This window comes from Arachis stenosperma, chromosome 8 (genome assembly GCF_014773155.1).
Source record: "Arachis stenosperma cultivar V10309 chromosome 8, arast.V10309.gnm1.PFL2, whole genome shotgun sequence".
Classification (NCBI taxonomy): Eukaryota; Viridiplantae; Streptophyta; class Magnoliopsida; order Fabales; family Fabaceae; genus Arachis; species Arachis stenosperma.
Window position 1 is genome coordinate 33691944 of NC_080384.1, and position 144179 is coordinate 33836122.

Genomic DNA, 144179 nt, shown 5'->3' on the forward strand with positions numbered 1-144179 from the left:
TTTCTATCCTGGTTGTCTTTCCCAAATGTAATGATAAAGGTTCATTGCTCCCACTTAGTTATCTTCTAGCAATTGAAGGGAAGTAAAGTGGGTGTCACTAACTCTAACTCACAAGTCCTAGTAACTTCATGGGGGAAGGACTAGAGTTGGTGAGATTTGAGCTAGCCAGCAATTTCTAATTACAGATTAATACTTGGGTATAATAACTCAAGGGGTTCCAATTACTCAACCCCCACCCAAGTTGAGAAATTTACTTCATTAACATGAATGTCATTTTCACAAACACATAGTAGATGTAAACAAAAGACATGATAATTATGAGAAATTAATTAAATCAAAATTAGTACTAACAATAATTAACAATGATCAAACAAACAATAAAAATAAACATGAAAAATAATTCAATGCATTAATAAAAGAGCAATGCTAGGGGCCAGCAATTTTTGTGATTGTTAGCCATCAACTAGCCATCAATGATGATTTGATGGTGTGAGATTGATATGAGATTTCATCCAATGGCTCACCTTCCCCTGCTGGTTACATGCTGGCCAAAATTCAATAAAACTGCTGGCCCCCTAGACTTTTCCTTAATAAAATTCAAGAGTAACAAGATCCAGACATGAATTCAATAACCAAATGGAAAAGAATATTCAGGGAATTAAAGAAGAAACTAGAAATAAAATGATGAGGAATGAAGGTAGCAGCAGCTCTCTCAAGATCCAATTCGAAAATCAAAATAAGAATGTCAAAACCCTAGAGAGAAGTAGGAGTTTCTCTCACTAGAATTCTAAAACTAATAAAAAAAAAACTAAAAGTGAAAAGTGAAGTCTCTAGTCTCAGCTCCATCCCTGCCTCTAGTCTGCGTTTTTGGGCTTGAAATTGGGTCCAAATCAGCCCAGAAATCGCCCCCAGCATAATAATAACAGGACGTTACATGTGCTCTACAGGCCGCACTCCATCTTTCTTCCCAACGAGCCCTTTTTTTGATTTGGAAGACGGGCGTTGCGTTCGGTTCGAAGGCGAACTTCTCATGCTTGACCACAAAACCGCGCCCGCTTGCTCTGTATTTTGCACCACCATGCAAGACTGTTCGTCCGTAATAGTGAACCTTTGTACCAAGAGAGAAAGTAAAGAAAACGGCTGCAAGCTGCATAAATAATTATTATGTCACTTAATGCAGTTCTAAACCCTCTAATTTCCATGACCATGGGCAAAGCCATTCAAAGACCTAATTGAACAACAGATTGTGAAGCTTCAATAAAATCCGAGCTGCCTTAAGAGCATCTGTTTTTATGCTATTAGCTATTCTGTTGATTCTTTTCCAAACAGGGACCGCCGATTTACAAATATCATTAACCACAGAATTTAGTGAGCGGCGCCAAATCTTTCTATGGATTGCTTCTTTCGCCGCTTTCGCCGTCAAAGTGCCTATGGTACCAGTTCATATTTGGTTACCCGAAGCTCATGTAGAGGCGCCTACGGCAGGATCCGTCATCTTGGCAGGAATTCCTTCAAAATTGGGAACCCACGGGTTTTTAAGATTTTCAATACCCATGTTTCCCGAAGCACGTGATGCTCTGTCACGCGTACGCGTCAGTCACGCCTATACGTCATCTAAAATTCTGGTCACCCATGCGCGTCGCTGGAAGGATGGCTCGATCACGCGCACGCGTCAGCCATGCGTGCGCGTCGCTTCTCGCTTCTCAAGTCTTTAATTTCTTGTGTTTATTTCACTTTAACATGCTTCATCTTCATCCTTTAAGCCATTCATGCCCTATAAACCTGAAAATACTTAACAAACACATCATAGCATCAAATGGTAATAAAGAAGAATTAAAAATTAACAATTTTAAGGTCTAAGAGGCATGTTTTCAATCATAGCAAAAAATTGGGAAGGAAACTTAAAAACATGCAATTTAGTAAGTGTGAGAGTAGTTGACAAAACCCACTCAATTCAGTCCAAAATATATCATAAAATAGTGGTGTATCAGCAGCCGCCGTCGCCGTCGTTGTCAAGAAACAGAATGTGCAAGAGGAGCCGTCGTGAATAGAGGGCTGTTCCGTCACCAGTCGCCGTTCGGGTGAACCTTGGTTGCTAATGGAGCTGTTGGTGCTGCTAGAGCTGAACTGTTCCTGTCAATAACCCAAACTATCGTAGCTCCACATTGTCGCTGCCCTAATCCAAATTCTGCGCTCATTCGTTCCATTCTACATCAATCCTCTAATTTTGACATATATCTATTATGATCTTTACATTTATAGTTGTTTGATTGGGCATCTATAATTATTTTAACATATATCTATTATGATCTTTGAATTATACTCACTATATTTGCCTTGAACGCTTTTAAATTGATTAGAATAATAGATTTATTAGAATTTAATAATTCGTTTTTTATGAAATTTATACTTTTGGAACTATACATGAGACCATACATACTTTTGATGAAGTTTTACATTATTCCAAAATGTTTAATTTTACTTGAATTTCTATTTTTTAAACATTGAAGTATTTATTGGTATTCACTTATTTTAAAGATTGTGAAACATGTTTGAAATTTCTTATGACTGAAAAAGTGTGATTGAAAAATATTTCTGATGAGAAAATATTATCTGATCTAATTTGATCGGATACCTTATATATTTGAAAGATTAGAGATTTATTGTATTTGAACTATATGTTTTGAATTGGTTTGGAAGGCTCGTATTAGAAAACCATAGTTAACGGTGGTTATGACGTTAACCTAGATGCATCTGGCTCATACCTCAGCTAGCAGGGGCGTTGCTAGCCTAACATGTAGGCCACACGTTGGATCTGTTATTCCGTACGGACATAATAGAGGAAAGGGATACCTATAGAGGTGGAGCCATCCAAGTGTGGACTTTTGATTTGATTTCTGTATGATAACTTCCTTATTAATCACTTATGATTATCAACTACTATTTTCTAATTAAAATTACTTTAATAATAATGTTTATATGGTCTCATGTCGATTATAGATGTATTGTCTAGTCATTGAGTTGTAACATTTATCCCTTTTTTAAAAATATTTTTCAGAAATAAATACTTGACTAAGTGAGACTTTCTTTTCAAGAGTAATGATTTGCACTGAATATCTAATCTTTATCGAATTTTTAAATGTATACTCCATATGTCACAGGGAGGATCCAACTATTTTTAATTATCTTAATTTTGTTATAAGTGTATAATTATTTATTTTAGAACTTATATAATATTTATAATTTTTTTATTCAACTTATATTTGGATCGATTAGACTTGTTAGGAGACTATTTTTCTGAGCGCCAATCAGAACTCATTTTGGGCTGTGACAATAGCAGCATCCACCTATGTTTTGGCTTCTATATACACTATAAAACTAAAAAAGTATCCTAAAAGAGAGTGTGCTTTCACTTGGTAGGATTGGTCTTCATTTCTGAAACAATAAAAGGTGTTAGCTGGATAAAGTAACTAAAAGCAAGTAATTGGTTCTATACAAGACACTTTCTATTTAATTTAGCACAATTATATTATATTATACATGAAAAATTTATGAAATAATAAAAAAATACACATACATATATATAAATATATATTGATTTTTGACTGATTTAATAATTGATATTTTTATATATAAATAATATTTTTGAATATCTATAACTGAAAAATCCTCAATTTTGAGGATGGATAAACACAGAAATAGTATCCATCTTTTTTTAATCTAAAATTGTAAACAAGTTGTAGCTATAAATTAGACACAAGTTAAATTAATTGACAATTAGCTAGCAGCCACTATCATTATCTAAATTATGGTAAAGCAAATATGGATTTAACTAAACTCAAGATAGAATAATAATTCCTCATCAAGATCCCAAAGTGGAGAGGTGAGAGGTCCACTTAATAAAGTGAGCATATGAGAATACAAATCTCCTTTTTACAAAAGCAATATCTTGATGTGTAAGTGCCAATTTTGTGGAATAATTATTTTAATCCCTAAGGTTAGCATCATTAGTATTGATGATTGAGCTGCAAATATTTTTTAGTTAACCTGTTATTAAGAAAATATAAACTTAAAATGAGTGCTATAAAGTCAGTTATTACTTACTAGGTCCACAGCGACTATTATTAGGAGGCAATTCATTATGGAGTATATGAAAATCTTTTGGTGCTATGAGGTGCAATTTTAATTTTAATTATAATTCAAGTCTTCTATCTAACAAAGACTTCGTGTCACTATCTCGTGACTTTTGATATGGTTTCTTTATAATGCAAAATAATAGTAAGTCTTTGTTTTATATAAAGACTAGGTTAAAATATTTAGCAAGGTGTTGTCAGTGAATATTTGCGAGATCCTCCATACCTAAGCATATAATAAATAAGCCATAAACCTATTATATAAAATAAGATATCGATAATATAATGTATAATATGACCAATATAAACGTAACCTACGTTATTTCTTTTTAAATACTACTTGACTAAACTGTGTGAGTTGATAATTAAGTACTACTTTTTTACATCTAAAATCAAAATGAAAAGTGAGTCAATAAAGATAACATCTGAACCATGGAAACCTTCATGAACACATTAATTAATTCACCAATTGCCTAAATGTTAAGCCAAATAAATTGTGTACAATGTAAGTCTATGCTCCTGATGGAATATAACATAATACAAGGTCGGGTATAAGTTAAACATTTCACACCCAACACGAGATTTTTATCGTACTAAAATATTAATTTATAAGTAAATGGAATTGAAAAATAAAAGATGTGTATTCGTAAAGTGCCAAATGTTAATTGGAGAAGTGAAAGAAGCCTGGTGCATGCACGTAGAGGAAGGAACAATATTGAATTATTGATAATCTTTTTTTATTTCATTTTCTATTTTTGTAATAATATCTGGCCAATGAGAGCGAAGCATGCACGTGATGCCCATCCCCAGCCCATAAGCATGGGTCTGATCGGGCCACAGGCCCATATCATCGATCCTGCATGAAATACAACAACGTGTCGCCTTCATACACTTCAACGTGTGACTGAGTCAATGACTACTCTACGATAAATTCATAAAATAAATAAATTAGAAGGACAATAATACCCCTCCGTAAGAATAGTACTAGGTGGGCCAGATTCCATGGGAAACGGACAGAATATCATTATAGAGTGGGCCCATGATGAGTCACGAGAATTGAAGAGAGAGAAAAGAAAAAAGGATTAGCTTTTGGATTTTAGCACAAAGAAAGGAGGGACAGAAATGTCAATCAACAACGTTACATGGGTGAATGCATTAGTCACCAATGTCACTTTCGGATAAGCCCGCCACCTGTTTCTTTAGAACCCCACCTCTTCCTTCTTTCTCTTTCTCACCTAAACAATAATTAATTCATATTAACTCTATGCTTATTATTTAATCTTAGCTTAGGATCCTCCCCGATCTCGACCCTATCCTTGTTTGAAATAATAAATAAATTAAACAGTTTAAATAACATATCTGTGCTATACTAATTTCATTTTACAATCTAAAATTCATTAAACCTATAAATTAGAAAGTAGAAACAAAATTAAAAAATGGATTTGGAAGGCTGCAAAATTCTAAACAGAGAAAGGAGATAGGGGCCCACCATTAAGGCTAAACCACAATTATTGAGCACCAAAACCATGTCCTAATGAATCTCATTTCCTTCTATAAATAACCCCTTTCTTCTTCATTCTTTCTCATCTACAACTTTCTACGACGCTTCTGAAGCAAAGGGAAAAAACAAACATCATCGGAAGAAAATAAATAAGAAACAACGTTAAGAAACACTAAACCATGAGTTACTTGAACCGTGTTTGGATGGCTGCCACGGTGGCGGTTGCGCAAGGCCACACCGACCCAGGCCACAAGTGCAAAACCGCCGTCAAGTCTATCCACAACAACCGCACCCGTCTCTTCTCTGCCGGAGGCCTCTCTGATCTCAGGCCTTTGTCTGGCCTTATGGGATCTGACGTTGCCGGAGCTGCGACGGGGAACGGTTCCTCCGCCGATGATCGACGGGGGCAAACCGACGACTCTCTCCGGAAGGTTATGTACTTGAGCTGCTGGGGCCAGGGCTGAGAGCCTCCGGCGTCGTCGCCGTCTTCGGCGATTTGAGCTCACCGGATGAGGAGTTAGTAACCAGGATCCTGGTCTCGGGTCGAGATCGGATCTGAAGAGCCAAAAGGAGTGGTTGACCGGGTCAAATCGAGTGACTCGGTTGATGAAGAGTGTTAAATATTTTGGCTTTCGATAAATATTGTAAATTGAAAACTGTACATATGAGAATGGTTTTCTGACCTCCGTAAAATTTGTAACTTCGGGTTATGAAAAGTGGAAAATTTGACATATCTAGTTATCTTCTTTCTCTTTGGAGTTCCAGCTAAACCTACTTAATGTCATTTTGAACTGAATTTTCGTGCAACTTAGATTCCCTTGTAATCAAAAGGATCAGGCTAATAATCATGGAATTTTCTTCCTCCATAATTCATGAGCTTAAAAAATTGCTGAACTTTTATTTATTTATTGTTGGAGATATACAAATTATCCTTATACAAATCCTATGTTATGGTTGTTGGTACTACTGTTAGAGGACATAAATAAATCCAGCAGTGAGTAGTTAATTACTTAGCTCCAGACTCTACTACTCCAGTGAATTTTTATTTTTTTTCTATTTTTTTAAATAAAAAATCATTGTCTTTGTTACCAGTTCTGGAATTGCCTCTTGAATCAAGCAAAGACGTTTTTCTGGTGTCTTTTAGATGTTGATAAAGGGAATATTACTAGTGTGAAACTCTGAATATTGGCGCAATTTTCAGAACAAAGGAACATATAGGCCTATAATTTGTAGGCAGAGATTCGAAATGCCCCTTTAGTGCGAAAAAGTTCTCTGATTTCTGAACAACACTGCCTAAAAATGGAAACATCTGGGAAGCTGGAAGGTATGAAACTTGACATTATTAGGGATGGGAAACAAGATTATGACCTTATACTTTCATATTTTGGTCAGACCAAGTCATAGTTGAAACAGCCTTAAAATTATAGCCTTGTCTTAATGGCCACCCCCTTTTCCTGTTCAGCTGATGTTGCCTGATGTATTATTGTACAAATGTCTCGTTGTATATGAATTGAGTGTAATTTTACTCGAGAAATAGTAAGATAGAAAATTTTATCAGGAAAAGGAATATATTCAAATTGTATAGGAACAAAAATTGGTGTAACAAAAAGGCTACAATAAGGCACAGGATTTACAATGGGGATTGGGACATTGGGTCAATAAAATTACCCTGGAAATCAAAATCATTACATAAACAGTAAACACTAACATGGGAAGAGAATGTAAACATAGAGAGAAAATGGATTAAAGAATAACAGAAAAAAACACACTGAGCTAATGTTACATTGGTGTAGTATCAGCAACAATTTATCCAAATCAAACAGGCAGGGAAATACTCCTCTGGGGTCCAGATGCAACGTTTGGTTTGATGTCCCAAGATGCAACATGATGGTCTTCCTCAGGAAGTATAAAAGGCAAAGAAATCTCTCGGATCATCAATTCTCCACAAAATGGGCATTCACTAGCTATAGCATCATCCAATTGTGCTCGGAGCTGCCCCATCAATTTCACATAAGAGTACAGAACACAAAGTTATTAGTCCAAAGTCCATGAAAATCACCCAAAGATTAGCTCTTTCAAGAGCAATTCCACTTAATAATAACAATACTGATAGATGTTACTTGATGCATAAGAGTTCTAAACGAACCTTGTCTACAGTAGTCATGCTAGGTATAGAATCCTCGGATGAAGAAAGGGTACCATTAGATTCCCTTCTTGCTTCACTGCCTATCAAAGTAAGTTGTTTCTGTAGATCCAGAATATACTCGGCCTGTAACATTTCCCATTCAATTCAATTTAAATGAGGGTCTTTGGTGATAACAACAAATTTTCAGATAAAATACAGGAGGAAGATTCACAATGGAATATCAAGAGGGGGGGTGGGGAATATAGGAGGGAAAATGGTACTATATTTACATGGGATTCAACTGTACAGCGAGTAACATGGGCAATCAGGCATTGTGCATGGAAGGCATGTCCACAAGGGAACACATAAAAAGGAGCCATTGGCCCTACGGATGTATAACCACGCCCCATGCCAATCTCCCTGCCGGCAGTTAATATTTTCCGGCGACATACCTAGAGAGCACATTGAAAAATTATTTCATACATCAGTGAAATTCAGCTACTAAATTCCCGTGTAAACAAAAAGCATAGTGATTTTAATATTAGTTTGTTACGTAGGTGAACATATGAACATTTGAAAAGGATAGATGCAGTATTGCAAAAACATATTATGATGAAGATCAATACCCCGCATTCCTCATCGCGATCAATAACAGTGCATCTTTGAGCAAGTGCACTAATATCTTTTCTAATGTTGTCAGCACCATGGGTAGCGTCATTCATCTCCTCCTTTAGTTGTTCAATTTGCTTGTTGTAATCCTCCAATGATGAGCAGATAGCCTCCTGCATAAATTCAGGAAAAATATATAAATTGAAATTCCAAGAATTCAAGGCATAAAAGCATCATATTACTTTGCATATAACATTTTTGTGTGTTAAAATTCAAAGAGGAAGTAAACGTTCTTCCATTCATTTGCAGGAAACATAGGAGAAAAAGACAATATATTTAGCAGGCATTGTTAAACATATTGATCATAGTTTAATGTTGTTAATCAACATGAGTAAACCAGAGAAGAGATAATTGTACCTTGAAGTCATCAATCAGGGCAAAATCAGGAAAGAATGGTAATATATCCTCTATCTTCAAGAGACCATCAGTTTCTTTAAGGAAAGCAATTGCCTTCCTTATGTTTTCCCGCTTAGTTCCTTTTTCTTGTTCAACAACGTGCTTGGCGATCATGAGCCATAGCTTCTTTCTCAAATCTTCATCATCCTCAACTTTATCGGCTTCAGCCATTGCTAGCTCTGGATCAACCTAATGCACAAAAGTTAATTAGAACAAAATAAGAGTCAGCTTTTAGAAGAGATAACCACTTCAACATATTTTTCTTATGATATATAAATCTTGCAAAATAAAGAATTCCTAACTGAATATGTTGAATAACATTTTCCAAACTCAGACTCTTGTAGAACTCCAATATTTTAAAAAATTGCAAGAGGATTAAAGGAAATAAGCAAGAGAGATGGTGTTCAAAAGCTCTTGATGAAGAACATTTGATAAAAACATCTCAGAGCTGCTTGAACACAATATTACCGGATTAGTCTAACCTGTAGGGCAAGAGCAACTGCTTCTTCATGCATAGACATCATGCTGTATATATGAACACATGCACGCATTCTTTTTTGCTTGAGGCAAAGGCGCAGGGCATACTTAGGATCGTAGAAGAATTCAGGACCATTTATTTGTCCCTTCCCAAACTTGCATTCTAGGAAACGTAAAAGTGCACTATCATCTTCCTGAATAGACAAATGGGAAACAAGTTGAATACAAATATAAGTGTTAGGCACAATATCAATATCAAACATGTACAAGAGTCGTAACTTCTGTCAAATCTAATCAAAATGAACCAAAACTCTCATGCATTGGCTGCAAGAAATGCGAAGATTTTTAAGAGTTAATCAAATTTATCTGATTTCCCAAGGCGCATGTTAAAACTTCTGTTGTTCAAGTATGTTTGCAATTGAAATCTAAACATGACATTTCAGTTTTAATAAGGACAATATTACAATATAACTATTATCATGTTGCAGTCCAAATCTGTCATTTCAGCTTTAACAATTGGCGCAAAGAGTAGTTGTTGGTTACATGCATGAGAAGTGAAAGCACAGGCAATTATAATGTCAAATAGTACAAAGAATGTAAAACACCCTTCTAACCACCACATCAGGGGTATATATATACAAGAAGCAAACCACTCAACCTGCTTTGCATATAAAGAAAGCAGCAAGTTATGAACTCCAGGATCTTCGTTATGCAATCTATGAACACAATATTCAAGATATTTGATGACCTCATGTGTCTCATTCCTGCAAGTGAAAAAAGTGGATATAAAATAAAACTAAAATTCTCAAATAGAATATCATGAAAGTTTATGAAAATCTGTTGGATGCAGGTGGAAAAAAGCTAAAGGAAAATAATTCAATTGATGAATAAGGGAGAAAAAGCAAAAGGGAAATAATTGAATTGGTGAACTCATTTCTGAAAATGATAGAAAATGGAATGCCGTACTTTGCATGAGGTTCACTTGAATAACGCATCATTGCAGGAATCAATTTTCTTGGGTTCAGGTTCTTCGTAGCCATCCATGACTCCACAGTTTCATATGCATCAAGGGCGATAAGGTCTGGAGCAAACTTATACTGCATAGGACAGGAATGCCATTCATTACTTACTATTTTATAGGCAGAGATTGAGAGGCTTCAATGCCAAACAAAAGTAATAGAAAATAAAGGTCAAGAGGAATGAAATAATATAGAGGCAAAATTGTTATCACTTGCCCATAACAAAAGCTTGAACAATACCTGAAGGTCTTCAGGCACAGAAGGTTTCTGAAGCACTTCCAGTGCTTTTTTAGCTTCTCCTTGCTGAAAGCAAAATTCCACAAAAACAGAAGGAAAGAACAATGAAGTGAGATACTAGTATCAGATAGTCTTTAATAACCACATGTAACAAAAGTGAGTACCTGAATGTAATGGTGAACTACAATCTCATAATGACCTTTTAAGCTAGCAAAGTATACCAACTCGTCAACCCTTCCATAACTGTCAAAAGCAGCAAAAGCAGAATTATGCTAGATAAAACTATATATGTGTACAACAAAGATCATCAAAATTCATCCAAAGACATAAAGAAGTATTATACACTACCTTTCTAAAAGCTTCATCGTGGTGGCTTCATCCAATTCATCCTTGCTGTCACTGAGAAAAGCACGAAACTCCTGAATGGTTGATTGGTACTCTGAATTGCTATTCTCCAAAGAAGATTCATCCTCCAAAAGCAGCCGATTTATCTAAAGATCAAGGTACTTTCAAAATTTATTTGCATATATAGAAAGAAAAAAAAAAGGAAAAAATAATGACACAACTCAAGGACAAAGAATACAGCCAATTCAGTGATTCCATTTCAAAAACCCTGCATTACCATTTTTTCCCAACAATGAAAATCAAAGCATAATTCAGTATTCTTGCTTTACTATCAAGCAACAGGAAACATGACTTGGTCATTTGATGACATGAATTTGTGGTTTTCTTAGAAACAAAAATGTGGTATTTATTTTCTATTATTTACTTAAAACTGTTTACAATGTTTTCATCATGCACTCATGTGGATATCATTGACAGAAAAGGACAAGAAACAAGATAAATTTGTCAGGCATGCAGTAGAACCTTGTCCAGATATAATTCAGTTGCCCATGTGGATATCATTGTTATCTGACATTTATCGCCCTTCTCCAAATTATCAAGCTTCCGCAGTAAGAAAGTTCTCAAAGCATCCTGCAAATAAGAAGAGAAAATATCGAACTTTCATATTTATGAATCAAATTTTCAAGCAGTGAAATATAATGACAAAATATAAGATGCATAAATCAAAATCAGTTTCCTATACCTATGCTCACAACAAGAAGCTATAATCGTAAGGGATTAAACAGGCATATGAATATTATGATGAAAACTAAATTTATCTTTTATCAGACTTGCACGCAAAAGAAGGCTGGAATAAAGCAGCAGAGCACAATTTAATGAGAAAATGCAAATTAAACATGAACTCTTCCAGAAATGCTCAAACTGACAAGTAATGCAGCCATATAATCTTATTTAAGGAAGGGGAAAAAAGGGCCTTCTTCTAATTCGCATAATAGAAAATATCAATAAAATGAGAAGTACCTGCTCACCAGCACTTATGAACTTCAAAGTGACTTCCTCAAATGATAAAATATAATTGATCTGCAAAATCATATTCCTGTCAGTTACTATTCTTTTGGGATAATAAAGGTAAGCATGACTAGAAACGAGAGAGTCATAGGCATGTACCTTTATCACAAAAAAAAAAGGCTTGCTTTTATAATCAAATAAACACAATTGTGTGGAGATAACGATGAAAAGAAATTTTAAAGCACCAAACTTCAAATCTATAAATGGCATTTATAAAAGATATACCAAGTGGCCTTTGTCAAGGAACCGATCCTACAGAATTTGGAGTAAAAAGAAGGGACTTTTCAAAGTTCCACATATGGATCTCTTAAAGTGTGAAAAGATTCATTGGGAAAGATGTATTATGATCACCTGAGCAGTGAGCAATATGCTATAGGCCATTTTCATTATCAATTAGACCGTGATATGAATCTTTAAAGTTTATCTCCATGAGAGACAAGTCCACTGATAAATATAATGGACCAAAATCCAAGGACGCAATGCATTTACTTTTAGGTTACCAAGTTTCACATAAGCAAGGTAATTCTTGTACACCAATATATTGAAACTAAAAAGAAAATTACCTTGGCATAGAATGATGCAGCTCTGAAATAATCTTTAGATGAAAATGCAGCTTCAGCCTGCACCACAAAATATTCCAATTAAACACCAAATTGCAGCTTTTTGGTAAAATAAATCTGTGAACTTATATGACTATGTAACCGCTTTCTGGTCAGAATAAAAAACTAGTGGGCAATACCTGCACTAGATATACTTGGTCCCTTTGAATAGGATCACGGCAATTTGCTAAAGCAGCAGCATACTCTTTCATGTCAAGATACACTTTCCACATATCTCGACCCTCATCATCAATAGACACCTATTAAATTGCCAAATCCAACAGCAGCCCCGATTACTATTTAACCAACCTAGTTAAATGCGAAATACGAGAGACTGCAAAAATAAGACAATAATTACAATACAAACCTGAAAGATAGAGTTTTGGTCATATGCATAGAATAAGCCAGCTGTGGCATCACTACATAATCCAATAATACCCTTCGATTTTGATTCTGAAACTTGATCGAACTGAAGTTCCTCTATAATATGTTCACTAATTCTGTTTACAACCTACAAATGTTCATAATTTTAGCAAGCATGCATAAACGCCTTAAAACAAAGCTTTGTATGGGATAAGCATTATACAAAACACAATTAAGATAGAGAAGAGTGTACACACCTTGACTTTATTCCCTAAAAGCAACAAAAAGTGGAATTCAGACAATGCTATTGAACATGGTTTGATCATTTCTGATCCTTCAGACAATTTTGAGTAGTCCAAAAGAGCCTTGTTCTCAATGAAATTTTCATTCCCACTTGAAGAACTGTCAAGTTATCAAAAGTTTGGGGAGAAAGGCTAATAAGTTCCTTAGAAAAGAACAATATGGAAGGGATTTCACAAAAGACTACATTGAGATCCACTCCTAAAGCATAAGTAGCATAGTTAGAATCAAGATTTGCAGACACGAGACCACATAATAAAAAATGGAATGAATCAAGTTCTATATTTAATAAAATAGATAACACTTTCAAGACATTCTCTACCCTACCTGTGTTGCCCTCCACCAAAATTTAAGCCACCATGGTAAATACCAGCTCCAGAAAGCCATGCAAAATGTACAGCCCTTCGTTGCTTAATGTAAAAATGCAGCTCGCTGAAAATAACAAGGAAAAGATGAGTACACAAAACAAAAGTAAAGGCCGCAAATAACAAGGAAATGTTCAGCCACTAGATATCTACATTTTTTTCTGAATGTTCCCAAGACATAACACTAATATGATCAAAAGAGAGAAAGGAAAGAAGTAGTTGCCTGTTTGGTATTTCGCCAGGAAGTTCCATGAAATGTACTGTACGGTCTGCATAACTTGAAAACACAGTCTACACTTGGATAACAATCAGCATAATTAAACTTTGAACTAAAATAAGCATATAAGGAAAAGGGTAAGATTTATTAATGTGATATTTTTATTTTTATCAAACATGGTTTAATAGTGTCATAGAATTATACCTTGTTTTAGCACAAACAAGCAATTAAAAAGTACCCAACAGGAATAACCTGTTTATAGATACTGTACTGCTAATATTTTCTCTTAATAAATGGTAGTAAGGGGAGGTTATTCCAGTACGCAAAGCAAATGTCAATATCAATAGTATTTGACTTACTTCTAGTGACCCAAAGCCAGTGAAAGAATATAGCCGAGTAGGAGTAACAGCCATCACATAATATCTAGTCCCATTAATTATGCTAGCTGTTTCCATCTGAAAAGAAAAAGAAAAGGAACCAGTAATTTAATGTCTTAAGTCATATTTGAAGGAAAAGTTGAGGGGGAAAACTCTAGCTTAGTATTTATTTATTTTGTTAATAGGAATAGTAAACTCGAGCTTCAGTTCCCTTGAAGAAAATAAAAGAAAAAGAGAGATGGAAACAGCTAAATCCTAAAATCTTGAAAAATGAACCAAAACAATGTATAGAACCTGCAAGCCCATAAAAGCTTCTGGGAGTTCTGATAATTCAAAGAGAAGATTAATATACTTCTCCTTCTTATCCTTCTCATCCACAGCCAATTCATGAAGCTGACCATTTTCAGTACCAAGAATGACTTCTTTGGTGGAAACTGCATTTGAAAATTTCAATCAAAACCTCAAGCAGAAATGAGCATGTACTTACACCAACAAGCAATTGGCATCAATCAATTATATGATGAACAATGAACTCTACCTTCAGTTATCTGTTGCCTGTTCCACGCAACTGCATTCACAACAAGACCTTTCAGCTTGCTCAAAACTCGAGGCTTGGTCCATTTTGCATGAGTATAGAAAGTTTCAGCTCCTCCAGGACCCACAACAGTGGCAATGCAGTGACTCCCTCCAGGATCAACAAAAACCCTGTGGATCGACTGCTCCCCAGGTCGACCCGCAGAGAGATCAATCTCTGCACTCCAAACAATATCACATTCTTACCAACCCAATTGCACAAACTCCAAATTCCAGAATAAGCTCAACCACACAACTATCAACTAAGCAAAAGGCTAAAAAAAGAAGATGAGCCCCTACTCCATCTCTAGATAAAAACATAAACAGAGTCGCCAACTAGCTACCCCAAAAGAAAAAGTTACTGAATTCACAACAGGATGTCAACCAATTTGAACTTTGGATAACACAGGACATGCTCAAACAATCATGGCAAAGGCAATGTGATGATTCGAAAAGGTTGAAATTTTTACCATTTGAATCGCCAACCCCAAAATCATGCCTGATGACCCATCCTTTGCTGGTCCCAATGACGATGACATCGTTTCCAGCAGCCATACATGTGATAACTCCACGCCCTTTAGCAGCATATCGTTCTAGAAGGTCCACCGTAAACACTTGCCTCCCATGATCCATCCTATAAATTTCAAATTCATTTGTACATTTAAAAAAAGAAGAAGATATTTTCAATTGAAATTAAGCACAATTCATGTTTAAGGTACAAAGACACAACTTGATATAATGGGATCTGCCAAAAAGAGCTTACTTGATCGACGGATGAATGGTTTAGAGCTGAAAACTTGGAATTCGGTGGTTTTGATCACTGCTGATACCAAAACAAAATCACTGTGGTTTCTGCTTCCACATGGAACTAACTTTTTTTTCCCATCATACACCGGAGAAGACGATCAATTGCGATAGTTTTGCTGGGAGAACTGAAGCTAGGAGGCATCTTCCATGGTCCTAATAACTCATGGACCATCATGGTCCTTCACAGTTTCAAAAATTTTAGGGCAATTTACGTAAATAAATAAAGTGGGAGAGTTATTTACGTAAATGTGCAAATCTGTATGTTGTTACGATTTTGTGCGAAATGGATTTATATGTAAACCGTGGCAACCCACCACGGTTTCTAAACATGCATAAACCGTGGGAGGTCACCACGGATTAGGAGCAAATTTTTGTAGGAGGAAACCGTGGTAGGTCACCACGGTTTATGAAGGAAATTTGGCAAGCATAAACCGTGGGGAGTCACCACGGTTTATGAAGAAACTTGTTTGCACATAAAACCTTGTGGGTCACCACGGTTTATGTGTGGTAAATAATGGCCAGAAAACCTTGTTAATTTTATGTCCAAGACACAACTTACTTTTTATTTTTTTATTATTCTTGTTAAATTTTTTATAATTATTTTTTTATATTATATTTTTCATCTCAAATTTTTTTAATGAAAAAATGAGAATAATTAGATTTTCATAATTTGTTCTAGTTTATCACCAAGCAGAATTACAAGAACACAAAATTTTTGTCTCTATCCATCAGTGTCTTGTCCTGTCCTATTTTCAGTGTCTTATCCTATTTTGTTGTTGAAAACAAAGGCAGCCTAATAAATACACACTATATAGTACATTTTATAAAGAAAAAAATCATCTATTTCTGTTGAATATTTATAATAAAATTTTTTCGTTCTCTTTATGTATTATTGACTAATATATACTATAAAATTTTTACATGTATTATCAATTAGTTTTTTCATTATGTTTATCCCTATTTTTCATTTTACACTATATTTAAATATTTATTATACTATAAAAATATTAATGAACATAATAAAATAATTACTTATTAATATTTTTTAGAGTACTCATTAATATTCTTAAAATATAATAATATTTTTATTTTAAATTTAACAAATACTAATGTATCAATATACACTTATATGTGAATTTATTAAATCTCTATATAAAGATTTAATCAATAAGCATGTTAATGAATTAATATACCAATATTAACAAGTAATTATTTATTGTACTCATTAATATGTTATAGTGTAATAAATCTTTATTTTATAAATGAAAAAATAAAGATGTATATAATGAGAGAGGTCACCTTAAGCTTAAACGAACTTTTGAGTAGTTTTTATAAGTTCGCCTAAGATTTTGAAAACTTCATAAAAACTCAAAATAAAAAATAAAAACACAGATTCCAAACATTAATGTTAGTGTAATTTATTTTTAAAAATATTTTTATTTTATAATAGAAAAAAATCCAAAAATTTCATGGTGTTTATTATTAGAGTCTAATTTTTTTCTAATTTTTTTACATCACAAATTTTAAATATTTTAAATTTATTAAATTTCATCATCTTAATTAAATATTAATTTTTTTTTTTTTAGTAAATAGACATCAATTTTTTAAGCACTATAAAAATCATTTTCTTAATATTATCTGATTTTTTTTATTGTACTCTTTCTATTATAAAAATAATGATTTTTATAATAAACAGCTTTGTATCTCTTGGACATAAAATTAACAAGATTTTCTGGCCATTATTTACCACATATAAACCGTGGTGACCCACAAGGTTTTATGTGCAAACAAGTTTCTTCATAAACCGTGGTGACTCCCCACGGTTTATGCTTGCCAAATTTCCTTCATAAACCGTGGTGACCTACCACGGTTTCCTCCTACAAAAATTTGCTCCTAATCCGTGGTGACCTCCCACGGTTTATGCATGTTTAGAAACCGTGGTGAGTTGCCACGGTTTACATATAAATCCATTTTGCACAAAATCGTAACAACAAACAGATTTGCACATTTACGTAAATAACTCTCCCACTTTATTTATTTACGTAAATTGCCCAAAATTTTAGTATGAAATACGAACATGTGTGTCTTTGTTAAAGTTTATAAAAAATACATAGAATTTAAGTTTTTTTTCATGTATTTATTATATATTTATTAAAATAAAATATTTAAAATTTTTATAATAATAATTTTAACATATATTAATTAAATACTTATCATAATTTTTATCTAACAAATATTTTTCTTTTCCAAACTCAGTCTAATCGAAAAGGGATATTATCTTATAATTACCTTTTATTTTTATTTTTAAGTAGACATTGATATAAATTTTACATTAATTTTTTTTTTTTGATAATCAGATGAGTCAACAACTCCAAAAGAAATAAAAGACAAAGCCACAAACAAACAAAAAAAATAAAAATACTCAGAATTCTCTTAATCGAAAGAATTTTATACAATCAAAATTTAAAACTAACTTAATATCAAGAAGAGCAGTATAAAAAATATGCAGGCCGAAAAGTAGATCTTGTCTTTTATTTAGCTAACGCATTTGCAACCGAATTAACTTCTAAAAAGAAATGGGATTAAGAAATATTTACAATTTATTGGCCTGAACACCAATATCATCTACAAGGAGAACACATGAGTGGTTAGCAGGGCACCCATTTCTCTAAAATTGAAGGACAGAGGCATAGTCACATTTCACAATAAAAGTTGTATACTCTTGAGCACTAGTAATTTGTAAACCACAGACAATGCCCCACATTTCAGCGTAAGTTATCGAGCAGCTTCCAAGATTGCAAGAGAAACCCAAAATAAACCTCCAAGTGATCTCTAAATAAACCACCACACTTTCAAGATTACAAGAGAAACCCAAAATATACCTCCTAAATGATCTCTAAATAAACCACCACAAGTAGCACTATTTAGATAGTCTAAAAAGTTTCAACATTTTTTTCGGTGGCAGAAGCCATCGAATGAGACACTGCGGTTCAATATTGACAGAACTCCTTCTTTAATATTTATCAATTTTTAAAATCTCATCGGTTCAAGCTCTAATTTGGTGCACAGCCATGGAAACAAGAATAATCTTTCTATCAAAGACAAATTTATTGCGACAGAACCAAAAAAAGGCAGTAGCAACACCAAAAGAGGCAAGGCTAGTGACTTGGACACCTCGGGTTGCTCTCCAACCAATGAACAACGTCTGTGTTGAAGAAGGAAGGTGCTTGGATAGCAGGGATGAAGACATTCCATATGTTCTTGGCAAAGTAACAGTCATATAAAACATGCTCCACTGATTCTTCATGTTGAGTGCAGCGAGGGCAAGACAAGTCTTGAGTTAGGTAGCACCTTTTTCGTTCGGCATTAGTTAGAATGGCTTGGTATGCAGCGAGCCAGAGAAAAGAGCGAGTTCGTTCGGGACCCTTCTAGCTCCAAACCAAATTAAAGAGCCGATTAAGGTTGCTAGGATTGTCTTGAATGGCTTGATAAGCTGACTTGACGTTATACGCTCCATCAGGTGAGGGTGCACACGCAATATGATCAGCTGGCTTCCAAGGGGAATTTGGGGGGATAGCGACATGATTCTTTTGACCACATCCTCCGGCAGGATCTCCTCGAGTCTCACAATGTCCCAGGATCCTGAAACGGTAAAAAAATTAGTCAGGTTCACAGAATAATCAATATCATCGCTTACCTGAGTTGTGTAATGTTCAAGCTTCCCTAACCGAGGGACCCAGTTGTACTTCCAGAAATCTATTTTAGAACCATTCCCGATGCACCAGATATGGTTAGATTCCACAATATCCCACCTGGCACAAATTCCTTTCCACAAGTTAGAGCTACTTTATTTTCGCTCACCTTTGGAATAATGTCATTTCTGCTTCCATACTTTGACCGAAGAACTCTAGTCCACAAGGCATTTTTATTTTCAATAAACCCCCACCCAACTTTCATCGTAAAGGCATGGTTGAGCGTACTAGCATGGTGAATCCCCAGGTCACCCGACTTTTTTGGTTCGCAAACTTTCTTCCAGCTCACCAAATGAATTTTGCGAGTTTGATTGGTGTCTCTCCAAAGAAAATTCCTGCATTTTTTATCAATAGTATTACAAGTAGCTTTAGGTAAAAAAGCAATTTACATAGTATAAGATGGAATAGAAGAAAGAACATATTTCACCAGAGTATTTCTTCCCGCCAAAGACAATGAGGAGGCTTTCCAAAAATTTAGTCTAGCATTCAGCTTGTCAATAATATTATTAAAAGTGTTTTCCGAAACTCTGGAGTGATGAAGAGGTACACCCAAATATTTTTCTAAATCATCCGTTCTGGAGAAATTCAAGGCTTCCGAGATGCTTGTTCTAACATTGTTCCTTATATTTCTGGAGAAGAAGACTCTAGTCTTATCCTGACTGACCTTCTACCCAGAACTATCACAAAAGGCATTAAGGCAATTATTAATGACCTCGGCTTGTTCCAAGCTTGTTTTCGCAAATAAAATTAAGTCATCTGCGAAGCAAAGGTGAGAAATCTTTAAAGCATCTCTTTTCAAACGAATTGGTTTTCAAAACCCATGCTCCACAGCTGCATCAATAAGTTGAGATAAGCATTCAATACACAAAATAAAAATGTAGGACGAAATAAGGTCTCTTTGTCTGATGCTCCCTAAATGGTGGGAATTCTTCGAATTCATCCCCATTCTAGAGAACTCTCATTTTGGAAAAAAAAATATGCAATCATAAATGAGATTAGTTATATGGGAGGAAAAGCCAATATCCATCAGGATGTCCTTTACAAAAGACCATTTTAATTTGTCAGACTTTTTCGAGATCGATTTTAATAGCTATCCATCCAACCTTTTTCACCTTTCTTGCTTTTCATCGAATGAATAACCTCCTGAGTTATAATAATATTATCCGATGAATGTCTTTCCAGAACAAAGCTACTCTGAGACATCCACTAACTAAAAATCTATCAACAGGAAGGCCGAACTGATATGTCACATCCTATAAAGTTATCGTGCACTCCCCAAATGACATAAGGTGTGGGTCTCGGAACGCCATCGCTCCACAAATACACTAATCAATGGTTCATCGAGGTTAAACCAATAATCATTCAACTTTGCAACATGTAGTAATCCGGCACTATTTAGGTACGACTTTATACGGTCATGCAATATCATCATCTGTTGTCTATAAATGCTCTTTACACATCGGGTTAGCTGATAAAACAAGAATATACACTCGCAACTCACCAATGCATCATAACAACAAAAACATATATTAATAGTGAAACCCACCCCTAAACCCCGCAACAACCACAATATTCCTAAACATTTTAACCCTAAAATATTAACAAATATCTAAATCACAAACTATATAAATTATATTAAGATAACTACATATGTTACTATCATCAACTATATAGATTGTAAACAAGCTTGACAACTGACTTCTTCGTCGATAAATTCCACAATGTGTGCAATACTGCTCAATCTAGGGGTGTGCATGAGTCGGGTGGAATCGGATTTGATGTGACCCATACCCGACCCGAAATATATACTGGGCCTATTCCCGAACCCGACCCTAGACCCGATGAAACCTATACACTTTCGGGCCACGATTATACCGGGTAAAAACCGGGCCGTTAACATTATATTACCTTGATACCTTCTTATAAACTAGCATGTGAAAATATCCAAATTTTCAATACTCTAACCATTATTTGACATGGTAAAATTCATTTAGAAAATATAATAAGAACCAACTCTTTTCTAAAATTAAAGCATAACCATAATCAATACTAATATTGTCTAATAACACCAAATATTTAAATCAATACAAATAACACAATATTATGTATTAATTAGTCTAAAATCTTATGCATTTTAAACATAAAACATTAACTTATAGTCTTATAATAACTAATAACACAAAATATTAAGGTTTACAATACTTAAATTCCACATAAAAATAGCCATCATCCATCACTAATAACACAAAATATTAATTGTATATGATGACCGGGCCACCGGGCCGATTTCGGGTGACCCGAGCCATGGACCGGACCCGACCCGAAATAATGACCGGGTCTATTTTTGAGACCCTTACCCGGCCCTAGACCCGGTGAAATAACACCAAATTAGCCCCTAAAGTGTTCGGCGCCGGGTCGGGTCTTCGGATCGGGCCGGGCTATGCACACCCCTAGCTCAATCGATACATGTCTCATTCGTTCCTCGCTCTGCTTAACCAAAACTATTATGGCCCCACCGTGCACTTCCCCCCTCCGCCACCTACCAAACCTTCAACCGCCGCTGTTGGCAGCTGCCGTCACCATCCTCCGCAATCTTATTGGCCGTGGCTCCGCTGTTGACCCAAAAGGTTCTTCTTCCTCTTCCATCGTTGACCGCCTTCTTCCCTAACTCTCCTCCTCTCCAAGAGTTTTCTTGCCGTCAATGGAGTATCTCTTTGTGAAACATAACTCGTGGGAAGGCATTCAGGGGTTCTCTATATTCATAATTCGTGCTATGGCATTTGAGGTAACTTGTTGCATGTAAATCATGTTAGGGTATCATGTGTCATGTTATGCACGTAAATCGTGCTATCGTAGGGTGAATTAGGTCAAAAATATGTAACTCCTGCTACCCTAGCACGAGTTATGTTCAAGTTGAAAAACTCATTGCCCTGGCACGATTTATGTGCATTTCTTGAAGGAGTTCCATACATAAATCGTGCTAGGGTGTAGTATTTAATATATTATCTAACCCACAACACCCTAGCAAGATTTATATATTAATAGATATAGGATATTCACGTTTTAAAATTTTATTTAGAGAATCTGGTAATATTGTTTTCTTTTTATTTTATTTAAATAAAAAAACCAACAAATGTGCTTAACACTACCAAAATTATCTGCAGTTAATAACATATATTTATGTAATTAAAGTTCCATTTAATTAAAATAAAATTCAAATGTTTCTAATGTCATGATATAATATGTCTACCACACAAAAGATATTTGTATGAAGATTTTAATTAAAAAAAGATATTTGTATGAAAATTTTAATTAAAAAAAAATATATTAATTGTTTGTTTGATTTAATACTTTTTTTGCATAAAATTATGCAATAATATATACAGAAAAAGGAAAACAGATTCAAAGAAACACTTTAGAAACCAACTATCTACATTTCTGGAGTTCAAGAATTGAATGAGACTACAATTAGGCGAAGTAAATCCTCTCATGTAATAATGTAAATATTTCAGATGACTTGATCATGTGTAACTTTTTTGTTTTTCAATATCACATGTAATGTTTTATGCGATATGAAAAATTCAGTTAAGAGGATCTAAAGGATCTATTCCCCATTTATCAGTATGAATGTATAGTTTTACAAGTGAGAAAGATAGCTATAAAAGAAGAGCATTCTCCATTCAAGACAACTTCACATTCTCAAACAGTCTCCAAAGGACTTGTTTGTACCTTCAAAATATCACTACACTAACTACATAATGAATAAAGCTACAATGACAATTAACAGATAAACAGAAAGCCTCAAAGCTGTTCAAATGCAGCTTTTGATTTAGGACTTATATACGGCTAGAATCTCTTCCAAATATGAATCTTCTTGTCCAATCTGATATGACTAGCATCCTTGTCCTCCAGCTTACTTGCTTGCTGAACACAAATTAAACAACATGTAATCATGTACTGATGTACATACATTATTCTTGTTCTTTTTACCTATCATTGTCACTCTCCGCTACAGCTTGGATTTATGTATCCAAAAAGTGACAATGACAGATAAAAATAATCGAACAGAATAGTTTCTGATATTTTGAACTTAGATAATCAGTACTCGGTACCTTGCATATACAGAATACCAAAGCCATTGAGTGCTGTGACCCATGGCAACCCAGTCTCCAGGAAGTTCTGCAGCAGCTTGCTCCCCTCCCAGAGGAGCAAATTGCCCAAAGTGCTTATACCTCAAAAAAAAAATCAACAAAAATTTGCCTTTTACTAAATGCATTAACCACTTGCTATAAACAACACTAAATTTTACATTTTCTGAAGAGGATCATATTAATGTAGTTGACATTGGCCATATGCTTAACATATATAATATTTACCGGAAGGGAAGAAACGTATGACGTCCGGAACCTTTAAATCGCCGAGGACCTTCCGGATGCTCTTCACATTGATGCATACGGTTAAAGCATCTAGCTAGATATTCACCTTGTTGGGAAGCAACCTAGACAATACTAGTCAATTAGAAACTTAATCACCATTCATATTAAACAAGATTTCGGTTACTGATAAAAAGATGCATACCTGTGCAGTTGCTGGCAGACTCTTCATCTGTGAATCCATATGAGAAAGGGCCATCTTAAAGCCTTCTATGTCTATTTCTTCTCTATAATTTCCTTCTGAGTCTTTCCATAGAGTACTCAAATCCAAAATGTGTTTGCTCTTCAAATACAGTTCGAACTGTGGATATCTTACAATTATGTCATCTAGCACATCCTTGAGTTCTGCAACAGTTAAGGTACCGGATTTGTCCTTATCCGCAGCCTCAAAAATGGCTGAGATATCATCCTACAAGTAGAGGTAAATGCATGTAACATATATCGCTATTAACTTGGATAAGAATTTAGTATCATGTTGCATGTAATGAGCTCATTAGTTCTGTTAAAGGTGTAATACATACCATTATTTTTTGTTGATCTATCGAAGAACAATCACCGAGAGCATACACAGATTCACAACCCTTCACTCGCAACCATTCATTTGTTGCTAGCACATGCCTTTTACCCTGCACATAGAGTATTCAAAGTTTGTACAGGTTACAGAAGCAGAAGAAAACTGTTTCAGAAATGTGTGGAATTATGCAACACCTGACCGATTTGTTCCATAAAATCCCTCACAACCGGACGAGTTGCAATCCCAGTGGACCAGATAACCAGTCCATGGGGTACAGAGCAGATCTCTCCAGTTGATTTTGCCTTCATTGTAATATTTTTGTCATCAACACTGAGAACTCGACATCCAGTTTGAACTTTTATACCATCTCTTCCAAACTTCTCTTCAGCAAATAGACTAATTCTTTCATCAAACCTACAAGATCAAAGAGGAACTTTTATCCAACGCGGGATTTTTTAGAGCCTGTGGTGTGGACATATAAGAAGTTAGAAAATTAGTCAAACTTGATCAATGGTTGGTCTTTTTCCATGCAATTAGCAATACCAAAGGTTGGGAAGACCCTGCTTGAAGATTTCTAACAGGCAATATAATTCATGAATAACAGACCTAACAATAGGATGATCAAACCAATTTTAGATCCTAATAATGATTGTTAGTATAGCTGTTTTTGTTTTGGAGATAATTTGTATTCTACAACCAATAACACAAAAATATTGCACTATTAACACTGAATCATCAAAACACTGTTCAAGTTCTTTAGTAAATAGTTGAATCTCCTACTGAAAATACTAGGTGCATCATGCATAATTCAGTAATTGCCATGTATTCTGGAAGATTATAACAGTGAAAGGAACAGTAATAGCAGACATAATGATGTTAAAGAGTTAATAATATATGGAATAGCAGAGTATCTTTTCCAAGCAACATATGCATAATAATTTTGGAAGACACCAAAGTTTAAATGTTGGTGATTCAAAGTAATAGAAATAATTCGGACTGTTAATGCTTGATACGTACGTGTTCAAGATGTGATCTCCTGATTGAATCACTGTTATCTTCACAAAATCTTTAACAGATGGGTATAAATTGACTAAATCTTCTTGGAAATGGTCATGAAGCTCAGCAGCAAATTCCACACCAGTTGGACCTCCTCCAACAACAACAAAATGTAGATTTGTCCTTCGTTCTTCGTCAGATAGAGATGGAAGAACAGCCTTCTCAAAACAATCTATCACAGCCCTTCTGATCTTCTGTGCATCCTCCACCTCCTGCAAGTGAAAAATATAATACATTTTGAAAGTAGAATTGCAATGATTCCTTGATGATAAGCCTTATTCTATCCTCGTCAATGGTGCAAATATGTACTGAATGAATTGATAAACTTGCAAATATATTCAAGCCATCAAACCATCAAATGATTATAAACTCTATATTAGAAACAAACAGCGAAACAAAAAAGTACCTTTAGAAAATGACAGTGCTCCTTGACACCAGGGGTGTTAAAAGTATTCACTTGTGCTCCTATTGCTACAACCAAGTAGTCATATTCCAAAGAAAATTCGCCACTTCCAACTAAGTTGTTCCCAATATTGGACCTACACAATACCGTTTTGTTTGCATGATCGATCTTCAGACATTCCGCCTCCCAGAATTTAATGTCTCCTTTTCTCTGCAACAGGAAAGAAACAACAAATCTTTTCGATAAATTATCTTGTTAAATTACATTTAGAAAGAATAAACTAAAGGGAAAATAAAATCCCCATGAATCTAGCATTCCTGTTCCTAAGGTGACCTGAAATTAAAATATGATCCATTTTTACTTTGAAAAACATGCATTACTCTAAGTTGAGTTCTTGCTTTGCTTCCTTACCTTTTTGACCATGTTTCGAACTGGCTCTACAATGCTTCGCGCTTCAACGGTCCCACAAGTGACACTAGGTAATAGAGGAGTGAATGCAAAATAGTTACAAGGGGAAACAACCTGAACATCATACAAGGATGCATCGAGATCCTTGAGAAAACTAGTACCACCCCATCCTGTTCCAAGAACAACCACTTTCTTTTTTGCCGGCACATCAGAATTCGTATTAGAAGAAGGAGATCCGGTAATAGATTCAGATTGTGATTCTGAGTATGACAGCAAGCCTCCACCACTGCAGTTATCATACACAGTTAAACTCAATAAGATAGACAATTCTTTAACAACCAAAGCTGCAGTAGAAGAGAAAAAGAAATTAATGGAATAGTCACATAGATTATACTATTATAGATCATGACTAATCTGTTGCTTAAGAAGAATAAGTGAGTGTATGGGAATATACAAGGCCAAACTACACTGAAAATCACTTCTATAAACAAGGAAACAATCACCAGGAATCACTTTGCAGCCGGTTCCTATGTCAGTCAATAATGAGATTCTCATTTACAAGAGGAGGATTGTATAGGCCTTCGATAGCCAATGAAAAACTTTGTTAAATCACGACATATATGCTTCGATCTAAACTATATATCACCGAATTTAATTTTGATACACTCAATGTAAAACCATTTTACATGTGCATCCAATCACATAACGCTACATTAGCAAAAATAACTACCTTTTACATTGACTGCATGAATGGTCATCCAAGAGAACAATTGTGATTGCACGACTGGGTAAAATATTTTACACGCTCAGTGCATCGAAGTTAAACTCATATATCACCAGTTTTCTATGTTTTCCCCAACAATTATAGGCTCTTCTTGATCATATATTAACTAATTGGTATACTTCCTCTGGCAATAAAAGATTGTCAAAAACTGTCATTTGTGAATTATAAAGCACAATTTTCCCCCCCAAGTTCAATCCTTATATTTATAACCAACTAGAGTAACTTAATAATGAAAAGAAATAAAGAAACTTTAGTCAACATAAACTAAATCTCCTTCATTCATCGAGGCTATTCAGTGATTTCTTAGTCCTATCTAGAAGATACTTGTAACAAAATATATATAACAATATATATGTTGATGATGAAGGATGGAAATCTGTCTTAAAGTTGTGTTCTTTTTCTATTTCACGATCACGTTCTGGCATTTTGCCACATGAAAAATAATATACACATAAGTGCTAGTGTTAGTATAGTAGCCTTCCCATTAGGGTGGAAACTTGCTATATAAAAACATGCAGGGAAAGAGAAAGAGCAAAGAAACAGGACCTGAGAGTGCATAAGAGAAGAATCTTGGAGCAGGAAGGATGGCGTTGGAAACCCCTTGTGAAGAAGGAAGCAAACCTCATTTAGAACCACGAATCAATTTGATGAGATTCAGTTAAGATTCAATCGAAAAAGAGAACAAAATGAGTGAAGATTCAACAACCAAACACACATCCTTACCTTGGCTATCTATCTACCTTACACTTGGACTAGTACAGTTACTCTCAGTTTATGACAATCTTGACACGTGGAATTAAATAATTATTGCAATCACTGACTTATTATATTGTCAGCACTCAGAATTGAAGGAAAAGGGGCAAGATGGTACTTCTCAATATTTTGTTGTATAAAGTGCCTTTTTAATTATGTCGGCATCTGTAATGAAGGATTTTTTTTTTAAATAAATATTTTAAATATTTTATTTATCAATATAGATCATTTGAATGTAATTTATATTTTTGCATTTTATTACTTATTTTACGAATTAATTAAAAGTATATCTTGTTTATGACAAATTTTTAAATACATGTGCACACATATGTGAGAATGAATTTAATACACATATCTCATTTAAACAAAATATATTCATAAATTATAAACAAAATATGTATTTTTAATTATAAAATATAATTTTTATAGGTATAAAAATATAATTTTTTAAAATAATAAAATATTAATAATTTAATTTAGATCAATTTTAAAAAATTAATATATTTTATTTCTATTTAAATCAAATGAAATATTAACAAATATTGTACTTGTATCATTGAATTTAAAAAAAAAAAAAAACAAATATAAGAACAATTTCAAAAATTATTTTTATTTTGTTCGCATCAAAATTCTTTTTCATTAAATGCAATTTTTTCGTATTTTACGTTTTCACTACTTGTATCAACTAATTTTTTTCTTCTCTATTATATCTAAGCAATAAATCTTCTTTTCTTATAATCTATTCAAATTGCTAAATTTTACTATTATTTTTAAATTCTATTATTTTTTAATGTATTTTTATTATTTAATTATATTTAAAATCACCCATGATTTCCTAAATAGAATGTGAAACATCACGTTTCAACATTTCTTAGAAGAGAGCGGCCAGGATTTAAAACACTATTTTTCTAGAAAAAACAAAACTCTCTCAATATTAATTTAATATTTTATTTTTTAATGTGCAATTATTTTAAATAGAATAATAGGCGATTTCCAATCTAATTTATAAAAATTAGAAAAAAAATTAAATAAATAATAAAATAAGATGTCAAATCGAAAAAATTAGAATTTAAATAAATTTAAATAAAATTTTAATATATTCTTTTAAATATTAAAAATTTAAATATACATAATTTTTTGTACTTATTACAAATTTAAAAATAAATTTAAATAAAAATTTTATAATTTTTTTTTAAGTATAAAAAATTTGAATTATTTTACTTCTTGCCTCAATTGTTTGGATGTTAGAAAGAAAATAGAAGGAATAAAAATGGAAGAAAAGAAAATAAGAAGAAAGAAAATGAAAAGAAAAGTTGAGTTATTTGTATGTTGTTTGGATGAATAGAAAATAAATGGAAAGAAAATAGAGAGAAAATTTTCTTTTGTTTGGATGAAAAGAAAAGTGAGAAGAAAGAAAATCATAATAATATAAAATTACATTAATACCCTTATCATAACATAAAGTATAAATATTTTTATTTATTCATGTTTTATTATATTTTATAAATATTATAAAATATTATAATTTTATATATTTGATTTAAAATATTTATCTAATACATATAATGTTTAAATATAAATTTTTATTATAATAATATATTAATACTAAATTTATATTAATATTTGTTAATAATAATATAACTAAGGGTAATATTGAAAATACAAAATTATAACACTTTTTTTTTTGTTTTCTTGTGATGGAAAGAAATTTTTTTTAGTGAGACCCATATAAAAATTATTTTTTTTTTTATTTTCTTTGATAACCAAACAAAGGAAAATATCATTTTTCATCCATTTTCTTTCCATTCATTTTCCATCAAATCAAAAGATTCTTTACACCCTAAATTTCAACTATCTTAGATCGATCTTAATCATGTTGACAGCAGTCTCAAATAAAAAAAGTCTAAGAGCCAGCAATTTTATTAAATTCTGATCAGCATATAACCAAAAAAAAAAGTGAGCCATTGGATGAAATCTTACACCAATCTTACATCATTAAAATTATCATTGATAACTATTTGATGACTACAAATCACAAAAATTACTGTCTCCCTAACATTCGGTGACCATAAGTGTGTTTCCCCTTCTAAAAATAAGACATTTCTAGATTTGTTACGTAGTTTGTTTTTTCGAACTCCCGCACATATTCGTGAAAAATGAAAAAAGTTTAACTTCATTTCGCCGCTTCTACCACTGCCTCTACCGTACTCGGCAAATTTCACTTCACCTTCATAAATACCAGACTGGAGGAGAAAAAAAAATAAAAGTTGAATACTGAATAATATCGTTATAATAATTAGGGATAAGTATTGTTTTGGTCCCTCACGTTAAGGGTCGGAATCGAACCCGTCCCTGGTGTATATTTTAATTTAAAATCGTCCTTAATGTTATATTTGGTATTAAAATCGTCCCTTTTGACCATTTTACCCTTGTATTCTCTCACCTCTCTAACTTCAAACCCTATCTTCTTCACTCCACCGTTACAACACAAAACACACAGCGCAACTCCTTCTCCTTCTTCTTCTTCACACACAACAATCACTCTTCTTTTTCTTCTTCACACACAACCATCACACACCACCTCCTTCTTCGTCTTCTTCTTCTCCATCACACACAACCGCTACACACACTTCACCTCGACGGCGACCTCCACCCTGATGGCGGCGACCTCTACCCCGACGGCACGGCGCTCCACTCCGACAGCGCGGCGACCTCCACTCGACGACGTGGCGACCTCCAAGCGCAGCAGCAGCCAACGACGACCTTCACCTCGACGGTGCAGTGATCTCCAAGAGCAGTAGCGGCCAACGACAACCTCCACCCCGATGGCGATCTCCAAGAGCAACAACGGCGACCTCCATGCTTTTTATAAGATAAAGTTTCATTCTTTCTGTTTTAAAAAGAAATTGAATATGTTGTTGTTGTTAGATTTAGAAAATTTGATGTTGTTCATCATAATCCCTAATTTCCTAATTTTTATTGTTGGTTTTGTTTTTATTCTTATTTCTGGATTTTTGAATTTCTGGATTAATGTTGTATTTTTGTTTTTGAATTTTGTGTTTCTCTCTAATTTTTATTCTTTTTTCTTGTATTTGATTGTTCTTGGTAATTAAAATGATAGGTTTTTTATTTTTGTAATTGGAGATGAATTTGAGTATTTTTAATTCTTGTAATTGGATTTTGTTAACTGTATTAAGATTTGAAGTTTTGAATTTGTTAATGGAAGAATTTCTTCTATCTTCTGGAAGAACAAGAACAAAAACAGAATTTGTTCTCCTGAAGAAAGAAGAACAAAAAGAATGAAATGGTGAAAAAAAGGAGTATTTTTAATTCTTGTAATTGAATTTTGTTAACTGTATTAAGATTTGAAGTTTTGAGTTTGTTAATGGAAGAATTTCTTCTTCTAGAAGAAGAAGAACAAGAACAGAATTTGTTCTCCTGGAAGAAGAAGAACAAGAAGAATGAAATGGTGAAAAAAAAGGGATATTTTTGTCATTTAAAAAAATATTTAAAAGGACGATTTTAAAATCAAATACAACATTAAGGATGATTTTAAATCAAAATATACACCAAAAATGGGTTCGATTCTGACCCTCAACGTGAAGGACCAAAACAATACTTATCCCTAATAATTATTATAGAAAAGTATATATAAATATACAAAAAATGGTATGTATTTTATATATATATATATATTATTAATGTCCTTAAATTTTAATCTTTATTTTCACAACAGGTTAACGCCTTAATCAATTGAGCTCTAAGGTTAAAAATATTTTTTTTTCTCTTCTACCCACTTTATTCTTCTAATTTTTTTATGCCATTGTCTGTGATCATCTATACAATAATTTTTTTATTTATATATCATAGCTTATGATTGTCTTTTATAACACATGATAGTCTTTTATGGTTATGTAATTTTTTTTATGTCATGGCCTGTGATCATCTATATACATTGATGATTAATTTTTTTTATGGGTTTTTGTATGTAATGCATGCATGCAATCTATTCTTCTTTTTCTTATTTTTTTTACTACGTAATTTATTCATCAATAATTATTTTATTTGTAATTCTTTAAAAATTTGACAAAGGACTGCAAACATATTATTTAATAATTTTTTTTATTGTTTATAATGTATATTCATCATCATGTTTATTTTATAATTAATTTTTTTGTCTTTATCTTTTCGATCTTTTGTTAATACTATCCTTTTATTCATTTTAGATTGTTTATTTTTTTATATAATAATTTTTTTAATATTAATATCATTCTCCGAAATAAATGATAATTAATCATATTATAAACATAATCTTTTCCTGAAGTGAACGATAATTAATCATATAAATAACTATTTTTCGAATTGAATGATAAATAATTCTTTTTAAGGGAATATATATTAAAATATTATTCTTTTAAGTAAAAATATAGCACCTGTAAAGTTAGTATCACAATTTTATTTACATTTTCAGCAATGAATGTATAATTTTAATAATTTATTTAAGTTATTTTTATTATCTTAAAAAGAATAATATCTTTTATCAATTTTCTGAAACAAATTGATTTGTTTTTTTCTTTTACTTATCTTTTTTTATATGAATTATTAATATTATTATTCTTAATTATTTACTAGCTTTTATTTATTTTTGTTAATAGATCTATTATGTCAAATTTGTAAAAACTTAAATTTACTATTCTTGATTTAATGGATAAAAAATATTTAAAATCAGCACGATGCTAAAACCTATTTGGTATCCAAAAAACTTGGAAATACCATAAAGAAAGAACTAGAATCCTCAAACGAAGATAAGATCAAGGCATTTATTTTTCTATGTCATCACCTTCATAAAGGGTTGAAAGTAAAATACTTGACTGTTAAAGATCCACAAGAATTATGGACAAATTTAAAAGAAAGATATGAACGTCAGAAGACTATTCTTTTGCCTAAAGTTCGCTATAAATGAATACATCTAAGGCTGCAAGATTTTAAAACAGTCTGTAAATATAATTATATACATTTCAAAATAAGTTTTCAACTGAAATTGTGTGGCCAATAAGTCACATATGAGGATTTAATGAAAAAAACTTTTTTTCACATTCCACGCTTTCAACATACTATCATGAAAAGAATTTTAAAAAGTATTCTGATATAATAGGTTGTCACCTATTGGTAGAATAAAATAATGAATTATTAATGAAAAATCATGAAGTTCGTCTACTGATTCAACTGCTTTTCGTGAAGTGAATGCGGCATATCGTGAACCTAAAAGAAACCATGGTCAGAATAACGGTCGAAACCGTGGTCGTGGCCATAAACGTGAACATGACAAATGGAACAATAGGATTTTCACTCATAACCAAAAGGGGAATAAGCATGAGAAGCGTGTTCCAAGTTATAATGTGAAAATTTTGATCATCAATGTGGATTAAAATGTCATTGGTCGCATATATGTCGTACTCCTAAACATTTTGTCAAGTTATATCGAGACTCTATCAAAAAGAAAGGACAAAAACAAGAAACCAATTTGTCTATACAAAGAGAGAAAGTTGAAGCTAATAATGTTAAAACGGAACTGAAATCTACCAATAATATTTTTGTAGATCTTGATAACATCCTTGACCTTAATAACCCATGCAAGTCTAAAATAAGTAATTTTGATTACCCAAACGATGTTGCTCATTTAGATGAATCAAATCTCTCTTAGAAGTGCATTATTAGAAATCTATCATTTTAGATTTTTTCCTTCTTAGTTTTTTATCCTTTGCTTGTAGTTTTTTTATTTTGAAATTTTTGTATTTCTTCTTCGTTTTAATTAATTGTAATTTTTTTGTTTTCATAAATGAAGATATGGATATTCACCACGTTTCGCTCAAATTCAACAATAAAAAAAATATGTCTAACTGACAATACTTCAACGAATACAATACTTAAAGATAAAAGATATTTTGTCTCTTTTGTTACAAAAGAAACAAATGTAAGTACGATTGTTAGTAGTGCAAAAATGATTGAAGGCTCTAGAAGAGCAACTATAGATTGCTTAAAGGAACCAAGATCTTTATAAGTAACGCATTACTATCAAGTAAGTCTCATAAAAATTTATTATGTTTTAAAGATATCCGCCAAAATAGATATCATGTAGAAATCGCATGAAAAAAAATATCTCTATATTACAACAATAAAATCAAGAAAAAAATGTGTCTTAGAAAAATTACCCACTCTTTCTTTTGGTTTGTATTACCACTATTAATAATGTGGAATCACATGTCATAGTAAACTAGAATTTTATAAATACAAATGTATTTACTATTTGACATGACTGGTTAGGACATCCAGGTTCAATCATGATGAAAAGGATCATCGAAAATTCATCTGGTCATCTTCTAAAGGAATATAAAATTTTTTAATTTAACGAATTCTCATGTGCTGCTTGTTCTCAAAGAAAATTAATTAAAAGACTATCACAAGAAAAAATTGGGATTGAATCACCATTTTTTCTAAAACTTATTCAGGGTGATATATATATGGGCTCATTCACCCCATGTGGACCGTTTAAATATTCCATGGTTTTAATCGATACTTCTTCACGATAGTTCCATGTTTATTTATTATCAACTCGCAACATAGTTTTGCGAGATTTCTAGCTCAAACAATTAAATTGAGAACTCATTTTTCATACTATGTTATAAAGACAATATGTCTTGATAATGATGGTGAATTTAGATCTCAAGCATTTAATGATTATTGTGTGTCAACTAGAATTACAATAGAAGAACGTGTTGCTCATGAACACACTCAAAATGGTCTATTAAAATCATCAATTAAACGCCTCCAGTTAATAGCTAAATCATTACTTATGAGAACTAAGTTGCCTATTTCAGCGTGGAGGCATGCTATTTTGCATGCTGCAGCATTTATATGCATAAAACCAACAAGTTATCTTAAATCCTCTCGATTACAACTGGCTTGCGGTCATGAGCTAAATATTTTTCATCTTAAAATATTTGGATGTGCAATTTATATCCCAATTGCTCTACCATAATGCACAATGATGGGACTCCAAAGAAGATTGGAGATATATGTTAGTTATAAATCTCCGTTAATTATAAAATACCTTGAATCCATGACGGGTGATTTATTTAAGGCAAGATTTTTTTATTGTCACTTTGATAAAATATTTTTTTAAATTAAGGAAAAAAATAAACAGTTAAAAAAAGAGATTACTTAAAATACATTATCATTATTCCACTTAGATCCTCGCACTAGATAATGTGAACTAGAAGTACAAAAGTTAATTTATATGTAAAATGTTGCAAATCAATAGCCAGATGTATTTACTGACCTAAAGAGAGTAACCAAATCTCACATTCCAACTGCAAATGCACCAGTAAAAATAAGTATCTTAGAAGGACAAGTTGTTAGTGCAAATGCAAACAATCCACGCTAAAAGCGTGAAAGACCAATCAGTTCTAAAAATAAAAATCTCCGAAAAAAAGAGAGAGATAGTTAATCATGATGATCATAATATGGAGGGTACTCAAAGGAGATTCAGAGACATAAACATTGATGAAACTTCTGAAGAGGTTCAGGTATCTGAAAATGAAGAAATCTCAATAAATTATGTCACAATCGAAAAAATATGGGATCGAAAAAATACTGTTATCGACAACGTTTTTGCGTATAATATTACTATTGAATTCGTAAAGCAAGATGAATATTATGAACCAAAATCTGTCTAAGAATATAGACAGAGAGATGATTGGCCAAAATAAAAAGACGCAATTCAAGTTGAATTAACTTTTCTTTGAAAATGTGAAGTTTTTTGTCCTATCGTCAAAACACTTGAAAGTATAGAAACAATGGGATACAAGTAGGTTTTCATGCGCAAACACAATAAAAAATATGAAATAGAAAAATATAAAGCATGACTAATAGCACAAGAATTCTCATAAAAATTTGATATTAACTATATGGAAACATATTCTTCTGTGGTGGATTCAATTACATTAAAATATTTTATTAGTCTGGCAGTGTATGAAAAACTTGACATGCGTCTAATAGATGTTGTTACAGCCTATTTATACGGCTCAATTGACAAAGAAATTTATATAAAAGTCCCTAAAGGATTCAAAGTGCCTGAAGCATATAATAATTCTCCAGAAATTTGTTTACTAAGACTTCAAAAATTTTTGTATGGATTAAAACAATCTAAACTTATGTGGTATAAACATCTCAGTAAATACTTATTGAAAGATAGATACAAAAATGACCGTGTATGTCCATAGGTGTTTATAAAGAGATTTGCATACAAATTTATTATTTTTACAGTATATGTTGATGATTTAAATATCATTGGATCACCCGAAGAGATTTCAAAAATTATGAATTATTTTAAAAGAGAATTTGAAATGAAAGATCATGACAAGATAACTTTTTGCCTCAGTTTACAAATTGAACACTTGAAAGATGGTATATTCGTTCATCAGTCAATTTATACTAAGAACAAACAACAATACCAACAAAGCCTTGTCCCACTAGGTGGGGTCGGCTACATGAATCAAACAATGTCATTATGCTCTGTCATGTATCATGTCTACAGAGAGACCGTTTACATGTAGATCTCGTTTGACTACCTCCTGGATGATCTTCTTAGGTCTTTCTCTGCCTTTCGCCCCTTGTCCATCTTTCATCTCATCCACCCTCCTGATTTGATGTTCTATCGGTCTTCTTCTTACATGTCCAAACCATCTGAGATGCGATTCAACCATCTTTTTCACAATGGGTGCTACTCCAACTCTCTCCTTTATATCTTCGTTCCTTATTTTATCCAATCACGTATGACCATTCATCCATCTCAAAATATTCATCTCTGCCACACTCATCTTATGTTCGTGCTCCCCTTTGGCCACCCAATGCTCCGTACCATAAAGCATAGCCGGTCTTATAGCGGTGCGATAAAATTTAGCTTTAAGTTTTAAAGGCACTTTTTTGTCGCATATAAACCAGATGCACTCCGCCATTTTGACCAACCTGCTTGGATCCTATGATTTACATCCTGTTCAATCTCTCCATTATCGTGTATGATGCACCCAAGATACTTAAAACTTTTAACTTCTCGTAGGATATTTTCTCCAATCTTCACCTCTATATTAGGGTTTTTCCTTTTCAGACTGAACTTACATTCCATATATTCTGTCTTGCTACGGCTTATGCGTAAACCATACCCTTCTAGAGCTTCTCTCCATAAGTCCAACTTTTTATTTAGGTCTTCCCTTGACTCTCCCATAAGGACGATATTGTCGGAAAAAAACATGCATCATGGCACAGGCTCTTGGATGTTCTCTTAGTACTTCCAAGACTAATGTGAAAATATATGGACTTAAGGATGATCCAGGTGTAATCCTATAACAATAGGTAATTCCTCTGTCACACCACCTTGAGTCTTCACACTAGTTGTGGCCCCATCATACATGTCTTTAATTGCACGAATATTTGCGATCTTTACTCTCCTCTTTTCTAAAACCTTCCATAAGACCTCCCTTGGCACCCTATCATACGCTTTTTCCAAATCAATAAACACCATATATAGATCCCTTTTATTACTACAATACCTCTCCATCATTCTTCTTAATAGGTATATCGCTTCAGTGGTAGATCTTCTTGGCATAAATCCAAATTAGTTTTCTGTTACTTATATCTCTTTTCTCAACCTCCGTTCTATCACCCTTTCTGATAACTTCATGGTATGACTCATGAGCTTGATCCCTCTATAGTTTTCGCAACTTTGGATATCCGCCTTATTCTTGTAGATAGGTACCAAAGTGCTCTTTCTCCACTCAGGCATCTCCTTTGACCTTAAAATCTCATTAAAAAGCTTGGTTAACCAGTTGATGCCTTTTTTTCCAAGGCTCTTCCAAACCTCAATCAGGATATTATTAGGTCCTACTGCCCTGCCATTTTTCATCTGCTTTAGAGCCTCTTTTACCTCGAAGTCTCGAATCCTTCGATAGTAGTCAAAGTTTTGATCTTCTTCTCTTGTGGATAACCGACCAAGGCTCGTAAGAGTCTTCTATCCTTCATTAAATAACTCGTAGAAGTAACTCTTCCAGCTTTCATTAATCTTCTCCTCTTGAGCCAACACCTCTCCATCCTTATCCTTTATGCACTTAACCTGATTCAAATCTCCCGTTCTTCTTTCACGGCTCTTTGCGATTCTATATATACCTTTTTCTCCTTCTTTCGTGCCCAAAGATTGGTAGAGACCTTCATATGCTCTTGTTCTTGCTTCACTTACACCCACTTTAGTCTCTCTCTTAGCCGCCTTATACTTTTTCCAGTTATCTGCGTTGCGGCATAAAGATCACTCTTTAAAGCACTCCCTTTTTATCTTTATCTTTTCTTGTACACTTGCATGCCACCACCAGGACTCCTTGTCTCTTGGTTATATTCCTTTAGATTCACCAAAACTTTCTTTTACTGTTCTTCTAATAACTTCTGCCTTCTATACTAAGAAATCTTTGAAAAAATTTTACATGGATAAAGCAAACCCATTGAGTGCTCCAATGGTAGTGAGATCATTAGATATGGATAAAGATCCATTTCGACCTTGTGAAAGTAATGAAGAGCTCCTCGATCTTAAAGTACCTTATCTTAGTTCTATTGGTGCACTAATGTATTTTGCTAACAATACAAGACCAGATATATGGTTTATTTTACTCTAATAAAACAATATTTCAATTAGTTGGATATGCAAATGCATGTTTTCTTTCTAATCCGCATAAAGGCATATCACAAACATGTTATCTATTCACAAGTGGAGAAACAACTATATCTTGGCGTTCAACAATGCAAATTATAACTAAAACCTCCTCAAATCATGTAGAAATATTGGCTATTCATGAAGCAACTCGAGAATGTGTTTGACTTAAGGTCAATCACCCAACATATTTAAGATATGTGTGGTTTACCGATGAATAAAATACCTACAATTATATACAAAGATAACTCTACTTGCATACATCAATTAAAGCAAAGATACATCAAAAGAAATAGAATAAAATATATCTCATCAAAACTCTTCTATTCTCATAATCTTCAACAAAGTAGTGATACAAACGATCAACAAATTCATTCTAATGATAATTTACCTGATTTATTCACTAAAACACTACTTACCTCAACATTTAAAAAATTATTATTTTTATTCCCTAGGACTTTTCCAAAGACATCCAAGTAAGAATGTTATAAATATACATGTGATGTATGCCCTACACTATAACTATATTTTAAATTTTAAATAGATAGAATCAATCCATCTAAATTAACTAAAAATTAGACCATTGGCTATAAATAAGCGTTAGAACCTTGGTTATAAATAACTCATTTTTAGAGTTCTATATACATACCAATCATAAATAAAATATTTTTTTATTCTCTCTTCTCTTTTATCTTTCTTCTATCCTCAAATCCTAATTTTTATTTTCATGAAATTAAAAACATAAAAATATATTTTTTTAAATTAAAAATATAAAAATATATTTTTTTTTCAAATTAGAAGTACAATAGAAGTGGAAAAATATAAAAATCTAAAGAAATTTAAAATTTACTGAACAGCAAACTTTATGAACTTTATAAAGTTCGCGAGAAATACGAAAAACTTACTCAAAAAAAAAATTAGATTCAAAAAATTAAAATTTAAATACTTTTTTTGGGGTTTTTTTATTTTAGAATAGAAAAAAAATATCCGACAAACATAATCATCCTTGAATTATATCTAAAATTTTTTTTTGAAACAAAAGCTAAACACGAAAGTGAAACAAACCAGTATGAAAAAACAATAAACAAACCAGTATGAAAAAACAATAAAGTAATACCTATTTTAAACACCTAAAAATATATTTCAATGTCTACATTCCTCCTTAAAAGTTACACCCAGCTTAATACAATCAGATAACTAATCACACCACACCTACCAAATAAAATTACAAATAAAATTACAGTAAAAAATCAAGTGATAAATATATTCAACATCTTTATTATGCAAAAGACACACATGATCACTCAGATTTACAATTCCGGAACAACCAAATTTTTCCTTTGTATTTACCCTACCTATTAAAACAAATATTGCAAACAAACATTGCAAACAGCTCCACTCTTCGAGTTAAATTTCTTTTGTTAGAATTTAAATTTTATGTCAGGAGAGAGATTGTATGTCATGGTCATGTGAACTAGCTAGACCAAAAACAATCGCTGATGGAAGTGCAAATTTTTAAGAAACTAAACTTTAACAAATGCTATTAATATTAATTGCAATAATAATGTAACACCATTTTCTTGATACAAGAGAACTCTCATTGTAAACCTCAACTTTCCCATAGCCTTGCATCAAAGATGAAATTGTATCCCCCTCTAATTGGGACACATAAGATATATGTGCATGATTGTTCATAAATGATTCCTCTGCGCTTAGCATTCTCGAACATGTTGAGTACTCGAACATGTTGAGTACTGTGGCTAACCCGTGGCTAATAAAGAAAGCTTCTTCATTTACATGTGAAAATAATATAAAATGGGCCTTCACATGTTTGAGCCTCCTGTGTCTAACTAATCATGGCGCAAAAGCATCTCAAATCTCAATCATTTATGAGAGATATTCTGGTTTCATTAGCCCAGATTTGAAGAATCCAATGAAAAAAAAACAATACATGAACTCCGAAAAAAAAAAACAAGCAACCTCAGTCTTAGTCTTTGATGTCATTGACTTGTAGCAACACCAAGTAGGTTCTCCCTGAAAAAACAGGAACTTGGGTACACTACAACCTCAGACACGTTGGATTGAAAACATCATCGGCAGTGGAAACATTAAAAATGGGATTTAAAACAGAAAAAAATAATTCCAAGTCAATTAACTCAAGTACGAGTGAAGGCAATTTGATTAGGATACAGCTAAATGGTTAATTCAAAATGGGAACATTAGTTTACAAAAGAAAGCCTCAGCCCTCAGTTGAACCCATTGACGTCATATGAATGTAGCTTCACCAAGTAGGTTCTCCCTGTAAACAGGGTCTTGGCTCCACAACACCTCAAACAGTTGGGTTGAATCATCACAGGCCATGTTTGGCACTCAATTAACATGCACTAACAACAGCTTAAAAAACATATGCAGAAAGGCTCAGAAATATAACAGCTTCATCAATCACGATTTTTTTCAGAAGCAGAACTGGCATTTGAAGCTGAATTATTATCCTCATAGCTAACCAGAAATACATCAAGCAGAAAACCCAAAATCAAATGTTTAATTTACAGTTGCAATATATCAAACAAATGGCTCATATCAAGAAATTCAACCAATAATTTTCCATTTATGCTTCATCGAGAGAAGAACCTCAGAAGCGCGGATAAAATGTAATCATTGCCAACAATTTGAAAGACAAAATAAATTTGAAAAAAAAATCAAAACTTGAAAATTGAAATCGATATCAGAGTGTGGCGGATATCTTTAGAGGCAAAAACATTGAAAAAGCTAAACCCCCACGTGAAAAAACCCGCCGAATTTCAATCTATGCCTCTATGACTAGCTCCATTTTCATTTCAACGATTCGAAAGCAAGCTAAAGGTGTAGTGAGGCAAATTTAAAAAACCTAATATCACAAACGAACAAGTAAAATAGAAGTTGCAGAGTTGAAAAAGAGAGGATCTTGCCGATACTTTGACACAGATTGGCCGTGGAATATAAAAGAAACGAATCTGCAACACGAACGGCACCGATGTAGCACGTGCATCGGGGCATTCGCGTCATAACTAAAGCTCAGAGAAGCCCGGGAGGCATCGTGCAAAAGAAATTAAGGAACATGAGAAGAAGATCTGAGGGCCAAAGGGGCGTTTGGAGTAAGTGGTTATGGCTGAGTTCAGATTGAAGAAACCCTAGAACGCTATGGATCGAGAGAATGCGAACGCTCATGTTTAAGTTATATAGCCGCAATAGAAACCCTAATCTCTTTCCACAGTCCACACCACCGCTTGGGCCGTCATTAGAAAAATTATCGTCATACCATACCAGAAAATATTAGTCTATTAATAAAATGTTTTTAAAAATAAAAAATAAAATTGATAACTATTCTGTAATGAAATTAATTTTTAATGCATTGTGAACGTTAATAAAAATAACTTTTAAATTTTTCATTTAAAAAATTAATTAAGTATAAAAATTTAATTAAATAATTGAATATTAAACTTTCGTGTAATATCTAAACCATTTGTTGGCAATTAGCTATAGCTCAAATGACATAGTCTCTCCATCGCAAGTTCGAGTCTCTTTATTTTTGATAAAAAAAACATTTGTTTCATACGATAATTTAATTTTGAGATTAATAGTCAAATTCGTCATCTATAAATAAAAAGATAAATGCGTGTGAGAGAATAATGGGTGAGTGAGGAGAGTCCAGTGAGAGCAGGGGAGAAGGTCAGAGAGCAGCACACGGTGAGAATGAGCATTTTAAGGAGAATAAGGGGGAGAGCATGGGGAGGATTGCACCAGGTGCTATGGAGGATTCGCGTAAGGGTAGTCATAGTGGGATTCAGAGGATATCTTTTCGCGATAAGGTTATTGGTTCTTCACAAGCAGCGGGACAACGCAGAGTAGATGGGTTAGAAGGGGACGCCTTAGCAATGGTAACGGGGAAGCAAGGTGACCCCAAGCCGCCAACAGTAACTTTTACTGACGAAGCCAGGATTTCTCTTTCAGAGCCTTACAACGAAACTATTGTGATTAAAGTTCTGGAAAACACTTCAGTTATATGGCCTTGGTTCATAAACTGAAGGGGATATGGAGACTCAAGGGTGGCTACGAGGTTCTCGACGTGGGCTTTGGTTATTTCCTAGTCAAGTTTGATCACAACGAGGACAGAGAGAAGGTCCTGTTAAGAGGTCCATGGTTAATATTAGGCCACTACATCGCGGTTAAGCCGTGGTCGTCAGATTTTAGACCATGCGAAGACTCTTTTGGGGATACGATGGTCTGGGTAAGAATTGCTGGATTAAGCATATGGTACTATCATGAGAGAGCTATGATGCGAATTGCTTCTGCTATTGGTAAACCCATAAAGATTGATTTAGCGACTAAATCGGCAGAAAGAGGCAAATTTGCTCGTGCCTGCGTTCAAGTGAATCTTGGATTACCGGTTGTTCGGAAGATTATTGTTGATGGCTATGAATATGATGTGGAGTACGAATGCCTGCAGTTGTTATGTGAGAAGTGCAACTGTTTCGGCCATACCACAGTCACATGCAAGGGAGAGGCAGTAGATGTTAAGTCCGGGGATGAGACTCGCAGTGATGGGGCGGTGAGGAAGGCAACGGATCTGAGTGGCCAACGCTTAGGAAACCAAATGGAGAAAGATTTTGAATTTGGTAACAATCCCAATTTGTCCGCGTCAGTTACGGATTATGTGGAGAAAGATGAGGTTACATTGCATGGCAAGGAGGATAAAAATGGGCACGTGATGGAGGAGGAAGGGTGGGCTAAAGTAATAGCTAAGGGAAAAGAAAAACTGGTCTTTTCAAAAGTAGCCCAAAATGGTTCATTAGAAAAGAAGCACTTGGTTTCTACATAGAAGATTGGGCTAAGTTCAGGTAAAGGCCCAGTCATAAAGAAAGGAGAGAAGGCTTTGATGGGCCATGGGGCAAGTATTGGGTCTTCCAAGTTCAGGAAGCACCATGCTCCAATGCTTGGCAAAGGAAAAAATCAGGGTGCCAATCTCATACCCGCTGTAGCGACCTTCACTCCTATAATCAAGAACGGTCATAAGAGGCTGAAACCGGCATCTCTCCAAAGCTCGCCGGTGCCGCTGAGCAATGATGGCGGAGTGGGTCAGCAGCAACGGATTTTACCTTCTACGTCACCTAATGTGATGGGGAGTGCTCCAGAACAAGTGTTGGGAATAGAGAAGCAGGACTCTCAAAAAAATCCTGGCGGCCCGTCTACTTCTTCATAAAGGTCCTCGCCTGAGGTTGGTGCCTTTTTTGATAATTTAGTTTTATGGATAATATAGATATCAATTTTCTTTCTTGGAATATTAGAGGGGCTTCTAACAAATTGGCCCGAATTCACTGCAAAGAGTTAGTTAGCGAATATCATCCAACTTTTTTTATTATTCTGGAAACTCATGTACCCTTTGAGCGTTTGAAATATTTTTGGAGCAAGCTTGGTTATCGGGATGTTGGTGTTGTAGATGCAAGTGGTCATAGTGGAGGAATTTAGATTTTATGTTCTAATCCTTCAATATCAGTGAGAGTTTTAGATGTAGTTGATCAGTGTATTAGCCTTGAGATTCAGATGGGTGCTTTTTCTAGTTTTTGTAGTGTTGTGTATGCTAATCCTCATGTTCATCGGCGTATGAGGTTGTGGAATGATTTGATCAGGGTCTCTAATATGATTCAAGGCCCTTGGATTGTGCTAGGTGATTTTAATGATATTCTGATGCAGAACGAGGTGAGAGGAGGTTCCTTTTATAATGCAAGATCGGAGAAGCTTGCTGAAACCATGGCTGAATGTAATTTGTTTGATATGGGGGCTATTGGGAGAAATTTTACTTGGTTTCGAAAGGTGAAAGGTGGGCTGCAGGTAGCAAAAAAATTGGATAGAGCGGTGATCAATAAAGAGTGGCGCCTTTTATTCCCGGAGGCATATAATGAGGTGTTAGCGTGTCTTCATTATGATCATTGCCCCTTGCTCATTAGATGCAATAAGGAGGGGAATGCTAATAAAGGTAACTGTCCTTTTCGATTCCAGGCTGCTTGGTTAACCCACCCCCTCTTTCGGGATGTTGTTCATATAGCTTGGAGTAAAGGAGCCCCAGATGTTATTAAGAGTTTGCTTGAAGTCCAAAAGGATGCGCTTAATTTCAATAAAGAGATTTTTGGAAATGTGTTTGTTAAAAAGAGGGAGCTTGAAAGACAACTAAATGATATTTAAGTGTCTCGGGAAAGATGGGAAGACCCGGAGCAGCGGATTAAAGAGCAAGGTTTGCATGAGGAGCTGAACTCTATCCTCCTCCAAGAAGAGCTAATGTGGTACCAAAAATCTAGAGAAAAGTGGATTAGATGTGGAGACCGAAATACTAAATTTTTTCATCTTCAAACGATAATCAGGCGAAAAAGGAACAAGATTCATGGATTGTTTCTTGAAGATGGCACTTGGTCTTCTGAGGCGACGGTTTTGGAATCGAAAACAAACTCTTTCTTTCAAAAACTTTTCTCTACAAGGGAGGCAGTTAATTTGGATGCCATGGGGGAATTCCCTTGTCCTTCTCTTAGTAGAGAGACCTGCCAAAAGCTTGTTGAACCAGTAGCTCTCGAAGAGGTGAAAAGAGCTGTGTTCGGCATGAATTCTTTCAAGGCTCCGGGTCCAGATGGATTTCAAGCTCTCTTTTATAAAGAATTTTGGGAATCTCTTAGCAGTGATGTGTGGGGCTTAGTGAAGAAAGCCTTTGCAGGTGAGAACATCAGTGCGGCTGTGTTTGACACATTCATTGTTCTGATCCCCAAAGTTGAAGCTCCGTCTTACCTGAAAGATTTTCGTCCTATTAGTTTATGTAATGTGATTTACAAAATTATTACAAAAGTCCTTGTTAATAGGTTTCGTCCTTTCCTTTCTGAGATCATTGGACCGCTTCAGGGTGGTTTTATTCCAGGGAGAGGAACAACGGAGAATATAATAATTGTGCAAGAAATAATGCAATTCATGAGGAAAACCAAGTCGAAGAAGGGTTCTATGACATTTAAGATTGATCTTGAAAAAGTCTATGACAGAGTAGACTGGAGATTCCTTGAAACTTTCTTGATCAAATTTGGTTTTCCTGTGGCTACTATTAATCTTATCATGGCTTGTGTGACTTCGTCCTCTTTGTCTATTCTGTGGAATGGTAATAGGCTTCAAAGCTTTAAACCCATAAGGGGGCTGAGACAGGGGGATCCCATGTCTCCTTACCTTTTTGTGCTCTGTATGGAGAATCTTTCTTGTCTTATATCGCATAAAGTCTCTCAAGGATCCTGGATCCCCGTATCTATTTCTAGACATGGCCCAAAAATTTCTCACTTGATGTTTGCTGATGATCTCTTACTATTCTGTAAAGCAACAAAAACTCAGGTGACAGAGGTTATAAAGACACTGGATATGTTTACTCAAGCGTCGGGACTGAAGGTGAATATCCATAAATCTAAGGCTCAATGTTCCAAGAATGTTTCAGCGAGAAGAAAAGAGGTGCTTTCAGGGATCTCTAGTATCCGATTTTGTCAAGATCTGGGAAGATATTTGGGAGTTAATATTGGTCATGATAGGGCTGCTAGGAAGATGGCGCAGGAGGTCATTGACAAGATACAAAGAAAACTTGCTAGTTGGAAAGGGTGCTTGCTTAACAAGGCAGGCAGACTTTGTCTTGTGAATGCGGTGATGGCTTCTATTCCGGTTTACAATATGCAAGTTTCCCTTCTTCCGAAGTATGCGTGCGACAAGATTGATTCTTTGATGCGTCAGTTCTTATGGAAAGGTCAAGCGAATGGGAGAGGGTTGCCGTTGGTCAAGTGGGACATTGCTATAACTTCTAAGAAGGCAAGTGGCTTAGGTGTTAGAGATACTCTCTGTGCGAACATGGCTCTACTTGGCAAGTTGGTTTGGGATTGTCTGAATAATAAGAACAAGTTGTGGGTGCAGGTTCTAACTCACAAATACCTCCAGAACTCCAAGGACTTGGGCAGCAGTCATTGTCACAATGCCTCAACTACTTGGAGGAATATTCTAAAGGCTTATGATATCTTAAAAGAAGGATTTCGATGGAATGTGGGAAATATGCAACAATCGATTTGGTATGATGAGTGGAGTCCTCTTGGCAAACTTTGTGAGCTTACGTCTTATGTTCACATATCTGAAACAAATTTTTCTCTTGCTGATTTGTGGAGCAATGGTACTTGGGAGGGGGATAAGCTTGTAACGCCAATTTCTCATGAGGTCAAACAGTTTTTTCACAGTCTTGGGCCTCCTTTAATGTCAGAATCGGAGCCCGGATGGATTTGGTGGCCCGCATCACTAAAAGCCTATAGCTCTCGAGAAGGTTATTGTTGGTTCCTGACAAAGAAAGTGAATTCGATCGAAAATAGCAACTGTGGGTGGATTTGGCGCCTTAATTTGCCAGAGAAGATAAATATGATGATGTGGTTGGGTCTACAAAATGTGCTTTCGACAAATGCCTTCCGGTTCAAGCGTCATTTAACTGATCCGGACAGATGTTCGAGATGCAATGCAGATCTGGAAACAATGGAGCATTGTCTTAGGGATTGTGAGAAATCAAGATGCATTTGGCAAATGTTGGATCCTTTGCTTATTGATTCATTTGAAGGTACTCCCTTGAAATTTTGGATTCGGAAGGTCATGCCGTGCAATGAGGCAATTGTAGGGGCGGGTCTTTGGTGGGTGTGGAGGCATTGTTGCAATGATATTTTCAATAATGGAGATCAGTGGTCAAACTATAAAGTTGTTGCTATGGCTCGGATTACTGCTAATGATTTAAGAAAGTCTGCCAGTACCAAGTGTATAACTTTCAAGGATCGAAGGAGGTGGAAACCTCCAACAGGTGACACTTTTAAAGTTAATTGTGATGCGAGTCTGTTTTTTGATTGGAACCTAGCAGGAATTGGTTGTGTTATTAGAGATTCTAATGGGCGTTGGATTTCGGGTTGTTCTAGTAGCTATCCTCCAGGGCCTATCATCAGATGTGAGCTTTTTGCTGTTTGGAGGGGTTTGATTTTAGCTTGGGATTATGGCTTGAGAGATATTGTGTGCGAAACAGATTCTCTTGACATTTTGCACATTTTAAAAAATCCGGCAAATGGGCTAAATTGTGATGTGGTTGATATTCTTCAGAATATACAGGAGCTTCTATCAAGACCTTGGGTTGTGGATTTTGAATGGATTACCCGTGATGCTAACGCTATGGCAGATTGGCTGGCGAGATATGCGGTCAAGACCAATCCAACTCATGTTATTTGGTCGGAACCTTGTGATGAGCTTCAGCATCTTATGCTTGTTGATTTAGGATAATCTCTTTTTTTTCTTTGTTTCTTTTTGTTTAGTCACAAAAAAAAAATAGTCAAATTCGTAACATCACATTTTTTTAGACTACTTCTCAAAAAATTAAATTAGTCAAATTAATCTTAAAATACAAAATATAAGTCAATATTTTTTCATTAAATAGATTATAATGTGTTATGTTAAATATTATGTGACATGATGATGTGGTAGGTTAATATTACGTATCACAAGATAATTTATTGACGTATCACGTCAATAACACATGACATGGCAGGTGTTATTTGATATATCATAAATTTATTTAAAGTCAAATTAGTCCCTAAAAATATACACACAAATAATTTTTATGCCTAAAATTTTAAAAATTAATCAAATTAGTCATTATACGAATATTTTTTATTTTTTTTAAGAGGTAATGTCCAATTTGGTCCTTGAAATTCCCAACTCGCTTCAGATTAGTCATTCACTTTTTAAAATGACCAAATAAGTCATTCACTCTCAGAATCGTGAATCCCTGTTGGTCCAAAAGTTAAGAGACGTTTTAACGGCACTGAGGTGTACAGTTAAGTGCTAAGTTGGCACTTAACTGTACGCTGATGTGGACATACAATGAGTTTAACACAAATTGGTGTCTCAAATTTGATTAAAACACCTAAATTGATCCATTCACACTTATAAAACCCTAACCTGTCAAATGTTCATCTTTGTTCTTCGTCTCTACTCCTCTCCTCCTCGTTGTTGTTCATCTTTGTTCTTTGTCTCCACTCTTCTCTTTCTCGTTGTTATTTTTCATCTTGTGAAGCTCTGAAAAGTCGCCCTTTTGGGTGAAGCATGATGGGCGTGGTGATAGAAGTCAAGAAAACTCAAGCAAGAACAACTTTAGTGGGAGAAACTACAGTAACCGGGAAATTCAAACTAGGGGTAAGAACGTTGTATTCCGCAATTGTGAGTTGCGTACGGTGATTAAGTACTCAACGACGCTAGAGAATCCAGAAGATGGCGTCCTAAGACCCACACATTCCACCTCCCATGGGGTGAGTGTACTGTTACTCTGGAGGATATTGCTATGCAGTTGGGGTTACCAATCGACGGTGAGCCGGTGAGCGGCACTCTAAGGTCATGGAGTAAGTTCCACCAGAGGGATATTTATCAATGGTGTGAAGAACTCCTCGATGAAGTTTCTGATGGACATGTTGGGACCACGAAGTATAACATAAAATTGAAGTGGCTCAAGAGTAGACTCCAACAGATGCCTCTTGACTTTCCCGAGGAGGTCGTCGTACGGTACGCACGTTGTTACATTATGTACTTATTGGGTGGTGTTTTACTTCTTGACCAAGCGAACAACACGATTCACGTATGTTATCTTCCTTTCCTGGCCAACTATGATGCCATTAGTACATATAGTTGGGGCAGCGCCGTGCTGTGTTGGTTGTATAGAGCCATCTACCTAGCAACTGATTATAACGTCGAGGGAATGTCTAGCTGTCATACATTGCTGATATCTTGGATATACTTCAGGCTTTTTTTCTGGGCACCGGACGTGACGAGCCCATACACGTTTCCGTTAGCTACAACGCAATATATTATGTTACATAACTTCCGTATTTATGACTTGTGTTGTTATTTCATCTGCGTCGGAATTTAAATATGTCATGATCATCGTGTTTCTTTATAGGTGGGCGAGTAAGAGAGGAAAGAATGACTACGCCGAGCAATGCTTGCAAAGGCACCGTCTGAGGTTGGACACTCTGAAGGTGGATGAGGTAATTATTCTTATTGTTTGTTGGAGCATGAATTTGTTTTTTCCATGAAGATTCGTTTACCTTTGTATGTGATGCTTGGTTTTGGTAGTTTGTGTGGATGTCGTACAGGGATGAACGTATTCTATCCAGGGTGCCTGCGGAATTTCTTGGAGCTCCGCATGGTGATTTCTATACCGCGGTCGTGCCACTGATTTTGTTCCACTGGATCGAGATTGTTAACATCGATAGAGTCATGCAGCAATTCGGCGGCAAACAAGGTCCGCCGAACCCTCCGTTAAATATCGACACCTTTCATCGCCAATCGGCTCACAACGAAAATGGATGGTGGCCCATCCGCCGAGTATGATCTGACTCCACTACTTTGGATTCTGCACTTCGAAGGATGTTGTAGTTCTTAATACCAAGCATTGCTGCATCTTTATTCAGGAATTTCAAGCCAAGCTCTAGCTCCATTTTACCGGTCAAAGCATAGTTGCTCGGTATGTCCTCCGCGGTAGTCGAGTTTATTGGACCAAGACTCAGGTGCAGGTAATGGTCGGGGGTGCTGCTGGAAAGACCTCCAACCTTAGCCACATTTATCGGTTCGACCCGAGTTGGGATAACCCTATCGCCCTCAAGCGGTTGGGTCTCCAGAACAACTTCTGCTTCCTCTCCGCTATCATCCTCAATCTCGTCTTTCTTAGAGGAGTCAACCAACCTGTCGGCCATTCCTTCCGGATATGCAACATGAACAGTGGGGGAGGGACGTTGGTGAGGAATTTCTGCATTCTGGACGGGGGCCACGAACGCGTTAAAGGACGGACTGCGAGCCCCACCAATCTCCGGAAACGGAATGCCTTGACCAGCATCGAAATTTCGTATTTCATCCACGTTATTCGAACTAGATGAGCTACCCCCCACATCTTGGAGCTTCACACAAAATTTCATAGAATATATGCTTCCAATGCTACGATAATACGAAAACATCATTGACACGTGCTGGTCAGATTTAATATGTATTTTCTGATATGCAAACGAACTTGCTACCGCAACTGGCATCCTGTAAATGAGCGTACTGATCTCCTTTTTTCCAACCAACCCAGTGTTCATCAGAATCAGATTTTTTTAGTTGTTGCAGGGATGATTGTGGGGGAATCATTATCCAAAGTGGGTCATCACACATAAATGTCACTCCTTCGGCTATATGCGAAATTTTTCCGTTGGGATATATGACCACATAAATGTGTTCAGATGCCATTACCACACCAAAAATTGGTGAAAGCAACTTCTATGAAAATAGAATTTTCGGAGAGGAAGAGGGGTAGAAGTGAGAATTGGAATTGTGGCATCAGTTCTACAGGAGAAGGGTTTTTATAGCCTTGCCGTTGTTCCAATTCGTGTGTGGTAAACACTTATTTGTCACATTTCATATGCGGTACAATAGACATGTAGTGCCCATATTTGTCACCTCCGTCGTGCCCCCATTTCGTGCCTGGCGTCCCTGACTTCGTCGTTCCGTTTTGCTACTGTCACGCAGGAAATGGGCTCTCCATTTCGTGCTTGCTGAACCTGATATGGTTCTCCCATTTCGTGGGCACCTCGCCTGAAATGGTGTTAAAATTCATTTCGTAGTTGCCATGCAAGAAATGGAACTGCGCGTTTTGAGAATAGTTTCCACCTATGCGCATTTTGGGAATAAATGTATTTAACATGCGTATATAGGTAAAAAAGCTGAATTTTAGTGGAGGAGCATCTAACTTTCTCCTTTTAGACGGATAAAAAAGGGATAAGTAGTGGCTTTAGCCTCCAACATTTTTAAAAAAAGTATACTTATATATGAAATATGTATTTAAAGAAATAAAAAATATTATGTGATTTAGTGACTTTATTTATATGTAAATTTTTTTATTACGTGATGAGTTTATATCTCAATTGTTTCATTTTGTATTAATGTTACTTAGAACTTGTTTGGATGAACTTCTTAAAAAATATCTTTTTTTGAGTTATCTTTTTTTAAAAAAAATTTTAAAAAGTAAAAGTAATTTTATGTTTGGATATCTCATGCAAAAAAATATTTTTATTTATCAATTATATTTGGATACAACAATATAAAAATATTTTTGATTTATTTATTACGTCAAAAATACTTTTTTTAAAAAAGATGTAAATTGTTACTTCTCAAAAAAGACTTTTTTTTATTTTTCTAGTACTTTTACTTGAATAATACTATATATTTAAGTGTTTTTGTTAATTAAGTCCAATCAAGTTGATCTAACATCAACAAAAATTAGTTATGGATAGCATTACTTCAAGTCTTATTGTTTAACTTGGTTGAATTTGATTCATAAAAAAACTTGGATGTGTAGCATTATTCCTTTTACTTTTACTACTAAAAATTTGCCAAACACACTAAAAAATAAAAAAAAATATATTTTTTATTTCTATCAACTTATGGCTTATTTGGGTGAGCTTTTAAAAAAAATTTTCATTTTTGAATCATATTTTTTTTAAAGATCTTATTGAAAAATAAAAATAATTTTATTTTTAGACATCTCTTACAAAAATATTTTTTATTTGTCAGTTATATTTGGGTAAAATAATATAAAAATATTTTTTTATTTATTTATTACGTAAAAAATATTTTTTTTAAGAAAAAAAATTTTTTTAAAAAAATATCAATTGTAACTTTTCATAAAGATATTTTTTTCTAGTACTTTTATTTTACTACTAAAAATGTACTAAATACGTTAAAGAATAAAAAATGATATTTTTTATTAACTTTTTTTTCTATCATCTTATTGACACTCAAACAAGCACTTAATGACACTCAAATAAGTACTTAACTAATTTAATATGGTACACTAAATTTTTTTTATTTTTTTAATTAATTTTTATATACTCATTTCTATATTCATTTTTAAAAAAATTGCTTTTTTAATAATATTAAAATATTAACATATTTAATATTATATTATTATACAAAATATTAATAATGACTTAAATAGTTATGTTTTAGTAATCAATTATATATTTTAAATATTTTTTTAAAATACATATTATATCTAAATTATTGGTATGTAATGAAAATTATTATAAAAAAAGAATGATTAAAATGTTCTTTTAAAATTTAACTCTCTATAATAAAATTTTTAGATTGTCCTATTTTTTTTAGTTTTTTATAGTATTCTTCAGTCCGGTAAATTAAAGATTAATCTTTTTTTTTTTTAAAGAAAAAGCTCAGCACACATGTGGAGCATGAAATACAAAACAAATCAAAACAGTCGTACAATTCCTATGTCATCTCCGGCATTGCCATCAACAACATGAGTTATTTACAACACTATTCTCTAGCATATGAAAAGGATTGATCCACGCAGTCTATAATCCCTGTTTTCTTGTTGTGAAAAATGACATCATTTCTACGTAACCATATAGTCCATATCACTGAGAAGAAACCAACTAGCCAATAGCTGCGTATCTCTTTTCTCATTGGGACAGCTCTCCAACTCTGAAATTGCTGTTTCAAAGTGCCTGGCATAATCCACTCTTGTCCAAACGCCGATATCCAAGCACACCACACCTGCCAAGAGTACTCACAGGTAATAAACAAATGTTGTATATTCTCAGCATCTTTCTTACACAGCATGCACATAATATCATTCTGTTGTAGGACACCCAGTCGACTAAGCCGATCCTTTGTATTGACTCGGCCTACCAAAACAAACCAGGAGAACAGTTCCACTCGTGGCGGAACTAGGCCTTTCCAAATGTCTTTTGTGAACCTGTAGAAGCTCCTCATCCATAATCTCTTCCTGCAAAACCTGCACAAATGAGTTAGTTGAATAAATGTCTTCCTTGTGAAACCTCCACACCACTCTATCTTGCACATCTGCTATCAATCTAACATTGCAGGACAAGTAGTAACTAGTCCAGTACATTTGTCTCCTATTGTCGGAGCTCTCTTCTCCATTGGAAGTGCCACATCCACTCTATCCCATCCCATAACCCACAATCCCTAATAACTGATCCTTTTTTGTTTGAAATCAAGAAGAGTCTCGAAAAGTTGTCTTTCAACTTTTCCACTTGGAGCCATTTATCTTCCCAAAATCTGGTAGTCCTACCATCTCTTACTTCCATAGCAAACTCATCAATCATTTTCTACCTGACATGTTGCTCCTTTATTTGTACTTGATATATGTCTCTCCATGGTCCTCCCTTTTTTGGTAATATCTGAGTAGACAGTAGGTGAAATCAAGGACTAATCTATCGCGAATCAGATACTGCATGCATAAAATAGAATTTGAATTCCAATACTTATTTAAGTGTACTAGTGAATCGAGAGACTAACTGAATTTGATTTTTAGATTTGTCCTTATTACTCTCCAAATCGAATCAGATATGAATAGTGGTAACCCGTTGCGTCGAGTTGTCACTTGGTTACCCAGATTAAGAACTAGGCGTCCAATGACAAAAAAAGAAAAAAAAAACTAGGCGTCCTAAATATCGAATCTAGGCTGGATTATTCTAAGCAGAGATATGAACAAAATTATTGGCAGCAACTACCCCTACTGTGATTCCTATCCTTTATTTGAAACACATCATTGAAATAGTTTAGGTTTGATGTTTAATTTAGAGGAACAAAGGAAAGAAGATAGCCTCCAATTTAGTAGATTGCAAATACTCTTCGCACCTAAATTTCACAAATATTTTTGTCGGTTTTTTTACAAGTATTTTAAAGGCATTCATTTTAACCATAAAAATTGAGTTTATTAATAAAATAGTCTCTTACTCATTGATAATTACATTGTGGTACTCAAAAAAAGTATAATAATTCATTTCAGTCTTAAACAATTTTCTTTTTTAATTGGAGATAGTAATATCAAATCATCATCTATCAAACCAATTCTTGCTTCAAGTGCCTTAATTTTCTTTTTTATAATTTTAGTTGAATTTATCAGTATGCATGGAGCAAACTTTTGTTATTCCTATTTCTTATTATTTTTCACAATAATCTAATTTAATTTTTGTCGAGAATATCATTTTTACAACTATCCTTGATCCAAATAATCCTAATAGTATCTATTTTTTTTTTAAGTAAAAATGCGCTTACTCAAAAATAAACGAAAGTGCCTATATATGCATCATGGACTCATCCTCATCCATCCTTAAACTAAACCCTGTCGTTTATAATATTATTGGATTGATGATTGATTATACAAATTTATACAAAATGAGCTTTAATCTGTTGATTTCTTCCTGTTGAATTTAATATAACATTTTGATAACATAGCTCGGCTCTTCTAAGAAAGCACTATTATTTACTCGCTTATGTTAATATTCTTTGGCAGTGACAGAATTTGAAATGAAATTTTGGGGCAGATAGAAGATAATTGTCAAAATATTTTTGATATGGACTCATTTAAAATAAACTTATCTAACCTCATCTCTATGATTTAGGTAATATTGTCAAATTTAAAGTTATTTTCAGGGTATCGTTTTAAAGAATTAAGGTCAAACTCATCAGATACAACTCTTTAAACTTTTGAAGGTTGTATCTTACTTTCTTCGTGATTAATTAAAGTAGAAGAATTATCTACAGATGTTGATATTGTAAAAGTTATATGTTTTCCTTCTTGAATATTAGCCTTCCTCTTAAAAAATGCATCATCAACTCTTTGATTTTTTATGATTATTTTATATAAAATTTTGAATATATATCCGGTAAAATATGTAAAAAAGAAATTAGAAGGACAAATATTAAAATTTATAATATTTATTGAATTTTTTATCAATTTATACAAATACAATAATATCAATACTTATGGAATATTCTAATATTTTTTATCATATAAAAAAATTAAATTAAATAAACAGTAAAATATAAAATAATATTAAATTACATAAATAAAAAATATCTAATTTTTTATATTTGAACTCAAAGGTAAAGAGAGAGTGTTGCTTATTGAATAGAGAGCTGCGAAATGCGAATACACTCAATTCAGTCCAAATTCGATATGTTTTGAATGTTTAAAACTAAAAACTATTGTGCAATAAAAGTAAAAGATGAAGATTGAACTTTGGTATTTTAAGTCAAAATAAAATATTTGAGCCAACTAAACTATTTTTTATTTTTTGAAAAAGTATTACTAATTTTTTTAATAAAAATTTGGGGCCGTGGCCACCTCTTGTCTAAACTAAGCTCCGCCATTATTCTTTGGGTATACATTTGCATAAGAAGGCACCGTATATTGTTTTCTAATATCATAATAATACTTCACTTTAGCAAAATATATAGAAAGAAAAAATTTAGATCACTAATATATAATCAGAAATTTTATTTTTCTTCTCCCATTTTTTATAAAGAAAGCGTTGGGTTTTTTTTTTCTTTGTGAGGCCCAAGCCTAACATTTTAGGGGTGTATTCTTGTACCCTAGTGTCATAACCCTAATTCAGTTTTTTGAGGTTTTTTGAGAGAGAGAGAATAGCCACCAAGTGAGAGAGAAGAGGAAAAAACAGAATTCCCATTTTTGTCCAAAGCAGTAAATTTCAAATGGCAGTTTCTCAATTGTTCATCATTGGATCGGCTTGAAATTTAAACTACATGTTCCTATCATCTTGTTCTTCATTCTGGTCGGTGAAGATGTTGATTGGAGTTTTTCAGTAGGAGAAATTGGTTTCACAAGAGAGAAATTAGGTTTCCCGTCTTTACACAGAGCAGTAATTTTGGAACAGCAGTTTCTCATTCTTTCACCGTTGGATCGATGTGAAATTTGAACTGTAGATTCTTCACATCTTTTTCTTCATTCTGAACGGTGGAGATTTTAATTGGAAGTCTGCAGAGAGAGAAATTGGCTTCGACATCAGCTTTGTCTTTTTGGGTATATTTCATCTTCTTGCCTATTACTTGTAAGCTTTGGTGCATTTATATTTTGGCTGGTTATTTGCACATTTTTCTGCTTTGTTTGAGACTCTCTTGTACCTCATTTGATTATAGTGGAGCTATTTTATTGTTCTGGACGACCCGTGGTTTTTACCTCTCACATTGAGGGGGTTTTCCACGTTAAAATCTTGGTGTGTTCTTGTTATTACTTTACTTGCTATATTTGCTTGTTATAGTTGCTGCCATATTGTGTTGTGAGTGCTTCCATATTGTTCTTGTGTTGGACATTTGTGTCGTTTCCGCTGCTAGGCTCTTTCATATTGGTATCAGAGCTTGTTGGTATTTTTCTGGGCTTGTGATTCTGTGAACAATGGAAGCTAATACTAATACTAGTAGGATGATCACTCTTAATGGTCCTAATTATGATTTAAAGAAGTCAAAGATGGAAGATTTGCTTTATGTCAAAAATTTTCATCAACCAGTTTTTGGTACAGAGAAGCCTAATGATAAGTCTGATGATGATTGGACTTTGTTGCATAGACAAGTCTGTGGATATATTAGGCAGTGGGTTGACGATAATGTGTTGAACCATATTATTGGAGAGACACATGCTCGAACCCTTTGGATTAAGCTTGAGCAGTTGTATGCTCGAAAAACTGGGAATAACAAGATGTTTTTTATCAAGCAGTTGTTAGCTTTGAAGTATACAGATGGGACATCAATGACAGATCACTTGAATAATTTCCAAGGAATTATGAATCAGTTATCTTCCATGGGTATCAAGTTTGATGAAGAGGTTCAAGGATTGTTACTTCTTGGCTCCTTACCAGACTCGTGGGAAATTCTCAGAATGTCATTGTCCAATTCTGCTCCTGATGGTGTAATCTCTATGGATCTTGTCAAGAGCAGTATTTTGAATGAAGAGATGAGAAGAAAGTCACAAGGTACATCGACTACACATTCATATGTTCTTGTTTCTGAGTCTAGGGAGAGAAGCAAAAGTCGAGGTCCTAAAGGTAGAAATGAAAGCAGAAGCAAGTCTCGAGGAAAGTATAAGAATATTGAGTGTCATCATTGTGGTCAAAAGAGACATGTGAAGAGATTTTGTTGGCAGCTAAAGAAGGAGAAAGCCAAGGCAAGTAAAGACAAGAGCACAAATAAAGATGATGGTAGCAAGGAAGACAAGGTTAATGTAACTCATGATGATTTTCTTGTTATTGAGGAGTTTGAATCTGTTAACCTTGTTGATAATAGCACTAGTTGAGTGATTGATAGCGGTGCTTCTATTCATGCTACATCTAGGAGGGATTTGTTTACGTCGTACACTCCTGGTGATTTTGGTGATGTGAAAATGGCTCATCAAGGTGTTGCAAAATGTGCTGGTGTTGGACAGGTTTGCTTAGAAACCTCCAACGGTACCAAGTTGACTTTGAAGCGTGTGAAACATGTTCCAGATATTCGGTTGAACTTACTTTCTGTTGGTAAGTTGTGTAATGAAGACTTGGATAGCTCATTTTCTCGTGATAGCTGGAAGCTCACCAAGGGTTCCATGGTTGTTGCTAGAGGTACAAGACACTCTACTCTTTATTTAACTCAAGCAAAGATTATGAAAGATGTTGTTAATGCTGCTGAGTTTGTTGATGAAATTGATTTATGGCATAAGAGATTATGTCATATGAGTGAGAAGGGTATGAATATGTTATCCAAGAGGAATCTTTTATCTGGTTGTAAGGTTGCTTTGCAAAAGTGCAACCATTGTTTTGTTGGAAAACAAAACAGGGTTTCTTTTAAGAGCCATCCACCTTCAAGGAAGCCGGAGATACTTGACTTGGTGCATTCTGATGTATGTGGGCCGATGAAGATAAGAACACTTGGAGGGTCTATCTATTTTGTAACCTTTATTGATGATCATTCTAGGAAATTATGGGTTTACACTTTAAAGACCAAAGATTAAGTTTTGAATGTGTTCAAGCAATTTCAAGCTTCTGTTGAAAGAGAAACTGGGAAGAAGTTGAAATGCATTCGTACTGACAATGGTGGTGAGTACTCAGGTCCATTTGATGCTTATTGTAAAGAGCATGGTATAAGACATTAGAAGACTCCTCCGAAGACTCCTCAGTTGAATGGCTTGGCTGAAAGGATGAACAGAACACTAGTTGAAAGAGTTAGGTGCTTGTTGTCACAATCTGGATTGACAAAATCCTTTTGGGGTGAAGCTTTGAGCACTGTAGTTCATGTCTTGAACCGGACACCATGTGTTCCCTTGCAATTTGAAGTGACAGAGAAGGTATGGTCAGGTAATGATGTTTCTTATGATCATTTAAGAGTCTTTGGATGTAAAGCTTTTGTTCATATTCCCAAAGATGAGAGATCTAAGCTTGATGTAAAGACTAGGCAGTGTATTTTTATTGGCTATGGCATGGATGAGTTTGGTTACAGGTTTTATGATCATATTAGCAAGAAGGTGATTCGAAGTAGAGATGTTGTCTTTGTTGAAAACCAAACATTGAAGGATGTTGATCATGCGGAGAAGCCAATGGTTCAGCCTAGTGATGATTTTTCTGAGATGGATATTACTCCCTCTATGCCTATGGTAGAAGATGGTAGAGTTGAAGCTCAAAATAATGAGCATGATACAAGTGCAGGTGAAGATGGAACAGTTGATCCAATACTTGATGAAGTTGGTGATGATGATCAAGATGAAGAACCAGCTTTAGAAATTCCTGCAAATGCACTTAGAAGGTCTACAAGAGAGAGAAAGCCTTCGTCAAGGTATTCTCCACATGAGTTTGTTTTGTTGACTGATGGGGGAGAACCTGAATGCTTTGGAGAGGCTGTTGAAAATGAAAGCAAAGCTCAATGGCTTGAAGCTATGCAAGAAGAAATGAAGTCCTTACTTGAGAATGATACCTATGAGTTGGTGAAGCTACCGAAGGGTATGCGAGTTTTGAAGAACAAATGGGTATTCAGAATCAAGAATGAAGAACACAATTCTAAGCCTCGGTATAAGGCTAGATTGGTTGTTAGAGATTTTAGCCAGAGAAAAGGTGTTGATTATGAGGAGATCTTTTCTCCTGTTGTGAGGATGTCATCCATTCACGCTGTGCTTGGATTAGCAGCATCTCTTGATTTGGAGATTGAGCAAATGGATGTGAAGACAGCTTTTCTTCATGGTGATTTAGATAAGGAGATCTACATGGAGCAACCGGAGGGCTTTGTTGTTAAAGGAAAGGAAGATTTTGTGTGCAAGCTTAAGAAGAGTCTTTATGGGTTGAAGCAAGCTCCAAGACAGTGGTACAAGAAGTTTGAATCTGTTATGGGAAAGCATGGTTACCGTAAGACAACTTCAGATCATTGTGTATTTGTGCAAAGATTTTCTGATGATGATTTTATCATTCTTTTGCTTTATGTGGATGATATTTTGATTGCGGGCAAGAATGCTTTGAGGATTAATGAGTTGAAGAAACAGTTGAGCAGGTTCTTTGCTATGAAGGATTTGGGTCCTGCCAAACAGATTTTGGGCATGACTATTACTCGTTATAGAGATTCCAAGAAGCTTTATTTGTCATAGGAGAAGTACATAAAGAAGGTACTTCAAAGGTTTGGCATGAATGATGCCAAATGTGTTGCTATTTCTTTTGCTCCTCATTTTAAGTTGAGTACCAAGCAGTGTCCAACCACTGATGAGGAGAAACAAGCAATGAATGAAATTCCTTATGCTTCAGCTGTTGGAAGCTTGATGTATGCTATGGTGTGTACTAGACCAGACATTGCTCATGCGGTTGGTACAGTGAGTCGTTTTCTCTCTAATCCAGGTAAAGAACATTGGAATGCTGTTAAATGGATTATGAGATATCTCAAAGGTACAACTAACTTGAGTTTGAGTTTTGGTGATGAGAAACATTTGCTAGTTGGCTTTACTGATGCAGACATGGCAGGAGATATTGATTCTCGAAAGTCTACTTTAGGTTATTTGGTCAAGTTTGCAGGGGGAGCTATTTCATGGCAGTCAAGGTTACAGAAGTGTGTTGCACTTTCTACCACAGAGGCAGAGTTTATTGCAGCAACTGAAGCATGTAAAGAGTTGTTGTGGATGAAAAAGTTTCTTGTAGCATTTGGTTTTAAGCAAGACCGTTATGTCTTGTTGTGTGATAGCCAAAGTGCTATTCATCTTGCCAAGAATTCTACTTTTCATCCAAGATCTAAACACATTGATGTTAGGTATCACTGGATACGGGATGTGTTAGATTCTAAGTTGTTGGAACTTGAGAAAGTTCACACTGATGACAATGGTGCTGATATGATGACAAAAATATTGTCAAGAGAAAAGTTTGAAACATGTTGTTTGATCGCCGGAATGGCGAGGGCCTCTACCTAGTCGAGAAGGGGGAGATTTGTTGGGTTTTTTTTCTCTCCTTTGTGAGATCCAAGCCCAACATTTTGGGGGTGTATTCTTGCACCCTAGTGTCACAACCCTAATTCAGTTTTTTGAGGTTTTTTGAGAGAGAGAGAGAATAGCCACCAAGTGAGAGAGAAGAGGGAAAAACAGAATTCCCATTTTTGCCCAAAGCAGTAAATTTCAAATGGCAGTTTCTCAGTTGTTCACCGTTGGATCGGCTTGAAATTTAAACTTCGTGTTTCTATCATCTTGTTCTTCATTCTGGTCGGTGGAGATATTGATTGGACTTTTTCAGTAGGAGAAATTGGTTTCGCAAGAGAGAAATTAGGTTTCCCGTCTTTACACAGAGCAGTAATTTTGGAACAGCAATTTCTCATTCTTTCACCGTTGGATCGACGTGAAATTTGAACTGTAGATTCTTCACATCTTTTTCTTCATTCTGAACGGTGGAGATTTTGATTGGAGGTCTGCAGAGAGAGAAATTGGCTTCGACATCAGCTCTGTTTTTTTGGGTATATTTCATCTTCTTGCCTATTACTTGTAAGCTTTGGTGCATTGATGTTTTGGCTGGTTATTTGCACATTTTTCTGCTTTGTTTGAGACTCTCTTGTACCTCATTTGATTATAGTGGAGCTATTTTATTGGTCTGGACGACCCGTGGTTTTTACCTCTCACATTGAGGAGATTTTCCACGTTAAAATCTTGGTGTGTTCTTGTTATTGTTTTATTTGCTATATTTGCTTGTTATAGTTGCTGCCATATTATGTTGAGTGTTTCCATATTGTTCTTGTATTGGACATTTGTGTTGTTTCCGCTGCTAGGCTCTTTCAGAAAGGAGATAGCATATTTAGTTAATTAGTATAGTATTCACAAATAGTTAGTTATACATAACGTGACTCGTATAAATATAGTTGCATCTTTTATTTGATTTTTGATCTTCCAATAATGTGAATGGGTTAGAACATATTTGTCCAAATAAATAGGAAAATTAAATGTTTACACGTTGAGTGTTAAGTTTAACTTATAATAAATTGCCTAATTAACGTATTCCCTTCGCACAGTATATTGCTTTTACATAATACCAATCGAACATGCCTATCAATCAATCTACATACTTTATTGTTAGCTAGATCTAACACGTACCTCTTAATATTGTTAAGTAAAATTTGATAAAATAATATAATATTGTAAGGTAAAATAAAGAAATTAGAGTAATTATTAAGTTGGATTTTTTTTATTTAATGCACTACTAAATTGTTTTAATGTATATCTAATATCTTAACTAGTCTCACGATTTAGTGTGTCTTTAGAAGTCCTAAAATCCAACTAAATTCTATAATTTACTAACTAAATACTAAATAGACGGTCAAAAAGCCTGGTCCAATCCACGATTTAGGGGAGGTAGACAACCATGAAACCCTAAGCAAAGCTATCATTTAGGGTGTGATTGGCAAATGCGTTGGGGAAGAGAGAAGTGCATTTGAACTTCTTGAAAATTTTATTTTTATATTTGACAATTTTTATCTTTCTGAACGCATAATTAATTTAGAAGAAGCTAAAATTTGTAACTTCTGCATTTCACGTTTATAGTTGCTAATCATCCTTAAAAAATTAGGTGAAAATTTTATTTTTTTTACCAACCATACCCTTCATTTTTTTTATAAAAATGATACCAGTAACTATTCTTTAGTAGTAGAAGTGGGTTTTATAAAACTCGAATACATTCACTTTGTATTTTTATTTTTAATATTTTATATTTTTAAAATTTGTAAAAAGAAAAAAAGAAAAAATAGGAGATAAAAATAAAAAACAAAATTTTACTATTTTTATTATTTTTTTTATAACATTCAAAAAACAAAAAATATCGAATATAAACAAAAAATAAAAACACAAACTGACGTATACCCCATTATACTCGAAAACAAGATCATAACTGAAAACCAACCTGAATGCCCAGAAACAAATAGAACGAAGATCACTGACTAAACCAATCACAAGTCAGCATTATCTCCCAACCGATTATCCACAAAAACGGAACCCAAACTCGATCACGATTCTGCACAAGTCAAAGATATTAACAACGGCACTCACCAAGCATATCGGAACAAACAGAGCAGAACTAACACACCACTCGCCTATAAAACCAAGTCCAACAACCCATGAGGGCTCAGAGCAATTCACAGCACAAACGATGTACTATCCCTAGCAAAGCTTGACCCCAGAGGGGACGCTCAAGAAAGACCTCAACCTGCAGACGAACTCCAGAAAATTTCACTGACGTCAAAACCAGAGCAAGTCACATACATCGGCCAAGCACTCCAAGGACAAGAAAGATCAGAACTCATAAAAATGTTACAGGCCAATGCCGACCTGTTCGCCTGGAACCCCAGCAAACATGCCCGGTATAGACCCTAACGTCATTTGCCACAAACTCGCCACCGACAGGACAATCCGACATATAGCTCAAAAGAAGAGGAATCTCAGAGCAGAAAAGTCAAAGGCAGCTCTAGAAGAAACTAGAAAATTCCTCAGTGCCGACTTCATCAAAGAGATCCACTTCACCACATGGCTGTCAAATGTGGTAATGGTAAGGAAAAATTCAGGTAAATGGCGCATGTGCGTCGACTTTACAGATCTGAACAAAGCCTGTCCTAAAGATGCCTACCCCTTACCATGCATTGATAAGCTTGTAGATAGTGCATCAGGTTTCGAAAGCTTAAGCTTCATGGATGCATATTCTGGCTACAACCAGATCCTCATGCACCCAGAAGACCAAAGAAAAACAACATTTATAACTGAAAATAGAAATTTTTGTTATAGAGTAATGCCATTTGGTCTAAAGAATGTAGGTGCAACGTACCAAAGACTAATGGACAAAGTATTCCATCATCAGATAGGTCGGAATATAGAAATCTACGTGGATGATATGGTCGCCAAGACCACCCAAGGAAGATCACACTGTGAAGACCTCAGGGAGATATTAGAACAGATCCGAGCATACAAAATGAGACTCAACCCGGAGAAATGCGCCTTCGGGGTACGAGGAGGCAAGTTCCTCAGATTCATGCTGACCTCACGAGGAATCGAAGCAAACCCTAAAAAATGTGACGCAATACTTAACATGACGAGTCTTAAAACAATGAAAGAGGTCCAACAATTAGCAGGAAGAGTAGCCACTCTGTCACGGTTCTTGCCAGTGGTATCAAGCTGATCATACCACTTCTTCCAGACGATATCAAAGAATAAGAAAGTCGAGTGGACAAGAGAGTGCGAGACAGCATTCACCGAGCTCAAAGCCATCTTATCATCACCACCGGTGTTACAAAGACCAGAAGTCGGTAAACCTCTATACTTGTATTTATCTGCTTCCAATTACTCTATAAGCTCGGCTCTTGTCATTGAGACATGGAAAATACAACAGCCAGTATACTTTGTCAACAGAGTCATGCAACCAACAGAACAAAGGTATCCGCGAATAGAACAATTGGCCTTGACACTAGTGATAACAGCAAGAAGACTCAGGCACTACTTCCAAAGCCATACAATAATTGTAAAAACAAACCAACCATTAAGGCAAATACTGACAAAGCCAGAACTGGCCGGACGATTAACCAAATGGTCTATTGAGCTCTCTGAGTTTGATATTCAGTTCCAATCAAGGCCGGCCCTGAAGGCACAAATCCTTGCAGACTTCGTCTCCGAGCTCACACCTGACGAGCACCATTACAATAAGGCTTGGGAGTTACACGTTGATGGGGAATCAAGTCGAGAAGGAAGCGGGGCCGGGGTCGTCCTGAAAGAGGGAGACATGATGTTAGCCGAGCAATCCCTCCAATTCCACTTCTCAGCAAGCAACAATCAGGCCAAGTATGAGGTGCTCATAGCAGGACTCAAGTTTGCCGTCAACCTCCAAGTACATATCTTAACAGTATATTGTGATTCCCTCTTGGTGGTCCAACAAGTCAGAGGAGAATTTCAGGTAAAAGATCTCTTGCTAGAGCGGTATTGGCTCATAGCAAAGGACCTCATTTCAAAATTCAGTTCATTCATCATATTACATGTGCATAGAGAGAAGAACATTAGAGCAGACATATTATCTAAACTTGCTGCCACTAGGGCGGATACACAAACATCGACGTTATCACAACTGATGCTAAAAAGGCCCAGCATTGAATTATTATCCATAACAAGCAATCAAGCATTAACCACCTCCACGATTGGAGAAAACCTTTCCTTGAATACATTAATGCAGGGATCATACCTAGGGACGAGCTTAACCCTCAACATTTCAAATGAAAAGCGGGCCTCTACACAAACATAGCAGGGAAACTCTACAAGCGCGGTTTCTCACAACCAGTGCTAAAGTGCCTAAATAAAGATGAAGCAAAGAAAGCAATGGACAAAATTCATGAGGGCATATGTGAAAACCACATCGGTGGACGAGTTCTTGCCGCGAAAATCATCCGAACATTATACTATTGGCCGACTATGAAGAAGGATTGCATAACAAAAGTCAAGACGTGTGACAACTGTCAAAAGCACACCGCCATTTCTATGAAGCCGGCCGATATTGCACAACATAGAGGTAAGCTGGCCTTTCAACAGATGAGGGCTCAATATCCTCGGCGCATTTCCATTAGCGCCAGGCCAGGTAAAATTTCTTTTAGTATCAATAGACTATTTCTCAAAATGGATAGAATCACAACCATTAGCAAGGATAACTGCTAAAAAGGTACGAACTTTCATATGGAAAAACATCTTATGCCGATTCGGAATACCAAAGGAAATAATATCTGACAATAGTAGACAATTTACCGATAACAAACTTGCATCATTCCTAAAAAATTTTAACATATAGCATCGTTTTAGCTCGGTTGAACACCTACAAACCAATGGGCAGGCCGAAGCTGCTAACCGAGTTATATTGCAGGCAATAAAGAAAAAGCTCAATAATGCGAAGGGAGAGTGGGCGGAGCTAATCCCGGAAGTATTATGGAGCTACAACACAACAGTACAATCCACCACGGGCGAAACGCCCTTCAAATTATTCTATGGCTCCGAAGCATTAATCCCTCTTGAGGTCGGCATACCTACCATGCGAACCGAGCTATATGATGAACAACACAATACAAACCTAAGAAATGTCGAGCTTGATCTTGCTGAGGAAGACAGAGACATCGTGGCAATCAAACAAAGAGCTAAGAAGCAATTGGCAGAAAGAAAACACAATACAAAGGTCGTTCCGAGAATATTCAATAAGGACGATCTAGTCCTCAGACGAACAGAGGAGGCGAGACGACCTCCCTCACACGGCAAGCTCGCCGCAAACTGGGAATGACCATTCCGAATAGCAAAAGTGCTCGGAATGGGGGCTTATCAACTCCAAACACTACAAGGCAACCCAGTCTCAGGGAATTGGAACGTTTCTTCACTAAAAATGTATAGATCATAACTTGTACAAATCAGCGGATGAAGGTACTCTTTTTTCCCCTTAGAGCTTTTTTCCCAACAAGGAGGGTTTTACCTAAGGAGGGTTTTAATGAGGCTGGACGCCCAATATATTCAAACATGATTGATTCTTTGAAACAATCTCAATTCTACTAACCAAATGTAAAGACATTAAAGCATACGCTACTTCATTTCAAAAGACAACATCGTCAACTTGACCTAACCTCGACCGACGTAAGTAAACGTTATCCAAGTTCAAAGCAACAACAAAACAAACATAGACACAATCAAACTGACCAAAGCTCGGTCAACAAAAGTAAAAAGAGTTATCATTACATACTAAAAGGACAAGCATATCCAAAACAAACAAAGCAAACAAATCAAGAAGAAGGAGCATTCTCATCATGCTCCTCCACAGTGCCATCCATGACTAACTTCCCATCAATCACAATCTTAGTCACGTCCAACCGATCACAATCAAAATCAGGGGCCAATAAGGAAATCTGGCTAACGGCACGATCGAAGCCAGAAGAGAACATCTCCATCCCCACTTCTTCCAGCTCATGAACCCTCGCAGTCAACTTCCCCTTGGAAACATCACTCTCTTTAATATCAGCTTGCAACAACCGAACTTGATCCCTCAATCGGGCCACCTCCTATTCAGATTCCTTTACCTTAGTTGCAGCACTAACAACATCATCATCTTTTTCCTTTGATGATTTCTCCAGTTTAGCAATTCTAGCCTTGTATGACTTCTCCAGCTCAGAGACCTTATCCACAGCCTCCTACTGCTCAGCACCAATAAGCTTGGTAGTACGGCCGACACACATAAGATGAGAAGCAACAATCTACAAAAATCACAACATATAAGAACAAAGCGGCAAAAGGAAAGATAAAAGAACCCAGAAGAGGATAAATGCAACCTGAACGAACTTCCCAAGCGCCTCCATGCCAACCCGACGAGTCATCAGCATGTCCCCAAGATACTGGGACGCCTTATCAGAAAGCTCGGCAAAATTGAACTGATCATTCCACAATGAGTGAGAGCTACTCCCCGGAATAAAACCATGGAGCCTCTTCTGCCGATCAAAGGCAAGCCTACCACTGCCAACAACCTCTTAATCACCCTCTGATATAACCTCCAAAGACTTGTCAGTGTCATCCCTCCTCCTCTTGTATGAAGACGCCGGCTGAGCAGTAAACTGAGCAGCTTGCTCGCCACCATCTTTTCGAGTCCCCGAACCGCCAACATCCTTCTCTTTTTTCTTCTTCAAAAAGGACTGGAACTGATAAGGGTCCAAAAGGGGAACTCGCTCACCTACAAACATGACCAATATTAGAAAATATGACAACACCAACACAATAAGTAGCAGACAAACCATTACCTATATAAGTTTTCAAGCCCTCAGTATCACCAGAATCATACAATGCCAAAAGCTCAAAAATAGACAGACACTCTCCGGCAGCAAAACTCTCAACCAGAAAATCTAAAAAAATCCTCCTCTTCACTCCGCTCATCAGCCTCAAGAATCTGGCTCGGCTCAGAGCACCAGTAAAGGGGGAATCTTTCAATAAGCTCATCATCTAAATAAAATGGATACTCAGCCTCAACCGACCGAACCTTAACAAAAAGAGATTTGAAATTTTTAAAAGAAGATTTGTAAAGATGGAACAGAGAACGACCAGGAAAACTGCTAAGGCAAACCCACAAACCCTTTCGAACCCCTTTCGACTGAAACAGTGAAAAGAACAGTGACAACGAGCAGGGGAAAGAAAGAAAATCCATCAAGCATTGAAAGGCGCGAAGAAACACCCAAGAATTCGGATGTAATTGCGAGGGTGCACAGTTAAGTTGAGTTAGAACGTCACATTCAAAAGAAGAAAAGGGAAACCTCACTCCAAGTTCAATCACACAGGGAGTATACATATAGAAATACCCCCAATTACCTCTCCTCTCACAAACCCTATCACTACTTGAGCAAGGAAGGAGTTCGACGACGACACTGGAGCCACCTCTCACAAGATTCAGACCCCTCAACTCAGACATGGACTCGACACTAGTAAACGAAGAGGAACGAGTCCTCACATCGTCATGAACCCAGTGATAGGGATCATCTTCCTTAACCTCAACCACTTTCAATTTCTCTTTTCCTCTCTCTCCCGCCATGAATAAACAACAACAGTAACAGTGAAAAATGGGAGAAGAAACACTAACCTTTCGAAGTCATAACGGGGGTTAAACTGTAAGAAGGTGAAACAGCAGAATGTAAGTTTCGAAACAAGAAAAAGTTATTATTGCAAGCCCACTAACTTAGTGGATAACTTAACTCATAACCACTAAAAATGTGAAAAACCCAAACGGCAAAAAAGCGCATTAAAAGCGATACGTTTTGCAAGAACACAAGCGGACAAAGAGTCTTTCAAAAATCCTTTCAAATTCCTTCAACGAACAAAGAAAGCCCAACAAAAATACCCACGTGCGAAAAGGTCAACTTCAATTCCATTAAGCTCGCCTACCATTTTTTACACAACGCCAGACGAGCTTGGGAGCTATGACGTGTACTCCATTATACTCGGAAACAAGATCATAACTGAAAACCAACTTTAATGCCCGGAAACAAACAGAACGAAGGTCACTGACTAAACCAATCACAAGTCAACATTATCTTCCAACCGATTATCCACAACAACGGAACCCAAACTCGATCACGATTCTGCACAAGTCAAAGATACTAACAACGGCACTCACCAGGCATATCAGAACAAACAGAGCAGAACTAACATACCACTCGCCTATAAAACTAAGTCCAACAACCCATGAGGATTCAGGTCAGAGAACTCACTCTAGTTTATTATTTTTATCTCTCATAACTCACATACTTACTTGAACGTCGAAGTGCTTTGTGCAGGTGCTCCCGCCGTCGTGTTTCAGAATGCTGAGGTTTATTCGTGACGCTGTCCCTGGACGACGTATAGCTCAGCCAAAAAACCGAACAATTATTCGCGAAATTACACGCCTCGACTCATTCAGAACGGAACACAAACTAAACACATCCTAAACATGTGTCGTGATTTACCGGTGGAATGAAAAATTAATATACCCAAGTGATTACCACGATTTAGGTTGAGTTATACAATGATGAAATTATCTTGGTATGTTACGGTTTAGTATTTTGTTTGACAAAGAAAGAAAACAACCACATCCACAAAGAGAAAAAGAGAAAGAAAGGAGGGAAATAAAGAAAAAAATTACATAATGAATTATGTGAATTAGTTGTATTGGTTAAATGATATTACTCATGTGGCTGGATAAATGGCAGGTTAATCAAGTAATTTTTATTTTTATCATTTTTGTTAGATTATAATATGTGAATAATGACTTATACTTAAAGGATATTATATTAGATATCTATTAAAATTTTAAAATATATATGGTTGATTGAGATTATATCTTAGCTTTGTAATAAGGTTGTATATTTTTTTTAATAAAATATTTGAATAAAATGTTTAAATATTTTTCTAGATGTACATGTTGTAAATGTGAATATTAATTTTTTATATAGCTGATTTGTTGTATTACTAGAATGAGAAATCAGTAGAAAATTTCTTTATATAGTTGCATCATTTTTTACCTTCCAATGACTGGATTATACTATGTCGCCAGATTTTACGAGTATTGGTTCAAGTCAATGGGCTCTTATGGCTACATTAAACAGTGGCATCTAGAAATCATAATTTTCACATGTCGTTTAAAAAATGTACAGTCACTAATTTGGTTTTCATAAAAATAGCTAAATTGGAAGTCACTTCCTTTTAGATTGATGCTTGGCAGAGCCAACAAAGATTTAGTTTCAGAAGCTATTTAACGAGCTTTCTCTTGATAGGTATATCAACAAGGACACTAAGACTTATTTCTGAATTTAAGAAAAATTTAAAGAAGCTCCTACCATATGCAAATAAAATCATATAGATATTATGAAAATTTATATCCGAGCATATATTATGATATATTTGTCGATACAATTTTTTAAAATTTCCTGTAGAATGAGGATTAGAAGCAGATCCTCCAAGACTGACTGCCATATCTTTAAATTTGGCATACAGTTTTATTATACAAATTTTAAAAAAATTATCACGATAATAAAATAATTGGTTATGCTTGACGTTTTTCAACAATATAAATAATAAAGTTTAAAATTGGTCCAATTCAAATAAAACACATTAAATCCTTAAATTACTCACCTAAATCTTAATATTAGAATAATCATCTACGTACTTAGTAAATTGAATATCCAATATATCAATTGTTCACATTATTTAATATTTGTATTGTCTACCAATACTTTTTCTAAAATAATATTAGCATTTTATTTTGATTCTGTAACTCAAAATAATCAAACTTTACAAATCATTGTTCTATTGCGATTAGAATCCTTTACAATAACCAAGTCACTTATTTTTTTTTTTTATACACAATTTTTTATAAAATGATATTTTGCAATTCTGTAACTAATGTGGCACTAAACCCTAATTTATATAAATTACCCAATGTGAAATATTTTGTGGTAGCGTTATGCATATGTAAATAAGCAAGCAAGTATAAAATCATTATAACTATAGCGATAGTTGACATGACCGACATTATTAAAAATGAAAAATAAAAAGAAGAAAATAGGTACGGTTGAGATGGCATGATCATGGCCGTTTGTCAACGTCAGTGAAAAGAGAAGAAGCACCTTCGTTACTTCATCAGCGCAAGACAATAACCACTTCCACAAACTCAATATCAAAATCTCAATCACAATCTCCCAACTGTTTATCTTCGCTGTCTCTCTGACAATTAGTGATCTCGAAGCTCTTCTTAACCACGCATGCCCACAGCTGCAAACCCAATTAATTCTCCCAAGTCTGAATCTTTTCACCTCACAGATCCAAAACTGGAAGCTCCAGTTGCTGCCTGCAGATCTTGCTAACACTTTGTGATCTGCAACATTCTGTCTCTGTGCTTCTGCTCTCTCTGTCCCAACTGAACATTATTTTCCCGGAAAAGGAAAGACATTTTCCGGGAAAATGAGGCGAAGAGGTGCGGATTTTCGGAGGCCGGTGAGGAGGAGGATTCCTGATGCGTTGTGGTGGGCATTGTGCTGTGGAGTGGTTATCCTCTTTGTCTATATTCTCAGCAAAGGGAACCAGATTGAGTCAAGACCAGCTTTGGCACAGGTAATAATTATTAGCATTTTAAGATTTGTGCCGTTTTTTTTTTTTTATGGAAATTGCGAGGGAAAATTAGCAAAATGGATGATTTATTTTATTATGAATTTTAGCCCTTTTTCTTTTGTTGCATTGATTGGTTAGGAGGAGTGGGATTAAGGGTTCTTAGTCAGAGTAAATAAAAGGATACAGGGTTTAAAGAAGTAATTCCTGTGTTTTGGTTTCTAATTTTGTGTTTTTTTTGGGGGGCTTTAGATGCGTTTCTTTTTCCCAATAAAATAAAATAAAATCGTCAAAAAAAGTTTACAGTTGCATGCATGGAAAGATTGGAATGGTGGTTGTTAACCAACTCAGGGTATGGTGCAAGAGTTAGGAACTGTTACTATTGGTGAGATGAGACGTGCACTGAATATTTTATTTTCTATATTTCTCTTCTTTTAGGATGTTTTTGACGTGAGGTAAAATTTTGTTGGATGAAATCTGTGTGTTACAGTGGCCGGCGGGGGGTGTTGAATTGAATACTAGATTGAATAATTTTCCTGTCAATACTAATACATACTTTTTTCAACATATCTCTGCACTTGGATGGTTAATATAGTTTGGAGTAGTATCATTATGCTAGATCATATGAGTGGTGTATGTATGTATGCTTGCATCTTGTTGGTAAACCTTGTTTAGCAATAGGGAGAATAGTGATTTTTTCAGTTATTGCTCTCATTGTTCCTAGCCTATAACTATAGCAAGAAGAAGAGTCTTACCCTACTAGTTAGGGTTGGCTACATGAATCAAATGAAGTTATTGCACCTTGTCAAAGTTTTCTTGGGTTTCCCTCTGCTCCTAGCCAATAACTATAAATATTGTAATATTGTTTCTAAATTTGGGACCTACAAGCAATGTCAAGCTTGGCCAGAAAGGATACCGTGATCATGCAAAAATGTACTTGTTTAGATTGTTAGCCTGATTTCTTATTACAAAGTTAAGGGTTTGTGTGTGTGTGTATTTTTTTGGTTTTTTTTTTTTCCCTTTTGGGGGGGGGGGGGGGGGGGGGGGGTGGATCATTGTTGTTTGTCTAATAACATTTTATACCTGACTGCGCAGAGAACTTACAAGCATGATAAGATTATGGAAGGCCTTAATATTACTGATGAGATGTTAAGTCCTAACTCGGTGAGCAGACAACTTAATGATCAGATATCCCTAGCAAAAGCTTTTGTTGTGATTGCAAAAGAAAGTAACAATTTACAATTTGCTTGGGAATTAAGTGCCCAGATCCGCAATTCACAAATTCTCCTCTCGAACGCTGCCACTAGGCGAGTTCCTCTATCAACTAGAGAATCTGAAAGTGCTATCCGTGATATGGCATTATTGTTATACCAGGCTCAGCAGCTCCATTATGACAGTGCAACCATGATCATGCGATTCAAAGCAAAAATTCAAGCGCTTGAAGAACAGATGAATTCTGTGACTGAAAAGAGTTCAAAATATGGACAAATAGCTGCTGAAGAGGTCCCGAAAAGCCTATACTGTCTTGGTGTTCGGTTGACAACTGAATGGTTCAAAAACCTTAATCTGCAAACTAAAATGAGGGACAAAAGGCAAGTCGAGATGAAACTTAAGGATAACAATCTTTTTCATTTTTGTGTCTTTTCTGACAATATTCTCGCAACTTCAGTTGTTGTCAATTCAACATCGATAAGCTCTAAGAATCCTGATATGATTGTTTTCCACCTTGTAACTGATGAAATAAATTTTGCGGCAATGAAGGCATGGTTTGCCATGAATGATTTCCGTGGGGTGACTGTGGAAGTTCAAAAGTTTGAAGACTTCATTTGGTTAAATGCTTCATATGTTCCTGTGCTTAAGCAACTTCAAGACACAGAAACACAGAGCTATTACTTTTCTGGCAACAGTGGCGATGGCAGGACACCGATCAAGTTCCGTAACCCTAAATATCTATCCATGCTTAACCACCTGAGGTTTTATATACCTGAGGTATTTCCTGCACTAAAGAAGGTGGTGTTCTTGGATGATGATGTTGTAGTCCAAAAGGATCTTTCTGGTCTTTTCTCCCTTGACTTGAAGGGCAACGTCAATGGGGCTGTGGAAACATGCATGGAGACATTTCATAGATATCACAAATATCTAAACTATTCCCATCCTCTGATTCATACACATTTTGATCCTGATGCTTGTGGATGGGCATTCGGGATGAATGTATTTGATTTGGTTGAATGGAGGAAAAAGAATGTTACCGGCATCTACCATTATTGGCAGGAAAAGAATGTCGACCGGACATTGTGGAAACTTGGAACCTTGCCCCCTGGACTGTTGACTTTCTATGGATTAACGGAACCCTTGGATCCATCATGGCATGTATTGGGTTTTGGCTACACAACTGTTGATCCTCAGTTGATAGAGAGAGGCGCTGTACTTCATTTCAATGGGAACTCCAAACCATGGTTGAAGATCGGCATTGAGAAGTACAAGCCCCTTTGGGAAAAATTTGTTGACTACTCTCATCCTTTGTTGCAACAATGCAATTTCCATTGATTTCAGTAGGAGCTCCCAACCATGGATGGTGGAAGATTCAGATTAAAGAGTAGCAGGATCAACACATTGACTATTTTCATCCTCTATTGCAGCAGTGAAAGTTGCATTGATTTGTGAGGAACTGGAAAGGTTTGATGACCCTTACACGAACAAGCACAGATTGAGGTTTTAATTTTGTAGTTAGAAATGCTTGTACAATTTTAGGTCAGGCATGCCTAGTGGCTGCAACTTGGGGGGTCTACATTGATTATGAGTCTTCCGTTGTAGCATATAGATGTTCATTTGATACAAGTATTAGGCAATATCAATCAATTCAGAGCTTTTTCTTGTATTTTTCTAGTAAAAGATTGATGTTAACCGCTAGTTATACGTAGTATCCATTGCCATTCATTGTTGCTAGTCTTATTGCTCTCTTCTTTACCCCAAAATGTGCCAGGAATTTCCTTGCTTACCTATTTACTTATGGTTTTCCAATTGCCCCTCTCACATGTGATTCCTGATTGCCTGTGTTATGACAGGCTTTATATATGTTTTCACATGTGATGGGTTTCAACAGATTTTTGGTCTCTGTCACTGTAACCGGACTCTTATAAAAAACTTGACTAGCCAATTTAAGAAATTATGGCTGTCTTTCCCAATACAAAGGACAACCCAATGATTATGGACAATTTTGGTTGCATGCAAACAAATGCTATTTGCCCCTCAATTTTAATTAAATGCAGGATTGGACCGATCTACACCCTAAGCCTAAGTATGTTAAATCCTGAGCTCATCAAGCTCTGAAAGATCAAATATTTAAGTTATGAAATATAGCCTGCAATATTCCCAACTTTTGCCTCTATCAAAAGAAATGAAACTTGAAGGGGAACATAATAATAAACTAATGACTCAGTTAAAATTTCAAATTTAAAATCTTGAGAAATCCAAACAGAAAGGCCCTTTTAGTTTCCAAGTTGCAAAGTTAGAACTTAGAAGGTTCTACCATTTGGTCGGCACTCATTGAATTGAATGTTTTTTCATCAAAGTGCCGGCCTTACGGTAGCAACGACAGGGGGGCCGGAACACTCAGCACATCATTTTCTACTAACTTAGTCCTTTCATTAAAACAGTGCAATCATTCATTCATGTTTGGCACGCTACTTCATATTTCTATGTTCCATATTCATTACTTTTTTATGCTGCCCTAGAACACTGCTACTTAACATTTTGCTGTCCCTGGTTTATAACTGTCATAACTAACTTGCATCACAGATTATTTCTGTCTTTGTTTGCCTTTGATGATGAAGACACCAAGTGCCTCTTCAGTTGTTCCCTTTCAACCTCCCAAACAATCTCGTCAACACAGAAACCGTGAGGTGAGTTCACGGTTTCTTCCATCATCTCCAACAACAACCTCTGTTGAACACTCTTTTCCTTCTTCTCCACGTGAAGTTCTCTCTCCACTTCGACGCAAGACTGGTTCTAGTTCAACAAGACACAGCAACAGCAGCAAGCACGCCGAAGAACAAGGCCCTGCCACACGCCATCATCAACTATGGCCTTCTTCTGCTAAGAGAAACTCTGTCACGCTTGCTGATCGAATCAGCGAGGACAGGATCATAGAAAACCTTGAACATGACAAACAGATCGATTCTAAGAAGCCCAACAAGGCAAGTTCTGTTTTTTCTTCTAGGATTAAAAACAAGAATAGCAGCACTCTTGAGAATGGTTCAAACAATGGCTATGGGAAGAAACACCGTTCCATTGTTCCTGGAAGATTTTCCTTGGATGAGAATGCCTTGCACAGAAAGTTATCATCAGGGAGAAACTCTTTTTCCTCCATGAACTCGGTCGATTCAGAATCGGATTACAGCGAGGTGTCCATGAGTTTGAATTCAAGGGAAAAGGGAGTTGAGGTTCCCTCCAAGTACATGAGTGATGAGATGAAAACAAGGCCTAGAAAGGGGACTTCAGATTCCAACATTGTAGATATTATGAACACCAATGATTCTTCCATTTTGTTTAAGAAACTCAACTTGAAAACTCCCATCAAGAGGGCAAACTCTCTTACATCAGGTTACAAGAGTTCTACGTCTCAGTGGGCTTTGTCACCTGGAAGGACTAGTTCACCATCCATGTCGATTGAAAGCATGGATAAACCGTTGTCCTTTTCGAGCTTGAAGAAACAACATAGTAGTCCCATCATGACTAGAGGAGTGGAGAGATTTTTGACCATGGGTTTTGATCTCTTCAAGAGCAAGAAATCCTTGTTAAATCCTTCTTCGCCAATGGGTTCTGGTGGGAATTATGAGGCTGGCCATCAGCTTCGCTTGCTTGAAAATCGGTTGATGCAATGGAGGTATGCAAATGCTAGAGCCAAAGTTGTAAATGAAAACATTTTTAATCAAGCACAGGTACATTATATTCATCTCTCATCTTACACTTAAGAATGATTTGCCTCTAGATGCGCAATTGAGAAATGGTGCTGATGCTTTGTTGATTTAGAGCAATTTGTTATGTGCATGGGATGGCCTTACAAAGCTGCAGAATTCAGTGCTAAAAAAGATGATACAATTCAGCAAACAGAAGCTTAATATGAAGCTCAATTTCATATTGTATTCTCAAGTTAGTACTAAATCTTAAGAATCATCAGTCATGTTATTCTTCCTCTGGGCTGATATATAGAAACATATATATATATATATGCATGTGACAGATGAAACTGTTGGAGACTTGGGGAGGTTTGGAAAGGCAACACTCATCAGCAATTACCAAGATCAAAGAGAGTTTGTATTCTGTTATCTGTAGAATTCCCCTCTTGGAAGGTGCAAAGGTATGGCTACATTCTCTATGATGAACAATTCTTGCATAGATGAAAAAAAAAAAAAATCAACACCACAAGAGATACAAATCTAATACTTTGTATCTAGCTGCACTTACAATAAAGTAAGGAGGGTAAAAAAAAAAAGTATTATGAAAAGAAGTTAGCAGGCTTCCCTTAAGTTGTAACAATGACTAAATATGATGTGTCAGATTCGTATTAAAATAGCAATATTTCCTTCTTATTCGAAGAACTGTTAACAAAGTTATTATGCTTATAGGTGGACTTACAATCAACATCAATCACTCTACGGCATGCAACTGATGTCACGGCTTCTATCGCGTCAATGTTAACTTGTTTCCCACCTTCAGTATGTTTGTTAAAACACTATGCTTGTCGTGTTTTCGACTGATGAGGTCTTAAACTTGAAATTGAAAATTTGCTTTATCATCAGGTTGATGAGACTGCTTTACTGCTATCAGAATTAGCAGAAGTAGTTGCACAAGAGAAACAACTCTTAGAAGAGTTCTATGATCTTTTCCAAATCATATCTGTCTTTGAGGTAACTATTTTTTTATCTTTTCTAAAATGACAAAGGGGAGTAGATATGGTTTAAACTTCTAAGTTTTGTCAATCAAAATGAAGCATTATGTTCAATTTTGAAGAGAGAAGAGTAGGGAGGACTAGAAGTCTAGAGAAATTTCCCAATTTTTAATGCTTGCAGATTAAAAATTTGTACTGTTTACCAATTAGAGTTCAGCCAAACTTGTACTGTTTCTGTACTGCTTATTTATGAAGCTTTTGTTTAGAGCATACTAATAGTTTTTGATAATATATATTGGCAGATTCAAGAGAGAAGTGCAAAGTGCAATCTCATTCAACTTGAAAGTTGGCAATGGAAACAACAACAACGGCAATTACCACACGAGATCACATCATAAAACTCTAGGCTACTAGTGGAAGTTTAACCAAGATAAATAGTATAATTACTATGACAACCTCAAATAGGAAAATGGTGGCAAAATATAATGAAGTTAGTATCTGTTGTTAATTTTCTTTTCATAAAGAACAAAAAAAAAAAAAAAAGGCAAATCCATAGAACATAATTCATTTTAAGTTATATAATTTTTATGATATATTTGCGGTATGTACTTTTTAAGATTACCGACAAATTTCCATCTAATGTATTTTACCTGAAAACAGTAAATATGATTCACAAAACCTGCTTGAAACTCTATTCTTCATTGATCTACTCCTTGAAGAAATCAGTTATTAGTCATTGCAACTATGAGTGCATTCTTTCTTGAAATTCTTCAGGTTGGTCATGAAATATGTCAGAAGATTAATGGATTATTGTCTTATTTCATCTACTCTATGTTCTCTTGCTTCAGCGTTCAAGCTATTCTTTCTCCTTTGCTTCCACAATAATCTACTTGCTTGGGCATGTTTCATTACAGAATCTTTACCATTGGCCTTTTTCTCAACTCCTTGCTGCTCCTCTTGTTTGTTTATTTCATTTTCCTTCCCACTCTTACTTTTAGCAGTAACTCCTAAATTACTATCATCTCGAGTATCTTTGACTTGTCGATTTACTTTCTCCTTGTCATCTTCATTCGTCTCGATCAATCTATCATCATTCCCACTTCCATTCATAACTTCATCCTTGGATTCTACTCTAATCTCAGCATCCTTGAAAGTGTTCAACTCACTATTGTTTCTCAAAAATTTCCCTTGTACTTGCAGCATCCTAATCTCGTTCTGTTTCTCCTCGAATGCAGATTCAATCACTCGCTGCTCTTCTTTTAGAGAATCCATGGTAGACTTCATCTGCAAAACTCTCTTGTCAAGCTCCATCTTCTGACCTTTCAATGAGTATATCTTCACCTTCATTTCCTCAATCTTACCTTCTATCTCTTTATTGTGATCTCTTTGCTTCTAATATTAATAACATAACCAAAGTCATAATTTGGTTAGAAAAGACAAGAAGAAGAAGAAGTTGGTTTTACCTGCAATAAAAGCTGAAGGGAAAGAAGCTCCCCGTCTTTCTCCTTGACAAGAAAGCTGCATATTGCCTTGTGCTCTTGTTCTCTAAACTTGTGAAGCATCAGAACACCAAGAAATGAAACACCAAAAGCTAGCATCAGCATGAAACCATATTGCCTTGTTCTCTTGTTCTCTCCATGTAAACCTTTGTTTTGAGCCATCTTTCTCTATCAAAGATTCTGGTTAGTTTTTGGCTTATAGTAGTTAATCTAGTTCTTGCATTGGGTACGGCTTTGGATTCACACAAAGAACATGAGTCATGAATTCAGCTACTGCTTCTTTTATTTGGCTGGTATTCTTGGTAATTGCCACTAAAATTCAAATACAATCATACTTCTATTATACAATAGTGGTCATGTGGGAAGTGGGAACTGGGAAGTGCTTTTCATATATATATATATATATATATAATATTTATCTAATAGTTATATATATATTATACTACTTACATAGAAATTATTAGCATAATTTTATATAAAGATGATAATTGAAATATAGATAAAATATTATGTCACAAGGTTTAATTATATATTAGATTAAAACTCGCACATTACACAGAGTATCATAATATAAAATTATTTAGTACATATACAAAATATAAATTTTTTTTCTAAATTTTGTTTGTCTTATGTTAATAACTTAATATATATTAAATTATTTTAAAACTGAAATACAAAAATTTAATTTATATTCGAATGAGAAATTATAATAGCACAAAATTATATAGTTAAAATAAATAACATAGATTTTATATAAAAAAAGGATATATTACACATTGACCTAAACGGATAAACCAGGATGATTTTGCAAAATTTCACCGTTCACACCACCACGAGCTTCCTTAGATCCGCCACGTTCTCTGCCGTCAAAACGTCAACGGCGAATGCGGTGCCTGCCTCACGTGCCCATTCTTCATCCACCGCACCCTTCGGATGCTTCATCCATTCATAAACCAGTATGCACAAATTCCCTAAATCCTTATCTAACTGGGGAAAGAAAAAATGCTAATAAGTAATAACATGCTACCAAAATTAATGCCTGTGATTCTTTTTCTCTAATCGGTTTCGAAAACTAAAACAAAATTTCATATTTGTTAATATTTTAGATTTTAGATAGATAAGGTTTGGTTGCTTGTCCTGTGTTATGGATAAAAAACAAAAATTGATGGCCACAACTTTTGTGTTCATTCATTCATTTTGTTGAATATATATGTACACTCTTGAACACACTATTACTGAGTGACTTTGTTGTTGTCAATTGAAAAAAAAAAAAAAAATCAAAGATGTTGAAGTCCATGCTTGGATGCTGCAAAGTATACATATCAGAGAGCAGAAACAAGACTGCATTAGAATCTATTGAAAAAGCTGCAAGTCTTTTTCCAAAGGCTCCCATAATCAACAAGTTTGAGGATGTGGACTACAACAGAGTTGGCTACACTCTTGTCTCTGAGTTTGAGGAATCAGAGCCATCATTGTCGTCGTCATCATCATCATGTCAATTGACATGTGCTGTGCTTGCAATGGTGAAGGCTGCATTTGATGCAATTGACTTTGGATTGCACAGTGGAACTCATCCTAGGCTTGGTGTTGTGGACCACATTTGTTTTCACCCCTTGGCTGGTGCTTCCTTGGACCAAGCAGCTACGGCTGCTCGCTCCTTGGCTACAAAAACAGGCTCTACCCTGCAAGGTTAGTTGCATTGGGAAATTTTCATATTTACCTCACTAATGTTATTTACAAACAGCCAATTATAAGAATATTATCATGTATTTTTGCACTGCATATTAGAAATGATGACTATTGATTAAGTGTAGTTGCACAAACTTAGATTTAGGCAAATTTATTAGCTTGGTGTTAGTTTATGGATTCTGTTATATGTGGATTGTGGAAGGACTTAAGGAGATTGTTATTTCATTGATAAGGGGTTGTTTAAAGTTTCACGTGAACAAAGCAAAATTTTATTATACTACATTCTGGAGGATGCTCTGAAACATAAAACTGATCAATCACTGCACGGTGGATACTGAATTCATAAAATTGTACCAATCCACTGTTTTTGCACCGGTTACGATGGGCAACTTCTTTCTAGTATGTTTAAATGTTGAAAATGATTGAAATTTTATGCAGTACCTACTTTTCTATATGGAGCAGCACATGAAGAAGGGAGGACGCTTGATTCAATCCGAAGAACACTTGGTTATTTCAAGCCAAATGCCAATCAAAACAGATGGATTGGGGGGCCAACATCACACACTTTGCCCCTGAATCCAAACAGTGGTCCTGCTCAAGTGACTCCAGCTAAAGGTGTTTTGATCATTGGAGCAACGAATTGGGTTGATAATTACAATGTCCCTCTATTATCTTCTGATATTAGTGCTGTTCGTAGAATTGCGAAACTTGTTAGCGGAAGAGGTGGTGGGCTTCCTTCTGTACAGGCCATGGCACTTGCACATGGTGAAGGTGTCATTGAGGTAGCCTGTAACTTGTTGGATCCGAATAAAGTTGGTGGAGAACGAGTACAAAATAAAGTTGAGTGCCTTGCAAAGGAAGAAGGTATTTCTGTGGGAAAGGGATACTTCACAGACTTCTCGCAAGAAGAAATTATTCAAAAATATTTGGAGCTGTTTAAGGAGAGAAATTGATGGCAAACAATACCAGGTATATTGGATTTTTCCATTTGATGAATTTTCATTCAAGGAGTCAATTTGGCATTTCCCTTGAGATTAGGAGAGAATATATGTATAAGGATGAGTTCTTCATGCTAAAGCTCATCCTTAAATTTTTATTCTCATTTTCAAGGGACAATAAGATTGTTCCTAAAAGACATCATTGTAGCTTCTCATGAGGATCCCAAATATTTTGATCCATCCAATGAGCATTATGTTATAACCTATAGAACATGAAAAGATAAGAACCCAACCCAACCATATTGATACCTCCTCTGATCTTGTGTAAGTTCTATCTTTCACTCATCACTTTTCTCTTCTCCCAGACTTTCCTCAGGTCTAACAGGGCAATTTTAGAAGTTTGGACAAACGAAAATCACGAGTATGCTTCAATTTGCAAAAAGGTTAATAACTATCTTGATGGAAAAGTCCTTGTTATTCATTAGCAGGATTAATCATATAAGTGGTGACAAGAAATATTATTGCCCATGTCAACTAATATCTTAACCATATTCTCTGAGGTTTTTCTGCCCATTTAGTGTTTTATTTTTATTTTAATTCTTCACTGCCATCCGGCTTAACATGTTAAACTATATTACCATACCTCATACCTTTTCTCTTTTTAAATAAAAAAATGCCTTCTCATAATGCAATGATGCCTAGCACTCTTGTCTTGTTGTTCCAAGTTCCTATCTATAATACGGGTTGAGGTTGTGCTTTTATCTTTTGGCTAAGGTATAGAACTCAGTATAATACACCAGGCCTGCACCTTTCATCCAGTGTGTATCGAAAGAGACAGTATATATCAAAACAAAGACTACATTAAATTGTGGCAGTTGAATTTGGTGGTGGAAGCTATCTCCACATCTGAATTGAATGCAGCATTTACAGTCCCTTTTTACCATAGAGCGAGATGTGAATTTACAACATACATTATTAACATTTGGCCAATTTTATAGTACCTATGCGTTGGTGTCTAAATTTTTCCTAACTTATCTTTTATAGTAAGTTTTGATTTTTTAGAAATAATTTATTTTTATATCTTTTAAATTAAATATTGATTTTTAACCTTTTTAATAAGTAAACACCACTTTTTAGGCACCATAACATTCACCTTAACATTTACAAAACTACTTTATTTGTATGAAAAATGTTCTCTGTTCTATTATCCTTTTCTCGTTACTATAAAAGTTTGATACATCTTTAAATCAATGTTTTTATTACAACATGCAATCAAGTTTAAGATAAAAAATTTGAATTTAAGATAAGTATCTTCCCCCCACCCCCACACTTCTCTCTTACGGTTTTACCACTAATTGAAGTATCTAATATGAAAAAAAGCTCAAAGAACACATGAACCAAAGAATTTGATTAAGCTGAGTGTATCAGTATTCAGTAGTACTAATATCACACCTTAGCTTTAGGTCTTTTAATTCTTTCTCGATGAGTAAGTAGGGAAATTAATGCTTAAACAAATAATGCATATCCAATTCAGTGGATTATACTTTTCAATTCTATGGGCTTTCCAGCATTAAGTAGCTAACAAAAAATGAAGGTATGAGGCAACAAGACAAGGAAGCAAGATATTTTAAGCGTTTTGTGAAAATGACTGCTTGTGCTAACCTGTCATGTTTTCATCAAGAGATTATCTAAAGAAATGTTTGTGACTTATTTTTGGACATTTGCAAATTTAGATAAAAAAAAAAAGATATCATATTCCTATCTAAATTAAATTATCAACTAGTAATTGCTTTAAGTAAGTTGCTTGTACAATATAGTATTAAGTTAACCAGAATATCTGAATCACGTTAATATCAAAATAATATCGTTGAATTCTGTTCATGTAAAAAATACGTTAAATGTTATATTCACAGTTCACTTAAGCTATAATGAGGATATTACGTTAACACATTGGACAACTTCAGATTATTATTCACTGCTTTTAGTGATTTCTTGTGGTTGCAATCTCATCATAAAATCAGAAATTTAAGACGGTGACAGTGATGGATAACAACACTGGATTCACGCTCTTGGGGAAGCAACATTTTTGTTTTCACATACGATACTGTGATGACATGGCACCACGTGGACACATTTTGTCCAATGTATATATAGTAGCTTCATATTTATTGCTAAAACCACCGAGTCACTGACATATGATTTATTTATACAATCTTGTGAACTCAGGTTGAAGCTGTTGTGAAGAAACCACACACACCCCCCATGGAGTTCAATTCCACTAGCAAGGTCAGAAAGAATATCTTCCTTCTTCTTAGTTTCTGTTCAGTGATCTTATCTGAGGAAAACATGTGTCTATAGATCATAACAGATACTATACTGGCGAAGTTTATGGATTAACTGAGTAATCACATGCATATTTTAAGTATGTGTTTCTCTTCTTCTTTGTTTGATTTGTTTATTTCTTTTGCTTTCTCAATGTCTTAGCATCTTTTAGTTTAATTTATTGTATAATGTTAGTCAACCACAGAGAGAAGGGGTAGACAATAGTGTTCTGTTGAAAAATATAGTTAGTACTGTAATAAGGAGGATGAGTATCAGAGTATCAATATCTGAAGGATTTTGAAAGTTCATCTTTTTCTCCTATTTTCTTCAATGCTTTTGACTTTTTCTCCTCAATTATACATATGGAATATATTATTGTATTTGGATTTAGACAAGTTTTCTTTTACATAATGAATAAATAAATAAATAATTGAAAATGTTAGTAGTTTTTCTAACATGTAAAATATATCACTTATGCTCTAGAAACTAGTTGAGTATCCATAGAAAAAAAAGTCACATGTCTTAGAAAACTTGGATAAGGATTAAGGATACAATGTCAAAATATTCAGTGATAAGATGCATGTACTATGGTAGCCACTGGTAGTGAGCCACGTGTAGTGTAGGGACCTCAAATTATTGGATAGGGATACCTCCCTTCTTATATGAACACATCACCATGCGGTACACGCTCAATAAAACAATACTGCATTTTCCCCCTTCTTGCTTTTGCAGTAAGACTATGAAGCATGGTATCAATGATGCAGTATGATATTGATAATCTGAGAAAACACTTGTAACATCAACTGTATTATAGAAATAAAATAAACAAGATAAAGATTACATTACAGTTCTTATTGTGTGTAAAAGTAATCTTATTTGAAATTAACCATGATCTCAGTCTGGACTCTATGATAATGACTAATTGACTATGTTGGAAAAACATTTTTTAAGTTCTGTTTTTTAGCATTTGCTTTGAACAATTGAACACATGTATTACCTTTTAGAGTTTCTGCTTCAATAGAGTAAATGTTCACTCCTTAGTTGTTTATTTAGGATCAAAAGAAAACCATAGACCAATCCATCTTATTGTGCTGCAAAATCTTTGTCTCTGAGGCGCGCAATCTAGCAACTCTTGATGCAATAGAAAGAGTAGCAAGGCTGAACCCAGAGACCATCATTGTGAAGAAGTTTCCTGACCTGCCTTACAACAGAACCAGGTACACCCTTGTGTCTTATGTACTGCATGACTGCACAGGAAATGCCATATACAGCCCCTTGCACCAATCTGTGGTTGCCATGGCTGAGGTTGCATTCAATGCCATCAACCTAGAATTGCATGATGGGGCTCACCCTCGCCTAGGAGCGGTGGATGACATTGTTGTCCATCCACTTGCACGTGCTTCGTTGGATGAGGCAGCATGGCTTGCAAAAACACTGGCAGCAGACATTGGCAACCGATTCAATGGTAAGGCCAAAGGGCAAACTCATTAATGGACTACAACGGTTCTTTACAGTAACAAAAATAAAGATTGTCTACTAAAGTCTATTTTATGTCAATGAATAATAAAAAAATTAATTATGAAAGGCCTAGTTCGGAACGTAGATATAATTTGCGACAGCACACCATAGCAATGTCTAATCTATATAGCTGAGCCCCATTTAGTGAGACAATAACTTAGCTTGCATTGATGTGTATGAAAGATTTAAGTTGAGTACAAATTACAAAATGTTCCATCGTTGATGAGGTTCATCATACCATAGTGTCATGGACTCAAAAGTGTGGTGTAATGCATGAGAAACTCAATTTTTTTTTCTTGGACACATTAACACTGCTTTTCTTTCTGTATCTGAAATGCAGTGCCAGTTTTCTTGTATGGTGCAGCACACCCAACAGGGAAGGAACTAGACACCATTAGACGAGAGCTCGGATATTACCGGCCTAATTTCATGGGAATCCAATGGGCAGGGTGGGCTATGCCGAAGATCCTACCTCAGAACCCAGATGAAGGACCTATTGTTGTTTCAACGTCTAAAGGCATCTCAATGATTGGCGCACGCCCCTGGGTTGGACTCTACAATGTGACAATCTTGTCGACAGATGTGTCAGCGGCAAGAAGGATTGCAAGGAAGGTCAGTGCTCGTGGCGGGGGGCTTCCGAAGGTGCAAACTTTGGGGCTTGTTCATGACAAGGATTCAACTGAAATAGCCTGCATGCTGTTGGAGCCTAATCAAATTGGAGCAGACAGAGTGCAGAAACATATCGAGATGCTGGCAGCAGAAGAAGGATTGGATGTAGAAAAAGGATACTTCACTGACTTATCACCAGAGATGATCATAGAAAAATACATGAACCTTATATCTGCTAACAGATCATGATTGCCACATAAATCATTTGTTGATAAACAATAAAAAAATTTGTGAGATCCTATTGGCCTTGCAACTTTGTAAATAAAGTTGTTGTAATGAAACTGAAACAAGCACTTGAAAACTGCTTCTTTTACTGCTTGTTGCTTCTAACTCGGAACCTAGAATATGAATATTAGCACAAAATTCCGGCCTTCTGCATCATCAATGAGAACTATAAGCAAGCTTATGTACACTTTAAATTTTCCTAATTGAAGGGTCACACTTAACAGTTAAAACCCTTCATCACAAACACTGCTTGCTTCTAAAATCTTGAGACAACAGTGTCTGAATCAGCACACTCAATCTCTCAGCACCGGGTCCTGGCCTAAAAACCGTATCATTGCCACGCAACAGACATGGATCTTCACCACCTTCTGAGTTATCAACACACCATGCCCCAGGTGAAAATCTATGTGTCCTTCCCAAGAGTTCTTTGTCAATCTTGTCCAGCACTGGATCATCCTTTGCAAACTTTCTGGCAAAGGGAGCATTGCTTTTAACCATTTTGTCAAAGTCCTTCATTGTCAATTTCATAGGATGCTGCTTTGGAGGAGTGTCCCAAGCAATGTAGTGAAGATCATGGCTTATTGCAGTGTGGCGAAATTCCTCAGTGTTGCAAATGACAGTGTGGAAATAACCCTCAGGAGAAGAGATAAAATTTGCATAATACATAAGAATAGTCCTTGGAAGGTTATCCCATCCCCATATACAGTACTCCATAAAGGATCTTGTTAGCACAACCCAAGCTGAACCTGTTTAGAGAAGCATATATACTAAATCAACTTTGATACAACAACAACAATAGTGATAGATAAAACGATACCATTGAGTCCTATCATATATTCAATAGTGATAGATAAAAGCAAATGGAGGGAGTACTAAATAGGTGCCAAAATTTCTAGGTTAACTAGACATTTAACAAACTTATATGCTTGGTTTAAGTTAATAGTAGTATAGCAATAAATGCATACAGAATTATGGATTATGGGTTATAGTTTCATATATATACCTACCTGTAAACAGTTTAAAAAGAGTTGGAAGTGTTCTTTTCTGAGTAGTCCATGCTATATCAGATTTCTTTGATAAGTAAAGGCCAGGATCAATAACAATTGGCCTTACTCTATGGCTCCTGAGCAAATAAACAGAAATATCAATATCAACTATCAGAATTCAGAGATGGTGAATAATTTACAGCTCCATTTGTTCTCCCTCCAATAGTGTATGAAAAATTAATGATTAACTTACAGTTTCCAACCAGCAATATGCGTATGCTCGATGAAATTGAGATCTCTCGACAGATTAGAGAAAACATGAAGTAAATCTGAAAAGACAGGAAACAAATATCATATAACTTCACAGAAGCGTTTAAACAAGAAACCTGATCATCTTATGATTCAAGCACAGTACATGAAGATATGTTCAAAATTGCTAAGATTATAGTACATAGATGTTTATTGCATTAGAAGATTCAAGTCAGGAAAAGATAAAGCCCCATCTGATAGCTATGGGGTTAAGAACAGCATATTGAAATCCCTTGCACTCTAGTCAATTGAGCTACAAAACCTAGCTTATTGATTTATTGAGACAACAAAACTCACTTGGAACTTGACAGATCACTCAATAATTTGCATGAAACATATCGAGCTTCCAACAAAAATGCAAGGACTCAACAATATCAAAGTAAAAAAAAAAAGTGGCATATATAAAACTAAGATGATGAGGATTATTATTTTCACAATTTATTGTCATTAAGCACTTATCAGAGGAAACCACTCAACAAAACTATGATGTATGCCTGAATAAGACTGGAAGGAAGCTTAGAAAGAGAATTTGAAATTAGCAAAGTAGAATTGCAGACAAGAACACTAAACAAAACCCGGACTTAAAAACATGAGGAATGAACTACAATCATAAACCTACACTTGCTAACCTCCTTTCTATTAAAGGCAACACGAAATATGAGTAAGGCCAAATCACGAATTCATTTATGAGAGGTAATAACCAGTGAATCTATACTGGTAATCGACAACAATATGATGATGGATGAAATTTAATTATTGCCAATTTTACTAATCTTTGATGTCCTTGAAACAGTAGCAATCTAGACAAAAGAGAAAACAACAGCACCTAGGAATCACAAGCAAACTACAAATCTTTCCCTTTTACTTGACAGGCATTCTATGTTTACCAAGTTTCTTGAAGTTGTAGAAGCACATTATGTCAACACAAGAAAGAAAGTGGTAGTTTATGCAAGCATTTTGACAAGAAAACAAAAGTAACATCAAACAAGCAACCATAAAAAGGACAAGTTTCTAACCATCCTGTGTCACAAGAGGGTAATCCGAGGCGCTGAGGTTTATAAACCAGTCCCAATCCGAGCTCTCCTTCAGTAATATTGCTATAGCTTGGAGTGTACAAGCAATCATAGTAGAACCCTTGTAAGTCACCAAATTGGATTGTGACATAACACGGACATTCTCTACCTCACGAAATGTTGGATCGCCTTTCACTGCATTTGCCAATTCCAATCTTTCCCGGGGCGGTGCCTGAAGATCCAAATGCAGGATATACTGATTTCTTGGGTGATAAACTGCCTGCAATGTCCTCATCATCCTTTGACTATCACCTTTTGTGCCTGAAATAAGATATGCCAACCTAGGTGGCTCCATTTTCTGAACCACATTGGCATTAACCTGCCTTTCGAAATCTGATTCCACAAAATAACCACCTGAATCCTCTGATCTTGCAAATGAAATGATGTCAAAGGTTGAAGATTGTTCTATCCCTTCAGAAGAGCTAAGAGCCCCAACAATTGCAGTAAGAACAAGACTAACAAATACAAACAAACTGGCAAAAAACGGTATAACCCATTTCCTATCACTGAATAATCTTCCTGAATGAGAACTAACATTTTTCCTCATATTCTATTTCAGCAGTTATGAATCAAAATCCAAATTTGAAACTGCTCACCCTTGTCGGCAAGAACCAAGATCTCTATAAGATGGAAACCAAAAAAGCAGTACCCCACAAATCTTTAGCTGATAATAGTACAATGATGAGTTTGGTGGCAAACCTAACCAACCCAAAAATCAATCTTCTTTAAGCTGAATGGCTAACAATTATGCTAATTTTAGTGCAGGATAAGACATGGTTTTCAATTAAAGATGCTAAATTTACATCAACAATAATCCTCACCAAACGTTTTGATTTGGGAGTTGGGACCCATCTTCATGAAGGAATGGGGTCAAACCTGTTTATTACTGCCTCACTAGAAAGTTAGCAACTTTTGATTGAAGGGCGTAAGAGGGTGAATGAAAATCTACCCTTCAGTGTGTACTGTAACTTCAAAAAACTTCAGTTCAGATTTCACCTGCGAGCCATTAATGCAGCTTGTTCATATTTTCGTACACTTATTCTCCCTCCCTTTTCTGGATATTGCTTCAGCAAACAGTGCTCAAGATCTATTTGTTTGAAACATAACAGGAAATTCGCCTGGAGTGCAAGTTTGAGTTGAGTTGGTGTTCAATTGAGGATAGAGAAAAAAAGAATCCAAACTCAAAGAATATTGAGAAATGAATTTTTTCTTAAATAAATTAAAGGACAAGTTACGAATATAATTGGTTTGAAAGGCAAATTTCTCAGATTATAACGTTTTAATATAGTAGATAAAATTACGATTTTTGTATATCTATAAAAACTGCTATAAGATATAATGAATTTTAATTGAACGTAATCTGTTACAAAGTGTAGTAATTTATATGGAATTTTGTGCTGGGCGGTTTCTAAAAGAATTTTGCAGATCAAAATCGCAGTTTCTAAAGAAATATTCTCTTGCATAAACCGTAACATACAGTAGCGGTTTATGGATAAAGAGATTATTTCTATAAATAAATAATTTAAAAAATATAATTTTTATATAAAAAATAGATATTTAAATAATAATGATAATAATATTATTTTAATTTAGAATAATTTTAGAAACAATACCAAAAATTTATTATATAGTTAGTATTTGATATTTTATTATGTATATGATATAATAAGTAAAAATAGAAAATAAATATAAAATATATGTTATGTATATTTTGTTTTTTTTTTTTTATTTTTACTAAAATTTCTTTTTTTTTATTGGGGTCTAGAATTTGCTGTACTATCAAAAAAAATAACAAACTATATAAAAATAAAATTATATTTAAAAAAATAGAAATAAAACTAAGATTTTATATTATATACAATATTAAATACAAATTTAATAAAAAAAATAAAATAGTTAATTCTTTAATTTAAAACTTATTCAGAATTAAATTAAATATGAAATTTCCGTAAAAAATATGATTAAATTAAATATTTTTATTTTATATTATTTTTTTATCCTACCAATATATGTAAAATGAATTCTTAATTATAATTTAAATAAAATAATTAAATTTAAAATATAATTTTATTATTTTCTTTTCTTGATGTAATACAACAATAATTATACTTTAAATAATTATGAATTTTAATTTTAATCTTTCATGTTAAAGAATGTTCGTCTAAACAAAAACTAAAAAACTAAGTGAATATATCTAAATTACAAGTAAGAATGTTAATACTGAATATTTGAGTTATAACTTATAAGTAGATATCTATCTCGTCTATTAAAGTGGAGTATAATTTGACTATTCATACCTTTTATTTGACTAATCTATTAATAATTTGTCGTGTTTATGATGATTTCTTTAGTTCTCGTAATTTACCATTGTTAGTATCAACTACTAATCATCAAATTACTAAAAGATTATAAAAATTTTAACATGAAAATTAATATTAAGTGTTTAAAAAAAATACTAATTTAATTCATCAGTATTGACAAGAATAAGAAAATTGAAGTTGATATGTTAACTCAAAGTTTGAATAAGATATATTTTTTATTTTTAATATTTATAATTTTTAAAATTTTTTAAATATTTAATTTTATTTCTAACATTTTTTATTTATATCAAAATTACAAATATTAGAATGGGATAAAAAACATACTTTATCTTCTCAATATCTACTTAATCAATTTAAACTCTATTAGTACAAATGTGAAGCACCACCTTATGCATATTAGAAGCAAAAAAGACAAAGAAAAAAATATTTGAATTAAAGTTAAATATAAGTTGTAAAAAGAATATAAAATCTTCAAGAATTTGAAATCAAGTACTAAATTAAATGCAAATTATTTACTACTAATTCTATTTTTAAGCATTAAGAATATTAGTCATTAGGTACTTATATTTACCTATAAATAGATGTTAGCATATGATATAGTTTTTAAGTAAAATATGTATATATGTATTATTGTTTGCTATATGTATTAATATTATAGTTGTTTTTTTTCTTAAGTTATTATTATGTTATTTTATTATATATATATATATATATATATATTATGTTAAATTATTGTTGAGGTGTCTATGTGAATGAATAATGATTAACAGTTTAATTATGAAACTTATATTTACAGTATTCATAATTAGCTGTATCTGTGGTCTCTTGATTGATATAAGAGAAGTGAGGATTCGAAATTAGGGTTATTAGTCTTTTAAATTAGTCTGTGTCAATGACATGAATTATAGAAGAACTCTTGATTGAGAGGTGTCTGTTTCATCATTCCTTCTTTAAAATAATAATAGGTTAGTGGGAGAGTTAGGACTCAGGACAAGTGTTGATTGGTATCCCCATTATTAAAAGGACAACTGATTCTTCCAACAAATTGTTATTTTGTGGACTATTCTAGTATTGTTAAAAGAAATGAAGAATTATTATGATTATTATTAGGACACTTGGTCAAGTAGGAAAGAATTATTCATGGTGTTTTTTTTTCTCTTTTTGTGGGAAGAATCGTTCACCTCTTGTCTAAGTCCAATAACTATAGAGCATCCATCAAACAAAACCACATAAAAAAACCAAACTTTCCTTACTAAAAAGTTTTAGCAGGATGGTTCATCATCTCCTCTCTTAATCAAGATATTGAAAATTTAAATCACATCCTTAACACTGTACAAATATCTAGTAAGCTTCGGTATCTAAATTATTAGGTTGAACTAATTAATAGATTAAATTGAAAAAGTAAAAAGATAATGTGTACAGAACATAAAATCTACTTTAAATAGTTAAAATAACACTTTGAAAAACATGAAATAAATTAAAGAATTATTCTCCACATCCAAGCAATTTTAACATCCAAATTCATTCAAATTCTATATATATTGTCGTTATTATTATTGTTATTGTTGAATTTTTGCCATGTTGATGATATTGTCTAATCCAAAATTGATTTTAGATGTATTTTTGTTCACGGTTCAGTCTTGTTTGTGTGCTTATTTTCGAACTGATTTTATGGGTCGCAATCATTATGTAATTTCAGTTCATTTCTGAGTTAATTGTGTCACAATTGTTATGTAATTTCGGTTCATTTCTGAGTTAATTGTGTCGTAATTATTATATAACTTCGGTTCATTTCTGAGTGAATTAAGGTGCATTTGGACTTGTTGTCCTGCACAATTCAAAACTCATTCTCCTCTTTCTCTTTCACTTTCTTAAGCAATAATAGCAGTAACAAAAGAATGATGATGAGAAAAAAATGTGAAGAAGAAGAAGAAAAAGGAGAAAGAACAAGAAGAGAAGAAGAAAGAGCAGGAGGAATAGAAGGAAGAGAAGGATCAGAGGAACGCGAAGAAGAAGACGACGACAACGACGATAACGTGAATAATGTATGCCCGTGTAATTATGTTCTTTTTAATGAGAGTGATTTTTGTTGGTATTGGGTCTATTTAATTAGACTTGGATAACAATATTGCTTGGATGTATAGTAAATTTGTAAATTAAACTAGTTGACTTTTTATTCCTTTATACAACCGTAATCTAAAAAAAAGTACATTTTCTTTTAGGTATAATAAGTAAGCGTATAAATATCCAAGTTTTATCAGAATCTACCCATTATAAATCATTATTATATCTATAATTATATTATTTTTTATAATATGAAAAGTTTATTGGTTTTTTTAATAGAAATATGTATTTGTGGTTTTTTTAATAGAAATATGCATTTTTAGAGTATTTGCAGGTTGATGGATGTGTTAAATGAACAGCTTCAACGTATGAGAAATATGCTGACTCAGCACGTGAGGGGCGTGTTAATAACGTGTTATTCTGTGATTCAATGGCATACAATATGTGGTCTGCGTGTTGAGTATTTTCTCTATATAAAGCAAAGCTCGGTACTATTTCATTATGAAGAGAAGAGCTCTTTGAGTGTGTGTTTTGGTATGATGGAGGGTATCGCAAATTTGGTAGTATATCACAATGGTGAGATTATATGGAATACTCATGAGGGAGTGAGCTTTGCATATGAGAATCCTTTCTTGTTTGTAGTTCTATGCACCATGATGTTCATGGAGTTTCAGAACAATCTCTGTCAAAGCATGGAGAACGATATGTTGAGGAGAGTGAGTAGTATTTTGTACTAAAATTTCGTTATAGTTTTTGGTAGTCTAATACAGTTTGATATTATTTTAATCATTGACAAAGCGAGTATGCAAAATATGTTCCATATTCACTGGCAGACTCAGGTGCGACAGCCAAAGATTGAGTTATATGTTGAGTTTGAAAATGTAGAAGCAGATGTGATTCAAAATGATTCAGATATAGAGGATGATAAAGCTGAAGTGTACGAAGGAATGAACAGTGATAGCAAAGAGGACTTCGAAGCTACTTGTGAAGCCGACAATGAAGATAAGGATGGTGATGTGGGAGGTGAGGCAGCAGTGGAGAATGTAATGATTCCTCCCACAATTAGTCAACCGATGGACGTTTCACCTTTTATGCGTAACTAAGATCTTGACGCCATGCATGCTCTGGAATTTCTCGAATATGAAAATATAAGTATGTGATGAGTGAATAATACGTTTTTTCTTAATTTATATTTTGGATTGATCAATGAGTGATGATTTTTATTTTGTGTATGTGTTGCTGATCCTGAAGACGGAAAGTTCAAAATCAAAATGGAATATAGTTCTAGAAAGCCGGTCGTCACAACAATTAGAAGTTACATTATCTCTAGAGGAGTCAACTACAATGTGTATGAGTATGAGCCACAGACGTTCTGTGCAAAATACAAGACATATGGGTATGGGTGCGACTAGCTTATACGAGCCAGCTTGATACGAAAAAATGTTGTTGGGAGATATGCAGATATAACGGTAGGCAGACATGCACCATGGGAACGATTTCACATGATCATTCTAAGTTGGACTCGGACATAGTTGCTGAGGCTATAAGGCCATTGGTTGAGACCGATTCGTCTATCAAGGTGAAATCTATAATTACAGAAGTCCAATCAAGGTTTAACTACACCATCAGTTAGCCAAAAATGCTTGATTGGTAAAGCAGAAATCCATAGCAAAGTTTTCGGTGATTGAAAAGATTCTCACCAAGCTTTGCCATGGTGGTTCTCGGTCATGGTTTGGAAGATGCCTAACTCAATTGTCCAAATAGAAACACGACCCCTGTATAACGGAAGTGAGGAGGCGGACGGTGTCAGGATACTTCACCGCGTATTTTGGAATTTCAATCCATGCATTAGAATGTTCAATCATTGCAAGCTTGTGGTTTAGGTTGACAGCACACACCTTTACAAAAAATACAAATTAAAAAAGGTGCACTTTTAGTTGATGTTGGATAATATGAGTATTTTTCATGTGCCTATCACTTTTGCCCTCGTAGAGAAGGAGACTACTGATGCGTGACACTTTTTTGTCAATAAAATAATTATATTATAACAAAATATTAAAAAAATTTATATGATCATATTTATATTATTTCTTTGTTTATTAATTACAAGTATAAAATAAAATAATAATATACTGAAAAAATAAAAATATTATCCGATAATAGTTTAATATTTATATTATTTATTAAATTTAATACTTACAAATTTAAATAACATAATAATATTAAATACAAACAAAAATAATAATATTAAAATAACAATGCTATATCATGATGTTAACACACACAAAAATTAATATCAATTAAAATTAAAAAATTAAATTGTAAAAAAAAGGCAAATTTATCAACTTACATATTTGGATGATCCAAATAATTGATAATATGTTCTTCGCGTGCCGTATAATTACGTATTATTTTTTATTAATACAATTTGATATTTTTTTATGTATAATCACTCATTTTTTTTATCACACTACTAACCCTCTTCTTCTTCTCTCTTCTCTAAAACAAATATATGATGGGTGAGAGTTGAACTCTATTTAAAGAATTTTATCCCTGCGTTGTTAGTTTCCGGTGGAAGAAACTATACCTTACATGCAGACCAGCTTCAGCACGTCTTCTACGTGTTGAAAGAGCACCTACAACTCTTCGAAAATGTGCGTGAATTTCTGAAAAAGCTGAGAGAAATCTCTAACTCCGCGTGTTGGCAAAGTGTTTCTATGTCTGTGGCGAATCATCTTTGGCGACGCTGACGATGCTATTACACCACACTCTCCGAGTATTGGCAACGTGCTGACAAGCCTGTTGCACTATGCTTTCCCATATGTTGAGAGCCGCATTTACAAATTAGCAAAACATTTTCAATATCAATATTGGATAAGTACATCATACTGCATTTCATATGAAAAATGAATTCCGTAAACAAGTAATATTTGCTAAAATATATAAAGAGATATATTATAAAAGAGTCTCGCTAGGGAGACAATGAGATATCTATACAATATGTACAATAGGTTATTTATTTGGCCCAATATATATTAATAATGTAAATTAAACATCATTATCCCTAATTTTTACTTGCCTGTTTACTTTTTTGATATCTACCCCCCAATTTACCCCAAATTCTTTCACATAAACCATTCATCACTCACCGTTACCCTACCCTCCAAAAAACTCCATTGTTTGTTCCGAAGAAAAACCCCCTTTCTTCGCCGCCCCGCCGTGTACGCAACAACTTGCATCCCACCGTTCTGTTTTTGCGCGACATGTAGCCTCTGTTCCTGCCGATTGAAACTGTCGCACTCCGCCTCCTCGCGCCAACGCCCTCGCCGGAAGAACCTCCGTTACTCCTCACGTGGCCGAACATCCGTGACTTGCAACTGTTATCGTCGCCGACGTGAGTTGCAGCCCGAACCCCTCGCTCGCGTCATTCCAGCGCTAGTCTGCTGCCTGAGTTTTGTTGAATTACTCGAAGAATAAATATCCACGAAAACTGAGAAAGTGAACATCCAAAATTATACAAAAACGAACATCCAATGTGAATGTGTATAGTCAGATAAATTATAACCAGCAATCATCGTCCACAACTAAGTACCCAAGAATAACCATCCACGTTCACAAAGAAAATGAACATCCAGCGACGGAAAGAAGGCACAAACCGGCTGCGACGGAGGCGCTAGACGTCCGGGTTGCTGTGGTGTCGCGAGCTTGACTCACACAATATGCGCGTTCTCCCTACGTACGGTGGCCTGTGCGGACGACAGCGCCGGTCGGAAGAGTGTCGGTGCGATGTTCGACGGCGGCTGGTAATCGTGGCAGTACTGTACCGACTTTTGCTTTGAGGAGAGAGTGAGAGAAGAAGTTCACACCGTATTGAGAGAGGGAGTTAATTCTAATTTGATTTCATAATTGATGAGAATCATGATTTGATTCAAATTTTAAACTGGAAAATACTCAAAATTAATTAATTGCCTCTAATTTAATTCTAATTTCAATTTAACTCCCATTATACATATTGTATAAAATATACATTTGCTCCTCATACTTTTTCATTATAAAATTATAGAAAAATTATCACATATGCCATAGTACTTTTTTGGAACTTCAATGTTCTTTATACGATCAAGTTGCAGGTAAATGACGAATATAGCCTTCTAATAAAGAAGGAAAAAGACCAACAATAATGACTCTGCAAAGAACTAAGTGTTGAAATGAAACGCTACGATGAACTTCAGGGTAATTTTTTTAAGGTGGTTGAAAAAAAATTACTGTATAAAAAATTTTAGGAGTTAATATTTTTTTATTTTTGTCTTGTTTTTAAATTAATATTATCTAATATATTTTTCTTTTATGAGGTATTAATGGGTCAAAATCTTTTTAGTGGGTGGACTAAGTGTAAAACATTTTTTTTATTATATATAGAGACAGATTCAAAAATATTATCATGAGGAGCCAATAACATATATAATATTAAAAAATTATGTAAAAATTATATAATGTAAAATGTATTACAAAAATATACCGATAGAGAATATATTTTAAAGTACAAAAATTATGTATATACTTTTTATTAATGAAGTGGTCAATTTTTCGTATCATAAAATTCATCGATAATAGAATTTGTGTGAAATTTTTCAGTAATTTTCTTTTCAATATAATTAAAAGACAATTAGTAAAAAATTTATTTTTTTATTTTATTTCTGAGTTATTCTTCATAATATTTATAATTGAAAAAGATCTCTTAATTATAATAGTTGAAATAGAAGAATGCTCACAAAAAGAAAAATAATTCATTTTATAAGATTTGAAAAATTTTATTTAATTAAAAAATATTAATAATAATATCTTTTCAGATTTTTTTTAATATTATTATTTATTTTTTTAGATATTAAAAATTATTAATATTTAGATTAGACTAAATACTAATCTTTTTTTAAAAAAAATTGGGACTGAAGCCTCCACTTAGCTCTGTATATCCGTTCCTGATTATATATCATTTTGTTTGAGAAATTTAAAAACAAAAACTCTTATTCGTTGGAATATTTTTTTTTACGTATGTGCAAAAAAAAAATAAATAAATAAAAACATATATGGTGGTTTAAATATTAATTTTTAATGATTTAAATTAACTATTAATTTATACTATATATATATATCAATTAATGAAAGTCCCCTTTTTTTATGTATTTCTTTTAATGTACATAATATATTTATTAATTTAAAATTATTAATGTTATTAATACTTAGTATAAGTGCAGAATATATTAATATATATTATGATGGGTATATTAATATTATTATTTTTATTATATATTTTATATTTTAATATATATTTTATATAAATGCTGATTTAATAAATAATTTTTAATATACATATAGTATAAGTATACATTTTATTTTTTATTATTATTAATATAGTTTTGATATATTACCTAAAAATAATAATTCATAAGGAGGTATATATTGTTGCTATATGATAAAAATGTTTACTTACAGACAATAATTCATACGATGATACATAAATATTATTTAAGTGTTATTATTTTAAAATGGACACATTTACTAAAATTATATATTATGCTCTTATGTGAATTATGTTAAATTTTATAAATAAGAGTCTAATAATCAAAACACACACAAAAAATATATTCTAGTAATTAATTTTTAATATGATCTAGTTAAAAAGAATTTAAACAAGGTATTTTTGTCATTTTATATATTCTCACCATTTTAATTTATAAAAGTAGTTTTATCTCTAACTAAAAAGATTTATATACAGGAATGATTATGATTTAGTTACTATATTATAATATTTTATTTTTGTTCAAATAGTACATAAATAAATAATGAGTTAATTTTAATAATTTTAAATTGATAATGTCCTCTTTAAAAAAAATTGATAATATCTCTCTCAAATTCATATATATTAGTATATTACTTTTAATGTAAAATACATTGTTACTAAATTTTCATCAAATTGGACTAACATTATTATTTTAAAGGTAATTCTTAAACATTTATTTCTTATTAAGTAAGGAGTGTTATAATTTTTGTCAATTAAACAAATTTTAGTTTTTTATTATTATATTTTATATTAACACTTTAAATTTAGAGTTTAGAATTTACTAAGATTTAAGATTTAAAATTTAGAATTCAAAGTTTAGGATTCAAGATTAAAACAATTAAGATTTATGATTTAGAAATTAAATAGCGTTGCATTTTTTTTCAGAGTACAATAACATTTTTTTAGAATGTTTTAAATATTTTTTTTTAAAAAAAATAACCTAATAGATATATATCACAAACTAAATTTAAATAAGTGTGAATTATTTAGTTATTTCTATCTCATTTTCATTCATACATATTTGTCTCATTTATAATATTTACACAATATTAATTTCCTATTTAAATTTTTTAATGATAATATAATTTTAATCTTGTTAACATATATTTTAAGGAAACATTTTAACAGTATCACAAAAAATTATTTTATTAAAAAATTATAAAAAATATCTTTTAATATTTTTTAATATATTGAATATATTAAAAAAATTAAAATTTTAATTATTATACTATTAAATGTGTTTTTAAAATAAAAAAAAAATAAATTACTCATATGAAGTACATGTAAAATATAAAATATGGATTAAAAATATATAAAGTAACATTATATATTTATATATAAAAATATAATAATTAATTTTTTAGTATATATATAATATTTTTTTAAAAAAATTGAATTAAATAATTTTCTCCTGCAGGCATAAAAGTGTGTTAAACCTTTTAATAATATTAAAATTTTGTAAAGTTTCTTTTGCAACTAACACAAAAAAATTCTATCACAAAAAAATGGTTTCTTTGTACATGTATATAAAAAGTGATATGAAGATTATTTTTACGAAAGCTTTATTATAATTCACTATCTTTTTCAAACATAACAAAAACATATTTTTATGGTTGCATCTAAAACATTTCGATAAAAATAAAATTTGAATATTAGTCTTTCGGTGAATATTATTTATTGAGATTATTAGATGATTTCATATTAAAATAAATGTTATAAAATAAATTTATAAAGAGATTATTTTAAAATATAAAAATATAACAAATGCCTAAATTACATATTTATCTACTGCAAAAAAAATTATATATATATTAAGAGAGCTTAAATAATATATGTGTGTGTAACATTTTATTGAATAAAAATATTTCATTAAATATTATTTCAATTTTATTACAAATTTAAATAAAATAATAATTATTTTGTAACAAAAATAATACTAGTTAAAAAGAGATATACTCACGTTAATTAGTCTATCACAACTTTTAGCCATTTCCAATAAGCATTAAAGGACGAAATTCTAATTTTATCTCTCATTATATGGATGAAGAAAAAGGCAATTTGTTTTTTTACTATACTCTTGTACAAAACTTTTGCTTTTATCTCATCCTTTATTATATTTTATTACCAATCTTATTGGTTGAAATGATGGGAATAACAATATTCTATTAGGTAGTGTTTGGAAGAAAGATAGAGTCGAAAAGATTGAGATTGAGAGATAGAAATTAAGAGATAAAGATTGAAATAAATTTTAGTATTCTGTTTGGTACAAAGTGAAAGAAAGAAATTAAAATAAAAATAAAACTCTAATTTAATTTGCACAAAGAATAAAATTGGAATTAATTAATTAAAATGAGGGTATTTTAGATATAAAATGTTTAAAATTTCAGTCTCTATCTCTAAAAATTTTAGTCTCCTGTATCACTACTTTTTGGAGGTACTGAAATACTGAAATTTTGAGGATAGAAACAGAAAATTTAGTACTAATTTCTGAACCAACAAACATGATACTGAGTCTCAGTCTCTCAATATCTGTTTCAGTACCTCAAAACAAACTCAAAACAAATGCTATCTTAGCGTTTGTTTTGAGGTACTGAGACAGAAATTGAGAGACTGAGACTCAATATCATGTTTGTTAGTTTAGAGACTGGTACTAAAATTTCTGTCTCTGTCATCAAAATTTCAGTCTTTCAGTACTTCTAAAAAATAGAGACACAGGAGACTAAAATTTTTAGAAATAAAGACTGAAACTTTAATAACATTTTATACCTAAAATACCTTCATTTCAATTAATTAATTTCAATTTTATTCTTTGTGAAAATTAAATTAGAGTTTTATTATTATTTCAATTTCTGTCTCTCACTTTGTACAAAATAGAATACTAAAATTTATTTCAATCTCTATCTCTTCATTTCTGTCTTTCAGTCTCAATCTTTCCGTCTCTGTCTCTCTACCAAACATTATTTTAAAATACAGCAGTATACATAAACTGCTTCTAAACTTATACTATATAAAAAAAATTTCAAGTGTTCCGAAAATACTAATATTTCAATTGTTTTAACCGTTAATTGTAAATTTGTTAAAACAATGAAATACTAAAATTTCCATTACACTTAAAAATTTTCCTATTGTAAACCATAAATAAATTGTTTGGTGCATGTTATGGTGTTTATATACATTTGTCTAACTTATTAAAAAAAGATAAAAATAAATATTTAAATTAAAAAATATAAAAATAAATAATTTTTTAATATTTAAAACTTACCATAAAAGTCAAGTTTGACAATTTCGACACCAAAATTATAGGCACAACAGAATTTGCCAAATTGTTTTTTATAAGAGGGTAAGAGGAGAATGGGGGGAATATAATGATGGCGTAAGTGTGAGTTTTGGTTGGGAAATGACAGTGAAAGGAGAAAGGTAGTGGATACTGTGACGTCAGCAGAAGATAGTAAGAGTACAATAATGAATAATGGGGAATCAACTTCAAACAATGCATGCAAAAGCTGCCTCAATTCTCTTACACCATTCATGCCCTTCGGATTTACGAACACCAACCCCATCACTTTGCTTATTTTGCATTCTATCCAACCTACCAACTACCCAAGCTCACAGCTTAGTCGTTTTTTCTTTTTTTTTTTTATTTGTGATTTTGTTTACGATCACATTTTTATATTGAAGATGATATATTGTAAATATTTAGATTATTTAATATGTTTCACTCAATATATTTAATTAAATTATTTAATAATTTATAATATTATATTTATATTAAAATGTTATGCAAACGGTGAACAAGTTTATTTTGTTTTATACTAAAATCTTATATTTATTTAAAAGAGTAGAAGAGAATGATAATTTAAATCCAATTTTAAATTTTATTATATATTATATTATAGAATTATCTTTTTTTAAAAAAATAAAAATTAAGCCCTTAAATAAAGATATATATATATATATATATATATATATATATATATATAAATTATTGTATATTTAATAATGTATTAGTTAAGAAAATATTTTTAATAAAAAATCACATAATTTAATTTGCTTCTTGAGATATCAACTTTTTTATTTATCTTTTTAAAAGATATAAATTATGATAAAATACTATTTTAATCTTTAAATTTGAGTCTAGTTGATCACTTCTCTGGCTCTCTAAAGATATTCACACAATAACAATAAACTAACACTATCTGCTAGAAAATAAAAAGATTAATTTAACTAATATGTTATATTTTTTAAAGATCAATTTAGTGAGTTGAATAAACTAAATCTAAATATGTGTTATGATATTTAAAAATATTATTTATATATTAAAATTAATCACTAATTAAATAAAATTAATCATTATATATGTATTTATGTATAAATACATATTTAATTTAATTTATTTTTAATATATATTTTATATTATAATATATATTTTATTTTAAGAGTTAATTTTAACCATTAATAATTTTAATATATATCTAATATGTTATATGATATCTTTGTTCATGGTAACTTTCGAGCGGACTTATATATGGACTCATAATTTTATATATCTCTAGCCGAATTAATTAAAAATAACTTGTCAATCTTATGAAACTTTTCGAAAATGAAACAAGAGAGATGAGATTACAAGCCACCTCGAAGCTAGTGAGCTACATAAAGAACATATTTTTGGGTGGCGGATCTAAAGTGAATTATCAATTTGATTTTTGTGAATTTTTTAGAATAATAACATGATCTTTTAAGATAAAAATAATTTATTTTAATTTTTATTATTTATTTTTGTAATACAATATAATACAATCTTTGTGGTATTTTTTTATCCTTTAAACAAAAAATACTGACGTTTCATCAAATTCAAAAATAAATATATGGACCAAATTATTTTTAAATTTAAATTAATTAAAGATTTATTTATTTTTATTTTTTAAATAATATTTTTTAAATATATGATATAATAAATACAAATTAATTAATAAATTATTTAAATTTAAAAATATTTTTTATTATAAAACCAAACAAATAATTATTAAATATATTTTTAAATATATAAATAATAAACATTAAAATACGGTTAATATATTAATAATAATAATCCTATGATATATTATTAGTATTATAATCTAGATAATTTTTATAATAAAATAAAAATTAATAAATATATTATTTAATATATAATAATTTTTTTTAAATAATAATAAATTTAATTTTTTATTTTTTAAATTAAATTAATAATTCTATTTGATAATAAATTAGATTTTACCGGATTTTTAAGTTTGTGTGATTCGTTTGTTTGTCTAGTTAAAATATTAATCCAAATCGATTTAAAATTTAGTTCATTGTTTTTCGATTCGGTCGGTTCGATCTGGATTTAATAACTATGACTAATAGTCTAATGTTTGAGCTATGATGAATTTGACTCATCTAAATAACGTGCTCCTTCAAGTCTTCAACCTTATTAGGTGTTGAATGTATGCTCAATTCTATACTTTGGATTTTGGATTATATGGCATGGCATGTTATGGTGAAGATTGAAGAAAACAAATCATTGTGAAGTAGCAACAAGTCAAAGGCGGCACCGAACATATTTCAATCACACTACTTAATGAATCATAATGGCATGCTGCCTAATATATAAAGACTAATGCCTCAGACTAACTTATTAGCCAAACAAGACTATCGCTTACACATGCAAATCACACCATTTACCATATATATTATGCATTTCAATATTGTCATCATTATATATAGGGGATCCTATGTTAGAATAATATCTTTATTGTAATAAGAAAAATACTATTTAGATTGTTCATAATAATATTTTTTATGAACAAATTAGATGCATTGAGAACGATTGTTATTTTATATGACAACAATTATTTAGTAGTATTATTCGTCTAATAGTTATTAGAATTTTAGTTCAAATAATTGATATCTTCACTAAGAAATATCATTTTATTCAATTTTAAAATTTAGTGTCTAAACAAAAAATAATTTTATTATTAGTTTCTACTTGAGCTAAAAAAATACTAAAATAATATGAATTAATAATATTATATTATAGTTAGTAGTTAGTAATTATTAATTATTGATTAAAAATATTTATGATAATAATAAATATCTCTATAAATAATTAACGCTAATCTTGTATTTATCAATAATTCAATACACAATAATTTTTCTAGGCTTCTTTCTTAAATTCTAACGGTTTCATTGACTATTCATTAGTAATAGATGGCACTCTTTTTACAGGGGCTAAAAACAGTTTGCTTGTGATCATTAAAGTGGAAAAGTTTGTCATCATTGTAAGCAGTACTTTGTCGCGAAAACATATAATAAAAAAATTGGAAAAAGGTTGGAGTATATTATCTTATTGGAGATTATATACGCTATGCTGCACTAATTGGAACAGTGGTTGGATGATGTATCATGCATGTATATGAAACTGTTTGACGGCAAGAATAATGAAGACACTGTTATATAGTTTTTGGTGGCAAAAATACAATGGCCACCATATAGCATGCCACAGTCACAAAAGGAATCAGACTTGTATTTATTGAACTTTTCAGTCTTTTCTCTTGGTTTTGATATATTTTTCCTGTAGTCATGTATACCTTACAATATAAAGATGAGACAATGGAATCAATGCATATCCTCTGCCTTTTTGTCAAACTCATGTTGCCAACAAACAGTGCATGTATCCTGATATCATTCCAATCTAGGGAGGACCTTATTATTACTTTTACCTATAAATTCTTGATTTTCAACTAGTGGTTGAAAAAATTATATTCATGTTATTAATTAACAAAAATAATGTTTTAACTAAACATATAAGATATAAGATAATAGTGATTTTTATATGAATTTTTTTTTTGTCAAAGTCATGTATATGTGTAATTCACCTATTATCCTGAGTATCCAGTAACGTCTCCTCTTTGGCCTATAAAGTATGAAACAATGCAGGTTTGATGAGGACTATTAAGGTGTCATCAAATAATCATGATTATGTTGGATAAACATGATGTTTTTCAGATATTGTGTCACACTACTCATCTAGTGTTTTTATTAGGTAGTATTTGGTTGGTGTTTATGCACACAAAATATATGAACAAGATAGAACACAAATATATTTATTATATCGAGACAGATATAAAAAGATATACAAAGAAATAAAAATATATTTATTTTTGTTATATATAGTGCTCTGCCATCTCAAAATAATGAGTTGAGAGCAATTAAGATATGCAGTACTAGGATGGTGGGCATCATAATTTTATTTTTTTGTTGTTCTTGGTATTTTTTAATGTTACAGGCTAAAGATTAATCCGTTGCGATTCGAACATGCATGTACAAAGCGAAATTTTAATTTTCAACACTTATTTAAACGAATTAGTGAGTTAACTACTAAATCAGTCGAAATTTGATGGCATCATAACTTATAACTTATATACGAGACAAATTAAATATGCTCCAGAATCAAGTGCTAAGATAATTATTTTGTCTACAACTTTAGTTGCATCAGATATAATATTTGATTGTTTAGCAGACCAGACACATATATATCATGGATTCTCATAAATCAAATTTGTCTTCTACAGTGAGATGCTTGCTTCAATATTATTGTGTCTCATGGTTAATTAATTGGTGGTTATAATCTTGTTATTATGATAGCATGGTTTTCATTTTATTGGTATTGGCGTGGAGTAACATCATCATTGAATACATTCATAAGGACAATAATGGAAGAGAAATGGAACAAAACCTTCTGTTATTAAACTCTCTCACAAAAGAAAGTGTTTATGCCTATGGCGCACAAATAAAAGTGAGCACCAAAACGAATTCAAAGTTTGAAAAGTAAGCATTTCTTTTTTACAGGACTAGTGTTTCACAATAAGTAAGAGGCTGGGAATATATCTTACTAGCTACCCAATCTACCAATAGATATCTTTTTCTTGGAGAATTGAAGATTTTTTTGTGTGTATCATCAATAGATGTGAATTGGTATCTTGCCAATTTCCTGCCATAAAGCCATTAAGATGATATATATTAGTGATGGATTTGAGTCATATATGCTAAAGTTGCTAAGAACTGAAGTAAAATGTCAATATTATTATCTCCATATAAAAATTCTACCACAAAAGGTGCATCACTTAAACAGTTTATTGTAATCTGTGCCCAAGAGAAATTATTAACTGCTCCTAATTAAAGAAAAAAAAACTATTATTTTACTGACTTAACTAACAATATATATATTTAACAAGTGGAAATATATTTAACTAATATTTTCTGAATATACTATACTTTTTTTTGTTTTACTCAAACTTATTTAGTTTTTTCTTTTTGAATTTTGTTAAAACCTCTTATTAAGAATGCAAACTTATATTAACAAAAAAACCTTATAACTTATAAGCATTTAATGCTATTAAAACCTTAAAATTTTATTTTTATAAAAGAGTTCATTTTTATGCATAGATAATTAGATACTGTACAACAATTTACATAGTTATCCAATTATATTTACTTTTTTAGATAATTATTTATGTAGTCAATAAAAGACAATTATTTTTATTAACTTGATATTATGTGAATGCACGTATAAAATAATTTTAAAATTACTGATAATATATTAAAATTAAATTATTTATAAATTTAATTTTTTAGCAATTGAAGTTAATTAAAGATGCTTTTTATATAACTAACTATTATAAGCCTGTAATAGTTACCCAAAAAAAACTATTATAAGCCTATAAGACTATAAGGTTGTGACTGGAGTAAGTTAATCAAAAGCAGAACATGAACAGCTATAATTGCATTGGCTTCCTTGTAGTACACTTCATTATTCATGCCCCTTTTCTTGGGAAAGACCATGACAACAATAAATAAGGAGATTTTGGGGCTTTCTATACCTTTTTTTTGGGTGAAGGTAGTTTTGGAGTTTTAATGTACATAATGCATCATAAAAGTACTACTAGTAGTTAGGTATATGCAAAAATCACCATAATACTAGCTAGATTGCAACCTAGTCCTTATAATGAATATGATAGTAGTTTTAGTACTATTATTTTTTCAATGTACCACATCTACTTCAAATCCTATTGCTAGTCAAAAACATAATGGATGTACATGTACTCCATATATTTTTTCAAGCTTCTTTAACTCACATCAATCATGTTAAGAAAAAAAAATGGAATCATATCTCAGATTATGCAGTGCTACATACAGAACCACATTGTTCTCTCAAATTATACCAATATACCCTCAGAGTTAGTCTCTTTTTTAATTTTTAATTTAATAAAAGATTATGAACTTGAAATTTAACTTCTCCCGAGAACAGTGGAGACAGTCACACACTGCTGCAACTCTCTAAAGAAAATTGAAGTAAATTAAAAAAGAAAGAGAAAATAGGAGTAAAAATACATCAGAATCAGAAGAGCAACAACATCAACAACAATCGAAAAAACCTCGACTCGTTCCACGACAGGGACTTCCTATAAACCAAAGAAAAGAAATCCTTACCCCAAAGCAACGCAACCTACCTCTCTCTCTCTCTCTTATTTTACTGTCATATCATGCAAAGCAGCACCTTATAAGAAGGCCCTTTTAAGTTTTAACCCTCACAAGTCACAACACAACACAACATTTGTTTTCCTCAGCCAGCTCATTCATTCAACTCCATCACCAACCCCTTCTCTCTCTCTCTCTCTCTCTCTCTCTCTCTCTCTCTCTCTGATATTTCAACGTTCCTATGCCAGATCTCTCGGGGTAACCGCGCTATTTAGGGTCGTCTGCTTCTCTTCTCTTCTACTTTTTCATTTGGGTATTTCCATCGCGTACAAAAATTCAATCTTTTTTATTTTTAAGGGATACCCTTTTTGTACTTTCCCTTTTTCTGGTGGATTTTTCGCCGCGTAACTCTCGACCCTTGATTTGATTTACCTTCTATATATACCCCACTTGCCAAAAACAGAGTCTTTTTGTGGAGAGAGATGGAGAGCGAGTGTGAGATGAGAGAAGAGAATAATAATAATAATAATGGGTTTTGTGTGTTCAGTGATGATGAGCTTAAGGATGTGAGTGGTGTGAAGCGTGTTGGTGGTGACTGTGTTGAAGTCACGTGCGGATGCACTAGTCACAGATATGGTGATGCTGTTGGAAGGCTTAGGGTTTTCTCTAATGGCTGCCTCCAAATCTCTTGTGAATGCACTCCTGGTTGCAACGAAGGTTTCATCTCACACTCTCTCTCCTCAGTTATCATGTGAAGATTTAGTTTTGATTCATGTGCATGTTCATTTTTCAGTGCATGTTTTGTGGTGTTGGTTTGACTTTTATTGGTGTGAATGTAGGGTTGGTTTAATCTTGTTTTCGTTGAGGTTTTGTGAGACTTTTTTTATGATGATGGTTGTGGTGGTGGTTGTACAAGTCAAGGCTCATTTTCGTGCTTATTACACGTTTTAAGTATGTTGATTTGTCTAAGTGAACACGCTACTTTAATTTTTCTTCTTCTCTAAATCAGCTTTAATATTATATTATATAGTATATACTATATACTAATATGTAAATGTGGAAGTTATAATAACCATGTAGGCTTTGGGGGTTAAAACTTCACTTGGTTTGAGACTATGATATGTGCTTCTATCATGGCTGATGCCATTCTATAGGCCTCTTAGAAGCCATTGAAGTCAAGCTGGCAGAGTAGTCTATTATATGTTTTGGTTTTGGTTATATTTCATAGCTTTAATTCATTCTCTTCTTGATAGGGTATGAAATATTAATATTATCTTAACTACATGTGTATGATGGGAATAAGCTATGTGTATTTGCGTAGGTCATAGAAGTTATATATTTTCACTAGGCAGTTTCGTTAGTAGCTGGGAAAAGTTAGCTTTAGGCAGAGGTTAATTTCTGGAAATATTCTTTGATGCACCATGCATATGCATTGCCATGTTATCTTTATGTTATGCATGAAAATTTGAACAGAAGGCATTATTAAAATATTTTTGCTCCATATGGCTTGTTACACAGATTGAGATTATTGAAACTTAATTAAATTCTATGTGAAGTAGCGTTGTAGCATGTCTTTATGATTGATATTTATATTTTCTTTCCTAAGCAGCTTCTGAGGGGAATATTTCATGAGCCAAAATGGATAAATTGAATGAAGTAGCAACTTAGCAAGTTTGATTAGTCTGTTTGATTCTTGAATGCTAAGTTGGAAAGTTGATCCACTCATTGGATTCTTCCTTTGTTGTATGGTTATTTTGTAATGTGCTTGTTTAGTGTGTCATTTTTGAGCTGAGTAAAGTGTTTTGAAATTCAATTTACTACCTTCCATGCTATAAACTGCTGAATCAGAATGTTTTGTTTATTTAGAAACAGAACATTGTCAATGTCATTATCTTATTTGCTTAATGATGCTTTTATTGTTAGACAATATGACTCCTTCTGCATTTGAGAAGCACTCCGGAAGAGAGACAGCGAGGAAATGGAAGAATAATATTTGGGTAATAGTTAATGGTGAGAAGGTTCCATTATTCAAAACAGTTCTACTCAAGTACTATAATAAAGTTTCCAAAGCTGCAAGCAATAATGTGCGCGGTTGCCACCGTGACGAGTTCATCCGTTGCACGGAGTGCAACAAACATCGCAGGTTCCGGCAGAGGACTAAAGAGGAATGCCGCCTTCACCATGATGCTTTGGCTGATAGTAACTGGAAATGTTCTGATCATCCATATGATAAGTATGTTCAACCTTCTCATATTATGTTTTCAGAGCCATGACATGTTAAATCTATGAATCTTGTATGGACTAGTCAAAAAATACAACGAACTATTACGTCCACACAAAAAATTAACCATCTTGTATTTGTATATAAATAAATGTGTTGTTCTATATACAGACTCTTGAAACAAAGAACTATTCTATCTTGTCTTTGTCTCCATTGTTTAGGTGTTTCCTATATTTTCCATCTGAAGACACATGCAAAACATAAACCAAAACCCAATTTATCAATTATGCTATATATACACAAAAAACCAGCCACTAACTCAGCTACTTGTATAGAATACATATTAAAATGCAGAATACACATTGAAAAAGAGTAAAATAACACATGTATTTATATACAAGTGCACAATGGTTGATTTTTTCTATGTACCTAGAATGTCTTTCCCTTAGACCTTACTATCTGGGTATTTTCGTCCCGAGATTAACAAATGAAGCCAATAGTCCTTGATGAATTGAGTGGTAGTTGGAGGAATTATTAATGGCAACTGTGACCTGCATTTGATTACAGAATTACATGTGAGAATGAAGAAGAGAGAGCAAGTAGAAGAGTTTACAGAGGCTGCACACGATCACCAACATGCAAAGGATGCACAACATGTGTGTGCTTTGGCTGTAATGTATGTCGCTTTTCGGATTGCACTTGTCAAACTTGCACTGATTTTACATGGAATGCCAAAGCTGAGTAGAGGGATCCATCATCATCATCTTCTTCTGATGAGTTACTTAGCACCTTTCTTTTGATTATGGACTGAATTTACCAGTCCTACCTTTGAGCATTCATTGTTCTTATATCTTATTTATTGTTATGGATTATAAAGTTCCATGAAGTATTCCACATCTTCTATATTGCCATTTTGTTATACGATTAAAGGATTTTAAGATAAAGGTAAAAATATGTAACTGAAGTAGGAAACAGAAAAGGGTCTTTAGTTCAGACAAGCTATGATTGGATTCTATATTTCTATGTGAATCTTCAGTCGATTGTTGGAAAGTAATAAAAATTAAGGTATCAATCAAATTAGTTCTTCATTTTATGTGATGATTAAATTGGTTCTTAAGTTTTGATATTTACCAAATTAGCTTATAAATTAAGATAGTTTTTCGGTAGTTAATTAATCAATGGCCTTAACAGAAAGTTGACAAGTAACAGAAGTGTTGTAATCAATTTGGTTTTCTTGAGAGATTAATTTGATTTTGAGATAACAATTGAAACATTAATTTGATCGATGTCTTTATTTAGTAATTAATTTGAAAAATATCGCATTATTAAATTTTAATTTTGTTAGAATAACTCAATTAGAAGAATCAAATTGTTTTTTTTGTTCTTTTTAGGAAGTAAACTAGTTATGTGATTATAAAATGTCAAATTTACAATTATATTTAAATATTCTTTTTCTTACAATTACAAAGCTCACATTATAATTTTATTCAAGAAGTAACAAGCTCTTTCTTTTGTTTATATATTTGCATGATAATCAAACATCTCTATTTTATTTTTTCCTTTTTGGAACTTACACTGGTATTTTGTCTATGATAACCGTAGGAAATGCCATGTTCTTCCATGACTTAAGTTTTTTGTTTTAAATTTCTTGTTATAATTTAATAGTTTTTTCTAAAATTTAAAAATAAAATTGATACATATTATGTTTATTTATTGATCGATGTTTATATGATGTTTTTTGTTTTTTATGGGTTAGGAATTGTTCATACTCTAACCTAAAACACAAGTTAGGTCTAAAGTAGAGAAAGTCCAAAAGACAGCTACCAAGTAACCGATCTCTTAAGAGGCCGGATAAAATGCTACAAAGTGATAACTCCTCCTTGAAGGAGTTATAACTAATCCCTACTATCACTCATTTACTTCTAGAAGATAGATTTCAACAACCCCTAGATAAAGGGGACGGTTATCCGTCACTAATAACGGAACTTCTCCAACGGTAATTATTGGCACATCACCTATAAATACACTGACACCCTTTAGGTATGCTTAAGATCCAATCTATAATAAACCTGCTGGTATCCTTGCTAAATTAAGCATCGGAGTGTTTTGCAGGTACCACTCCCACCTCCTCACGAGGAACTCGGACGATGGCTACCTGACATAGGACAAGTCAGACACTATTTCACAAGGAGTTTGGACTTCACGTTCAGGCCCAAATACAACTCAGTTTTAGATAACTCTTGGAACATTGGTGCCGTTGCTGGGGACCCTGGAAATTAACACCCCATGATAAACAATCACTTTAAAGATGGACGTTCAACGTCCGAATTAGAACCAGAGTATCGAGATGAAGGCAACAATGACCAAGCCATCGTGATACCCCTCAAAGAACAAAAGAACCACATGGTGAAGGCACCTCGGAAAACCCTCCTCGTAGAAGAATTCATTTCGAGATTCACCACCCAAAGGATGAAGATCAACCCCATTCTACCGAACTCATGACTACTACACGGACATCACGGCCGACTTGAACAACTCGAACAGAAGATAGAGCGACAAAGGGAGGCAGCACAACAAAGGGAGGCAGAGAGAAACCTGAGGAAAGAAATCAAGCGACGAAGAGAGCTGGACGGAAAGCTCTTAAAACTGGAATCCGACCTTCGAAGTAGGAATCGGCGTACAGCTCGGAAAGATATCCCACTAGGAGGAGAAGACCCTTTCATTGAACACATCATGCGAGCAAAGGTTTCTAGAAATTTTAAAATTCTCGACATGAGCCTTTATGATGGAATGACCGACCCGAAGCACCATTTAAGCAATTTCAAAAGCCAGATGTTTTTGGTCGATGCCTCAGATGTGACCCATTGCAAAGCCTTCCCAACAACCCTTACCAAGTCGGCCATGAAGTGGTTTGATAGTCTGTCACCTAGGTCGGTCACCACCTTCGACGACCTCGCCAGAAAATTCCTCACCCGATTCTCAATTCAAAAAGACAAGGTCAAACATGCGTCTAGTTTGCTAGAAGTCAAACAAGAGATTGGAGAATCCCTCAGAGATTACGTGGAGAGATTCAACAAGGCGTGCCTGGATATCCAAAATTTTTCTACCGAAGCAGTAATAATGGGGTTGGTCAATGGTCTCCGAGAAGGGCTTTTCTCCCACTCTATCTCAAAGAGCTATCCGACCTCTTTAAATGAAGTACAAGAGCTAGTCGAGAAGTACATCAATATAGAAGAGAATGCCAGGTTACGAGAACCTAATTTTCGACAAACACATCCTTATCAAACTCGAGAAAAGGAGAAAGAGCCTAAAAAGAAGGAAGAATACAACTCGGAGAAATCAAGGAGTTACCACAATTACACCCTGCTACGAGTTTCCCTTGTGGATGTTTATAGGGAAATTTGTCATACCGAGAAGCTTCCCCCTCCTCGTCCAATTAAAAATAAAAAGGGTGGAAGTTGTACTGAATATTGTGAGTACCATAATCTGTACGGACATTCCACAAATGATTGTTATGACCTAAAAATGTGATAGAAAAACTGGTCAAGGAAGGTCGGTTGGATAAGTATCTCATAGAAAAGTCGGACAGTCAGGGAAAGAGTAAAAGGGACGAGGAAGACACCGGCCGAAGAGATCGTCCCACCCGAACTCCAAAAAGATATATCCACATGATAGAAGGTGGATTTGCCGGAGGAGGGCTAACTAAGTAATCCCGAAAGAGACACTTAAAGGAAGTCTACCAAGTGGAGGAAGAAATCCCTGACTCTCCAACCATTTCTTTCACAAAAGAAGACACACAAGGTATAATATCCTGGAATGATGACCCCGTGGTAATTACCATGATACTTACTAATGCAAATCTTCATAAGACCTTGGTGGACCAAGGAAACTCAGCTGACATACTATTCAAACCTACTTTCGAGAAACTAGTGTTGGAAGAGAAAGAATTGAAGGCATACCCAGACATCCTCTTTCGGTTAGGGGATACGCCTATCAGACCATTGGGCTTCATTTCCTTACACACTACCTTTGGTAAAGGGATAAAGTCCAAAACCCTGAGCATCGACTATATTGTTGTTGATGTAGCTTCAGCCTACAACGCCCTAATAGGTCGGACAATCCTGAATCGACTAGAAGCTGTTGTCTCCACCCCTCACCTTTGTATGAAATTTTCGATGCAGGAAGGGATTGCTACTGTAAGAGGGGATAAAAAATTAGCAAGAAAATACTACAATGAAAGCTTGAATCTACGTGATAAAGGTAAAGAAGTCAATCAATTGAACTCGGCAGAGTCCGAGGTAAAGACGACCTAAAATCACAACCTGAAGGAAAGACGGAGGAGGTGTAGATCGGGAATGAAGTCGGAAAGACCACTAACATATGAGTGAACCTAGGGACAGATTTGAAGGAAGATCTCATTAAAGTCCTACGCGAAAATTCCGACCTATTTGCTTGGAAAGCGTCCGATATGCTTGGAATTGACCCCTAACTCATGACCCACAAGCTCGCAGTATATCTTGGATCCCGACCTGTTCAGCAAAAAAAGCGTACACTTGGGGCTAAACGAGCTCAAGTGGTTGAAGAACAAGTTGAAGCATTACTAGAAGCCGGGTTCATCAGAGAAGTCAAATACCCATTATAGTTGGTGAATGTTGTGTTGGTGAAAAAGCAAAATAGGAAGTGAAGAATGTGCGTCGACTACACTGACCTCAATAAAGGTTGCCCAAAGGATCCATACCCTCTTCCCAATATTGATGCTTTGGTAAATTCATCTTCAGGGTACCAATACTTATCTTTTACGGACGCATACTCAGGACATAATCAAATCTTGATGTTCAAGTCGGATTAGGAGAAGACATCGTTCATCACTCCAAGAGCGAATTACTGTTACGTGGTCATGCCATTTGGTTTAAAAAATGTAAGGCTACATATCAGAGATCGATGAACAAAATGTTTGCACCCCACCTCAAAAAGTTAATGGAGGTATATGTAGATGACATGCTGGTAAAAACCAAGGAAGAAACAAATCTCCTGTCCGATTGAATCCCACAAAGTGCACCTTTGCAGTAGAAGCGAAAAAATTTTGGGGTTCATGCTCACACAAAGGGAAATTAAAGTCAATCCCGACAAGTGCAGAGCTATCTTAGATGTGAGGAGTCTGACCTGTTTAAAAGAAGTCCAACAGTTAAACGGCCAACTTGCAACACTATCCAGATTTTTGGCAGGGTCAGCTTTAAAATTCTTACCCCTTTTTCCGTTACTCAAGAAAGGATGCCAATTTGAATGAACTTCAGAATGCGAGGAAACTTTTCAAGAATTCAAGAATTTTTTAAGTCAAACGCCCATTCTTACTCGGCTAAAGATAGGGGAGGAACTTGTGTTATACTTAGTCGTTATTGACAAAGCGGTAGCTTCAACTCTGATACGGAAAGATGAAGTCAGACAGCACCCCATTTATTTCACCAGCAAAGTCTTACAAGGACCAAAATTGAGGTACCAAAAATTTGAAAAGTTTGCATATGCTTTAATTCTGGCTTCTAGAAGGCTCCGACCTTACTTTCACACACACACACACACACCATAAATGTCTAAACTAATCAACCCATGAAGTAGATCCTCCAAAAAATAGACATAGCAGGCCGGATGGTACAATGGGCCTTAGAGTTGTCCGAGTTCGACCTGAAATATGAAACTCGAACAACCATCAAGACCCAATATCTCACTAATTTTCTGGCAGAATACACTAGAGATAAGGCTGGGATCCCCACAACTTGGAACCTATATGTAGACGGATCCTCCAATAAAGTCGGGAGTGGCACAGGCATCATCTTAGTCAACGAAGAAGGGACTTAAATAAATCTCTCCCTAAAATTTGAATTTCCTACTTCTAACAACTAGGCCGAGTACGAAGTCATGATTGCAGGCTTAAAACTTGCCAAAGAAGTCGGAGCAACAAAGGTCGTAGTCTTTAGTGACTCTCAAATAGTAACTTCTCAAATCAATGGCGAATATCAAGCGAAGAAGCCCAATATGAAAATGTACTTAGAAAAAACACTTAAACAACTTGAACAATTCCTTGAGATTGAGGTCCGACATATAACTCGAGAGCTTAATAGCCGAGTTGATGCCCTTTCCAAACTAGCAAGTACTAAGCTAGGGGAAATAACAGAAGCTTGATTCAAGAGACTCTCCAAGAGCTATCAGTCAACAAATCGGACAACAAGTCGGACATATTATCCATCTCCGGTATGAACCTCGGATGGATGACTCCCCTTATCGAATATTCGAAATTCAACATCCTCCCCGAGAGACAAAAGGAGGCCAAAAGAATTCGAAGGGAAGCACAAAACTATACTTTGGTAGACAATGTCCTCTATAGAAGAGGGATATCAACACCCTTACTAAAATGTGTCCCAACTTGCAAAACTGAAGAAATCTTGAAAGAGATACACAATGACATATGTGGGAAGCATCACGGAGCTCAGTCACTAGCCAGGAAAGTAATCCGAGTTGGGTTCTTTTGGCCGACCTTACAAAAAGATGTGACTGACTTTGTCAAAAAATGCCCACATTGTCAGATGCATGCTAACTTCCACGTCGACCTCCCTAAGGAACTCATCAGTTTAACCTCCACATGGCCTTTTGCAAAATGGGGGCTGTACCTACTTGGGCTTTTTTCCCAAGCTTCCGGACAAGTCAAGTACCTCATCGTGGGGTGGATTACTTCACCAAGTGGATTGAAACTGAACCACTAGTTACCATCACAGCCCAAAAAAGTCAAAAATTCTTGTACAGGAATATTATTACTCGATTTGGGGTCCCACATTTCATCACCGCAGATAATGGTACTCAGTTTACCGAGTCAACTTTCAGGAGCTTAGTGGCGAGTATGAAGATCCAACATCAATTCACATCCGTGGAGCATCCCCAAGCTAATGGACAAACAGAGGCAGCAAATAAAGTCATATTAGCCGGATTAAAGAAAAATGTTACAAGACACAAAAGGAGCATGGGCAGAAGAACTTCCACAAGTCTTGTGGACTTATCGGACAACTCCTCACTCGACAACTGAGGAAACACCATTCCAACTTGTATGGAAGCCATAATTCCCATTGAAGTCAATGAACAAAACCCAAGGGTAAGTTTCTTTGACGAGGTAAAAAATATCCAAGTCTAGAAAGAGGAACTCGATCTCCTCTTAGAAGTCTGAGAACAAGCTCGGACAAGAGAAGCCGCGCTAAAACGAAGAATGTCGGCAAGATATAATAAGAAGGTCATTCGAAGAAACTTCACCACAAGCGACTTAGTCGTGATAAGAAATGACATCGGGATAACCAAGTCAGGCGAAGGAAAGCTCGCTGCCAATTGGAAAGGACCTTTCAAGATAGCTGAAGTATTAGGAAAAGGCTACTACAAAGTGTCCAACCTGCAAGGGACTGAGCTTCCTAGGTCGTGGCACGCATGCAACATGAAGGGATATTATAGCTAGAAGCGCACCTCACTCCCTGGTGTATTTTTTTTTCCGACTTCATAGTTTTTTTTTTCGAAAAGGATTTTTCTGGAGGAGATTTTAACAAGGCATCAAAGCAAAGACTAGGGGCAAGAAAAATTACCACCCTTAGTAGCTGAAGCATTTTGTAAATTATTTTTCATTAATAATAAAGTATTCTTAAATTCCATTGTTTATTCTACGACACCCGCCGACGTAATCTCGAAAAAATGCAAAAATCAGTTGTTTGACCTAAATGGTCAGTAAGATAAAGCAATGAGGTACAAGTCGGCATAAAGTGGTTATACACGTCGATCATAAAAGCCCGTGTTTGACGACTTATAATTCGGATGATGTTTGGGCCGAAAAAGGCATCGCAAAAATAATCTAAGTTCTAAAATGGCTAACTTCTAAAAAGAAATCGGTCATCCAAGTATGAAAATGGAAAGATCCTTTAATTAAAAATAAATTCTAAGTTGAATCTCTCAAAAGGTAATCACTTCCAGCATACAAAGAAGCTTTTTATAAAGCTTTGCAATAGTTAAGATAAAATCTTAAAAAGAAATACCTATAAAAAATGGGGATTTGGATCCTCTAAAGTTTTAATTTTACTTTAGAGAGTAAAGTGTGATCTCTCACCATTGATTTCATAGGTGGGACCAAGAATAAATATGAAAGAGAAACTATTCAAGGGTAGAAGATCACACTTTACTCTCTAAAGTGAAATTCAAACTTTAGAGGATCTAAATCCAAAAAAAGGTATCTAAAAAGTTGTTAAAAATCCTTAAAAAAGGATTGACATCCACGAGAGTATGCAAAAATACAAAAAAGCGAAATGTTCATAAAAAGATCCACAAGTCGGACTTTGAAAGAGCAACAAAGAAGCACCAATAAGAGAATTCTGATCGTCAGGAGTCGCATTGGTGGTAATTTCAAGCTGAGGAGACAAAGTCGGCATAGTCTCCTCGGTCGGGACGACTTCAGACTGAAAAGACTCCCCAATGGGATCCCCCAAGGTCTCTGGATCGAACATAAGAACGTTCCCTTCTTGAGGAAGAGGGACGATCTTCCCGTTAATAATGACCATGTCAGGATTAAGAAGAGATAGATCCACCTCGAGAGCAATAACCTGGAGTTGGGCCTTCAAGTTTTCAAACATTTCGTCCCTGCCCTCAGTAACCGAGTCTTTCAAATCGGCATATTCATCTTTAAGTCATTTCACTTCCTCCTTCAGATCCAAGTTATCTCCAAAAACTCGGGTGTAACTTTCTTTAGCTTTCTTCTTCAAACTCTCAGCCATCGCACAAGAAAGCTGCAGATTGCTTCTCTTTTTTTCTGAGCTTTAAAGAGATCAGACTCCAACTTAGTCTTCTCTTCCTCCCACTCTTTCTTTGCCTCATGAAGGGAGGTCACCTCGACTTGCAAAGCCTCCAAAGAGTGCTGAGTAGCACCCAAAGGAGTCTTTTCCAACTCCCTCAGCAAAGCAGAGCATACTCTTGCTGTCCAAATTCCTCCCTGGATCAAGACTTGGAGATGATTTTGATAGAAACATCATCCATGACAATAAGGCTATGAGGAAGGATGTGTTTTTTTACAAAAACTCACTCCATCGAAACCAGTGTCATAAACACTGACATTAGCAAATTCCGAAGTCTTCCATTTTTGGAACTCGGGTCTAAGAAGGAAGGGACGAGAGGAGTAACAACAAAAGGAGGAGGAGGATGAGGAGGAGGAAGATGGGATACTGGCTTAGACTGAGAAGAAGTGCTCGAATCTGACTTAGTCGGGGAAGGAGTATCCGACCTCTCCGAGTTGTGAAGCTATATGGCTCGAGCTTTAGCGTTCCTCTTGGCCTCTTGAACCTTCTGGTAGGCCTTTGAACCACTCTTCATTTTTTCTGCACAGAAACATCGAGAATTAGAAACAACTCGGGTCAACGACAAGTATCTACAAATAATAACAACAGCTACCTAGCTCGGTACGAACATAACTCAGCTTTTCGAGAAGAAACTTCATCGTATCAAGGTTTGGAGCCCATCCTCAAGCCTCTCGGAAGAATTCTACTACAGCCTCCTCAACCTCATCGAAATCTATCAGGTTATACTTATCGACAGGAATTGACTCTACCCAATATAGTTGGAAGCGATGTTCATTATTCTCATTTAGGAAAAACGGATGGTGACCCTCAACAGCCCGAACCTTAAAAAGGAAGTTTTTGAAATCATAGAATGACTCATCAAAAATAGAGAATACCTTCCAACCTTGTATAGCTCGAAAAGAAACCCATTGTTGTTTATTAGTTGAACTGAAAGGTCTTGTAAGCTGGAATAAGAAGAAAAGGATTTTCAAAGAGATCAGAAAATCAAGCTCACGACTCACGAGCTGGTAGATTTTCATAAACCCCCAGAAATTTAGGTGAAGTTGGGAGGGAGCCACTTTACAAATAGACAGGATGTTGATTTCAAAGTCGAAAAACGGAAAAATCACCCCAAGTTGGGTAAAAAGGCAGTCATACATGAAGAGAAAATGAAATTCTGATGAGGTAACTCGGTTGAAACATACTCAGTCTTCAGGGTCGGGGCCCCTATTTCATTCTTCCTATCCTCATCTCTAAAGCTACAAGCCCTATGGTGTCTACGAAATTCATCTACAAACACATTATCTATTATGGGAACTGTAGAAAGAACCGAGGTATCTACCCATCTCGACAACTCCTCGGGAACCTTAGATGACATTCTCAAGACAAGTAAACGAGACATATAGATGAGATATACCTACATTAAAAAACAAAAATCATCACTACAAGTTAGAAACGAGTAAAAAACCTTTTTCAGATAAAAGAATCAACAAACACATATGGGACATCCCTGGAAAAAGAAAAATGACATTGTTTCCAGAAGCCAAACAATATCATTTAGGGGCATCACAATACACAAAGGAGACAACAATAGTGTAATAAAACAAAAGAAGCGCAAAAGAACCAATTTTCATGAAAATATGAAAGTCAAAAGTTATAGAGACAGTAAGTCCCAAACACAGAAACATCAAGAACAACAAATAAGATTGTACATTAATGCAAACAAGATTTTTTAGTTCTAAAGAATAAAATGTACAAAGTAATACATAGTGCAAAGAACTAACCTTTTTTTCTCCAAAGGGAGCAAGAGAGGATGAAAAACAGCAAAATAATGGACAATCCTCTTCAAAACCAAATATCAAGGTAATACTTGTTCTTCTGAAGAGGAATGAAACTTCAATGCAAGAAGAGAAGATGAAACACTTGAGAAAGAGGGAAGAGAGTAAGCGTCAGAAGAAGAGGAAACGAAAAAGAAAAAAGAAAAGAGGGGAGAGGTATTTATAAAACCTAAGGGGTAAAAATGTAAAACCACCCCATTTAAATATGTGCGCGGTTACCAATGTAACCGCACTCCACATGTCAAAATTGAAAGCCAACATACGCAACAGTTGATATTTTGAAATCACATCGGGTTTCCGACTTAAAAATGGAGACCTAAAAAACCCAACGCGATAACCCTACCTATCAACACATATCCGACTTCTCACCAGCTTGAATCTGACCTAAGCAAAAAATCAGACTCAAGCAGGGGCACTGTTTATACCCTGACTCAAAACATAAGCCAAGTCCGAAGTAAAGAAATCCCGAAAGACATCTACCGAGTAACCGACTTTCTAAGAGGTTGGACAGAATGCTACAAAGTGATAACTCCCTTCTAAAGGAATTATAACTAATCCCTATTATCACTCACCTAATTTTAGAAGAGAGATCTCAACAACCCCTAGATAAAGGAGACGGTTATCCGTCACCAATAACGAAACTATTCTAACGGTGGTTATTGACTCATCACCTATAAATACACTGACACCCCTCAGGTATACTTAAGATCTAATCTACTATAAATCTGCTGATACTTTTGCTAACTTAAGCATCGGAGTGTCTTGCTGGTACCGTCTCCCACTTCCTCACAAAAAACTCGAACGATGTCTACTTAACATAGGATAAGTCGAACGTTGTCTCACAAAAAATCTAGACTTCACATTCAAACCTAAATACAATCCAATTTCACGTAACTCTCACAACAAAAATATAGATGATTGACTTCTTTTTTATAATTGGTAAAAAATATAGAGGATACAAGTTTTTCCTAACGAATACAATTATAAAAGAAAAACAAAAAATCTGACGATGTAAAAATAGGAATAATGTTTTATGTATGGTTACTCATAGGACAAAAATAATGAAAATTGAAAAAAGTAACCATACATTAAAAAGCTTGAGGGAATAGTTGTTATCAAAATAGAAGTATAGATGTAAATTTTGTAATTTTAAAGGGAAAAATATGGAAAAGTATGAGGAAACAATAGACTTATTGTACAATGCATACAATGGGGGTTTAAATGAAATTTAAATTAAATAATGGGTTATCAATTAATTTTGTATTATTTCTAATTTGAAATTTGAAAATATTTAGTATTACTATTAATTATAGATTCTAATCAATTAATTAGGTTAAAACGCTGCGTCATCTCATCAAGGATCCCATGCAGCATCTTTCCAACGCAGCTGCCCTCTCATCTACGATCGACAGCGCCGCCCTCTCATCTGCACACAACGCAGCACGACTGCCCCATGCAGGATCTTTCCAACGCAGCCGCCCTCTCATCTACGATCGACAGTGCCGCCCTCTCATCTGCACACAACGCAGCCGGTGTTCACTCCTTCAGAATGGCAGAATTGCAAGAAGAACGTGCTGCAAGCGAGGGTCCTCTTTTATGCACATCACCTAGCCGAAATTCACTAATGGAGGTTGATATAGTTGAACCGTTAGTTTGTGTTGCCGCTGAATTTTCTGAAAATTTATCAAACGAACAAGAAAACTTAGCCGCCGATGTCGCAGAGCACGGTCACAAGTCAAACAAGGTGAGCAATTAGGATCCTCAAATTCTGCCATGGATGTTTATTTCGCGTTTAATTCTGCCATAAATGAGTTTTTTGATTATATGCTTATTGAAACATGCAATTATAATCGATGAGTTGAGACGTAATTAAAGTTATGTTTGTTTTATTTTTAATAGTATGATTATATGCATTGAGGATTAGCTGAAATTAAGTAATCATTTTATGGTTATATGATTATATTCAGGAAGTATATTTTCTTACGTGTTTTTTGTATGTGAATTTATGCTGTCATCATGTTAAATGGCATATTCATTTGCTAATCATCCTATTATGTACTTATGTGCCTATATGCATGATGGGATAGCATAATTTAATTTTTTGGTATGCTCATATGAATTTATTTTTATCTACAGTATGTGTATATTATATCTACATAATGATCATGCAAGTATGTAAAATAGATAACTATAGTGTGATGTAGTGGCTGAACTTATTTACTGAATTGAAGAAAATGCTATTTGTATTTGCAACATGCTAACCATGATATGTTTATATGAGTGTTTTAATCATGTAATGGTATGCTTATATGCTCACTGCATATTTGTAACGTTATATGCTCATATGCTTCATGCATATTATTTTAATATTTTTCATGCTTATAGGAATAAATAATGTTAAAATTTTAATATTTTTCTTCCTGCACCTGAAGAAAAGGGTGTGTGTATCTAAATATACAGGAAAAGAATTTTCTTCATGGAGTGAAAAAAGAAGCCACTAAAGATAGATTAAGGCACTTAAATAATAGCCAAAATAAAAGAAATAATTTTAAATAATTTTCATTGAATGAAAAAAAACCAACTAAAGAGTTGAATTTAATTAAATAATACATGAAATGAAAAAAATAATTCTCATGTTTTGATTTGTAGCTGTTGATGTGTTTTCGGTGATTGTTTTAGAGATTTTATTTAAATGAGTTTTGATAAGGATCTTCCTCCTTTTAGTTACTATGTTTGTTTTGGAATTATCGGCAGTTGTCGGATGTTATGGATGTTGGAAGTGAAGAGATGGAGCCTGGTGATCAGGTAGTGCAGTCTAGCTTACTTTTGTTTAGTCATAATGTTCATGTTTGATTTGATAACTAATTGTAATTAATTTTTCTTTTGGATTAATAAACAATACAGTTACCAGATCATGGTAACCTACAAGAAGATGAGATACCAAGAGTTGGAATGCGATTTGCTCAGTTACAGATGGCGCATGAATTTTATGTTTCCTATGTAAAAAAAGCTGGATTTGCAACTAAGATAAGGATGACAACATTTGACAAGATCACGAAGGCTCCCATTAATCAAGCTATACACTGTAATCGCGATGGGATCCGCGAGTCTCGTGTTAAAGCACCAACGCGGAAGAATACGATTTCAGCTGCTGGGTGCAAGGCAAGGATATATGTAAAGTTTGATAAAGATGTGCAAGACTGGGTTTTGTTCAAGGTTGACTTGACGCACTCACACCCCTGTTCACCGAGAAAGGCAGTGCACTACCATGAGTATAGGAAGCTGACCATGCATGCGAAGTGCGTGATCGAGGATAATGATGAGGCTGGAATTCGTCCAAATAAGACATTCCTTGCTTTGTCAAATGAGGCTGGTGGCCCCTCTAACCTGGGATTCTCAGAGAAGGATTTAAGAAACTATATAACCTGGGATGTTCATTATAGTAAGGTATTGGATGTTCAGTTTAGCTGTATTAGTGGATGGTTAGTGGTCAAATATCTCCACATGCACAAGTATGGCAACTTTACCAAGCAACATTGATAAATCCGGGATTCTACCATATAAAAAAACATAGACAATTTTTAGTTAAAATAACCAATAAATCATTGTACTGTAGAAAAACAAAAGATGTCCTGGAATAAAGTCTTTCTAATGTGAGAAACAAATCCCTAATCATCTCATCAGTAGGTAAACTCGGTTTAATGTGGTAGTTCAATTCATTGCAACTAATGCTAATTAAGCAACTTCTTCTTGCCTTTGCGCATTGCCCCCTTCGGTAATCCCTCCGCACGTTCAATCAATGACCGTGTGCTAGGTGCAGTGTATGGTGAACTAACGTCCTTCTTCTTGTTCCGTGGTGCATTGCGACGAACAGGTTTAACCGTTTCACTCAATAACGAAACAAGCTGATGAACCAATGCATTGTGTGGGCCACAAATTATGTCTAGCATCAACTCCATCCGGTATGAACTGAGTGAATCCTGTGCGTAGATTTATCAGGGAACTAAGTGTTAAGAATCATTACCGTGATTTTTTTGTACAGCACGAATAATTAGAATTACGAAAAAAATAATCAGAGTAAAAAAAAATTTCAAGATTCCTTTGTCCATTGTTGGCTCATTACAAATTTACAATCAAAAGAATATGATGATAACACGTACTATTGCAACCTCAACAACCATTTCCCATATTTTTCTGTAACAAAGCAAATTATACTTTCGAATTGACGTCTGAAAATGTCCACACCCATCACCTTATTTTGAAGCAATTACTCATAGGCAATTCAATATAGTAACTATTCTGACATGCAGCATCAGCCAATTAAAATGGCTTGTACTTTCCATATTAACAAGCAGGCATATAGAGAAGAAATATCCAGTAAGGGCAGAGTACGACAAGAGGAAACCACACAGCAACAACCAAAAAACAAGGCTCAACTAAAAACATGCATAACGAATATCAGTGCCTTGATTTGAAACAGAAGATTGCCAACCTCCCCCCTTTCATATGTAAATGTTAGTTTCAGAGGAAACCTTCACTAAATAGCAATATAGTGAAACAACATAAATTTACCATCATCAATACTAAGCATGTTATACTTATATGACAAATCAGAGTTTCTTCAACTGCAAAACATCCTCTAATTGCATGTGAAAGAAGTGAAACATTTTTCAGTTTTCACATATATTCAGCTCATAAAAGGAACGAGATATGAAAGTAACATACCGACGAAATTCAAAATTATACGGTTGAAAAACAAGTCATTGGTACTAGTATGTAATAGATATTTCAAAAAATCAAGAGAGGCAAATCAACTTTCCCCAACCTGATTTGGATGACAGGAAAAAAATTCCAAAATGCAGAGTTATGTTAAGTAACCACACATGCCCAGCACAAACCTAAGATAAATCAAGACACGCCTCACAAAATTTGAAGAACATAAAATAATATGACCATACTAAACTAACCATCCAAGATAAAATCAACGCAGAGTCAAAAAAAAATTTCAAGACTAACCATCCAATATCATACTAAACTAACCATCCAATATCATCATACAAAAAATTTCAATACTAACCATCCAATATCATACTAAACTAACCATCCGAGATAATATCAACGCAGAGTCAACAATGGTCAAGCAACAAAACGACAAATTAGATGCACATGGTCCACACAGATACAGTCAAAAAAAGGATAAAAAATTAATTTAAAATGATATGAAATCAAAACGAACAAACTTTTTCGGTTCTTTCCCGCGCTAAAGTTAAATCATCATGAATTAGAACAACGTAAATGAACTACCTATCCCACAATCTCCGGGATGATACCATCGAACCCATAGCTTCCTTACCATGGTTAATCACTCATATAATCAACAATATATATCTCTAACACGACATGCAACAGCTATAACCGTTTCGAAGATGAACAACTACACATACTTACCGGCGACGGGGGCGCCCACACGAGTGCAACGGCTCAAATGCTTCAGCTCTGATCGGAGGCACACCACGAACAGACTCCAGGTCGGCGACGGTGGGATGTTCAGCCGCCTCACTCCCTTCGGATCTGATCAGAGGCGGAGCACGGAGTTTCTCGGACGATCACGGCGTGTTATACGCGACGTTCTCGGGCGGTCACGGCTGGGTGGTCTCGACGGCCACGTTGGGTGCGGTACTCTTACCTTTTCGCCTACCGTGGTTGCCGTTTCCGGAGATGAGGGGTCTTGCTTCTCAGACAGCGCTGACGGGTCTTCCTTTCACCAAGCGTTGAAAGGGTTTTGGAATAGGGGGTAAAAGGGTTTCAATTTACTGTATTGGGATTTGGGGGGAAAATGTAATTTTGTAAAAATTTGGGGTATGGTTAACTAAACATCTAAAAAAGATTAGGGTTATTAATGGGCTAATTTACTTTATTAAACTAAATTGGGCCTTTTAAAGGATCCATTGTAGCCATTGTACACATATTCCATTGTTTCCCTAGCATTATCCGAAAAATATTTTTAAAACTGGTAAACTAACATTCGATAATTACATATCTATTCTAAGTACAAGATAAAATTTGGTTCTTTTAAGCATGAATTTGAAACATAAATGTTATACAACTAATTTTTTTTAATTAATTTCAGCCAAGTTAGAATTTAAATGTGTATATTTCGTCTTCCTATATTTTTCTTTTTATTTATTTTTTAGTTTTTTCTCTTCATTTATTATCATCATAATCCTCATTATCATTATCATCTCTTTTTTCTCTACATTTTTTTCTTTTATCATCATCGTCACCATTATTATCATCATCTTTCTTCTTTTTTTTAATACCGTCATCTTCTTTTTTTCCCAAAACAGAATTAAAAAAATGGTAACATTGAGTGTTATGCTTTTGCGCAATTCTTTTTCAAACGTCGTCATCTTCTTCTTCTAAAAAAAAATAATAAAAAATTACAGTATTTTATTTTATGTGTCATATTTAAGAAATTTTAGTGTTAAAATTAAAAAATTTCTATTCACGGTTAAAAAAATTTAATACTATTTTCTATTTTTATATTTTTTTTCAAACAACAACAACTCCTCCTCCTCCTTTTTTTTAGATAGACGTTTTTGTTGCATACTCATAATTTTAATTATTTCACCTTCTAAAAAGAATAAAAAAATAAAATAAATAAAAAAAAGAAATTAAGCAACCTTTTCTTTCATTTTTTATTTATATTTTTTAATAATGAACACAAAAATTAAAAAATACGTAACTTTATAAATAAAAATACATAATTTCTACACGAATAAAGAAGAATGAAAGAAAAAAATCGTAGCATTAAGTTTAGAATTTTAAAAAATTTTTGTGTCAAAATTAAAAGTTATTGTGTCAAAATGAAGAAAATTATATATTAAAGTTAAAAAATTTTGATATTATTTTTTTACGTAAAAAAGTGTATAATTTTATACACATATTAGATTTTGACCAATTTAATTAAATTTAATTAATAAAAATACTTAAATATATAACAACACTCAATTATAAATAACATAACATTAAAATTTAATAAATAATATTTTTTAAATTAATTATTAAATAAAAATAACAATCAAATTAGTTCTTTAGTTTGCCTAATGACTTCCTCAGCTTTCTGTTAATGCTATCATCACACAAGAGAACGAACTTAATTAACGGCTTGAAATTGAGGACTAATTTAATCTGATTAAAAACTGAACAACCAAAATGATTGTTAGTTGATTAAAACTACTTGTGTTTCCCTATTCGGCGTGCCCCGACTAGAATAAAGATTTTTTTTTTAAATATTTTCTTCTTTATTTCATCTACATATACATTGTGTGAATAATTTTTATTAGATTTGAATTAATTTAGTTAGATTTAATTGACAAACATAATTAAATGTGTGACGAGACCAAAATTATAAATGAACAATAAAAAGTGCAAATCCACACTACAAAAAATTCATTGAATATAGTTAGGGGGTGAAAAAAAGCCAAACAGATTATTATAAATTGTAGTCTGACTTGTGTTTGTCCTGACCTGACTTGATTTGTTATAAAATAGGCACAGACTCAAACTTTTATAAAAACTTTTTTATATTAATAGGTTAGGTCCATGTTCACTAATTAATTTTATTGGCCTGTTAAACCTGTCTGGACCTGTTAATATATAATTACATATATAAATAATTTTTTATTATTAATAAAATTATGAGATATTTTAAATTTATTATATTTAATTATAAATAGTTTTGTATATTTTAAATACTTTAAAATTTAAAATTTTTATAAATATTAAATATGACATATTAAATATAAATATGTTTATTAAAAAATAAATTTTTTAAATAATATTTTTATTTTTGTAAAAAAAAATTATTAAACCTTTTAACAGGTTTCAGACTAGGCCAGGCTAAATAACAAGTCAGACTTAATACTTTAAAAAAATATATAACAGGCTGCAGGTCAGGTTAATTGACCACATGATAGGCCAGACCTATTAAAAGCAAAGCCTGGCCTGATCTGACCTATTTTCACCCCTAAATATAGTCAAATTTACTAGCGAAATCACCAAAAAATTTACTATAAATTTATTCTCGTTGGATTTAGTAGCTTACATATTTAAACAGTAAAATTCTTGCTAGTAACTCATTAACAGGAAGTCGGGAATTATTTAGTCCGTTACTAATTTTTCAGTGAATTTAGCAGCAAATTTAAAATTTTGATTGGCAAATTTATGGAGGTGGTTACTATCAAAAAATTTTCAATAGTAACTTTGATGCCATGAAATAAGATTTCGTGCGTTATTATTGTTGGATTTATCCATCGAAAAATTTGAGAGTAATATATTATTTATGATAATTGATTAAATTAAATTAATAAAAATCAGCGAACTCAACTAATGATAAATCGGACGTTAAACTTAAATTTTAATTTTTTTTAATGGCTATATAGGATACCTATTAAAACCTAATATACCATTATCAATATGTCAAAAATTAATCGTCAAATTCCAATTAATAAAAATTAAATAATATTTTAATAAAAATAGTCAACTATAATATGAAATAACAAGTGTATAAAAAAATTAAAGAAATAAACTACTAATACTGTCAAATAAAACAAAACATAACCATAATCATTACGGATCCTAATAATTATCGTCGTCGTCATCCTCCCGATATCTCTACATATCATCATGTCTACATGAAACAAAGATGAAAGCAGTTAAGTGCTATACAATTATATAACAATATAATTGAAGTTTAATAAAGAAACACAAAATAGAACTAAGGTTAGTGTGTAAAATGATGTACAATACAAACTAAACTAAGATTACTCTTGGATATGATTTGCCTCAGATTTAATACTCATCATTCTAATTCAAATAGACAACTTCGAATGAATGCTTCTCTCAAACAACTGTTGTGTAAAGATTTTAACAAATAATAAATCTCTGTCTTCGAGTTAGGTTGTTCTTCAATTTCTTTCATAATATTAACACTGATTGCATCAAATACCATCTCATTGTATATCTTTTGGATACCCTCCCAATTTACTTTTTCCGTGTTCATTTCTTTAGCCACTCTAACCTTCCTTGATCGATCTTCAGGCCTATTGGAATTCAGTAGAGACCAATTGATTGCCTGCTCATAAACTTCTCTATAATCAGTCCACATCTAATACCCATCATTGAATCTGTTACGGTGAAGGTGAAGGATTATATCCGATTGTCCTAACCACTTAATTAGTCGACACTTATAGCACAAACGCTTAGATACCAAGACTTAAATGGTTCCATATTGAAGACATACGCAACAAATTGATCAACTCTCTCAAAGAACTCAGATTTTAGTCCCTCCGATAGATCGTTATTCCTATCATAAATTCATAAACGATGACCTAGAATCATTTTGCAACAAATAGCCCAGAATTCAACCAACACAACTTATTAAATTTTTTAGAAATTTCATCAGAAATTTTCCTAATTCATATACTCCACAAAAAAAGTTATCAATTTTCATAGAGGAAACAGTTGTAAACATAAATTAAAACAAACACATATTTAAAAAACATCAAATCCTAGCCATTCTAGTACATATTTTTTTATTACTTTACAATTTTTCAGCAAGCAAGGATTTCGAGAAGATGCTACTAGACAATATTCTTTCATTTTTGTCCTAAAACTCTATCATAAAAAACGTAAGCATGACATAAAACTTAAACAATTTAACATGTTTAGATATAAAAAAAAATAACAAAGAAATTTTAACAACCCACTATATATCACCATGAATAACCAATGATTAAAGCAACACGAAATTTAAACAAAAAAAATCATAAAATAAAAATAAAATTAATAAAATATAAAAATTATTAAATAAAAAATTAATAACAAAGAAAGATATGCATATTTTTGTTAAATAGAAAGAAATTTTTCATATTTTCTTTTTTTTTTCAAAAGGAGAAAAAGATTTAATATCATAAATGTGCAATAATTATTTAATAAGAATAATGTTTATAACAAAATATCTTAATAGATAAATTTTTAATTTTTCTAGCACATTTGAATCTAGCTATGATCTTTACTTCCTTTTTTACTTTTATCTCAATAATAATGATCTTATTTCTATATTTGTCTTTCTCAAAATCTTCTTCACATTAACACATTTATACAATCTGAATTAAAAATACAATGTAACATAAAAAAATTATAACATTAACACAGTAATTCAAAAAATGTAACAATTTTTTTTTTTTAAAATACAATGAAGCCAAGATGTTTAGAGTATGCATACCTTTCTGGTGTGGTGGCAACTCAGACAGTACAGTAGTAATCTTGGTGACTAAATAGACGACTGCTTCAAAAAGGATATATATATAAAGTGATGAAGGAGAAGAACAAGGATAACCTATTTAAAGCTATTTAAAGGGGGGAGGCAACTCCAAAGACACAGAATTCAGTACGGCAGAGACACCAACAGCAACAATGTTGGAAGCGGCTTTTGGAAAGTGAGGGGAGAGGGCGGTGCATTTTAAATTTTGGACAACATTACTGTAAGATTTATCGACAGATAAATTTAACGGCAATGAAGTAGTAACCAAAATGCAACATTTTACTAAATAAGGTTACTGGAGCATTAATCCGCTAGTAAATCCTACCCTAATTTTTTTTCCCACAAGCTGCCTCTAAATGTCGCTAAATTTGACCGTATTTAGCGCTTTTCTTCTAGTAACATTTTAATCCAAAAGGAAGTTGCTAACATGTCAAGGGTAAAACTGCCAGTTGATGCTTAGCCAAAAAAAAAAAAAAAGAAACTGTCCATTGATTATAAATAAATTATAAATGAATACAAACCTAAATTTGAAAGGTGAACTTGAGTATTTTCACAGCCTAGGCAGGATACTAGTGGTTCTCAGCTTCAAAATTTTTTCATATTCTCATTAGTTTTTGGGAGTGTTTATGAATGGAATTCACTCAATGGAAATTTGTGTTAAATGATGGTTTCATGATTGTGAAGATTAAAGAATTGCCAATACCGAACTTTAATAATTAAACCATAGAGACTTGAACATGCTATGAATATGGCTAGTTGCCGAACTTTATGATTAGGGATTTATTAAACAAAAAATCTTATTAGTACTTTTAAATGGTGCTTTAGAGGTGCCACAACCATAGCCATTGATCCCTATTGTGAGTAAGTGAATCTTTCACTGGTGTCATTGTCAAATAACCTTGTGATTGTTGTCAACTTGTCTTGTGTCCTGATTAATTATTTGAGCAAATAAGAGACCCCGCTCTCTCTTCTTTTCATTTTTGAATTCTAAGTTTTTTTGAGGCTGCAGTAGCACACGACATTGAGATTATAGAAAGGATCCAAGCCAGAATCCATATAAAACAAGGTAACTAGCTAAACAGTTTAAGGATAAGTTTTGGTTGTTACTACAAGAACTATTTGATCAACTGGTTTCAATGTGCATTGGAGCTGAGAATAATAACCATCACCCATTCACCTGGCTGGGTTCCAACCTCTCCTACCCCCATGATGATGAAATGGCCTTCTCCCACAGTTAGCAGATGAACCTGGATGAAATTGATGTGGAGCATGGTGATTGAATGGAACAGAGTTAGAATCCAAACTATGGTTTGTTTGTGACTGAAATCCATTGGATGAAGAACCCTGCTGTCCAGCATATATAGGAGGATGCTGAATCTGAGGGAATGGTGAGTTCATATTCAACCCGAATGGCATTTGGTTTTGACCCCAATTACCCTGTGGATACATAGCTTGCTGTGCTAATATATTGGGTTGCACCCCAGGAAACATTGTTGCTAGTAGAAGCACTTGGTCGGGATTCAACTGCTGCTGAAAGGGAACAACCGGTTGAGGCCACTGATGAGGAATTTGAGTATTTGGTGTCAACCATGGTGCTGCAGGCTGAGGCTGCGGAATTGTAGCTGTATTTGTCCAAATTCCAAATGGAGGGTTGGCATTTGCAGGAGTGAATGGGGGAACTACGGTTGTCACTGCATAGGAGACTTGAGCGTTGCCTGAAAATGTTGACGGTTGCGCATGATCATGCAACGGTGCAGCTGGAAGAAAAGGGCCTTGTGCGTGGCCTGAAAATGTTGAATGTTGTCTGTGATCATGCAACGGTGCGGGCAGTGCAAAAAGGCCTCGTGCATTGCCTGCAAAAGTTGAATGATGTCCATGATCATGCAATGGTGCGGCTGGAGCAACAGGGAAAGCAGGCATAGGCAGCACACCTTCTGGTGGAGACCTCTTTCCCTCCTTTCTCCTACCTCCAACATTTTGATCACTACTGCCTCTCTTTGTCATTCTTAGCTTTCTCATGTATTCAGCCTCTTTCTCATCATCCAAAAACTCCTCATCATTATCACCAGATGATGCATCATATCCTTTCTTAAATAGATCAGCATTGCTGTTAGGGACAAAATCAGCGAATTCCGGAACAAAGGATATCAAAGCTCCTTGATAGATCCCCTTGGGGACTTGATTCTCTGAATTGTATCTTACAACATAATAGGGGCGTTCCACATGCCCAAATATCTCATCGATTGATCCCAGAGGTGTTTGAGTTTCGGTTATCCAGAGAATTGAACCTTCATTAAGAGGGTGGTGATTCTCCATGCTTTTGATGGTGACCTTAGCACCAATAAACTGTAAAACAAATCACTTGATAAAGCTGTCGAATCCAACACACAAGGAAACTTGAAACAGAAAAGAAACTAAAAAGTTTGAAGTGGAATCCGTAAAGATTCCTGTTAGCTTACTGATACAACAACTCCCACTGGAAGCATCTGATGGTGTGGTCCCAATGTTACATTCACCGGAGCAACAACAGGAAGAATCTGAAAAGTTCACATCCACACACACACACACAAAAATAAAAATAAAAAATAAAAAATAAAAAACAAAATCTCAAACCAAAGAATAGTTCCAAAACAAAAAGCAAAAATTTCGAACATAGCACTATCTAAGTATTTTTCAAGTCTTGGATAATGGAATAGAACAACACCTCAAGCTCATTCTTTGACCTAATGGATCTCAGAAGACCACCATCATCATCGTCATCGTCATCGTCATCCCGATCAGATTCTATAATCTCACCTTCTTCCGGCTCACTTCTCTCACCATCACGCTCTTCCATCCTCACGTCACTGCTTTTTGGTGAAGAACTTGAATACGGTGAAGAAGAAGCGGAAGCGCCACTCTTAGACTCAGAATTCTCACAAGAACCCTCATCATCTGCATGATCGTCATCACTTCCACCACTTCCACCCGCTAAGGTAATTTGTTCAATCCCTTCCCTAATCCTACTGCTACTACCCAAAGCCCCCACATTTACACTCTCATCAGCTCCAGCTCCATGTTCTTCCACAACACGGGTCGACCCTGAGCCGGAAACAATCGGTTCCAAGGCACCATCTGTCCTCTCCTCCTGTGCAGACATTTCCTCGATTTCGGGAACATAATCGAAATTGATGAAGGAATCAGCGATGGCATAGTCCTCTTCAGCCTTAGTTTCAGGTTGTGGTTGTGGTTGTGGTGGTTGTGATTGTAATTGTGATAGTTGTTGCTGTTGTTGTTGAGGTTGGGGCGATGAGAACAACGCCATGTTCGAACACAGCACAAAAACGAGGGTTTATGAGTTTGGTGATGTTGGTATATGGAAACGGAAATGGAAGTATTAATAATGGGAAGAAGAAAATTTCCATATCTGAAGGAAGAAACGAGGTTTGTGATGGTCTTGGGTTTTGGTTTCGGTTTCAGTTTTGGAACGTGGTTTTTACCTTATTTTCCGATCGTTAAACGCTTAAACCCTAGGCGCGAAACGCAGGGTATCCTCTATACGGTGTCGTTTTGATGGTCTTTTTAATTAAATTTTTGTTTCCCTCCAGTACCTGGTGGGGCTGCTCTCCGGAGAACCAGATATGTAAGACAACACAAATTGAAGTGGTTTTGAATAACGCTCAGGTTGAATAAAATATACTTCTCATGTTTAAGATTTGAACTTTATTGTCGTTAATAGTTAATACGCCCAAAAAGGTTTGATATCTTAATTTGGAATATAATTTATGTCAGTAGATTTGACCTATTTAATGATAATTTATTTTAGAGTGATACTACATATAAACATATTTTTGTAACAGTCATACACAAGTTTTGTAGGTAGACAAGTCTAAATAAATTAATCCTAACTTGACAAAATTCGCATATATAATGCGCGCGTGAAATCACGTCATTTTTTTCGCACATTTTTTTAACGTTTGTATTCAGTTTTTTTTTTTTTTTTTTCTTTGTGTTTCTTTTTTGTTTTTTCTTTTTTACGTGTTTCACTCTTATCGTCATTTTTTTTATTATTGCATTTTTTCTCCTCTTCTTTTTATTAATTTTGCAACATTATATATATATATATATATATATATATATATATATATATATATATTTGATTTTTTTCTCCCAAAAAGAATGAAGAGAAAATGAAATAAGAAGATAAAAAAAAAACATCAGAAAATGAGGAGGAGAAAGAAGAAGAATATTGAATTATGCAGAACTTATCAGAATACAAATACACTAAAAAATTTCTAAAATACACCAAAAATTTTTCAAAATATACCAAAACGAGAATGGAACATATTCATCACAATAATAATTCAAATTCAGAACTCTAAAACCGAAATTTTGTTACAAATGTACAAAAATATTTCTTTTAATGCATTTTATCTTTTTTTTTTTAATTTCTTTCTTTCTTTCTTTTAGTTGAATGAATATAGATTCATCATCTTTCAAATAATTTTGCAGCATTATAAGAGTACTTAAAGTTATAGCATTTAGATAAATAACTTAAAAAATATTTTTTTTCACAAATGGATATTAAAACAACGATGATAATAAATACTTTTCAATATTAAATGTTGTTGAGTTAAGAAATTGACTAAATTAATTAATGATGACAAACATTATTTTTGAGCAAAATAAATAATTAGTGTTGATTAATTATATCTACTTATTAACTAATTGTTTATTGTTGCAGGCCAAATGTTAATAGCCCAAATGGAATAAAAGGCATTCAGCAAAGAATATTGGGCTGAAAGCAAAATAAAGAGCCCAAACAAAAGCAAAAGAAGAAACCAAAGAAATTAAATCGGGCCATGCATACTAATACCCGATCCAAGCCCGAACTGGTTTCAGAATTGAAAATCCCTCTCTCTTGCTTAACTAAAAGCAACGTTCTTCTTCCTTCTAATCAAGTCACATCAAGATTTCAGAAAAAGCAAGAAAGAGAAAGAGAAGAAAAGCTTCTTCCATAAGCCATTAACCAAAGAAGCAAGAGAGAGAGAGTTGAAGCTTGAAGCACAGAAGCTAAAACAGAAATCCCAAGCTAAATCAAGCTTAAGAAAGGTAAACCATATCATCTTGCATGCATCAGATCTTCATCCTTTCTACCCTACTCTCTGCTCTATCCGAAAATGGCTCTGAAGGGAAAGTTGTTCTCTGCCCTATTCTGCTGTGGATCTACGGTCTTAATCAAAACTTGGGGACCAAGTTGGTGTTCAAGGGTTCAGATTTGGTTGACCATTGGAAAACAAGTTCAGTTACTCCTTTGTGGCTTTCGGTCAAGTTGGAAAAGTCAGAAGGAAAGGTTCTACTTTGATGATTAAGGCGAAAAAGTGAATCCGTGGTTGGTAAAGCTCAAGGCTCAAGATGTTGACCTTGGAGGAAGAACCAAGGAACATGATAGGAGATAAAGAGAAGCTTGTTGTTCATTCTGCAGCAAGGAGAGAAAACCAGTGAACCTGAGGTGTTATTCTGAGAGAGCACTTTGAAGAAGTTCAACTAACTGGACAGTGTAACCTAATCAAAGGTGCATTCCGCCAGTATGAAGAACTGAATTAGAGGCTTGCTAATCTGGTTTTTCGCATAGCACAGAGGCTGTTGATGAAGTCAATCTCCTTCATGTTTTTTCTGATTGTAATGTTCTTTTCTAAGCTTATCTTTCTGTAATTTCTTGAGAGAAAAGGCATTGTGAGAAATCTTGAGAAAAAGCCATGAGTGGAAAAAGGCTGAGAGATACACTTGAGAGATAAGCCTAGAGTTATTTTCAGATTTCTTTAGGTTGGTTAAGTGTCTTGTATCTTGAACCTATTTGGTATCCCTTTCTTAGTTGGGTTAGCACTAAGAGAAAATAGTTAAGTGTTAGCATAGCCAAAGTCAAGTTAGGTTAGAACTTGAGTGTGAAATTGGTGTATGTAAAACTGTTAACTATAGTGAAATTCTTCCACATTTGTGGAGGAGACTGGACGTAGGTTGCATAGCACAAAGCAACCGAACCAGGATATATGCTGGTGTTAGCTCTTTCTTCTCTGTCATGTTCTGTTTTCTGATTTTCATGAGACAAAAATAAATTGTCTCATAAATTTCCGCTGCTGAGTTCAAACAGAATCAGATTTGTAACTTTGATTAAAAGGGTTCAAAACAGCAACTATAAAAGGAAGGCATAGATTCAACCCCCCTTCTCTAAGCCTACCACAACCTTCAATTGGTATCAGGAGCTAAGGTCTCAAGAATCAAGCTTAACCGCTTGGAGCAAAGATCCAATGGCGAACAACTTGGGCACAACCACAGTTGCCTACACCCTCACTGAAGGTCAGTCAAACAACCGACCACCTTTCTTCAACGGGAAGAACTATTCCTACTGGAAAGAAAGGATAAGGATCTTCATCCAATCCATTGACTACAACCTATGGAAGATCGTTGTGAGCGGTCCAAAGATCCCAACAAAAACAAGTGCTGATGGAGTGGTGACTCCAAAAGAAGAAGCTGAATGGAATGAAGATGATAAGAAGAAGATAGAGCTGAATGCTAAAGCAATCAACCTTCTTCACTGTGCTATCAGCTTTGAAGAGTACCGGAAGGTGTCTAGATGCAAGACAGCCAAAGAAATCTGGGAAAAACTCCAGGTTACACACGAAGGCACTAAACAAGTCAAAGAAACGAGGATTGATATGCTGCGAAAAGAGTACGAGATGTTTAGCATGAAGGATGGAGAAAGCATTGATGAAGCGTTTGAGAGATTCTCAATCATAATCAACAACCTTGATGCTATGGGTACAAACTATGCAGAACAAACCTTGGTGAGAAAACTCCTTAGAAGCCTCACAAAAGAATGGGAAAACACTGCCACTGTCCTAACCGAGAGTAACAACATAAGTCCCATAACCTATGATGAGCTGAGAGGAAAACTCCTTGCCTATGAAGCCACACACACAAACACAGACTCAAAGAAAAAGGGAATAGCCCTCAAGTCCCAAATAGAACCAAAAGAGAGTGAGTCTAGTGATGGTATTTCAGATGACGAGCTTTTGTTTTTTGCTAGGAGATTTAGAAGAATGATGAAGAACAAAGGCAAATACAAGGGTTCAAGTTCAAAGGAGCACAAGATGGACTTGAGCAAAGTGACGTGCCATCATTGTAAGGAGGCTGGACACTTCAAATCAAACTGTCCAAAGCTCAAAAAGGAAGACAAAGGGAAGAAGGAAAGGAAGAGAGTACTCATGGCAGCTTGGGAAGATCTTGAGAATGACTCAAATGAAGAAGAAGAATCTGAAGGAGATGACAAAGACTGTTTCATGGCTGGAAACAACAATCTTGATGAGGTAAATTATTATGATTTAACCATTGAGGACTTGCATGTTATTATTGATGATCTCACTTTAAATACCTCAAAATTGCTTGATAAATACAATGGTTGCAGATCTGAAAGAGATGTGTTAAGAGCTGAAAATGAATTTTTAAAAGAAAAAGTAAAGGAAACTGAATGTGCTTTGGACATCATTGAAGAAAACAGATTTTTAAAATCTGAACTTGAAAAATTAAAAGGAAAGCACATTGTGGATCCTTCTCATGAGTTAATTGCTGAAAATAAAAGATTAAATGATATGATTAAAAGACTGAATGGTGACTTGGCAAAATTTGCACAAGGTTCCAGTAACTTGGACAAATTACTTGCAAGTCAAAGACCATTGTTTGAAAAATCTGGTTTAGGCTACATAGCCAAGGAAGATGCTGTTTCCAACACTTCCTCTATAAAATTTGTGGCCTCTTCATCAAATACTAAATCCATACCAAATGAATCAGGTATCGGATATGTTTCCACTTGTGAAGAAAAATCTGATGAAGAATACACAAATGAAACTGAAATTTCACCAAGAACTGGTCCGAGTTCAAACCGACCAGGTTTGGGCTATGTTTCAAAAAATGAGGCTGTTTTCAAGAAACCACCATTTTACAACAAAACCTCATATTCGAAAGGCAATAATGTTCAAAAAAATTCTGGTGAAAATACTTATGCAAAGAGGAATAACTTTAATAAAAATCAGTTTGTTAAAAGAAATGCATCTCCTCCAAAAACCAGAAAATTTCAAAGCTTTAATCATTTCAAGCAATATAACTCACATCAGTTTCAGCAAAGCACAAAAGAAAACCACTGTGTTAATTGCAAGAAATTTGGTCACTCATATGCACAATGCTTCATTGAGAAGAGAGTTGTAGGAAACAAAGTCTACAATGTTGTTTGTGATTTCAATGCACTTGGGCAACCAAGATGGATTAACTTCAAAGGATCCAAATTAATTTGGATACCTAAGGCTACTTGAAACTCATCATGCAGATTTGCCTAGCATCCAAGAACAAAAAGGACATGTGGTACATGGACAGTGGATGTTCAAGGCACATGACTGGAAGGTCAACTTACTTTATCAAACTAAATAAGTATGATGGAGGTTTTGTGACCTTTGGAGATGATGGTAAAGGTAAAATCATTGCTGTTGGAAAAGTAGGTAATGAGCAAACTACTTTCATTGATGAAGTGCTTTTGGTATGTGGCTTAAAACACAATCTTTTGAGCATAAGTCAGCTGTGTGATTTAGGATATTTAGTTGTTTTCAAAAGGCTTGAATGCTGTGTTGTAAATGAAAAGACAAATGAAGTAATGTTTGTTGCCAAGCGTTTCAATAATATGTATGGACTTACTCTTGATGAACTAAAAGATCAAAATGTAGCGTGTCTCCATTCTAAAGATTCTGAAAAGTGGTTATGGCACAAGAGATTGGGCCATGCAAGTATGTTTTAAATAAACAAACTTGTAAAGAAAGAATTAGTAAGAGGTCTTCCTTTGATAAAGTTTGACAAAGACATCACTTGTGATGCTTGCCAAATGGGAAAACAAACAAAAAGTTCTTTTAAACCAAAGGAAGACATCTCTACTAAAAGACCACTTGAATTGCTACACATTGATTTATTTGGTCCAACAAGAACTCAAAGCTTAGGTGGTAAACATTATGGTTTAGTAATTGTGGATGACTATACTAGGTTTGGTTGGGTTTTATTTCTTGCACACAAAAAAGAAGCATTTTCGGCCTTTGAACCTTTTTGCAAGAAAATTCAAAATGAAAAGGATTTGAAAATCTCTTCTATAAGAAGCGATCATGGAACTGAATTTGAAAATAATTTGTTTGAATCCTTTTGTGAGAAATTTGGAATATCTCACAACTTCTCTTGTCCAAGGACACCACAACAAAATGGTGTTGTGGAAAGAAGAAATAGAAGCATACAAGAGATGACAAGAGCTATGCTTTGTGAGAGTAATGTTCCAAAATTCCTTTGGGCTGAAGCGGTTAACACGGCTTGCCACATTTTGAATAGAACAATCATAAGGAAATTTTTGAAGAAAACTCCTTATGAACTTTGGAAAGGCTACCCACCAAACTTAGATTACTTGCACATCTTTGGATGCAAATGTTTTGTTTTGAATAACAAAGAAAGTTTGGGAAAATTTGATCCAAAGGCTTATGAGTGCTTGTTTGTAGGATATTCCACAACTAGTAAAGCATATAGAGTTTATCATCAAGATGCTAGAATTATTGAAGAATCCATACATGTTACATTTTGTGACACTAACTTGGTGCAAAGCATTTTGGAAGATGGTGATGCAGGAAATCAAGCTCAAAAGGATGATGAAGCTGCTCAGAATCATGGAAAAGAAAATTCTGGACAAGCTGAACCAGAAACAGCAAACGCTAAAAATTCAAAAGACAATTCCATTTTGTCTCATGAATCTGAAGGAAATTCTGCAGACAGCATCATACAGAATCCATTGGTGACCGAATCTGCCTCCAAGTCCACCAAACCTCGTGAATGGAGATTCTTGAAGAATTATCCTGAAGAATTTGTAATTGGGGACGTCTCTCATGGAGTGCAAACTAGGTCTTCCACTAGAAAGGCAAATGAAGGTTCAAACATTGCCCTCCTCTCACAAATGGAGCCTCAAAACGTCAAGGAAGCCCTTAGTGACCCATCTTGGATTAAGGCTATGGAGGATGAGCTTCTTGAGTTTGAAAAGAATCAAGTGTGGACATTGGTTCCAAGGCCAAGTGGAAAGAAAGTGACCGGCACCAAGTGGATATTCCGGAACAAGTTGGGAGAAGATGGTAGCATTGCAAGAAACAAGGCAAGGCTAGTGGCACAAGGATATGACCAAGAAGAAGGAATAGACTTTGACGAATCCTTTGCCCCTGTTGCACGAATGGAAGCCATTAGACTTCTCCTAGCCTATGCTGCATTTTGTGGTTTTAAATTATATCAAATGGATGTGAAATGTGCATTTTTAAATGGTGTGATAGATAGAGAAGTATATGTGGAGCAGCCTCCTGGTTTTGAAAATAAAGAGCATTCTGATCATGTTTTTAAATTATCTAAAGCTCTCTATGGTTTAAGACAAGCTCCTAGAGCTTGGTATGAGAGACTTAGCTCTTTTCTTTTGAAAAATGGTTTTCAAAGAGGCACCACTGATACAATTCTATTTATCAAGAATTCTAATGATTCTTTTATCCTAGTCCAAATATATGTTGATGACACTATTTTTGGATCTGCAAATGAATCCCTTTGTACTGAATTTGGAAAGCTCATGACAAGTGAATTTGACATGAGTATGATGGGTGAACTTAATTTTTTCCTTGGGCTACAGATTAAACAAACTGAAAACGGTATTTTCATTCATCAAGAAAAGTATGCCAAGGAATTAGTTAAGAAATTTGGTCTTGAAAATGCCAAAACCATGGGGACTCCCATGCACCCGAATTCTAAATTGGATAAGGGAGACAATGAGAAAGATGTTGATGAGACTAGGTATAGAGGGATGATTGGTTCTCTTATGTACTTAACCTCCTCTAGACCCGATATTGTGCAAAGTGTTGGATTGTGTTCTAGGTTCCAATCCAAACCTAAGGAGTCACATCTTTCTGCGGTTAAAAGGATCATTAGATATGTTCATGGCACATCCAACTTTGATCTTTGGTATCCTAAGACTAATGATTTTTCTGCAGTTGGTTATTGTGATGCAGACTTTGCTGGTGACAGAGTTGATAGAAGGAGCACTTCTGGTTTATGTTGCTTCCTTGGAAAGTCCTTAAATGTTTGGTCAAGTAAGAAGCAACCAACAGTGGCCTTATCCACTGCGGAGGCTGAGTATATAGCTGCTTCTTCTTGTTGTTCTCAGCTTTTATGGTTAAAAACACAACTTGCTGATTACAAATTAAATGCTGAAAATATTCCCTTAATGTGTGATAATATGAGTGCCATCAATATTTCTAAAAATCCAGTTTTGCACTCTAGGACTAAGCATATTGAAGTGAAATTTCACTCAATAAGAGAACATATACAAAAGGGGGATATTTGCATTCAATATGTTAAATCAGAAGAACAATTAGCAGATATTTTTACAAAACCATTGGCTGAGGATAGATTTTGCATGCTTAGGACTTGTCTAGGAATTTTGAGTTATGATTCCTTGTTTGAAAAACACTGATGTATTTGCTGGAGCTTTTTGTCTCATAAACAGGCATGAGACAATTCTGGGCAAGTGATGAACGTTTCCAACAAGTCAGTGTGATCTGGGCTTGTTTCAAGTGAATCTCAATCTGGGCCAACCTCAATATTCAGATCAAGAGTGGTTCACATGTGTTTCATTGATTTTATACCACCTCAAGGCCCAAATGTGAATGTTACAATCCTGTTTGTTTTTTTTGTGTTTCATAAAAGGCTTTCATTAAATGTTATGTGGCCCACAAGGTTTTCAAGTAAATTTAATTTGGCCGAAAGGGGTTTCAGGTTAATTTTGTTGTTTTAATTTTTTTTTATCTTTAAAATCAAATAAAATCTTTCTTTTATGAGGTCATGTCTTGTCAAGTCTTTTCAAATGGTGATGCAGTTGCATGGTTTTGAAAATTTGCTTTTGGGTACGGTTACCAACACTCCCTCTCTTCCCTCCATAACTTCTCCTCAACCCTTCGGTTTCTTCCCTCTCACACCACTATCTCTCTTTCATCAAAGACATCATTTTAACCAAAATGAGGAAGAAAGTCATTGCAAAAAGGGCTCCTCGTGAGAAGATATACAAACTACCCACAAAGCCTTCCACTCGCTCTCAAGACCGAACCTTTACCCCTTCTCCTTCTCCTCCAACCTCTCCTCCTCGGTGTGACCCCATGGCTCGAACCATGAACACTCCAAGGTTCCCTGCCTCTGCCAAACCAACTCCACCACCAAAGACAACGCCTTCCAAACCTGCCTCTTCAAAACCTGGCTCTTCAAAGCCACCCTCATCCAAAGGGAAGCGTCCGGCGACGGAGGAACCTGTTCCTGAGCCACAGCAACCCAGGGCAAGGTCAGTTCCTGTGCGTTCACAGAGAGGTAACACTCGAGTCTCTCTCAAAAATGTTAAAGAACCAGAAATTGGACCATTTGATCACAAAGCCCATTTTATGACCTCTCATTCAAACTATAACCCCTATAGATTCAAATCTGCCATGAATAATGATTTTTATGAGGGAGTCATCCAGTATCGTACCCTATGCTCTTCATTTCTCGCTGATCTGCCATCTTTGAAAAGAAAAGGTTTTCCTTTTGTTGACAACTTAATTTTTCTGGACTGGAATCATCTTTTTGACATCAAAAAACCTGTTTATCCATTGTTGGTCAAAGAGTTTTATGCAAACATGACTTATCATGAAGGCATTGCTCATTCGTACGTCAAGGGCCGAGATATCATTTTAAACAATGAGACCATCAGTGAAGCTTTGAAGTATACTGATGTTGGGCCTTGTGCATACACGTCGGTTAAGTGGGATGAAGGAGTTGGTGTTTCATACAATGATGCCCTGGCTAGTATTTGTGAACATGTTTCCTTAATAGATGGCATTACACCCACACACAAAGCCCTAGGATATGAACGCGCTCAGTTGCACCGAATGGTCAACCACATTATACTTCCTCAAAGTGGTTCATATCAAAGGGTTTCATACACTGACACTCTTGTTTTATATGCCATTCTCACCAAAACTGAAATTTCATTTGCATATTTGATGGTTAGATACATGTTTGATTCTGTTAGAAGTGAAAAGGACAAAGCTCTACC

At 34.2% G+C, this 144179-nt stretch overlaps 12 protein-coding genes and 5 non-coding genes across 24 annotated transcripts; 8 read left to right on the forward strand and 9 right to left on the reverse strand.

The window, feature by feature from the left end:
* Positions 1-5706: 5706 nt before the first annotated feature.
* On the forward strand, positions 5707-6386 carry LOC130944176 (uncharacterized). Its single transcript, XM_057872365.1, has one exon. The coding sequence runs from the start codon at positions 5814-5816 to the stop codon at positions 6096-6098; it is 285 nt and encodes a 94-aa protein (XP_057728348.1). The 5' UTR covers positions 5707-5813; the 3' UTR covers positions 6099-6386.
* A 792-nt stretch (positions 6387-7178) lies between these two features.
* On the reverse strand, positions 7179-15751 carry LOC130944175 (vacuolar sorting protein 18). The gene is made up of 24 exons (XM_057872362.1): positions 15528-15751; positions 15235-15398; positions 14730-14942; positions 14486-14625; positions 14174-14269; positions 13821-13888; positions 13560-13664; positions 13190-13334; positions 12937-13080; positions 12710-12829; positions 12534-12590; positions 11923-11982; positions 11425-11532; positions 10906-11048; positions 10722-10800; positions 10561-10623; positions 10268-10398; positions 9960-10065; positions 9307-9495; positions 8786-9013; positions 8386-8541; positions 8050-8211; positions 7781-7903; positions 7179-7626 (listed from the first exon to the last, which is right to left on the reverse strand). The coding sequence occupies exons 2-24, from the start codon at positions 15395-15397 to the stop codon at positions 7450-7452; spliced, it is 2976 nt and encodes a 991-aa protein (XP_057728345.1). The 5' UTR covers position 15398; positions 15528-15751; the 3' UTR covers positions 7179-7449.
* Positions 15752-22847: 7096 nt separating this feature from the next.
* LOC130946681 (external alternative NAD(P)H-ubiquinone oxidoreductase B1, mitochondrial) lies at positions 22848-27652 on the reverse strand. Its single transcript, XM_057875518.1, has 10 exons — positions 27468-27652; positions 26141-26423; positions 25733-25939; positions 25288-25538; positions 24465-24684; positions 24278-24382; positions 23902-24165; positions 23700-23821; positions 23436-23555; positions 22848-23247 (listed from the first exon to the last, which is right to left on the reverse strand). Exons 1-10 carry the CDS (start codon positions 27545-27547, stop codon positions 23160-23162), a joined length of 1740 nt encoding a protein of 579 aa, XP_057731501.1. The 5' UTR covers positions 27548-27652; the 3' UTR covers positions 22848-23159.
* A 12753-nt stretch (positions 27653-40405) lies between these two features.
* On the reverse strand, positions 40406-40525 carry LOC130947146 (small nucleolar RNA Z278). The gene has a single exon (XR_009072555.1). It is a non-coding gene; the product is annotated as a small nucleolar RNA Z278 (small nucleolar RNA).
* Positions 40526-40670: 145 nt separating this feature from the next.
* LOC130947145 (small nucleolar RNA Z278) lies at positions 40671-40785 on the reverse strand. The gene has a single exon (XR_009072554.1). It is a non-coding gene; the product is annotated as a small nucleolar RNA Z278 (small nucleolar RNA).
* Positions 40786-40838: 53 nt separating this feature from the next.
* LOC130947144 (small nucleolar RNA Z223) lies at positions 40839-40932 on the reverse strand. The gene has a single exon (XR_009072553.1). It is a non-coding gene; the product is annotated as a small nucleolar RNA Z223 (small nucleolar RNA).
* A 66-nt stretch (positions 40933-40998) lies between these two features.
* Positions 40999-41091, reverse strand: LOC130947156 (small nucleolar RNA U36a). The gene has a single exon (XR_009072564.1). It is a non-coding gene; the product is annotated as a small nucleolar RNA U36a (small nucleolar RNA).
* Positions 41092-41366: 275 nt separating this feature from the next.
* Positions 41367-41509, reverse strand: LOC130947157 (small nucleolar RNA snoR134). Its single transcript, XR_009072565.1, has one exon. It is a non-coding gene; the product is annotated as a small nucleolar RNA snoR134 (small nucleolar RNA).
* Positions 41510-48823: 7314 nt separating this feature from the next.
* Positions 48824-49714, forward strand: LOC130945844 (protein MAIN-LIKE 1-like). Its single transcript, XM_057874540.1, has 3 exons — positions 48824-49323; positions 49436-49523; positions 49574-49714. Exons 1-3 carry the CDS (start codon positions 48824-48826, stop codon positions 49712-49714), a joined length of 729 nt encoding a protein of 242 aa, XP_057730523.1.
* A 21262-nt stretch (positions 49715-70976) lies between these two features.
* LOC130946279 (probable galacturonosyltransferase 10) lies at positions 70977-74389 on the forward strand. The gene is made up of 2 exons (XM_057874956.1): positions 70977-71449; positions 72539-74389. The coding sequence occupies exons 1-2, from the start codon at positions 71300-71302 to the stop codon at positions 73988-73990; spliced, it is 1602 nt and encodes a 533-aa protein (XP_057730939.1). The 5' UTR covers positions 70977-71299; the 3' UTR covers positions 73991-74389.
* A 774-nt stretch (positions 74390-75163) lies between these two features.
* Positions 75164-79029, forward strand: LOC130943326 (QWRF motif-containing protein 3). The gene is made up of 8 exons (XM_057871160.1): positions 75164-76383; positions 76475-76594; positions 76686-76802; positions 77071-77160; positions 77245-77352; positions 77636-77823; positions 78569-78662; positions 78770-79029. The coding sequence occupies exons 1-6, from the start codon at positions 75268-75270 to the stop codon at positions 77729-77731; spliced, it is 1647 nt and encodes a 548-aa protein (XP_057727143.1). The 5' UTR covers positions 75164-75267; the 3' UTR covers positions 77732-77823; positions 78569-78662; positions 78770-79029.
* LOC130943330 (uncharacterized) lies at positions 77891-79845 on the reverse strand. Of its 3 annotated transcripts, XM_057871170.1 has the most exons (3): positions 79652-79845; positions 78797-79144; positions 77894-78725 (listed from the first exon to the last, which is right to left on the reverse strand). In XM_057871170.1, the coding sequence occupies exons 2-3, from the start codon at positions 78992-78994 to the stop codon at positions 78141-78143; spliced, it is 783 nt and encodes a 260-aa protein (XP_057727153.1). In that variant the 5' UTR covers positions 78995-79144; positions 79652-79845; the 3' UTR covers positions 77894-78140. The 3 variants fall into 3 exon arrangements, with proteins under 3 accessions (XP_057727154.1, XP_057727153.1, XP_057727152.1); XM_057871171.1 differs by lacking the exon at positions 79652-79845 and having other exon boundaries at positions 77891-78722; positions 78797-79642; XM_057871169.1 differs by lacking the exon at positions 79652-79845 and having other exon boundaries at positions 78797-79642.
* Positions 79626-85709, forward strand: LOC130943329 (uncharacterized). Of its 5 annotated transcripts, XM_057871167.1 has the most exons (7): positions 79626-79788; positions 80116-80521; positions 80960-81490; positions 81825-81902; positions 83686-83745; positions 84835-84998; positions 85640-85709. In XM_057871167.1, exons 1-3 carry the CDS (start codon positions 79717-79719, stop codon positions 81472-81474), a joined length of 993 nt encoding a protein of 330 aa, XP_057727150.1. In that variant the 5' UTR covers positions 79626-79716; the 3' UTR covers positions 81475-81490; positions 81825-81902; positions 83686-83745; positions 84835-84998; positions 85640-85709. The 5 variants fall into 5 exon arrangements, with proteins under 5 accessions (XP_057727150.1, XP_057727146.1, XP_057727151.1 ...); XM_057871163.1 differs by lacking the exon at positions 85640-85709 and having other exon boundaries at positions 83686-83881; positions 84835-85068; XM_057871168.1 differs by lacking the exon at positions 85640-85709 and having other exon boundaries at positions 80984-81490; positions 83686-83881; positions 84835-85068.
* Positions 85710-85728: 19 nt separating this feature from the next.
* Positions 85729-86269, forward strand: LOC130943331 (uncharacterized). Its single transcript, XM_057871172.1, has one exon. It carries the CDS (start codon positions 85729-85731, stop codon positions 86155-86157), a length of 429 nt encoding a protein of 142 aa, XP_057727155.1. The 3' UTR covers positions 86158-86269.
* Positions 86270-86364: 95 nt separating this feature from the next.
* Positions 86365-89995, reverse strand: LOC130943328 (beta-glucuronosyltransferase GlcAT14A-like). Of its 2 annotated transcripts, XM_057871162.1 has the most exons (5): positions 89383-89422; positions 88505-88983; positions 87433-87508; positions 87201-87316; positions 86365-86939 (listed from the first exon to the last, which is right to left on the reverse strand). In XM_057871162.1, the coding sequence occupies exons 2-5, from the start codon at positions 88854-88856 to the stop codon at positions 86431-86433; spliced, it is 1053 nt and encodes a 350-aa protein (XP_057727145.1). In that variant the 5' UTR covers positions 88857-88983; positions 89383-89422; the 3' UTR covers positions 86365-86430. The 2 variants fall into 2 exon arrangements, with proteins under 2 accessions (XP_057727145.1, XP_057727144.1); XM_057871161.1 differs by having other exon boundaries at positions 88505-89995.
* A 17734-nt stretch (positions 89996-107729) lies between these two features.
* On the forward strand, positions 107730-111071 carry LOC130943314 (protein ULTRAPETALA 1-like). The gene is made up of 3 exons (XM_057871139.1): positions 107730-108502; positions 109709-110018; positions 110574-111071. Exons 1-3 carry the CDS (start codon positions 108268-108270, stop codon positions 110749-110751), a joined length of 723 nt encoding a protein of 240 aa, XP_057727122.1. The 5' UTR covers positions 107730-108267; the 3' UTR covers positions 110752-111071.
* Positions 111072-112778: 1707 nt separating this feature from the next.
* On the forward strand, positions 112779-113537 carry LOC130945845 (uncharacterized). The gene has a single exon (XM_057874542.1). The coding sequence runs from the start codon at positions 112779-112781 to the stop codon at positions 113535-113537; it is 759 nt and encodes a 252-aa protein (XP_057730525.1).
* The last annotated feature ends 30642 nt before the right edge of the window (positions 113538-144179 follow it).

Excerpts from the sequence above, each read along its gene's own strand:
- LOC130944176 (XM_057872365.1), top strand. The coding sequence starts at position 5,814 with ATGAGTTACTTGAACCGTGTTTGGATGGCTGCCACGGTGGCGGTTGCG.
- LOC130944175 (XM_057872362.1), bottom strand. The coding sequence starts at position 15,397 with ATGGATCATGGGAGGCAAGTGTTTACGGTGGACCTTCTAGAACGATAT. Across the intron at positions 14,626-14,729 it reads CAGGCAACAGATAACTGAAG|TTTCCACCAAAGAAGTCATT; the intron begins GTAGAGTTCATT and ends TTTCAAATGCAG. Across the intron at positions 10,801-10,905 it reads ACGATGAAGCTTTTAGAAAG|TTATGGAAGGGTTGACGAGT; the intron begins GTAGTGTATAAT and ends TGCTTTTGACAG.
- LOC130946681 (XM_057875518.1), bottom strand. The coding sequence starts at position 27,547 with ATGAGGTTTGCTTCCTTCTTCACAAGGGGTTTCCAACGCCATCCTTCC. Across the intron at positions 25,940-26,140 it reads TTCGAAACATGGTCAAAAAG|AGAAAAGGAGACATTAAATT; the intron begins GTAAGGAAGCAA and ends TTCCTGTTGCAG. Across the intron at positions 24,685-25,287 it reads GGAGATCACATCTTGAACAC|GTTTGATGAAAGAATTAGTC; the intron begins GTACGTATCAAG and ends TTGATCTTGTAG.
- LOC130945844 (XM_057874540.1), top strand. The coding sequence starts at position 48,824 with ATGCAGTTGGGGTTACCAATCGACGGTGAGCCGGTGAGCGGCACTCTA. Across the intron at positions 49,324-49,435 it reads ACGAGCCCATACACGTTTCC|GTGGGCGAGTAAGAGAGGAA; the intron begins GTTAGCTACAAC and ends GTTTCTTTATAG. Across the intron at positions 49,524-49,573 it reads ACACTCTGAAGGTGGATGAG|ATTCGTTTACCTTTGTATGT; the intron begins GTAATTATTCTT and ends TTTTCCATGAAG.
- LOC130946279 (XM_057874956.1), top strand. The coding sequence starts at position 71,300 with ATGAGGCGAAGAGGTGCGGATTTTCGGAGGCCGGTGAGGAGGAGGATT. Across the intron at positions 71,450-72,538 it reads CAAGACCAGCTTTGGCACAG|AGAACTTACAAGCATGATAA; the intron begins GTAATAATTATT and ends CTGACTGCGCAG.
- LOC130943326 (XM_057871160.1), top strand. The coding sequence starts at position 75,268 with ATGATGAAGACACCAAGTGCCTCTTCAGTTGTTCCCTTTCAACCTCCC. Across the intron at positions 76,384-76,474 it reads ACATTTTTAATCAAGCACAG|AGCAATTTGTTATGTGCATG; the intron begins GTACATTATATT and ends TTGTTGATTTAG. Across the intron at positions 76,803-77,070 it reads CCCTCTTGGAAGGTGCAAAG|GTGGACTTACAATCAACATC; the intron begins GTATGGCTACAT and ends TTATGCTTATAG.
- LOC130943330 (XM_057871170.1), bottom strand. The coding sequence starts at position 78,994 with ATGGCTCAAAACAAAGGTTTACATGGAGAGAACAAGAGAACAAGGCAA. Across the intron at positions 78,726-78,796 it reads CCCTTCAGCTTTTATTGCAG|AAGCAAAGAGATCACAATAA; the intron begins GTAAAACCAACT and ends TATTAATATTAG.
- LOC130943329 (XM_057871167.1), top strand. The coding sequence starts at position 79,717 with ATGCGGTGCCTGCCTCACGTGCCCATTCTTCATCCACCGCACCCTTCG. Across the intron at positions 79,789-80,115 it reads CTTCATCCATTCATAAACCA|ATGTTGAAGTCCATGCTTGG; the intron begins GTATGCACAAAT and ends AAAAAATCAAAG. Across the intron at positions 80,522-80,959 it reads AACAGGCTCTACCCTGCAAG|TACCTACTTTTCTATATGGA; the intron begins GTTAGTTGCATT and ends AATTTTATGCAG.
- LOC130943331 (XM_057871172.1), top strand. The coding sequence starts at position 85,729 with ATGGGAATCCAATGGGCAGGGTGGGCTATGCCGAAGATCCTACCTCAG.
- LOC130943328 (XM_057871161.1), bottom strand. The coding sequence starts at position 89,108 with ATGAGGAAAAATGTTAGTTCTCATTCAGGAAGATTATTCAGTGATAGG. Across the intron at positions 87,317-87,432 it reads CATATTGCTGGTTGGAAACT|GAGCCATAGAGTAAGGCCAA; the intron begins GTAAGTTAATCA and ends TTATTTGCTCAG. Across the intron at positions 86,940-87,200 it reads TCTTTTTAAACTGTTTACAG|GTTCAGCTTGGGTTGTGCTA; the intron begins GTAGGTATATAT and ends TTCTCTAAACAG.
- LOC130943314 (XM_057871139.1), top strand. The coding sequence starts at position 108,268 with ATGGAGAGCGAGTGTGAGATGAGAGAAGAGAATAATAATAATAATAAT. Across the intron at positions 108,503-109,708 it reads CACTCCTGGTTGCAACGAAG|ACAATATGACTCCTTCTGCA; the intron begins GTTTCATCTCAC and ends TTTTATTGTTAG. Across the intron at positions 110,019-110,573 it reads TCTGATCATCCATATGATAA|AATTACATGTGAGAATGAAG; the intron begins GTATGTTCAACC and ends ATTTGATTACAG.
- LOC130945845 (XM_057874542.1), top strand. The coding sequence starts at position 112,779 with ATGAGCCTTTATGATGGAATGACCGACCCGAAGCACCATTTAAGCAAT.